Source organism: Hordeum vulgare, chromosome 1H, assembly GCF_904849725.1.
Source record: "Hordeum vulgare subsp. vulgare chromosome 1H, MorexV3_pseudomolecules_assembly, whole genome shotgun sequence".
Lineage (NCBI taxonomy): Eukaryota > Viridiplantae > Streptophyta > Magnoliopsida > Poales > Poaceae > Hordeum > Hordeum vulgare.
Genome location: NC_058518.1, coordinates 127,349,822 through 127,494,000, shown reverse-complemented (window position 1 = coordinate 127,494,000; position 144,179 = coordinate 127,349,822).

Sequence of the window (144,179 nt, the reverse complement as noted above, 5' to 3'; positions counted from 1 at the left end):
CACCTATTGTTCAACCACCTGATTGGAACTTGCCTTTTGAGATCATGTGTGATGCTAGTGATTATGTTGTTGGTGATGTTCTAGGGCAAAGAGTTGATAAGAAGTTGAATGTTATTCACTACGCTAGTAAAACTCTAGACAGTGCCCAGCGAAACTATGCTACTACGGAGAAGGAATTTTTAGCAGTCGTGTTTGCATGTGAAAAGTTCAGGTCTTACATAGTTGATTCCAAAGTCACTATTCACACTGATCATGTTGCTATTAAGTACCTCATGGAGAAGAAGGACGCTAAACCTAGACTTATCAAATGGGTTATCTTGCTACAAGAATTTGATTTGCACGTTGTCGACAGAAAGGGTGCTGATAACCCAGTAGCAGATAACTTGTCTAGGTTGGAGAACGTTCTTGATGACCCACAACCTATTGATGATAGCTTTCCCGATGAGGAATTGAACATCATCAATGCTTCACGTAGTGCACCGTGGTATGCGGATTATGCAAACTATATTGTTGCCAAGTACCAGCAAAAGACGAACTTCTTCTTTGACTTGAGACACTACTTTTGGGATGATCCTCACCTTTATAAGGAAGGAGTAGATGGTGTTATTAGACGTTGTGTACCTGAACATGAACAGGGACAGATCATACAGAAGTGTCACTTCGAGGCCTACGGAGGACACCATGCGGGAGATAGAACTGCAGACAAGGTATTGCAATCAGGTTTCTATTGGCCCACTTTCTTCAAGGATGCCCGTAAGTTTGTCTTGTCTTGTGACGAATGTCAAAGAATAGGTAATATTAGCAAACGCCAGGAAATGCCTATGAACTGTTCACTTGTCATTGAACCATTTGATGTGTGGGGCTTTGATTATATGGGACCTTTTCCAAAATCCAATTGGTATACTCACATCTTAGTTGTTGTTGATTACGTCACTAAGTGGGTAGAAGCTATCCCCACTAGTAGTGCTGATCACAACACCTCTATCAAGATGCTGAAAGAAGTTATCTTCCCTAGATTTGGAGTCCCTAGATATCTAATGACCGACGGTTGTTCACACATCATTCATGGTGGTTTCCGTAAAACGCTTGCTAAGTACGATGTCAACCATAGAATTGAGTCTCCCTATCACCCTCAATCCAGTGGTCAAGTAGAGCTAAGCAACAGAGAGATTAAACTAGTTCTGCAAAAGACTATCAATAGGTCTAGAAAGAATTGGTCTAAAAAGCTCGATGATGCACTGTGGGCTTATAGAACTGCCTATAAGAATCCCATGGGCATGTCTCCGTACAAAATGGTGTACGGTAAAGCATGTCATTTACCTCTTGAGCTAGAGCATAAAGCTTATTGGGCAATCAAAGAGCTCAACTTTGATTTCAAACTTGCCAGTGAGAAGAGGTTATTTTATATTAGCTTGCTTGATGAGTGGAGAACTCAGGCATATGAGAATGCCAAGTTGTTCAAAGAAAAGGTTAAGAGGTGGCATGATAAGAGAATACAAAAGCGTGAATTCAAAGTAGGTGATTATGTCTTGCTATATAACTCTCGTTTAAGATTCTTTGCAGGGAAGCTTCTCTCTAAATGGGAAGGTCCCTATGTAGTTGAGGAAGTATATCATTCCGGTGCTATCAAGATCAACAACATGGAAGGTAATTGTCCGAGAGTGGTAAATGGGCAGAGAATCAAGCATTATATCTCAGGTACTCCCATAAATGTTGAAAGCAATATAAAATAACCTCTTCTCCGTTTTGGAAATTTTGAAAAAATACAGTAAACGGAGTCCAAAACTTTTCCAGTAGGAAATTTTCTCCGTTTTGGAATATTTGAAAAAAATACAAAAATTGGAAGTAGTCCGGAAAGTGCGTGAATAGGCGACAAGCGTGCACGGCGCGGACCCACCCCCTGGCCGCGCTGTGAGGGCTTGTGGCCACCTCGTGCGCTTCCCAGACCCTGTTTTCGTGCAGGGTACTCCTTCTGGTCTGGAAATAATAATTATATATACTTCCGTTTGGTCTGACCTCTGCATCACGCAGATTTCCTCTGTTTTTCGTTTCGAGCCTGTTTTGTGCCGCAGATCTAGGTCAAGATGTCTTCTCAAGATTCAGAGGGGGAGAGCTATGTGGCTTATTACCTTGCTAACCCCAAGGTCTATGGGGACTTGGATCCTTATGGATGGACCACTAATGAGGAAGAAGATTATGATCCGAAGGGGAAGGAACAAACAAGTTCCGATGAAGAAGAGGCTCCTCTACCTCAACCTGGACACACTCATGTGGAGTTCAAGAAGTCGAGCCTCCCTGACTCAAGGAAGAAGCCTAGGGCTTTGTTTATCCCTTCTCGTTCCTTGCAGGAGAGTAAGCAGGAATTATGCAAAAGGGTGTTGAAGCTTGAAGAGGAAAACGATGATCTGAGGGAGCAAAATTTATGCTCAAGTGGAAATTAAACAAGCTCAAGACCTCTTCAACAACTCCACCATCACCACCAAAGGAAGACAACTGAGCATTGGTATGGGCCATCCCCTTGGCTTGTTCCAAGCTTGGGGGAGTTGCCCCGGTATCGTATCACCATCACATCTTTTGCCTTTACCTTTGTTTTAGTTTTCCTTTTCAGTTTTCTTTTTCTCTAGTAGAGTAAAAGTCTTAGTGTTTTAGTCTTGAGTTTTGCTTTGTGTCACCCCCGATGTATTCTTGCTCGTGAGCCATATAATAAAGAGTGTCTTAGTTGAAAGTATTTGCCTCTTGCCTTGATCAAAAGAGTGAGAATAGAACAAAAGCATGAAAGATCATGTAATGTTCTTATGGGAAGTGATGGCTTCACATATAAAAAGAATGAGGATTGAAACTTGTTGAGCGTAGGCAAACGTAGACCTTGGTCATGGTTGCAATTAATAGGAAGTGATAAAGAAGGAGAGGTTCACATATAAATACATCATCTCTGACACCATCTATGATTGTGAACACTCACTAAACTATTGCATGCCTAGAAGTAGATGTTGGACAAGGAAGACAACATAATGAATTGTGTTTTCTTGGCTCCGAACAATGTTATATGATTAGAGATCCCTTAGCATGTGACGATTGCTTCCACCTCATATTATCCAAAAGTCCCGCACTAAGTAGAGATACTACTTGTGCATCCATAAACCTTCAAACCAGTTTTGCCATGAGTGTCCACCATACCTACCTATGGATTGAATAAGATCCCTCAAGTAAGTTGTCATTGGTGCAAGCAATAAAAATTGCTCTCTAATATGTATGATCTATTAATGTGTGGAAAATAAGCTTTATACGAACCTGTGATGAGGAAGACATAAAAGCGACAGACTGCATAATAAAGTTCTTTATCACAGGAGGCAATATAAAGTGACGTTCCTCCGCACTAAGAGGACACGCATACAAACCTCAAAAGCGCATGACTACCTTTGCTTCCCTCTGCGAAGGTCCTATCTTGTACCTTTAATTGTTGCCCTTGAAAGAGTCATGCTGATCTTCACCAATTCCTTATTTCGCCTTTGTCTTGGCTAACGTCATATGCTTGGGAAAGATCTATATTCATATGTCAACTTGGAGGTAGGCATTCATGAATTATTATTGTTTACATTACACTTGAGGTAAGCAGTTGGGAGGCAAAACTGTAAGCCCCTATCTTTCTCTGTGTCCAGCTGAAACTTTGATCTCATGATTACCACGTGAGTTGTAGCAATTGTAGAGAATGAAAGAATGATTGAGTATGTGGATTTGCTTTACAAGCTCTTATTTGACTCCTTCTGATGTTGTGATAAATTGCAATTGCTTCAATGACTAAAGGCTATCGGTTGTTACTTCTCGGTAAGGTTCTTGATCCATGCTATACTTTGTGAAGGAATTATTACTTTAACATGAGAGATTATATGTTGGTATTGTTGTTCTCATCATGATCATGATGCATGCATGTTCGTATCTTGTTTTGTCGACACCTCTCTCCCTAAACATGTGGACATATTTATTGTGCTAGGCTTTCGCTTGAGGACAAGCGAGGTCTAAGCTTGGGGGAGTTAATACGTCCATTTTGCATCATGTTTTCATGTTGATATTTATCGCTTCTTGGGCTGTTATTTCACTTAACGGTACTATTCTTATGCCTTTTCTATCTTATTTTGCAAGGTTTACATGAAGAGGGAGAATACCGGCAACTGGAATTCTGGCCTGAAAGTGGAGCAAGTTTGACATACCTATTCTGCACAACTCCAAACGCCGTAAAAATCAACGAGGATTTTTTCCCGATTTATCAAAAATACTTGGCTGAAGAAGTACCAGAGGGGCACTAGGGGATGCCCACAAGCCCGCATGGCGTGACCACCCCCCAGGCCGCGCCATGAGGGCTTGTGGGCAGCCCACTGTCCCACTGGTCCCCCTCTTTTGATATATGAAGGGTTTCGTCCAGGAAAAAATCAAGGAGGAGCTCTTTCATGGATTCGCGGCCGCCACGAGGCGAAACTTGAGCAGAACCAATCTAGAGCTCCGGCAGGACGATCCTGCTGGGGAAACTTCCCTCCCGGAGGGGGAAATCGTCACCATCGTCATCACCAACACTCCTCTGATCGGAGGGGACTCGTCACCATCAACATCATCATCAGCACCATCTCATCTCCAAACCCTAGTTCATCACTTGTAACCAATCTCCGTCTCGCGACTCCGATTGGTACTTGTAAGGTTGCTAGTAGTGTTGATTACTCTTTGTAGTTGATGCTAGTTGGATTGCTTGGTGGAAGAGTTTATGTTCAGATCCTTGATGCTACTCATTGCCTCTCTGGTCATGAATATTATTATGCTTTGTGAGTAGTTACTTTTGTTCCTAAGGACATGGGATAAGTCATGCTAGTAGTGTTGATTTCTCTTTGTAGTTGATGCTAGTTGGATTGCTTGGTGGAAGAGTTTATGTTCAGATCCTTCATGCTACTCATTACCTCTCTGGTCATGAATATGATTATGCTTTGTGAGTAGTTACTTTTGTTCCTGAGGACATGGGATAAGTCATGCTAATAGTAGTCATGTGAATTTGGTACTCGTTCGGTAATTTGATATGTTGTATGTTGTTTTTCCTCTAGAGGTGTTATGTGAACGTCGACTACATAACACTTCACCATTATTTGGGCCTAGAGGAAGGCATTGGGAAGTAGTAAGTAGATGATGGGTTGCTAGAGTGACAGAAGCTTAAACCCTAGTTTATGCGTTGCTTCGTAAGGGGCTGATTTGGATCCACTAGTTTAATGCTATGGTTAGACTTTGTCTTAATTCTTCTTTCGTAGTTGCGGATTCTTGCGAGAGGGGTTAATCATAAGTGGGATGCTTGTCCAAGTAAGGGCAGTACCCAAGCGCCGGTCCACCCACATACCAAACTATCAAAGTAACAAACGCGAATCATATGAACATGATGAAACTAGCATGAGAGAAATTCCCGTGTGTCCTCGGGAGCGTTTTTCCTCCTATAAGACTTTGTCCAGGCTTATCCCTTGCTACAAAAGGGATTGGGCCACTTTGCTGCATCGTTGCTACTTTTGTTACTTGTTGCTTGCTACGAATCATCTCACCACACAATCACTTGTTACCGACAATTTCAGTGCGTGCAAATTTTACCTTGCTGAAAACCACTTGTCAGATCCTTCTGCTCCTCGTTGGGTTCGACAATCTTACTTATAGAAAGGACTACGATTGATCCCCTATACTTGTAGGTCATCAAAGGTCAACCAGAATGGATTTGGTTGAGTGTTGAATCCAATGGGGGCACGCTAAGTGCACCCACTCGGTGTAGTCCCCGAGACTATTATTAATCGCTAGTGAATGATAATAGTCTTAAGCACTTGAATTTATAATCTTTTTGGCTTGTTAGGATGAACCTTGTCGAGTGATAAACCAGTGGGGTCATGCCGAGTGAACCCACTGGGTGTAGTCCCCGAGACTGCTGTTGAATTCTTGCATCATCAGGAGTCTGAAGTTTAAGACGTATAATGTCGAATGAATTTTATTTTTCCGCTCGGGAGGAGAAAAATAATTGTGTCGAATGACTTGTATTTCTCCACTCGGAAGAAGAAAATAATTTTGTCAAATGACTTGTATTTCTCCACTCGGAAGTAGAAAATAATTGTGTCGAATGACTTGTATTTTTTGTAGAAGGCTTGCGAGATTGGTTCGCAGTACACCCAGGTGGAATCTGAAAAGAACAAACTGAAGTTGGAGTGTGATGCGATGAAAAAGTTGCTTGAAGAAAAGGATTTAGTCCTTGTCAAGGTGAAGAAGAAGTTCGAAGCTGATGAACTGAAGCTTGCAGACTTTAATAAGTTGATGGCAAAAAATGAACAGATGAAGAACGAAAGAGACGAATGGGCGAAGAAACTTCACTCCATTTTAAAAAGGGGAAATGCCTTAGAAAGTTTTGCAAAAGATTTCCTGGCAAAGATGCTTGATTCTCTCACTGGTATGTTCCCTTTACCGAGTGAGACTTAGAATTTTTCATCGACTGACGTGCAGCTGATATTTCGTTGTTCTTCTTCTACAGAGTTCTGTCCTGATTTCGAAAAAGAGACCTTCGAGGTGGAGCCATACTTGGATCCCGTCAAGATTCCTGTTCCCGATGACATGGCTGTGAACATGTATCGCCTCAACTGCCACCTCGTTCAAGTCCAAGAATACTTGACTCGACTACGAGTTGTTGTGGGAAGAATCGACAAATAGCTATGGCGTGAAGACACATTCCTCATCGGTCTGGATGCTGTGATGGAGCACCGGGGTCGTGTTCCTGAGAGAGTCCAAGCATGGAAGAAATCAGTCGCTCGGTGTGGGGCTGATGTGACTCTTTCTCTCGTCAGGATCCACTGTAAGGAGACTAGGGAGGAGAAGTTGAAGGCATTGTAGGTTGCAAACACGAAGAAGCTTCGGTTTGAAGACTTTATGGAGACCTTCATTGATACTTCAACACGCATCGCCGACGTCATCGACCTCGACACCTTCGTGGAACTGGCCAGTCCAGGTGAGCCGTGAGGAAGATGATTAGTCGTGAGAAAAAACTTTGATTTCCCTCGTTATGCCGAGTGGTTCTGTAAATGCTTAAAACTTCGTTCAGGTAACAACCTATCACACCCTGTTTTTACTACCACTTCTGTGTAATGCAAAAATCTGAGCTTCTTAAAACTTTTTCAAAACTAATGATGTGAGTGCCATATTGTCATTATATGCTTGTGTGCTTGATCATGTGATGATAAAAACCCCATTTCACAATATTGATTTATTTCCAAAAACCATTACTTGTTTCTGATTAAGGTAAAACCCTACTTTGAGTTGCACTACATGCCCTTGATGGCAAGAAGTGTTTCTACCCAAGTTGGTGATCTGATTTTAACTTCATTTTAGTGCTTCAAAACCACAAAATAATTATTTTTAGAATTACTTTCCTAATTAATTTACATTTCCATTTTTGAGGCCAGAATTGGTATTCCTACTTGGAAAAATACTTTCTGCCTTAGTAAAATCTGATTAAATTTGGAGATGATCAAAAAGACATATATTTTCCATACGTAAGATTTTAAACCCCTATTTATATTAGAATTAGTTGAGTAAAACCCTGAAAACCATATCTGTCTGTTTTGACATTTTGAAATATTTCCAAAGGAAATATTCTCAATAAAATCCTAGAAAATTCCAGTAGTATCCCTAAGCCATATTTGGTGTCCACATAAAGAATCACCTTGATCGAAGGTGATTAAGGATCCCAAATAACCATAAAACCCTTTCAGTCCAGATTGGAGTTAGAGCAACTCTACATAGCAAAGTTTGTCTTATGATGCTGAAACTTTGCAGGAGTGCCTAATACCTCAAATGAGGGTTCCACACCAAAAATGAGATTTGTAGGACTTGGTTTGCCCACACTCTCTTTGGAAGGGGCATATCTGGTCAAATGGTGGTGTTTTCAAGTTTACAAAGCTAAACTTGTCCAATGGAGCTCAAACTTGATGAAACCCCATGTTTTAGCACGAAACCAAACCTGTTAAGTTGCAGCACCAGTGGTGGGGTGCAACCCCCTCAAACCATTGTCGAGCACCTTCTGACAGATGTGTAAAAACCCCTTTAACCCATAGCTAAACCCAACCTCTTTGCTCCAAACTCTTAGATTAGGTGGCCAGTATCAATGCCCAACCCCAGTCAACTGGCCCCTCACTGGTTCAAAGTGGAAATGGCAAAAACCCCAATCTAAGATTTAGTTCAAAGCTGACAGCACTAGTATTCCTTGTCTCCCTTGACCAGCCGAAGCTCCCACGAAACCCAGACGGCTAGCCACACTCCTGGCCAGTACCAGGACATGCTAGACACGTCCAAAGTGCCTCAGAGCGCACCAGCATGCCGTGGCATGCCAAAACTGCGCTCTGGGCGCGCTACAGGAAGCCACCAAGGTGAGGGTGACGCTCTGGGCCAGTTCCAGCCTCCCCCGAGGTGTCCAACCTCTTCCCCAACAACCCCTCTGCATCGAACAACCCTCAGGGCCCCTCCTCTCCCGCTCCAGAGCTCGTGCGACGCGTGCCCGCACGCACCAGAACCGTCCAAGGTTGCGCGGCCATGGATGCTCGACTCCTCTCTCTCTCTCTCTCTCTATTGCAGATGGTTCTGGTGGTCCAAAACCACGTCCTAAGACTGTGGTTTCAACCCCAGCTCCTTCCTGCACCCCCATGCGCGCCACGGTGAGTCACGAGCGCTCCCGAATCGGCTCACCATCACGGGCCTATTTATAGCCCTCCCCCTCGCTCTTGCACCCCTCAGATAGCTTCACCACGACCACTAACACCTCCCTAGCCACTCCAGCAAGCCAGCAGAGCCCCGGTGCTCAAGATTGACTGAGGCCCCTCCGCCACGGAGCTCCGGTCGATCTCCGGCTACACGACGGCTCCTGTGTCCCCCGACCCACCAAACTGATCCCTCAACCCAAGGAAGCATTCCCCCAACTCGCCCGAACATTTCCATGCCCCTAGCTACCTCCTCGACCACTTCCTGAAACTCCTCCTCCGTGGCCTTCTCGTCACCGGCGAACCCCTGCCTCTTCGTCGTTGTTCCGACCACCAGTAGGTCCGCGGCATCATGCCGAACCCATTCCTGTCCTTGTTTGGGCTTGAGGACGTCGACAGCCTCGCCGGCGTGCTCCACCTCCTCTCTGACCGGAGGTAGGAGACAACACCCACAGGTGTGCCCGACCTGTCAGTGGCCGAGCCTCCTCCCCCGCGCTGCACGCAGCCACTGACCACACGGCCCCGCACGTCAGATTCAAACCTGACGGCGCGCGTGCCTGGGCAGGCTGTCGGCTGGCCTTGGGCCGGCCCAGTTCCAGGCCGAGCTAGGCCAGGGACTTAGCCCTTTTTCTTTTATTTTTAAAATCTATTTTCTAAGATTTTTATAAAAACAATTAACCAGTGTAAAAATATAATTTTCCCACTATTGTTCTTCTAAAATTGTGTAATATTTAATGAGACCAATGGATGAACTTTTCAACAACTATTCTGTTTTACAATAATAAAAAGGACTAAATTGGAATAGTTTCGCTTCTGTTTGGTTGATTTGAAAAATGTTCTTTCATTGGAATCAGAGGAAAATATTTTTCAAAATAACAACTTAGATTTATCAGTAATATAGAACATTTTTAAAATAACTTTGTGATCTGTTTTTGAGTGAGCTATTTCTTATTTTTTTTACCACTATAAAAAATCCGTGTGACGAGGTAATCAGAGCGGAAGACCTCGAAGACCCCGGATACCTAACAGACCAAGGCAAGTAGCCCTTTGACCATGACTGAGCATATGCTCTATTGCATGTTAAAATAGCAAGTATTTTCGTTCCATATGATAATAAGTGTCGGTAAATCATTTGATGTGATGTTACCGATGGCTCCTCTGGAGAACATGCATTAAGCTTGATCCTACCCCTTTTGACGATCACGTTATTATCATGTTGACTAGAATGCTAGAGTAAATAGCACGAGCATGTTGTTGGTATAAAACAAAGATTTATGAAAACCCCGTCGGGTGCCACTAATGTCCGAGGGTGATGATGAGTTAGGTGGCCACTTTTGGTGAAGTGGTGTACCGGGTATTTTGAGTGAGTATGGTTTCGAAACTACGATTAGATTTATGATGTGTCAACCGTCCCAACATTACCAGTACGATCACGTTACCCCTTATGGGACGGGGCTATGTTAATTACTCTGGTCGGTGCTAGCAAAGAGCCACATTACTAGTGGCAGGAGTGATGTGTGGTCACTCTCGTGATGGGGTCGTGCCGTTTTTATGAGTTCGAGGCATACCGTTGGTCCCCGCATGGTTGGTACTGTCCAGAGTCGGTGCTCGTAAGACGTACAACATGTGGGTTGGGTACCAATCGAGTGGACCTCTTTGTCTAGTATCGTCAGGGGAAAGGCATTGATCGGGTACTTACCTCGGGTATGCTATATACCGCGAGTTGTGGATGACACGGAAGTTTCCCGGATCTTGTGGGTCCAGCGTACTACCTCTGCAGAGTGTAAAACTATTCAAATAGTTGTGTCCACGGTAAAGGACAGTTGGGTAATCCTGCTTAAACTACGTCCAGTTGTTTCCGCATAAACCAAGTGTGTGTGAGTTGTGTTGAAAAATGTGTTATTATGAAATTAATGACATGACCAAGTTTGGTGACTTGGCATATAGAGTGAACCCGGATGGTTCAACCCTCGACAGATATATTGATATCTGTAACCTGTTCTTCATAAGTAATTCTTTAACTTGATGCATATTCATGATCATTTCACCAAGATGAGTTACACCAAAGATGCATGATATTGTTATCCTTCACATTCATTGTTCGTATCATGGGTTGTTTGCGAGTACATTCAAAAGTACTCATTGGCTTTCCACTGGTTATATTATTGACAAGACATGGAAGGACTGGAGTTTGGAGATGAGTACGTCTTCGGAGACACCCCTGCGAACTAGGACGCTTCTGAGTCAGAATGCATGTCGGTGTAGGCTTGATGGCATGGGCACCCGCATAGGCCCTATGATTTCCTCTAATATATGTATTAGTATGATTTGGCCTTAGGCCCTGTTTGTGAACTTGACCATTCGGTCATATGTTGTGATAATCGGTATTCAGATGTAAGACTCATTTATTCGGTATCTGTGTTCAGTTAGCATTGATCTTTGGGATCACTTAGCACGGCGATCTCGACTCATAAGTCGGGGTCCCCACAGAGCTGGTATCAGACCCATTCTGACTATAGGAAGCCTTAGGTAGCATGGACGATAGCAAAGACGACTAGTGCGCTTAGAACTTAACCGAGATTCGGCACCCACTAAAAAATTTCTAACCCCTCTCCTCTACATCTTGGAGATGGCCGCCGTACCTGAGATGGTTCTGGAGACAGTCTTTCCTCTACTTTTGGGTGATAGCCTCGAGAAGTGCCAAGTACGCCGCACGCCCATCTTCCTCTACCACGAGCACTGGGTCAACGCTGACACTAAGGAATATCACGTGGACATGATAGTGAAGGCTAATGAATCCTCGAGTAGTTGCTTCTTTGAAGGGCCATAGATGGAAGATCTGATGTTGGCAGTGGAGAGAGAAACACGAGAAGCACTCGTGCGACGCTGCGACAACCTTCCTGAGATGGCTGACGAGCCAGCTACTCATCACCTACCCTTTGTTTAGGAGGGGGTAGACGAGAGTTGGACACTCAACCCATCATCCAAGGACGGGACGCCACTCAGGTTTCAAACCTACTTGAGTCTCTCCTCTGACACTTTGACGAACCTTTTAATTAAAGATTCAACTAAGATTCGCCAAGAGCTGCACCAAGTCAAGGATCTGCTTCGCACAGAAAAGATGAAGAACCGCAAGGTGAACAAGGAAAGAGCACCCGAAGGACTACCTGGGTTCGCCTTCCGAGGAGGAATACCACCGCTTCAGGCCACTCCTCTTGAGAGTCGTCGCCTGACTGCAGAAGAGTACACCAAACTCTTCGCTACCTCGCCAACCAAGAGACGCCGTGATAGTCTGCTTACTTCTCCTACCCCTTCAAGGAAGGGAAGCGCTTATGAAGATGAAGACGAAGATACCGCAGAACTCGCCTATGAGACCGCTTACATTAGTAGCGTAGGCAATTAGGAGTACTCCCCGAGCGTAGGAGTTCATGTATCAGTTCAGTGAACCACGAGTGTTATGTAAGCATGTTGGATGCAAGTCGCATTCTGCCTTAGGCAGCTTGTGAGCGACTACATCGCCTGTTTCAATCTAATGCATTAGCTCTTTAAAAACCTTTGGTTTAAAAATTTCACACTAGCACATCACCAGACCCCCTCTTTACTAGAGCATCATCCCTTATGATTCCTCCATTGCGGCAAATTGACCTGTCTACTCCGCTGATAGGATGGTGAATGCTACTCGCAACAACACCTTTAGAAACCCCGGCTCTGCCTCTTTGGGTCAGCAGCAGGGAGCCGGAGGGGAAGCTCAAGATGGAGATCACCACGAGCAGCAAGACGCCACCTCCTGAAAGCCTGACTATGGCTTAGTTCCTTCAAGCTCTTCTAGAGGAACGTCAAGCCAACAATGCCGCTATTCAACAGCTCGCTCAAATCTTGGGGAACAACCCGCCACAGAATGAGAATGGCAATGGTCACTCTACTCTCTCTGAGTTCATGCGAACTATGCCACCCATATTCACAGAGACGACTGAACCATTAGATGCCGATGACTGGATCCATACAATGGAAGACCTCCTAGTGCTGGTTAAATGCACTTATGATCATGAGATGGTCCTCTATGCTTCTCACTATCTCGGTGGCACAACGAGAGCTTGGTGGGATGGATTCCAGATCATGCGAGCAGGGTAAGTCATCACTTGGGCTGTGTTCAAAGATGGATTCCACGTTGCTCACATTCCTCCTGGAATGATGACCATTAAGAAGCAGGAATTGCGAGCCTTAAGGCAAGGCAGTGGTTCCGTGAAGGAGTATTTGCAGAAGTTCAACCTCCTGTCAAGATACGCACCTGAAGACGTCAACACTGAGGCCGCCAAAGTGGAACGCTTTATGGAAGGACTACACCAGTCACTCCAGTATCAGCTGGTTGTCTGTGAATCCCGGACCTTTAGCGACCTGGTTAATAAGGCCCTTATGTTGGAAGACAAGCGTCGTGCTATGGATGACACTCGTAAGCACAAGCTAATGGGCAGTGGAGGACCGAGTAACCTGAAGCTATGCCCATGGCTGTCAGCTCCAGCAAGACCCAACTATCAGCAGCAATAGTACAAGTATCCAACATTCCGCCAGAACTACCAGCCTCAGCAGCAAGTCAACACCAAGCCAACAATCAACCCGCCGAACAACAGTGGAGTCAAGACCAATCTTCCCGCACAAGTTACTAATTTTTGATGTGGATAGATGATACGTCTCCAACGTATCTACTTTTCCAAACTCTTTTGCCCTTGTTTTGGACTATAATTTGCATGATTTGAATGGAACTAACCTGGATTGACGGTGTCTTCAGCAGAATTGCCTTGGTGTTATTTTTGTGCAGAAATCAAAGTTCTCCAAACGTCCTGAAATTTACGGGAGCAGTTTTGGAAAATATCAAAAATATTTGCGCCAAGTTCCACCTCAGGTGGTGGGCCTGTGGGCCACAAGCCCCTGCTCCGCCACCACCCCCTGGTGGCGGTGGGCAGGTTTGTGGGGCCCACAGGCACCTGCCGCCCCCAACTCCAGCTCTATAAGTTGTCTTTCGTCCTAGAAAAAATAAAGAGAGAAGTTTTCATCGCGTTTTCGATACGGAAGCACCGCCACCACCTGTTCTTCATCTGGAGGGCAGATCTGGAGTCCGTCTTGGGCTCCGGAGAGGGGAAATCGTCGCCATCGTCATCATCAACCTTCTTCCCTCTCTACTTCCACGAAGCTCTTCGTCATTCGTGAGTAATCTATTCGTAGGCTCGCTGGGTGGTGATGAGTAGGATGAGATCTATCATGTAATCGAGTTAGTTTTGATGGGGATTGATCCCTAGTATCCACTATGTTCTGAGATTGATGTTGCTACTACTTTGCCATGCTTAATGCTTGTCACTAGGGCCCGAGTGCCATGATTTCAGATCTAAAATTATTATGTTGTTATCAATCTATGTGTGTTTTAGATCCGATCTTGCAAGTTGTAGTTACCTACTATGTGTTATGATCCGGCAACCCCGGAATGACAATAACCGGAACCACTCCCGGTGATGACCATAGTTTGAGGAGTTCATGTGTTCACCAAGTTCTAATGAGTTGGTCCGATTCTTTATTAAAAGGAGAACCTTAATATCCCGTAGTTTCCTTTTGGACCCCGCTGCCACGAGAGGGATGGACAATAGATGTCATGCAAGTTCTTTTCCCTAAGCACGTATGACGACACACGGAATGCATGCCTACATCACATTGACGAATGGGAGCTAGCCATATATCTCTCCGTGTTATAGCTGTTGCATGATGAATATCATCCAAACAAATCACCGACCCATTGCCTACGAGTTTGTCCTACTGTTACTACTGCTGTTACTTTTCTTGCTCTGCTGCTACTACTGTTGCTATGGCTGTTACTTGTCTTGCTCTGCTGCTACTACTGTTGCTACTGCTGTTACTTGTCTTGCTCTGCTGCTGCTACTACTGTTGCTACTTGCTACTGCTGTCACTACTGTTGTTCCTTGCCACTGCTATTGCTCGTTACACTGATGCTACCTGTTACACTGTTGATTCGCCTGACCAATGACGGGAATTGACAACTTCCGTCAACGCGGCAACGGAAGCGCCACTGATACAATCGTTAGGAATAGTCTGCCGTCAACAGATCGTTTCTGACACCGTTGTTATCATACTACTTTGCTGTTAATACTGTGCTTGCAGATACTAATCTTTCAGGTGTGGTTAAATCCAAAAAATTCAGCTGCTAATACTTGAGAGTATACTCTCACCTCCTCACGTGCAAACCAACAAATTGGGTCGAATACTCTACCCTCGAAAACTGTAGCAAACCCACGCGCTGGTGGGCCATCAACAACATTCTTCCAGTTTCATTGCCGGGGAGTGCTATGAGCATTCTTCTGGTGCCGTTGCAGGAGAAGGTTTGTTGTTATAAGCATTCGTCTAGTTAACGCCAGAGATTGCACAAATCAACAGACAGGTCACTATTCCAAGCAGTGTCCCAATAAGAAGCCCGACGCACCGCGCCCCAATGCACCAAATCCAGGCCAAGGAACACCAGGCAGGAATCAGTCTCCCTGCAATCAGCATTATCACAACAAGGGCTGATTAATCATATCTCCGTAGAAGATACGCAGGAAGAACCGGACTGCATTCTGGGTACGTTCCTCGTCAACTCTACCCCAGCAACAATATTGTTCGATTGTGGTGCTTCGCATTCTTTTGTTACACAAAGATTTGCGAAAAAATGTGGTTTAAAACCTACCCTGCTTCGCGGGCATATGGCAATTCAAATCCCGGGAGCAGTTTTGAGGACCAACCTAGGATGTAGGAAGGTCGGGATAGTTATCAATGTGACGAGCTTCTCAGCGGATTTCATTGTGCTTAAGTCGCAAGTCCTAGAAGTAATTCTCAGCATGGATTGGTTGGCCAAGCATCAAAGCATCTTGGATTGTGCGAACAGCGCCATTACCATGACAAGCTACCAAGGGGTCAAAGTCAAGTATGTCTCGGAGCGAGTACCCGCTCAAGTGCCACGGGTTAATAGCCTGTCAGAGGTAGAACTCGATAGAGTGCCAATAGTTTGTGAGTACCCGGACGTCTTTCCTAATGAGCTACCAGGGATGCCTCCTGACCAAGACATCGAGTTCATCATTGAGCTCATGCCCGGATCAAGGCCTATCTATAAGAAGCCTTACAGGATGGGATCCGAAGAGCTAGCGGAGTTGAAGAAGCAACTGGATGAGCAACTCAGGAAATGGTTTATTCGTCCGAGTGCGTCACCTTGGGGATCACCTGTTCTTTTCGTGTCCAAGAAGGATGGAACCATCAGACTCTACGTCGATTACCGTTCTCTCGATGAGGTCACGATGAAGAACAAGTACCTACTCCCCAAGATTGAAGACATGTTTGATCAGCTAAATGGAGGCAAGGTATTCTCCAAGATCGATCTCCGATCTGGGTATTACCAATTGAAGATCCGACCCAAAGACATACCCAAGGCTGCATTCGTGACCCGGTACAGTCTGTACGAATGCACCGTCATGTCTTTTGGACTGACTAATGCTCCAGCTTACTTCATGTACCTCATGAACAAGGTCTTCATGGAATACCTGGACAAGTTTGTCATCGTATTCATCGATGGCATATTAATCTACTCCAAGTCCTAAGAAGAGCATGAGCAACACTTGAGGTTAGTGTTGGAGAAGCTTCGAGAGCACCAACTTTATGCTAAGTTCAGCAAGTGCCAATTTTGGCTGAACGAAGTTGAATTCTTGGGTCATACCATGACAGCAAGTGGATTGGCAGTTGATCCCTCCAAGATTACTACGGTAACCAACTGGGAATCACCAATTGATGTGAAGGAAGTGAGGAGCTTCCTCGGACTCGCGGGATATTACCGCAAGTTCGTAGATGGATTCTCCCGCATCGCTCGACCTATGACTCAGCTCTTGAAGAAAGGCAAGAAGTTCGAATGCATGCCGGAGTGTGAAGCAAGCTTCCATGAATTGAAGAAGAGACTAACTACCGCCCCGGTATTGGCCATGCCACATATCAGCAAGGAGTTTGTGATAAATTGTGACGCCTCCAGAATTGGGCTCGGTGGGGTTCTAATGCAGGATGGTAGAGTTGTGGCATATCTATCACGACAACTACGCCTGCATGAGGAGACTTATGCCACACACGATCTCGAGTTGGCAGCAATCGTGCATGCCATGAAGACGTGGCAACATTACCTTCTGGGGAAGCAATGTGAAATATACACTCACCTCAAAAGTGTAAAGTATATCTTCACCCAAAGGGAATTGAATATAAGGCAACGATGATGGTTGGAGTTAATCAAAGACTACGACCTCAGCATTCAATATCAACCCGGTAAGGCCAATGTAGTGGCCGATGCCTTAAGCCGGAAGACCAACACCTTGAACGTCATGCTTAAGGAAAGGCAACCTGCCTTGTACGAGGAGTTGGAAAACTCCGGTTTGGAGCTAGTACGACCCGGATTCCTAGCCAACCTCGAAGTCAAACCGACGTTGGTTGATGATATCAAAGAGGCCCAGGAGGGTCATAAGAGCATTGAAGGCATCAAGAAGAAGATTCAAGAGGGCAAGGCCCCAGGATTCTCGGTGGATGAACAAGGAGTGGTGTGGTTCGGGAACCGTTTATGCGTACCCAACAAGGTTGAACTCAAGGACTTGATCCTACAGGAAGCAGATGATACACCCTACTCTATTCACCCCGGTGGTACCAAGATGTATCAAGATCTCCGAGAAAGATTCTGGTGGCAAGATACGAAGAGGGAAATAACATCTTATCTTGCAAAATGCGACCTATGCCAGCGAGTCAAGGCTGAGCATGAGCGACCTGCTGGATTGCTACAACTGCTCCAAGTGCCAGAATGGAAGTTGGACAAGATAGCCACTAATTTTATTACCGGCCTACCGAGGTCAAGTAGAGGCCATGACTCTATATGGGTCATTGTCGACCATCTGACCAAGGTGGCCCATTTCATTCTAGTCAACACCACTTATGATGGGAACAAGTTGGCAAGTCTCTACATTGAGCGTATTGTAAGCCTTCACGGAGGTCCCAAGGAGATTGTATCTGACCGAGGCACGCAGTTCACCTCGAGATTCTGGAAGAAGTTCCAAGAAGCCCTCGGAACCAAGTTCTCGTCCAGCACTACTTTCCACTCGTAAACGGGTGGACAAACGGAAAGAGTGAATTAGATACTCGAAGATATGATCCACGCTTGTGTCTTGGCACATGGTGCCAAATGGGAAGGCTGTCGGCCGTTCGCTGAGTTTTCATACAACAACATCTACCATTCCAGTCTCCAAATGGCCCCATTTGAAGTGTTGTACAGACGAAAGTGTCGTACCCCGCTCAACTGGTCTGAAACCGGTGAAGGGCTGATTTTCAGGCTAGAAGTTTTGCACAAGGCAGAAGAGAAGGTGCAACTTATCCGTGAAAACCTGAAGGAAGCTAAGTCGCGACAAAAGAGCTATGCGGATTCTCGCCGCAGGGATGTGGAGTTCATTCCCGGAGACCAGGTGTACCTCCATGTCACACCTCTCAAGGGAACCAAGCGTTTCCACGTTAAAGGGAAACTCGCTCCAAGTTTCATTGGACCTTTTAAAATCACGACAAGGTGTGGAGAATTGCTTATCAGCTAGAACTACCTTCGGAACTTTCAGGTGTGCACACCGTCTTTCACGTGTCGCAGCTCCGGAAGTGTCTTCAAGCTCCAAACCGTTCCGGTCCTTACAAGGACATTGACCATCTGGCCATCGACCTTCAGCCATATCTCACCTACTGCGAGAAGCCGATCCGCATTCTGGATGAAGCTGAGCGTTGCACCAGAAGCCGCACCATCAAGTGGTGCACCGGGTATTTTGAGTGAGTATGGTTTCGGAAATGGAATTAGATTTATGATGTGTTGACCGTCCCAACCTTACCAGTACGACCACGTTACCCCTTATGGGATGGGGCTATGTTAATTACTCTGGTCGGTGCTAGCAAAGAGCCACATTACTAGTGGCGGGAGTGATGTGTGGTCACTCTTGTGATAGGGTCGTGCCAGGTAGGACGACTATGGCATCTTTATGAGTTCCAGGCACAACGTTGGTCCCCGCATGGTTGGTACTGTCCAGAGTCGGTGCTCGTAAGACGTACAATATGTGGGCTGGGTACCAATCGAGTGGACCTCTTTGTGTAGTATCGTCAGGGGAAAGGCATTGATCGGGTACTTACCTCGGGTATGTTATATACTGCGAGTCGTGGATGACACGGAAGTTTCCCGGATCTCATGGGTCCAGCGTACTACCTCTGCAGAGTGTAAAACTATTCGAATAGTTTTTTCCACGATCAAGGACAGTTGGGTAATCCTTCTTAAACTACGTCCAGTCGTTTCCGCATAAACCAAGTGTGTGTGAGTTGTGTTGAAAAATGTGTTATTATGAAAGTAATGATATGACCAAGTTTGGTGACTTGGCATATAGAGTGAACCCGGATGGTTCAACCCTCGACAGATATATTGATATCTGTAACCTGTTCTTCAAAAGTAATTCTTTAACTTGATGCATATTCATGATCATTCCACCAAGATGAGTTACACCAAAGATGCATGATATTGTTATCCTTCACTTTCATTGTTCATATCATGGGCTGTTTGCGAGTACATTCAAAAGTACTCATTGGCTTGCCACTAGTTATTTTATTGACTAGACATGGAAGGACTGGAGTTTGGAGATGAGTACGTCTTTGGATACGACCCTGCGAACTACGACGCTTCCGAGTCAGAATGCATGTCAGTGTAGGTTTGATGGCATGGGCACCCGCTTAGCCCGTATCATTTCCGCTAATATATGTATCAGTATGATTTGGCCTTAGGCCCTGTTTGTGAACTTGACCATTCGGTCATGTGTTGTACTAATCGGTATTCGGATGTAAGACTCTTTTATTCGGTATCAGTGTTCGGTGAGCATTGATCTCTCGGATCACTGAGCACGGCGATCTCGACTCGTATGTCGGGGTCCCCACACAACCCGAATGCTTTTGTCCTGCGCGGATAACCTTGATCTGCGCCGGTATCATTGATTTGTTCGTTTTGACTGAATTTGAGTTTATCTTTGTCGAATGAACTTTTTCTTTTTGGGGATGATATGGGCATACGCAAAGTCTTCCCACCCAAGAGAAGCTTGATTCTCAGTTGGGTAGGGTTTAAGCAAGGCCTGAGTCGCATTTGGGCGGTATTTCGTCACTTAGGCGAATCTGGTTCGCGGCTAAGTCCCCGAGTGAGAGGGTAGTTCTTCACTCGGAGAAGTTTAATAACATAGGCGAATCTGGTTCTCGGCTAAGCCCCCGAGTGAGAGGGTAGCTCTTCACTCAGAGAAGTTTTTTTAACTTAGGAAAATCTGGTTCCCGGCTAAGTCCCCGAGTGAGAGGGTAGCTCTTTACACGGAGAAGTTTTTTTAACTTAGGCGAATCTGATTCGCGGCTATGCCCCTCAGGGAGAGGGTAGCTCTCCACTCGGAGATTTTTTTTTAACTTAGGTGAATCTGGTTCGCGGCTAAGCCCCCGAGTGAGAGGGTAGCTCTTCACTCGGAGAAGTTTTTTAACTTAGGCAAATCTGGTTCGCGGCTAAGCCCCCGAGTGAGAGGGTAGCTCTCCACTCGGAGAAGTTTTTTAACTTAGGCGAATCTGGTTCACGACTAAGCCTCCGAGTGAGAGGGTAGCCCTTCACACGGAGAAGTTTTTTAACTTAGGCGAATCTGGTTCGCGGCTAAGCCCCCGAGTGAGAGGGTAGCTCTCCACTGGGAAAAGTTTTTAACTTAGGCGAATCTGGTTCGGAGCTAAGCCCCCGAGTGCGAGGGTAGCTCTTCACTCGGAGAAGTTTTTTAACTTAGGCGAATCTGCTTCGCGGCTAAGCCCCCGAGTGAGAGGGTAGCTCTTCACTCGGAGAAGTTTTTTAACTTAGGCGAATCTGGTTCGCGGCTAAGCCCTCGAGTGAGAGGGTAGCTCTTCACACGGAGAAATATTTTAACTTAGGCGAATCTGGTTCGCGCCTAAGCCACCGAGTGAGAGGTTAGCTCTTCACTCGGAGAAGTTTTTAACTTAGGCGAATCTGGTTCGCGGCTAAGCCCTCGAGTGAGAGGGTAGCTCTTCACTTGGAGAAGTTTTTAACTTAGGCGAATCTGGTTTGCGGCTAAGCCCCCGAGTGAGAGGGTAGCTCTTCACTCGAAGAAATTTTCTAGACGGGAGTCAACAAATCTATTCCGGTAATCCAAACTTCTGGCAAGTAAATTGCTTTAGGGAATCTTGTTCGTTACATCAAAACAATCGTTAATCACGCATAAGAACGCTTAATTAAGTCTCCGTTCCATGCTCGTTGATTGTCGATCCTCTTCTCCAAATTGTAGAGTCTGTATGCTCTGTTGTTCAACACCTTGGAGATGATGAAGGGTCCTTCCCAGGCAGGGGCCAGCTTGTGCTGTCTCTGCTGATGCACTCGAGCACCAAATCGCCTGCTTGAAACGTCCGACTCCTGTCGTGTCTTGAATGGAACCATCACAAGTCTTGTTGGTAGATCGTTGATCGAATCAGGGCCATCTCGTGCCCCTCCTCCAAGAGATCGACTCCGTCCTGTCGGGCTTGTTCAGCTTCGGTTTCTGAGAAGAGCTCAACTCTGGGGGAATTGTGAAGTAAATCACTCGGAAGGACAGCTTCTGCACCATACACGAGAAAGAAAGGAGACCGTCCAGCCGACCTGTTCGGGGTCGTTCTGAGTCCCCAGAGCACAGAAGGTAACTCAGTGACCCAAGCGCCTGCAGCGTGTCCAATCTCTTGCATGAGAGGAGGTTTTAACCCTTGAAGTATGAGTCCATTCGCTCGTTCATCCTAGCCATTTGTTTGGGGATGAGCAACAGATGTGTAACCCACTCGGGTTCCTTGGTTGGAGAAAAAACTCTTGAATTCATCCGAGTCGAAGTTCAATCCATTATTAGTGATGATGATGTGTGGAACACTAAACCTGAAAGTGATTTCTCTAATGAACTTGATTGCAGTGCGTGCATCTAGCTTTTTGATTAGCTTGGCTTCTATCCACTTGGTGAATTTGTTGACTGCAACTAACAAATGAGTGAATCCGCCCTGCCCTGTGCGGAAGGTTCCGACCATGTCCAATCCCCACACGGCAAAACGCCATATGAGGGGGGTTGTCTTTAGAGAAGATGATGGCTTGTGTGATTTGTTGGAGTAGAATTGACATCCTTCACAGTGGTCTACAAGCTCCTTGGCCATTTCACTCGCACATGGCCAGAAGAATCCAGCTTGGAATGCCTTAGCAATGATGGCTCTGGAGGATGAATGATGACCACAAGTTCCCGAGTGAATTTCCTCCAAAATCACTCGGCCTTCCTCGGGGTAAATGCACCGTTGAGCTACACCAGACACACTTTCCTTATAGAGCTGATCTCCCATGACTGTGAAAGATTTTGATCTGCGGACGATCTGTCTAGCTTCGTCTTCATCTTCGGGTAGTTCTTGCCTCAGGATATATGCAATATACGACACTGTCCAATCGATAGTGATCACTCGAATCTCCATGATCAGATCCACAACTGCTGGGATTTCAACTTCAGTCGGATCAAATGCACTTCTAGGATGAGGAGGTTCTTCAGTGAATGGATCTTCCTGGACCGAAGGGGTGTGTATGTGCTCCAAACAAACATCACTGGGCAACATTTTCCGAGTGGATCCAATTTTAGCCAATTCATCAACAACTTGATTCTTCAATCGAGGAACATGGTGAAGTTCCAAACCCTCAAACCTTTTCTCAAGCTTTCTTACTATGTTGCAGTATCCAATCATGGCAGGGTTTCTCACATCCCACTCTTTCATTACTTGATTAACCACTAGATCTGAGTTGCCGTATACCATCAAGCGTTAGACGCCGATTGAGATGGCCACACTCAAGCTGTAAAGGAGGGCTTCATACTTTGCAATATGAAACTGAGCTTGTCGCCCTTCGGGGATATAAGAACTACGCCTGCACCAGAACCACTCAACATCTTCGAGCCGTCAAAGAACATAGTCTAGTGTGCCGAGTGAGTAGAGGTTGGTTGTTGTTGTTCCACCCATTCAGCCATGAAATATGTCAGAGCTTGAGATTTGATGGCTTTCTTAGCTTCATTGCCCATTTCTCCACTCGGCCCGATGCATCCCGATTGTGAAGGATTTCTGACAATGGGGCATCGCTGACCATAGACACCGAGTTATCTTAAAAATAATGAGCTACCTTCTTTGCAGTCATGTAAATCCCATAAAGAAGCTTCTGATAGTGGGGATATCTCTGCTTGGAAGGAGTCAATACCTCAGAAACATAATATACTGGGCGCTGAATCTTGTAAGCCTTTCCTTCCTCCTCTCACTCGACTATCAGGACTGTGCTGACAACTTGATTTGTATCCGCGATGTATAAGAGGAGTGACTCTTTGTTGTACGGAGCAACACGAACCAGTTGGGTGGATAGCAGAGTCTTTAACTCGATGAATGTAGCTTCTGCTTCGGGAATCCACTCGAAGGTATCTGACTTCTTCATGAGTTGGTATAATGGTAAGGCTTTCTCTCCGAGTCAAGATATGAATCTTCTTAATGCTACCAAACATCATGTAAGCTTCTGGACGTCGTGCACTCGCACAGGGATTTTCATTCGGACGATTGCTCCGATCTTTTTGGGGTTAACTTCAATTCCTCGTTCGGAAACAAGAAAACCAAGTAACTTGCCACTGGGGACTCCGAATGTGCCCTTGGCTGAGTTGAGCTTGATGTCGTACCTTCAAAGGTTGGCGAACATTTCAGCCAAGTCAGTCAGCAGGTCGGAACCTTTGCGTGACATGACTACGATATCGTTCATGTATGCCTCCACGTTCCGACTGATCTGGTCGAGGAGGCATTTCTGAATCATGCGCACAAAAGTGGCTCCTGCTTTTTTGAGACCGAATGGCATAGTGATGTAGCACAAGCACCCAAACGGGGTGATGAAGGCTGTTTTTATTTCATCTGGGCCATATAGACGGATCTGGTGGTACCTAGAGTAAGCATCTAAAAAACACAATCACTCACATCCCGCAGTCGAATTGACAATCTGATCTATGCGGGGGAGTGGGAAGTGGTGTTTCGGGCAGACCCGATTGATATGCTTGAAGTCGATGCACATTCGGAGTGACTTGTCCTTGTTAGGCACCATGACAACATTCGCGAGCCACTCAGAGTGGTAAACCTCGTGAATGAACTTGACCTCTAGGAGCTTAGCCACTTCCTCGTCGAATGCTTTCCTTTTCTGCGTGGCGGATCGACGCAAATGTTCTTTGACATGTCGAGCTTTGGGGTCGACCCTCAGTTGGTGCTCAGCCAATTCCCTGGGTACACCAGGCATGTCAGCGGGATTCCATGCAAAGATGTCCCAGTTCTCACGGAGGAACTCGATGAGCTCGGCTTCCTATTTAGGGTCAAGAGTTGTTGAGATGTTGGTTGGGGTAACGGTGGGATCCGTCAGGTGGACGCTTACCTTCTAGATTTCGCCTGCCGACTGGAATGCAGACTTGGAAGCTGGCTTCTTCGAGCGTATCAGTTCGGCGGGATCTGTTGTCTATCGGTACTCATCGAGCTCTGCCATTGCCATATGCTGGTCGGTGATCTTGGAGCCCTACTGCAAACATTTTTCTGCTATCTGCAGATCGCCTGTGATGGTGATGACTCCCTTAGGCCCTGGCATCTTCATCTTCAAATAAACGTAACATGGTCGGGCCATGAAATTTACATATGGTGGACGACCAAGTATGGTGTGGTAGGCACTCTGGAAGTCCACCACCTCGAACGTGAGTTTCTCATTGCGGAAGTTCTTGTCACAGCCGAAGACGACATCTAACGTGATCTGGCCAAGTGACTTGGCGTTTTTCCCTAGGATCACTCAGTAAAACTGCATATTGCTATCGTTGAGTTTGGATAACGGAATGCCCATCCCCTTGAGAGTGTCGGCGTACATGATGTTCAAACCACTCCCTCCCTCCATCAACACTTTGCGGAGTTGAACTCCTTCTACCGCCGGGTCGACAACAAGAGCCTGACATCCCGGAGTGGGGACATGGGTGGGGTGATCTCACTGGTCGAAGGTGATGGCAGTCTGTGACCACTTGAGATACTATGGGGCGGAATGAGCTTCCATGTTGACCTCTCAGTTGACCACTTTGAGTCGACTCTTGCTTTCAACATCAGCAAGGATCATCAGAGTGGCATGGACGTTTGGAGAGGGGTCTTCTTGTTCTTCCTCCTCTTTCTCTTGGTCTTTCTAACTCAACTGATCCTCTCCAAATTTCTGGATCAACAGCCTACACTGCTGAGTGGTATGTTTAGGCACTATGGTATTGCCTTCTTCATCGATCTTCTTGTCGATTGCACACGGCTGATCAAGGATATCTGGTCCTGACTGCTTCTTGAATTTCTTGGGGGGGGAATTGGCTTTTAGCCTTTCCCTTGAATTTTCCCGCTCCCAGAGCGGCTGCTTCTGCCGGCGGTGTGCGCTCCACCTTCTGCTTTTGCTTCCGGTTGGAATTCGCATCTCCGTCGACTGCTTTGCCTTTGCCGATACGGAGGCGGTCTTCTTTTTCTCCATTGGCATAGCAGGTTGCTACGTCAATCATCTCGCTCATAGACATATCTCCTGTCCGACCGAACTTCAAGTACAACTCTCGGTACCTGATGCCTACTTGAAAGTGCAGACTGCCTGATGCTCGATGTGTTCTCCACCGTGTGGTGGAGAGTGGTCCAGCGCTGGATGAACTCGCGCAAAGACTCACTCGTCTTCTGGATACAATGTTGTAGCTCGGAGAGACCAGCAGGGCGCTTGGAGGTGCCCTCGAGGGTCTTGATGAACACTCGGGCCAAGTCTGCCCAACAGTATATGCTTGATGGAGCTAGTTAATTCAGCCAAGCATGAGCCGAACCATCCAGCATCAGGGGCAAGTGCTTCATTGCGACGTTGTCGTTGCCTTCGCCAATCTGAACTGCCACTCGGTAATTATCTAGCCATGTTTCTTTCTTGGATTATCTAGCAAACTTGCTTATTCCGGCCGCCAACCTGAAGTTGGGGGAATATCAGCGGAGCAGATTGCTCGGCTGAAACACTCGGGCCCGGAGATGACAGAGACACTTCCACTCGAACGATCACCGTCGTATCCGTCATGATGGGCTCGGCCTCTATCAACTCTCTTCTGAGTGAGATAGTCCCTTACATCATGCCTTTGGTCACGGTCATCGCCCACCGATCGCCTTTCATAGTTGCGCCGAGGCGCGTACGAACCACTCCGTGGAGGAGAGCATGAGCAATGGAGATCCTCACGAATGAACCGGGGGGGAAGAGGATTCCGCCCCAGGTCTTTGTGTCAATCTTCTCGGTGATCTCCTCCTTTGCGATGCTGGGGAGAACCTGGGTTGTAAATCGATCGAACTGTGTATGCTCGGACGAAATTGTTGTGCAGTCTGTTGTGAGAGTTAGAAACAACGGAATTCTGCTGTTGTGCCTCCTGCAACAGGGCACGGATCTGCTGCAACCCTCTGCCCGCTTCTGAATTTGACGACTGGATGGAGTCTGCAATCCTTGCGGCCGCAGCCAAATTGAGGACAGGCGTGCGGAATACCTCGATGTTGTCATGATGAGAACGCCGACCGGATGCTGGAGGGCGCGGATGATGACGCGCACCCGAAGTCTCTCTGGTTTCCCGCTTGTCCCGGTTCATCCTTGGCGGGTTCTCGTGTGAGTCGTCCATGAAGATCTCTGCGACATGGCTACAGCTTTCGCACTCGGAAGAAGAGCCAGACGGATCTGATACCGTGTGAGATGCAACACACGGAGGTGTAGCAGGTTCGATGGCCGCCACCTGCAGCGAAGACGCTTGACGCGCGAGTGCACAAAGCACCCAGCGCTGGAGCCGCGAGCGACCGAATCGCTTGTGATGGGGAGCACAGTCGACGGCGGAGTGACGGTTGGGGAAGAAGAACTCCGCACGAACTAGCGCGGAAGAACATTGCTCCATGAACTGGAAGCGCCACGACATCGAGAGGCGCCTCCCAAAGCCATGCCGAATCGTCGGTGATGAAGACGAGTGTGACGAAAATGATCTCGTGACCCAGGCACAAATCACCACCGGAAGACATGGTGATGGAGAAAAAACGCAAACTTGCCGGAATTCGCCTAGACGCCTGCCCCATGGTGGGCGCCAACTGTCATGGGTATAAGCATGACAGTAGATGTGTAGGGTACGAAAGTAGAGGGCAGAGTCCTAGCTACCACAAGATTGTATGAGTTCAGGCCCCTCTATGGTGGAGGTAATAACCCTACATCTCAGTGCTCTGGAGCTTTTGTGTCGAGTGCAATACAGGTGTTAGACAATGCGAACCCTTGTGTCAGAGGGGAGGGGTGGCTTATATAGAGTACACTTCCCCACATAAGTGTCCAGCCTTCAAGGGTCCAATAAGTGAGATTGAATGCATACGTTACAGGTAACGTATTCCATAAATGACATTAACTACAATAGTCTAACGTCTGACCGTTAGCCTCGCTGGAGTGGCTTCTAGCCTTCTAGTCTTCACTGATTGGAAACCAGTCGTCGAGTATAAGATAACCCTCGGAGTGGTTCTCTACCGAGTGAACCAGAGGTTGTCTTAATCTAGTCAGTAGGTATCTTGTGATCTTCAAGCTAAAAATGAGGTGCCCTTGGGTAGGACTTACACGTCAGGCCTATGACCGTACCCTAGGGCTATAACCCCATCAGGTGCTGCAAAAAGGAGCACACGCGAGCAGCCAGACGCCGGTCTGCCGGCACACGCGAACAACAAGACACTTTAATTTTTTGGAATATAAGAAAAATGCATTTGAGCAACATAGCTTAGTTCAAGTGCATGGCATAGTTCAAAATCACTCAACCAAGTTCATGACAAATAAAAGTTCACACAAATAAATGGCACATGAACAATCATGTCTCATCTTCTTCCTCCTTTTTTTCATCCTGAGACGAAGACGGTTCTTTATGTGACCACCTTCAACGGCATTATAGAAAGCTGTGTGAGGCACATCGAAAGCCATGCGTCCACCCAACTACAAGGTATGTAGAAGAACATTTAGCTATATATATGTATCCATTTGTGTTAAAAAACAACAAAAAAGAAGGGTGGCGAAATCATACCTTGTGAGCATTTCATCAAGCATCTTGTCTGCGGTGGGCGCCAGCACAACAAATGATGAGATCTTCGGCACTTCTGTCGGGGGACACGCGGCCAGACATTGTGCAAGTTTCTTCTTCGGCCACCTTGTAGCGTCGTCCATTGGCTTCTTCTTTCGGGATGTTGTCTTCACCGTCGCTGCCGCCGCATTAGTCGCTTGGAGACACGCGGTGTGGCTTCATGGTGGGCAGCGGCAAGATGCCAACCAACGCGGTCGTCCATAGCGCCATGAACAAGTCGTTTGTCAGGCCGCTGTTAGGGGGAGGGGCACTGGCGGCGAAGTCGCAGCTCAACCCCGCGCTAGGGTTTGTGACGGCGGCGGCAGAGGTGTCACAAGTATAGGGACGGGTTGGGGGGTTTCGCCGACGCGTTCCATCGGCCCATATTGTCGGTGGCGGCACGGGGAGGACGGAGAGGCACTTGGTCTCGCGCGCACGAATGGTTATTGTTCAGCACGCGGGAGCGGGTGTCCAAAATAATCAGCGCTTAATGCAGTTTTGATCTGCGCATGCAATCAACTTTATAGCGCATGTGATTTTAGCGCGTCTACTAGAGCATCCCATTCGGATCCACTTGCATAAAAGTGACAATTTTTCAGCACGTCTACTCGAGTATTTGATTTAGTTCCGTGTGCGCAAAAAATGATAATTTTTTCAGCATGCCGCCACTATAGCGCGCCTGTTGGAGTTGCTCTTAAATCGTGCGTTGGAATCCATCCCGTAGTACTCTTAAAAATAAGGATTTTCATGGTTAATTTTATGTACACTAAGTGTGCCATGAAAGGTTGGACGAAAGATCAAATTTTAAACTAGGACCACCCTAATCATGTACTCTACTAACCCAACTACCACAACACCACTATGTTTCATGGATTAAGAAGACAAATGCTATGGAGTTGTTAGGGTATCTCCGACTCTGTCTCTAAAATCACGCGTAAATGTTCGGACTGAGGCATCCAGACATTATTTGCCACCCAACATAGTGTCGCAAGCGTCTGCGGGCGTGTCTGCACGTCCGTATTCCCGCAACCGGCCACAAACATGGGAGGGGGGGGGGGGGTTGCTCGAGTCCAGCTTTTAGACAGGTAGGACTCCGACACCCTCGGCACACGCAAATCCCTCACCCAGACCACTTCTCTCGCACTCCGTCCCTCCCGGCTACCCCTTACTATGTATCAGCACTCTCCTAGTCCGTCGCGTCCATTGTACCAGTTCGGCCACCACCCAACCCTTGTAAGATGTCCATCCTAGATCTATTTGCAACCAGGTATCCTTCGCCCCTGTGTCGACCTTGTCCATGGCATAGACCCAATAAGTGTTCGGCCAAATGTCATTGAGTGTTTTATGCTTTTGTTTCTCTCGAGCAAGCACGATAGTGGGGTACACGATGAGAGAGGATGAGTTGTTATGCGATACGTGGTTGGATAGAAGTGTGGACCATGTAGACATGAGGCAAGATGTATTTTTTGGCTAAATCTGCATTCTTGGTTTCGTGAGTAAAAGTACTCCCCGTCTTACAATTTTCATATGATCCATAATCGCAGTATGAAGTCGCTAACCCATCTATGGTACACCAGCTCAAACTCCGTCTAGAAGTTTTCAAGTGTACTTGAACCAGTGGAGATAATGTTACCACCGGGTGCGTAAATCATGGAGATAATATGTTTTTCTTATTTCTGCTCTACATGTTGTTCAATTATTCATAGAATAAATGGAGCAACCTGAGAGTTAACACATTGTATAGTCACCAAGTGTTGCCTCAATGTACCAAAGAATTGAGGGAAGAGGCCGCCCAAGCAAGTTCGAAGATTGGATTATGCCACTGCACTCCACCCCTGTATTACTCTCAATGAGATGGCCGACCCACTTATCAAGCATGGTTGTGGGTTACGACAAGGGGACCCACTCTGGCACTCCTTTTTGTCCTTGTAATTGACACATTGCAACAATTCCTTCATGTTGCCATCGCAAATGGTCTCCTACACAAGCTACATGGTCGAGGCACTAGTGTGTGGACCTTCTTATATGTGATTGATGCGACAGTGTTCATGAAACCCATAAAGCGGGATATTCACAAGCTTTCTACCATTCTCAAATGTTTCAGTGAGGTTAGAGGCCTTGATAACAACTTTCATAGAGCTCGGTGGTCTTGAGATGATGTCACGACATACAACTTTGTCCCATTCTTCAACACTTGCCGGCAAAAACGACAACCTTGCCTATGATACATTTCGGGCTATTGGTTTTGGCGTGGAAAAACAAGAGGGTGGACTTCCATATTTTGGAGGACAAGGTGGCAGCAAGACCCTCACCCCTCGGGGGGGGGGGGACGGCAACAACATTGGTCGTACAACTCTTGTCAAGCACGTGTTGTCCGCCAAGTGGTCTACTTCATCACTCTCCTCATTATACCACTGGCATCCTCCACAACGCTAACAAGCTCGAGCACATGTTTCTTTGGTCCGGCTCGGACAAGACAATCGGTACAAAATGCAAAGTGAACTAGGATTTGATAGGGCAGACTTTTTAGCGTGGAGGAGTGCTCAACACTTCGAGTTGGCATGGGCAACCCATGTCATGAGAAAGACCTTAACCTCTTCTATGCCTCAACCACTAACACCAATGGGAATAGTGCAAAGACGCCCTTTTGGGATGCACCTTGGGTTAATGATCGGAAGGCAAAGGAGATTGCACCTCTCATCTATGAAGGTTGAACATGGAAAAATTGGAAGATAGAGCATATCTTTTTGAGAATTCTTGGGTCCTCAAGCTCAAAATTTCCACAAACTTTACTTTTGAGCAGATCCGTCAATTTGTGACCCTGTGAAAACCATTCACGACATTCACCTTGAAGAACTTGCCGAGGGTGATATTGTTTGGAAGAACACAAGTGATGGGCAATACTCTGTAGGTTCCGCCTATACGCAATAGTTTCTAGGAACCTTCTACTCTCCCATGGAGCACATGGTTTTTAAAACAAGGGCACCCCAAAAATCAAGTTCCTTCCTTGGTTGGCCATCCAATATAGGCTCTCGACTCCTGATAGATTGGCCAAAAACGGTTGGCAAAATTCTGATCTTTATCCTCTTGTCAAGCGGGTGCAAGAATCTGGAGAGCACCTCTTCTACAAATTTTGCTACACAATCCGTCCATTGAGCATCGGGCTAGACCGACAGTGTGGGCATTCGACGCAAACGGGGCAGGCGCACTATGAGTTTTCCAATTTCCTATTTTGAACTTATAAAGTTTGAAACTTAATTTGGCACCTTACCGCGGTCGAGTATAAAAATCCTGATTAAATGTGTTGCATTTTCTACCACTCTCATAAACCGCCACCCTCTTTGCCCCTCCGCCCCAATAATCATGCTAACCATATCTCTCCTTGTCTATCTTTCCTAGTACAGTAAAGTCCATGATATCTCCACAACGGATGATGTCTACTACATAACTTTATTCTTGTAGACGTTGTTGGGCCTCCAAGTGTAGAGTTTTGAAGGATAGAAACAAATTTCACTTAAGTGGATGAACTAAAGTTTATCAATTTGTAGTAGGTGTAGTATGAAGATGGTATCTCTCAAACAACCATGCAATCAAATATAAGAACTCTCTTGTGTCCCCAACACACCCAATACAATGGTAAATTGTATAGGTGCACTAGTTTCGCGAAGAGATGGTTTACAAATGTAGTATGGATAGTAAAAATAGTTTTTTAATCTGAATAAATAAAAATAACAAGGTAACACAAGGTAAACAACAAGCAAAAGTTATATAATTTCTTGGAAATAAGGCCTAGGGTTCATACTTTCACTAGTGCAATATCTTAACAATGCTAACATAATAGAATTATATGATCATCCATCAACATACGACAAAGAATCACTCCAAAGTTCATATCTAGTGGAGCACATAAGATGAAATTGTTGTAGGTGGTAGAACCACCTAAAAGTTATTCTTTCCAATCAATCCATTGATTTATTCCTATAAGTGTCACAAATAGCCCTAGAGTTCCTACTAGAATCACACCTACAATGCATATCAATCAACCCTAATGTCACCTAGATACTCCAACGTCACCTCAAGTATCTGTGGTTAATTATTCGACATGCATCAAACAATTTCAGATTCATCATATTCAATCCAACACAAAGAACTTCAAAAGAGTACCCCAAGATTTCTACCAGAGAAAGTAGGACAAGAACGTGTATTAACCCCCATGCATAGATTACCCCATTGTCACCATGGGAATCCCAAGTTGGGTACCAAGAGATACATCAACTTATCTAAAATCCAATATTCAATCCATCATAACGAGATCTCAAAGGGAAGGATTCAATTCATCACATCAAGATAGAAAGGGACTACCATATGATCCAACTATATTAAAAAAGCATGTGATAGATCAACATAGGGACTTATCAATAACACAATAGAGAGAGAGATAGAAAGGTAGGGAGAGAGAGATCAATCACATAGCTACTGGTACATACCCTCGGCCCCGAGGGTGAACTACTCCCGTTTTGTTATGGCCTCCGCTTGGATGATGAAGATGTCCTTCGATGATTATTGCCTCGTGAAGAGATGATGGATATACTTCTCGCTCCTCGTTAGTTACCCCAAGTCGAAGATGCAGATGTAGTCAGCAACAAGTTTTCCCTTACACGGAGACTGTAAGGTTTATAGAACCAGGAGGACTCCTTGGATCAAGAAGTAGGTGTCCCCTACCCTGGCGCTAGCAGAAGATGTGGACCTCCACAAACACAAATAACTTTTCTCCCAACGAGTATATGGAGGTTTTCAATCTCTCCGGCCTTGTAGTTTGCAAAGGACCAAAACACAAGAGGGAATAGTGACAATGATTGAAATGGAAAATTAAATGAAAGCAGTAAATGATGGAGCTGTAAGCAATGGTGGTGATATGGACCGGAGTAACATGATCTTCACTAGTGATGTCTCTCTCCCAAAATACGATAAACAACTACGCTTGGGTAAACAAATTACAGTTGGGCAATTGACAGAATTATAAACGCACCGCAATGCTAATTATGCTACTTGAAAGTTAGAGGATCAATAGTAATGGGCAGTACGCCAAGACAAGTAGATCTTTTATTCATCATCATCTACTTACTAATCATCCACCTTGAGATATCTATCCAGAACATCTCGCTGGTATTCAGTTGCGAGCCCCACCCAAAGTGTAAACTCAAAGCAACGGACAACTGCATTAACGAACTATGCATAAGGTAAACAATCCTCGCAACCGTGGTCACAAGCACCTTTGTTTTCTCCCTGGTGGCAACATCACATCCCCTAGTCTCATATTTTTGTCACTCAAGCTAGACACTCCCTCTTGGAGTTACAATTTACTACTCTGCCAAAGCAATACAAATTAACGGAGAACATGCATGAATCACTAAAGAACATAATATAAAAGGACAATCAAATATATAACTCATAAAAATATAAACATAATCTCATAATCCATCAGATCCAAACAAACCGAGCATAGCAATAGAAGGAAAATTACATAGATGCCTTGATCATGTGGGGCAGCTCACAAGGGCTAATCATGGAAGCACAGGATTGGAGAGAAGACATCACATAGCTACTGGTCATGGACTCATGGTCCAAGGAGGACTACTCACGGCACGTCCGGGAAGCGTCCATGGTGGTGGAGAAGCTCCCGGAGGTCAGTCCTCCCTCTAGCAGTGTGCCGGGAAGATGTCTCCTAACGCTCCCGATCTCGGAAGCGCTGCGGTGGCGAAACGATGGAGAAATTCGCGATTCTGGATGTACTGGAAGGGTTTCCTCGCGGAGGAGTATATATTGGCCAAAGGAGGGCATCAGAGGAGGTGGGACCCACCCATGCGGCCTGTGGGCGCGGACAGGGGCCAGGCCGCGCTGGGGGTCGACTGTGCAGGCCCTGGCCCCCCTTTGGCCCATCTTCGGTGATCTGGAAGATTCCGTTACGCTGAGTTTTATATATTTTTCTCGGGATTTTTGGGGCTTGGAAAAATTGGGTAAAAGGCCGTGCAAAAAGACATCTACAGACACAAACTGGCACTGGGTGCACTGAGTTAGTATGTTAGTCCAAATATGTGTAAAAAGATATAAAAGTGTATAAAAACATATAACAATGTCAACCAAAAGATCATGGAACATCAGAAATTATAGATACGTTTGGGACGTATCAACATCCCCAAGCTTAATTCCTGCTCGTCCTCGAGTAGGTAAATGATAACACAATAATTTCTATGGTGACACGATAACACATATATAAGAACTTGAAAGTAAAGGAAGTGAGATATGCAATTCAAGTCAAGACAATAACAAGCAAGAGTCTATATCTAGTATTGAAATTGGCAAAGTAAGAACATAAAGGTGCAAGAGCTCTCGTTGTCCGTGACTCAAACGTCTCCAAATGGTGTTTGCGTGCAAGAAGTGGGAGATGGGTTTAGAGCGTAAAATATATATTTTTAATTGAGAACTCAATCTACTAAACCTCACACTTGGTCTCCTTTGGAATCTTATTTTGACTCATCCCCAGACCACTAGTCAGGCACAAGTCAAAATGATCCTCTCCCTTTCGACTTTGAGCACACATGCAATGGATGAGCGTAAGCAAGATATGTTGGCACTTAGGATGGAAAATACAATAATGATGGGGAACCAAGACAAAAAGGGTGTGAATGTCTCACATCAATGAGGACAACCATAGGTGAGAGAAAGCCAAATGATAGATATAATGTGAGGAGTAGGGATTGCCATGTAACGGATGCACATATGAGCTATGGTAAGCTCTCCAATGGAACTAGTGGGGGTGCATCCAACTTGCTTGCTCATGAAGACCTAGAGCTCACTTGAGGAGGCGCATAATTGGAATATGCAAGCCAAGTTCTATAGTGTAAGGGTCCCCATATAGTTATGCATGAATGATAATCTCTATGTAGTACACATATAGCAATGGAGTACGAGTGTGGGTCTTTCAAAAGGAATAGTAGTGTTGCCCCCTTCTCTCTTTTTATTCTTTTTATTTTTTTGTGGCCACTTTGGCTCTTTCTATTTATCTGTCATTTGTCCTCTTTGGGATCTTTTCATTTGTCCACTTTGGGATCTTTTCCTCACTTAAGGGCAACACTCTATGTTTTACGAGAATAAAAATAAGATCATCACACTTTCTAAGAGGACTCACATAAAGACAAATGAAAACTATCATGATGTATGCAAATGTATGCCTCTCCCAGTGTAGCAAGATATGCAATGATACTAGCGCGTCATGTAGCAATAATAAGGGCAACGCCCATCTATCATGCGGCTCCTCGATCAAGCAAAAGCATGTATGACATGAAGATCAAGTCATGAGATGGTGGATGTTGCATAGCAATGTATCTCGGTAAGGCTATGGAAATGCCTTAATAGGTAGGTATGGTGGCTGTTTTGAGGAAAGATATAATGAGGCTTATGATGACACAGCGTATCATGCTAAGAGTTTGGATGCACCGGTGAAGTTTGCACCAACTCTCTAGATGAGAAAGGGAAATGCACGGTACCGAAAAGGCTAGCAAAATATGGATGGTGGAAGTGCAACAATCGAATACTCGCATTAGTCCGAAGAACTCAGACACTTATTATCGGTAACTCTCCATGCAGTTAGGAAATTCACAAAGAGACAAGTACCCCGAGGAGGAGTGTTTGGAGGTTTGGTTATCCTTGCGCATCCTCGACTCATGGTAACGTGAGGGTACTCTATATATTCCAATCCCTCCAGAGCTTAGCGATCAATTTAGTAGCTAGAGTTCTCAACTAATTTTTAGTTTTTTCGAAAAACACATGAATTTTCCAAAATACGACACCTATCACTAATAGGCTTATGCTCTTGGATCCAATAGTCCAAACATTACTCAAATCAATACCTCAAAACTATTGCAAGTTACTACTATACTTAAATAACAACCTCAATTACCTACTCATGCAAGACACACAAGTCAGTGCAATGAGACAACTCTCTAAATAAGATAAGCATGACAACTCAAGAGAGTTCCAAAAGCAACCTAAATACTCTTAGAAATATGTAGCATGAAAAATAAGATCTAAGCATGACAGTAGCTATGAAAAGATAAAGAACACACAAAAAAGATAAGCATGAAAACCTATGTTGTGTTCTAGAGTGGAATGGAGCATGTTTCTCTCCCAAACAAGGTAGGCTAGGTTATGACTTATTATGAACAGCAAGAAAAACTAAAACAAACTAAAGAGTGAAGAGCGGGACGCTCCAAGCATAGCACATAACATATGAAGTGATAAAAATATAGCATGGAGATGGACGAACTGATGATTGTTGATAGAGAAGGGGATGCACGGGGGCGTCCCCAAGCTTAGACGCTTGAGTCTCCTTGAATATTTCTTTGGGCGCATGGGGGCATCCCCAAGCTTGAGCGCTTGACACTCCTGTATCTTCTTTCATCATCTCCCATCGCATAGTTGAAAAATCCCTCCATACGAAACTCATCATAAGCTGATTAGAGCGGTTAGTTGTGACATCCTCCACTTTTGCTACAGTGATGATTGTGATCAAGAGACAGTGATCCCGTGCTAATGATGCCACGTCACCGTTAATTATATCAATGATCTCGTGTCGGTTGAAACCGAATCAAAATTCGAAGCTTTAAGATAAAGTCAAGCGAGAAAAGATTTGGATTGTGAAAAGAAAAACGTTGGGGAGTTATGAAAATTCTATAACGAATTATAAATGCGAATCGGGCACTTTTGAAATTATTTGTAATCTCAATATATTTAAAAGAGGAGCTTTAAATAAAATAAATAAAGGGAATATAGTAAGTGAAAAGAAATAAATAAAAGAAAGTATTAAAAGTATATATAATAAATTGTAAAAGAAAGTAAATAAAATTAAATAATAAAAATAATAATAATAATAAATAATATTAAAAAAAGGAAAAGAATCCCGCTCGCCTAACTGGGCCAAAAGTGGTCGAGCCAGGCCATCCCTAATCGACCCACCCACGTGGGGTATAAAGCCCCGAGTGGGCAACCCTAATTCCCGTCGCTCCCCTCCTAGTCTTCCCTGGCCGCCGCTAGGACCGAGCCCCCCCCGCTCACCCTGTCCTCTCTCTCCCGCGGGAGGCTAACCCCACCAGCCCCATCGACCGACGCAACCCTCCCGCTCACCTACCGCAACAGCCCCTCACCACCCCCATGCAACAGAGGGTCTCCCTCCTCTTGGCCTAACCCTGCCTCCCCACGAGAGAGCCCCCCATCCCCGCGATAGCCTCCCTCCTCTCTCGATCCCACCAAGCACCCGAGCCCCTCCCACCGACACCTCCCTCCCTCCCTGGATCCGAGAGCCCTGCCTCTCGATCTCTCTCCAAACCCCCCCCCCCCACCGACCAGACCCTCGCCCCAGATCCCCCTTCCCTCGATCCCTCCCCACCGAGCTCGCCCCCTCCCCTGCGCTCCTCCCGTCGGGTCCCTCCCGCCGGTGGCCCCGAGGTTCACCCACCCCACCGAGTCCCCCATCTCCCGTCGCCCCCCCCCCCCCCGCGCCGGCCAAGCACCTCCCCGACCGAGCACCGCCCCGCGCCGGCCGGAGCTCCCCCGACGGCCCCATCCGGGCGCCGGCCCTCCTCCGGGCCTGATCCGGCGGCCCTGCCTCACCTCCGGCCGGCCCTCCTCGTCAACGACCTCACCGGAACCACGCCACCGTCACCGCCTTGTCCTCCTCCTCGCCGTCTCCTCCGCCTCCCGAGAACTCCGGCTTCACCAGGCCCTTTCGTCAACGTCGGTGAGCCCCTGTTCGGGCTCCTCCCACCGTCTCCTTCCTCGCGTCGTCCCGGTTCCATTCCGGCAAACGGTGCTCCGTTCCGTCGCCGTTTGGTTCGAGTAGGTGATAAGGGAGATGTATCTCTCTTTGTGTTGTTGAGTCTCTGTTGTTAACACACAGAGTTAGGAGATGAGATGAAAAAAACAAAAATAAATAAAAAGACGTTTGTATGTATGTATTAGATGCCATACGTATTTTGTATGTATGAGATGCACATATGTATGTATTTATGTATGTAGGTATGTGGAGAAATACGTTATGTTCTATATGGGTAAATATGGGTATGTGGCCTAATGCCACTTACCGGTGGGCCAACCCACCCTACTGTCTATGACACGGAGGCCCCACAACCTCTTTTAAAGGAAAATGAAAATGAAAATGTAAAAATAAAATATGTTTTTATTAAATAAATAAATAGATATATTATTTAATTAATTAGTTAATTAATTAATTGGATGATTAGCATAATTAGAGTATCACACGTGGGTCCCCCACTAAATTAATATGATTAATTACTATTTAATCTTAATTAAAAACTTGTGTCTATGACGCACGGGACCCACTGGTCAGTTGACCAGTCAACTCCAATGTCAGCGTGACATCACGCCGATGTCATAATTGCTTTGAATCAATTAAATTAAATCTATTTTTAATTCCTAATTATTGAATAAAACTTTAAAAATTAATATAAAATAAAACCGTAACTGAGATCAAAATATTTTCAACATGAAAGTTGATCAGTATAACGAGACGAACCCGGATACACGGTCCATTCGTCTGTCACGCGTCCCTAGCATAGCAAACGTGGAACTTTTCCATCATTTTCCATTTGTCCAGTAGTAGCCCGAGACCCGAAAAATATCGTCAGATATTCCTCCGACCCGTCTGCGACGGATGTTACTGCGTTAGCTCATGCCTAGCCTGCTTTTTGCCATGTCGTGCTTAGTGTTGCACTGTTGCTGTTATTTATTGTTTCTTCCCCCTCATCTTACCGATAGACCCCGAGATCGATGATGATCCGGTAATCGACTACTTCTTGGTCGAGGATCCGTTTTGTCTACAGAGCAACCAGGCAAGCAAACCCCCCTTGATCATTCCTATATCGCCTATGTCTTTCTTCCTCCTCCTTGCATTAGTATTTTTGCTACTGTCGTAGTTGGCTCCTATATCTGATGCATAGCCTATTTTTGATAAACTTCTACGTTCAGTCTTGTACCTTTATTTTGCTTAGTATAGGTGGAGCAATCATCCCCTCTGACCCCGTAGTCCAGTTGCCCCGCTTGTTTTCAAATGTCGATCCCTGATCGACGAGCCACACCCGAGACATCACATACACTCCCCTTAGTTGTACGACGCTAAAGGGATACTATCGTGTACCGAGGGTGACACCTCGTTAAGTACTCCTGATGATATCTCTGTAGTATAGCTAGTCGGTCGTGGTTATCGAGGGTGATTCTTCTTTCACCATTCCCGACGATGCCTCTGTCGTGCAACCCCTCAAGTGTGGGACCCCCGAGGCTGATTCCACTAAGCCCACCTTGACGGATACATCGTTCGGAATCCAACGAGGGTGATACCTTGGATTCCCCCTATGTTACAACCACACAGTTACTTGACCATGTTACTGGGATCAATGGTGATTAGTTGACAGACGGGTGGATTCCCGCGAGATTGTGTTGATGGCCTAATTAAAATGTTAATGGATTTGGGTATTTGATCTGGGTTGGTCGGAGACCATTTCGCACTAACCGTCTGCGTGGGAAGAATTATGGGTACTCGACATCGCGGTATCAGCCGAAGCTTTTCAGATGTCAGCAATCATAGCGACGTGTGCCCGAGTCGTCCTGAGATGCATCGCGCTTGTGATTAAGGGATGCTAGGACTGACGTCGACCGCCCACGCATCATGCAGGAGCGCGAAGGGGAACTGGGCCCATGAACCCTTTGTGCTTAGGATTTAGACCGGTGGGCTGGCCTCTCTGATTAGTCTTAGGTGGGGCTACGACGTGTCGATATTCCGAGGCCGGGCAGGACCCAGAAAAGTGTGTCCGGCCAGAGTGTTATCGAGCGCGTCGGGACATGTGGCGCACCCCTGCAGGGATGAAAATCAACTATTCGAATAGCCGTGTCCACGGTTACAAGACGACTTGGAGTTGTGCCTTGATCTTATACAACTACAATTGTTACTTAACTGGAATTAGTTGCTTCAGGATCGCTTTCTCGCAGGGAGTCGAGGGAGGATTTCTGGGTGTGACCTCACTTTAATATTGCTGCAACAATATGACTATTAATTTTGTTACACCTGTTCTACTCTCGTCTATTGCTAAAAGACCTTGAAGATGCTAGTCTTCAATAGGACTAGGCCTTCTCTCTCTTTCTCGCATTGGTGTAGTCAGTCCACATATAAACCCCCTCCTTTGATACTGATGCATACTTAGCATAGTTCTGATGTAAGTCTTGCGAGTACTTTGGAGGAGTACTCATGGTTGCTTTGCTCTCCCTTTGTCCTCTTGATCCGTGCTGCGACCGGATGATGGAGCCCAGGAGTGGAGTTTCCTGCTGACGCATGCCGCCCCGTTGGTGTCTCCTTCTTGGAGGCCGCTGCGGACCAGGAGTAGTTAGGAGGTTCCCAGGCAGGAGGCCTCGCCTCGTTCGATCGTGTTTTTCTTTTGTGCTAGCCTTCTCTAAGGCACCCCATGTTATGTCTGTACTGAGGTATTGTTGCTTCCGCTGACTCATGTGCTTATCGAGCTTCTGTATTCTAGCTTTCGAGGCCCCTGGCTTGTAATATGAAGCTTGTATTATTTTATTTGTGTCTAGAGTTGTGTTATGATATCTTCTCGTGAGTCCTTGGGTTTGATCGTACGCACTTGCGTGTATGATTAGCGTACGATTAAACCGAGGGCGTCACAAGTCGGTATCAGAGCCGACTGCCTGTAGGTAGCCCCCTTTCCAACTACTTGGCCGAAGTTGAGTCTAGTGTTTTAAAAACTTACTAACACTAATGCTGTAGGGTACGGGCCCACATCTCAATTGAGTGGTATTAGTATCGTTTACTCCTTTCCTATACTCTGGGCTCTACTCTCTCTTCTCTTTCGGGATAAAGATTTTGTTAACTCCAACATTAGGTTCTCGTAAATACTTTCTCCCGGAGAGCCCCATATTCCAGACGATGGCTTTATCCATCACAAGACTTCGAAGTTACTCTCCAGTGTTGTGTCGAGAGCTGATGCTCATCGCTTCTGCAATTTTCGTTCCTCCCTCAACCCCTAATGATGACGACATACACATGTCGTCCATACTTTCTTTTCCAATTACTCTTGTTTTATGAGAGGCAACGAATTATCTTATCGGGATTCATCCGTCATCAGTTGTCATGGGTTTCGAAAGTTCTTTGAATTACTATTCAATCTTTCAGGATCCCCAGTAGCCTATTGATTTTGACCTTTTTCACCTGCTTGTGTTATGGTTAAATCCATATGTCTAGCAGCATTCACTAAAATCCTTTGTGATTTTCCTGTGATCTTATTGATTCTACATTTGTGTGAATGCACACAATCATCTGTTGTGACTCATAAATTATCTGCCGGCTCAGATGTCCTTCCAAACCGAGCTGGTTCTCGACAAATCAAGTTTTGGTTGGTTGTCCATCTAAGTCCATACAACCTACTTGTATTTGATCGGAGCATCTGATTATGATACGCCAACCTGGAAATTTTGATTCCTTTGGTAATTAAGTACCAATATTTTTCAGATGCTCTATAACCCGATGTATTGCATCCTATCTCCCTCTGATTGAGTACCGATACTCACGTCAGGTCCTTGCGGATTGCCATACTCATTCTGGGTTATTATCGGACGTCATCCTTTATATTCAAAAAATCTTGTGATATTGTTCCCCTGATACATAATGCCATTGGTAAATTGTGTCTTCTCCCTCTAATAAGTTGTAACCTACTCTTTTGCCAGTCGTGCCCTTCAAGCATGTGTTGATTACTCTTGAAGTTTGTGGTATATGTTCCTAAGATTCCCCGATGGGTTGAACCTATGCCTTCCTAAATTAATATGACTCAAAACGTTTTCATGAGTCTTACTCTTCTGGTGTTATACCGGATATTCTTTCAAAACTACAACCTGATCAAAGGCGAGGAGTAAATGGCAGGTGATGCATTGATGAAGTGGGAGTCGACCTTGAACTTTGTGTTCATTCCCATGGAAACGACGTTGATCCTATCATAGAAACTTCTCGTATCAATAAATCATTCATTCTGTGGTTTAAATCTGGTATCACTGATCTTGTCGTTTGCAATCATGGTTCCGACCATGTTGTCCTACCTTGATTTCATTCTTAGATGAGTTAAAGTACTTGTCTTCTTCAGATCAATACACCGGTCCATGCCTTAATGTTGATCTACCTCCGAGTATTATTCCTTGTAGCTCGAGGATATCGCGAAACTATATAACTTCTTGAGATCTCCTCATCAACTACAATATTTTCATTAATTCCGGTTTCCTCATGTTTGAATTGTTGGACATGCGAGTACATCGATAACTGAATCGAGTACGCATTGCGATGCAACAATTTTTAGTAATCTGCCTTGTTTACGAGTTTGTACTCAATCATGTCATTCCAAGCTATTAAGCTACATCATCATCGTCATGCTAAAACTCGACCGTGCTATCTATACCCCTCATCCCTGGAAAACAAATCCAACTGTGCGTTAAGCTTGCATCGAGCTTTCCACATCATGTTGGTTGTCTTAAAAGGCAATCTCAATTCTAAGCTAGCAGTCTTATCTGTGATTCCGACAACCTCTTGCTTCATCATTCCCTTGCTTGATGTCGTCGCTGATCGATTACATCTTTGTGAAGCTTGTCGACAAATGTGTCGTGATAATCATCAGCATTCTGAGCTCTTGAAGGGTATCGACCAAATGCATGATAAGAAATACCATCCTTGCCCCTCGATGAATTGTATTATCATCGACATCCTTGTTGCCTTCCCTCCTACACCAACTTGTTCGTGTTTTGTGTTGTCCTTGGAGTTCCTTGCTAATCCCTCTTATGCTATGGGCTACCTTGGAGTATTACCATCTTTGCGTCAACAATGTCGTGAGAATTGCACACGTCTTAAGGATTCCTTGATATAGTAATACTGCTCAACATCACCATTCATTTCTTGGTCCCGTGTTGTTTCAAACCGGAATACCAACAAGTGAACTCTGATGTGTGATTCCAATACTTCTGGCAACCCCATTGCCTTGAGGTTAACAATTGATTGTTTCATTCCTAATGAGTGGGGTGTCGGGACCCCGATCCTGAGTCATAAGAACCTAGCCTGTAACACATCACATCACTTTGCGGCCTCATGCACGGTAAAGTCCACGGCTGCCACCTTACCTTGGTCGGGACCGTTTGGGTCTTTTGGCTCATGTATATGAATATGTTGCTAGCATTCAAACGACAAACAACCCGGGTCGACATGACTAGTTACAAACCCAAGCGGTACATCCGTACGGGGACATGCATACATAATCCAGCAAAGCAGGTGTCGATCAACAGCGTGTGTAGATGAGTCGTAGCAAGCTACAAGGACTCCATTACACCGCGTGACATTTCCCCGAGGGGACAGACACAGCAGCAAAGAAGGATACACGCCGGTCAATCAATGTGTATAGAGCAGTAGCAAGCTACCTAGGCTCGATAGAAGCACAAAGAGGCATTTCCCTGTAAAGAGTACTACTAAAGGCACACAACTAGGTGTCGAATCCCACACATATAACGCATTTCATAACATAAACACAATATGCACGATATGTGTAGATACAACATGGCATGGCAACATAACTCTATGACTCAAGCTTCTATTAAGGACTCATAAGAATCAACATAGTGTGTTATTACAAACAGGGGTCCTGTGACCCGACACTCAAGTCATACACACAACAAGCGGAAGCAAAACATGTCTGGGTACAGACATCTACTAAAAGTGGATGGAAGAGCCTGAAAAGCTACTACGACCCTACCAAAGGAGCCATACCTCTATCTGAGATTCCCAAGCTATTCCGGTCAACATCGAACACATCATGTAGAACCTTTTAATGAGTCTAAGTCTTCTCTGCAAAAACATAAATAAAGCAACCGTGAGTACAAAGGTACTCAGCAAGTCTTACGTTAGAACTATCTACATATGCATCACGTTTCAATGAAAGGATTATGGGGTTGGATTGCAGCAAGCCAGCTTTGACTCTTGGCTAACCTGTACTACGACTACAAGTTATTTCTTTGAGGTGGGATAGCGCACACGAGTCCACATATTCACCAATCAATACACCACTATGGATTCACTCTCGTGTCCCTACGAGAAAGCCTTCCATAGCACACACACTTATCTTGCATGTTTTAGAGTATCCATTTAAATTGTCTATGTACCACGTAATGCTTCCAAGTAGTCCATATCCAAGGACGCGGCTATTCGAACAGATTAAATCACCCTGCAGGGGTATACTTCTTCACACACGCTCCCACCACTTATCACCATGTGCACGTCATGCATCTCGGCAACCTTCAAGCGGAAGCACTGGCGTGGGTGTCGGCCACGACCGTTAACCACACAAGACCCTAGTCCAGGTTTATCGCCTATTTGATACTAAAACCGCAAGGAAGTCCGGTCGAGGTTTCCTCTACGGCCCCAAACGATGTGCGCAGGGTTCCCAAGCCCACCATCCGGGTGCCACTTGGTACACCGTGCCACTGTGTATCTACCATAGAGAAGCCTACCCCGTCGGGAAAAGCTAAACACGGCCGCCAACACTTTTCCTACAAACACCAGAAACTAGTTGCAACTCCTGGACAGAGATCTAGGCGATTAATAAGCCAAGAGGGTCAATTAAGTATCCCAATGTGTGGTAGTATCTTGTCTTGGATAACATACACATAACTCAGTTCTTAAGGACGGTCCCAATGAGACAACCCACCATGTACTCCTACATGGCCTCTCATCACTACCTTTACCAAATCGGATTCACACTTTTACACTCACACTGTAGGACATGAACACAACCATTCCGATTCATCATCCAGATGGATCAGACCCGACACGACTCTAAGCATAGCAGGCACTGTAAACAAACATGGATGAGTAAGCACAATAAGGCTCAAGCAGTTGCTACTCATGCTAAGTGGTTTCAACTATTTACCGTGACAAAATCAGGTCATGCGGAGGAATGGGTTCAACTACCGATAACATGTACAGTTGAATCGTGTTTGTCCTAATGCAGTAAAAGAGAGAAGGAGCGAGAGAGTGGGTTTATATCAATAGGCTCAAGGGGGGGGGGTTGCTTGCCTGACACGTCTGAAGATAGCAATGAGTCTTCATCAATGTCAACGATCACATCGTCAGAACCATTGTCTACCGATAGGGAATAGTACAGGTAAACAGGAAAGAACAATAGTTACTTCACAGAAATGCAACACTATGATGCATGATCAAGAAATGGAGATGAAATGTGGCAGGGCCAATATAGCTACCATTTCTTAGGTTGAAGCTCGATTTGAATCAGGATTCAAACATCACTTCAACAAGGTATTTTCCGGATACCCTTTTAATTAATTTGATCTAATGCTCAAGTATAACTTGTTTTTTTAACATGCATGAAGATGGCAATTTGAGGTACTGGTTTTGCTAGCTCAATGTCTGAGCATAGCAATTTAAGTGGAATTCAAATAGGAATCAAATTCCAACTCCAAACTATTTAGTACATTTACCCTATTCATCATTTTGCCTATTTGGTGTTATTAACTTTCTCAAACCAGCTGGAAGTGCGTTATATCGACTAGAGGGGGGGTGAATAGGAGATTTTTAGAATTTCATCACCGAGGAAATTCCTTTTGAGGAAATTCCTCACTGATGACTAACTTACAGCGGAAACAGTAAAGGATCAGACGTGCAAACATTCACTCCAGCAGTATTTCAGAGTGAAGAATGTGAAAACAGATCGCACAGTAAGCAGGCACGAGAACACAGATGATGATTAACTATTGTGAAGAATTTGGGGTTGAGGAAATTCAGAGAAAGTCTTCAGCAAATTCTTCAAACAGTCATAGTGAAAGTCATCAACACATAATACAGAGAAAGTAAAGAGTTGAGGAATTAGAACCCGATTCTAAGAGATGACAGTCGTTGATGACCCAGTTTCAACTGCTGTGACAGTTGTACATCTGGTTTGGAGCGGCTTGGTATTGAAACGAAAGGACACCCACTCCCGGGACACACAGTCCCTACCGTATTCTCCTTGAGCTAAGGACACACAGTCCTCGCCCAACACTCGTGGTAAGTCTTTAGGGCAGACTTCCAAACCCTCACAAACTCGGTCACCCGGCGATCCACAATTGACTGCTGGATTGCTCTAGACCATGACGGCTAATCGTCTGGAGGATGCACAGTCCTCAAAGGTAAAAGGCTTCAGTCCCACACAGGAACAACTTCTTCAGTGATGCTCAATCACTAGGTTTGGTTTGTGGTTTCGGTGGGTGGTGTATTTCCTCACTGATGATTTACTCTCGAAGGCTCTGAGGAATTTGGGTTGCTCTTATGACAAGTGTCAGTTTCTAACGGAGCAACCAACCAGCTAGTGGTTGTGGGGGGCGGCTATTTATAGCCTGGGAGCATCCCGACATGATTTGACATTAATGCCCTTAAATAATATGACCGTTGGAGTGGATAAGACCAGTGACTTGGCGTGGTTATCAAAACGGTCGGGACCCTCAACTGTGAGAGTCCTCATGTCACTCATATTCCTCACTTGAGGCTTTTGGTAGGATTTGGCTTGGGTTGAGCATCATGAGGAAATTCATTCCATAGCGTTATTTTGACCCCCTTTAATAGTACGGTGTTCCTATTCAGAAAGTAAAACAGAAAATGTAAATCTTCACGCTTCAATTTCTTCAAAATGATTTTCTTCAAGAACCACCGATCTTCTCAATATCAATATCTTCATGAGGAATATCAATTTCATCGCAGATTCCTCGTGATTCATTTCTTCAGCTTCAGACCAATTTCTTCAACTGAAGACATATATTTTTAGGGGTCGATATTCTTCAAATATCTCAAACTCCTCAATGACTTATAGATCCTGTGTACACTTATAAACACATTAGATACTTAACCTATAAGTCTTCAAACCACCAAAATCACTAAGGGGCACTAGATGCACTTACAATCTCCCCCTTTTTGGTGGTTGATGAAAATTAGGTTAAGTCTTCAACAGGGAATAAAAATGTGAAGTGTAAATACTCAATTGAGGAATTTGAAGACAAGATTCACAGAGACTCCCCCTGAAGATGTGCATACCTTGAGGATTTTGCTTTTATAGCATATGCACATTGATGATTTATATCATGGAGATCTCCCCCTGAATCTTGTAAATCATGCATACATTTAACATATCATATGAAGAAAATGAAGATGCATGATGGCAAATGGTATCTGACGAATTCCAACATGTGTGCATTAAAACTTGAGGAATAAGCATGCGAAGAAAAATGTTCAAAAGCGTCAGAGTACCATCGGGCTTAAGTTACAACTCATTACATAAAAACTTCAGAAGAGCCAAGAGTTTGTAACTTAAATATAGTTCATAGGCCCCAAAAATAAATCCCGTTTGAAGACTAACTCTCAAGTTTCTCCCCCTTTGACATCAAGTGACAAAAAGGGACAAACTGAGGACTAACGCCCATGAAGACTTCATTTCTTGGCGGTTGATGAAGATCCTTGGCGCTTCTTGGGTGTAGTCTTCTTCCTTGGGCCTGTTGCGGTGTCGAGTTATTCCTCATCAGACTCGGCGGTGCGGAATGACGAGAAGGAGATGTCTTCAAGATCTGGCACTGGAATGGGCCTGAACTTCTTCTTGGGAGGCCATGACCAGTCAAAATCCTGCTCAAAGTTCATTTCTTCAAGCTCAGTCTGGGTCTTCAGATGTGAAAGTGTAGCCCAGGTGCGATCGAAAACCTCATGCAAATAGTGATGATTAATCTTCACCGAGTTCTGGGTTTCAGTGAGGGTTTTCAAAATGGCACCAAACTAGCGTTTGACCCATTTGTGATTGTGATCTACCTTCTGATGAAGACTGAGAAGAAGCTCTCTGGTGTTTAGCACGCGAGGAGGAACATGGCTGGGTGGACGAGTCTCAGTATCGTCCCATGAAGAATATGCGTCTGGCTCTTTAAATTGACCATCAAGAGGCCTACTGCCTTCATCAATCACAGACTTTCCTTTTCCCTCAATGGGCTCGAAAGTCTTCTTGTTGAGCCGGATAGGAGGCATATAACCAACATGGTTCTCGAAATCTGCGTGGAAGTTGATGCCTATCCTTGTCCTGAGGAATCTCATGATCCATGGTGCATAAATTTTGTGATCATAGGGGCACATTGCATTGTCAGCCAAAGTCCTCAAGAAGAAATCATGGATATTCATGGGGATACCGTGAATGATGTCCAAGAGGATATTCTTCATGAGGCCGACGACATCTTCTTCATCATCATGGCCTTTGATTGGCGCTAGCACACTACAGAGAATGCGGTAGACAGACCGAGGTGTGTACTTGAGCTCATGGACGAGGAATGTGGTTCTTGAGGGTTTTCCTGCAGCCAAAGGCTTCATGAGGACTTCCATCATCCCATTTGGTAGCTCACGCTCACCATAAAGATTCACTGCCCCTTCTGAAGGAATTGGTACGGGCATTCTTTGAGGAGTTCAGGCGCTGGAGCCTTGTAGTGAGTGTTTTGGGTCATCCAGTCGAACACCCAAGTGTTGATGTCATCAGCGTTGCCAGAGATGTGCAGAGTTGCATAGAATTGAAGAATGAGCTCACTATTCCAATCTGATATGTTTGAGCACATAGGGAGCAAACTTGCATCATGGAGTATACTGAGAACTCGTTCCATGTAGGGAATTTCTTCAAGCTCATCATGAGGAATGTGCCTGTGCTGGAATATCTTGTTGCGTCCACAGAGCATAGAAGCATAGTAGTTCATCTGAGTGTTGATGTCATATGAAGCATAGAATATCAGTGGCGGTCTCGGTGATGATTTCTTCAATGGCCGGCTCATCAGCACGGCGCTCTTGGTGTTGTTCCTCAGCTTGAGGAATTTCCTCCTCATCAGGAGATGCATCTTCTGGTTGCTCAACCAAGGGCTGAGGAGTTGGTGCTCGTGGTGGGTGACGTTTGATGTAGTCATCAACAACACTAGTGGCTAGCTTGACGAAATTGCTCTTGATGCTCTTGCGATCTGACAGTTTGTCACACTTGTCAGTCAAGACTTGCACCTCTGCCTGGGTTGACACCAATGCTTCAGGTGTCAGCTTGAGGAGATTTTTCCTGAGGAATTTCTCCTTTTTGGCCTTTGCAACTTTTGCCTGCCTGGCCTTCTGTTCCTTCCACTTGGCTTCATTTATGAAGGTGGCCACCATGTGGCTGATGCCAGGAGGAAGTTTCAAGTCATCAATGGGGGTGTTTGGGTCCTCATACCATATGTTGATGTAGTCGAGGAGGACCTTGGGGTCCATGGCCAGAGGAATAGCACTGCCTGATGCTTGTGCTACCCGTTCTTGCTTGTTCGTGATGATGGGTTCCAGGGTTTCATTGTCATAGTCATCACTTCCCTCTGATCCAGACGGGACTGCGATGATTTTGCTGGGTCTTGGCAGAGGTGTAGGTTGTGCAGTTGTCAAAGTCTTCACAAGAGGTGTTGAAGACTTTGTCTCCGAGCTAGTTGCAGCTGGGAGTGAGGAGCTGGAGCTGGCAGTCGTAGTCTTCACGACTTTCTTCTGTACTGGCTTTGGAGGTGGAGCTGAGGACTTTGGTGTCGATGAGATGGGTGCTGAGGGTTTTGTCGTTGATGGTTTTGGTGTTGACGGTTTTGGAACCGAGGGTTTTGGAGCTGAGGGTTTTGTGATAGAAGCCTGTGCAGACTTCTCTTGAGGCTTTGAAGCCTTTGGCTTTGTGGGCGCAGACTGCTTTTGAGGAATCTCTGAGCCTGAAGTTTCTGCTGCTGAGGAATGAGCAGCACCGGAGGCAGCAGCTGAGGATTCATTAAATTTCTTCACTGTTGTTTCAGCTTGCTTCTTGAGCTTGGCCAGATGCCTTTCTTTTTCATGTGGGTAGTCATCAAGTGTCATAAGACTGGAGGGATGAGCTACTTGATGATCCTCAAGTGGAGCCCTTCTGCCAGGAGGCTTCAAAGCGAATTTCTTCGCATATTTTGGAGTCACAAACCTGTACTCCTTCCACTCCTTTGCCCATCTGCGTTCAATTTTCTGCAGCCTAATCTTTCTCTTGGCCATTGTCTCAGGTTCTTCATCAGGCGTACAATAGTCCATGTATATGCCATCAGGAATATCAACAGTTGTGTTCTGCTCCAGTTTCTTTCCTCCCTTCTGTTACCTCTCTTCCTCCATTTTCTTCAGACGAGGAATTTGCTGATGTTTTTGCACTCTTGAGGATTCTGATGAGCCTTGAAGAGTTTCTTCCAGAAACGCTGCAAATGAGTTAATGTGATGAGAACCGAGAGATTCATCAGCTGACATGTGTGTACCTGTGAACAGAGTATAGTTGCGAGGAATTTGGAGAGGTCATATGCGTTCTCAGATTTGAAGAAAATGAAAAAGTTTGACAATTTGAGCAATATAACCAGTGGTTGAGGAATTTGCCTAAGCATACTGTTCTTGGGTTCCAGAGTTGTACAGATCCGAAAATTCGCACAATTGAGGAATCTCGTGAAAATCTTAGATGCTTAGCTAGTTTATTAATGATTGTGGTGATAGATAGCGTTTGAGGAATCATGTGCGCATCGTATCTTGAGGAAAAACAGATTTCACATGGGAGAGGTAAAATTTCAGATCTAATCTGCTGTAAAAATGGGGTATATTGACCCTAGAAGGTGCGAGCGAAGAACACAAAAGGTGGTGTTGGAGAGGCTCTTCGGTCGAGTGTCCAATGCATCCTAACTTGGCAGCAGAGGACATCTACGGCGGCGTCGGACATAGATGTTCCGACTCCGGCGTGATCCTGGCGGTGAAAAGGTTGAGGCAGTGAAGCTCTTCCTTGCCGGCGACAAGACAACCAGCGGTGGCGCTAGGGTTCGATGGAGAGTGTGATGGCCGGAGAGCGATGAGGCGAAGAAGATGATACCGAAGGGGGTAAGGACATATTTATAGCCCGAAAGTTACTATTTGGCGCGAAAGTTTCGGACCGAATAGCCCTTGCCTCAACGTCTCTGCAGGACACGTGTAGCTCCCGTACGATGCGGTGGAGATAGTGGAGATCGTGGTTATCCGATCGTGGGAAGTGGGGTTCAGTTACTGTTCTTTTTAAAGAAAACAATTTTTGAAGATTTGAGGATTTTCGTTACAAAATCATCAGCTGACAAGGATGCAGTGAGGATTTTGAACAAAGTTTCAAGTAGAATGCATATGAAGAATTGAATAGACTGGATAAGTATAGCATAGAGGGAAAGTGGGGTCCGATCACATTCACTTAGCAGAAACATCAACATGAAGAATTAACAATAAGTGAATGCTGTTGATGACTAGAAATCACAGTCTACCTAGGCAAATGAAAGTCATCAAGTGTTTTTGAAGATTTTGTAATAGATCATCACAATGAAGAACAGCTGTTTTGAAGAACAATGCATTGTGAGGAAATTGATCATTTGAAGAAAATCAACTTGAGGAATTTCACATTGGGCGGTGGCGTTACCCACCATATAAGAATGTTGATCACAGACGCCACGTACAATTGTCGTAGGGCCCTGAGAATCAATTTCTTCATTAATTTCTTCACATTCAGAGTGAGTTTCTACATTGGTTGAAGAAAATCGTTTCATCATGTGTTGCACATCTAAGTCATCAACTTTGCATAGGTGTTAGGATGTGTGCATGTTTTTACAAAACATTTGAAGACTCTAAGATATTTAGCTCACACCGCAACTTGCAAAACCTTTTCTCATCCAAGGGCTTAGTGAAGATATCTGCCAGTTGATCATCAGTCTTCACATGGTCGATGAGGATATTGCCTTTGAGGACATGGTACCGAAGAAAATGATGACGAATCTGGATGTGCTTGGTCTTCGAGTGCTGTACTGGGTTATATGCAATCTTGATAGCACTCTCATTGTCACAGTAGAGAGGCACATTCTTCATGTTGATGCCGTAGTCCTTGAGGGTTTGCTTCATCCATAGAAATTGAGCACACCAAGAACCAGCAGCAATGTACTCAGCTTCGGTAGTGGAGAGTGATACGCAGTTCTGCTTCTTTGAGGACCAGCAAACTAGTGATCTTCCGAGGAAATGGCATGTGCCAGAAGTTGACTTGCGATCCACACGGTCACCAGCATAGTCTGAATCAGAATACCCTACCAGATGAAGGTTGGAGCCCTTGGGATACCATAATCCTAGTGTTGGTGTGTGAGCTAAGTATCGAAGAATATGTTTCACAGCCTTATGGTGTGATTCCTTCGGTTTTGCTTGAAAACGTGCACACATGCAAACACTAAGCATTATATCTGGCCTAGATGCACATAGATACAATAAAGAGCCAATCATAGAACGGTGTACCTGCTGATCAAAATCTTTACCATTTTCATCAGTGCCGAGGTGACCGTTGGTAGGCATTGGAGTATTGGCACCTTTGCATTCGTGCATGTCGAATTTCCTCAGAACATCCTTGAGGTATTTCTCCTGTGATATGAAGATTCCATTTCTTTGTTGACGAATTTGAAGACCTAAGAAGAATTTCAGCTCCCCCATCATGGACATCTGATATTCTTCACTCAACATATAGGCAAATTCATCACTGTATCTTTTGTCAGTACAACCAAATATGATGTGATCAACATATATTTGACATACAAACAGCTCATTATCATAAGATTTTGTGAAAAGAGTTGGATCGAGTGAACCAGGTTTGAAGCCTTTCTTCATGAGGAATTCCTTCAATGTATCATACCATGCCCGAGGGGCTTGCTTGAGGCCATACATAGCCTTTTTGAGTCTGAAGACTTTGTCTGGATTCTTTGGATCCTCAAAACCTGGGGGCTGAGCAACATATACTTCTTCCTCAAGCTTACCATTGAGGAATGCACTTTTCACATCCATTTGATATAAGATGATGTTATGATGATTAGCATAAGCAAGTAGAATTCGAATAGCTTCAAGTCTAGCAACAGGTGCAAAAGTTTCATCGAAATCTATTCCTTCAACCTGGGTGTAGCCTTGGGCTACAAGTCGTGCCTTGTTCCTCACCACTTGGCCGTCCTCATCTTGCTTGTTTCGGAAGATCCACTTGGTGCCGATGATGTTGTGTTTGCGAGGATCTGGTCGTTTGACGAGCTCCCATATGTCATTCAGCTTGAATTGAAGAAGTTTGCCTTGCATGGCTTGGATCCACTTCGGTTCCAGAAAAGCCTCAGCTACTTTTGAGGGTTCTGTGATGGATACAAAGGAAAAATGCCCACAAAAGTTAACTAAGTGTGAAGCTTTTGAGCGAGTGAGAGGACCTGGCGCGTTGATGTCGTTGAGGATTTTGTCAAGTTCTACTTCATTTGCAATCCTCGGATGAGCTGGTTGAGGATTTTGTCTGGGCTGAGGAAGTGGTGTTGTTGCAATTTCCTTAGGAGCATCTTCTTGGTTTTTGTCAGCGATGGGGATTATTTCTTCTCCAATTTCCTCAGTGGGGACAATGTCTTCAGTAGGCTTAAGCTTTATTGCTTCCTCAGGAGACAGTTTATCTGGATCAGAAGGCAATTGCTCTCTTTGCGAGCCATTAGTTTCGTCGAACCGCACATCTACAGTCTCAACAACTTTGTTGTGATAGTTGTTGAAGACTCTGTAGGTGTGCGAGTCCTTTCCATAACCGAGCATAAAACTTTCATGTGCCTTAGGTGCAAATTTTGAGCTATGGTGAGGATCTCTAATCCAGCATTTTGCACCGAAGACTTTGAAATAACTTACATTGGGTTTCTTGTCAGTGAGGAGTTCATATGAGGTTTTCCTGAGGAATTTGTGAAGATATACCCTGTTGATGATATGGTATGCAGTATTGATTGCTTCAGGCCAGAAGCGACGAGGAGTCTGATATTCTTCAATCATTGTTCTTGCCATTTCAACCAGAGTCCTGTTCTTCCTTTCAATGACACCATTCTGCTGAGGAGTATAAGGAGGAGACAATTCGTGAGTAATACCAAGTTCATCAAGATAATCATCAAGACCAGTGTTTTTGAACTCGGTTCTATTATCACTCCTGATATGTTTGATCTTGAGGCCGAAGTTCGTTGAGGCCCTTGAATAAAATCGTTTGAAGATTTCCTGCACTTCAGTTTTATACACTATAATATGCACCCAGGTGTATCTGGAATAATCATCAACTATGACAAAGCCATATAGAGATGCCGCATTGGTTAGTGTGGCATAGTGAGTAGGTCCAAATAAATCCATATGAAGCAATTCGAAAGGACGTGTAGTAGTCATGATGGTTTTAGAAGGATGCTTGGAGCTGGTCATTTTCCCCGATTCACAAGCACCGCAGAGATGGTCCTTGAGGAATTTGACAGATTCGATGCCGATGACATGCTTCTTCTTTGCAAGCGTGTGTAAATTCCTCATGCCTGCATGACCTAGTCTTCGGTGCCACAGCCATCCTTCTGAGGTTTTTGCTAGTAGGCAAGTGGCTAGTTGAGGACCTGTAGAGAAATCGACAATGTACAAATCCCCTCTTCTTACACCTTCGAAGACTTTGGATCTGTTAGATTCCATGATGACTACACATCTATATCTACCAAAGATAACAATCATATCAAGATCACAAAGTATCGAGACTGACATGAGGTTAAAGCCAAGTGATTCAAGAAGCATCACTTTGTCCATATGCCTACCCTTGGAAATAGCTACTTTGCCAAGTCCCAATACCTTGCTTTTACCTTTGTCAGCATATGTGATTTGCTTCAGAGGTGATGGAGTTAGTGGCATATTCATCAGTAGGATTTTATCACCAGTCATGTGATGTGTGCAGCCACTATCGAGAACCCACTCAGTATTTTTGGGTTCATCATCCTGCAGATGAATTAGTATAGCTTACCATCTCATATGCTTCAGATTTGAAGAATATGATACTAATTTCATCAGTTCAGTAATTTCATCATAACAGAAATGTAAGGACGGGTGAAATATTTCTATTTCAGCAATCATTAGCTTGCGTCCTATCAAGCATTTCCTCAGGTCTCCAGCAAATTCTTCAAATGATGATTTTCATCTGGAGACGTGACCAGCAGAAGTGATTAGTTTGATTTCTTCACCACCCACATCTGAAGGGGTGGCAAAGCGTTCATCATCCTGCGAGCACCATTTGAGAAAGGTGGCATTGAAGCTAATGCACTTCTCTTAACAGTAGGGGGGTTAAGGTACTCATATGAGTATGCAGAGAACTGGTTTGAGGATTTATGAACATAATGATTTGAGGAGTAGCACTCATAATCATATTCCTTGTAGTTTCCCTGCATGTTAGACGCATAAGCATGGGTACGAGCATAGTTTTGACCAGTTGAGGATTTTGATCCTCTTTAAGACTTTGGTCCTCCTGAGGAATTGGATCTGGGGTTCAAATTCTTCAGAGGTGGTGTCATGAGGACATTCACTTGAAGATTTTCAAGACAACTTTTGCGAACCCAGATTTTCCGCAGAGGAGGGCCATTCCTGCAGTTAGTTCCAACATATCTAGCAAATACTTCACCAGATTGATTTTTGAACAGTTTATAGTTGGAATCAAATGACTCATCCGAGGAATAGGATAATTCACATGAGAAGCCAGTTAGATTAGATGGATCAAAAGGAGGCCCAGTAGCAGCAACCCATGAGGTTTTGGGATAGTGCTCAGGTTTCCAATAAGTTCCATCAGCATTTAATTTCCTCTCAAAGGCAATTCCTTCTTTCCTCTGGTTCCTGTTCAAGATATGCTTTTTGAGCACATCACAAAGGGTTTGGTGTCCTTTGAGGCTTTTGTACATGCCTGTCACATACAATTCCTTCAACCTTGCATTTTCGTCAGTAACATTTGTGTTTTCCTCAAGTGAGGAAATAGACACAACAGGTGCAGTTGAAGAATTTGTAGCATTTGATGATTCTGGTGAAGAATTAGCAGTTTCACGTTCAATGCATTTAAGACAAGGACGAATAAATTCAACTTGACTAGCGCTGATCTGTTGAGCTAGCAATGAATCATTTTCCATGCGAAGATCATCATAAGACATCCTCAGCTTCTCAAGATCAAGCTTCCTTTGAAGAAATTCGTAGGAAAGTTTCTCATGATCAGTGAGGAGTGTATCATAACGATCCTGAAGAATATCAAATCTAGACTGAATATTTTTCATGTCATCAGCGAGGATTTGATTAAGATTCATTTCATCATTCAACAGATCATCACTTTTGTCTAGCAGTTTTTGAAGCTTTTCCAGAGCAGTTTGTTGTTTAGTGGCAATGATGGCAAGTTTACTGTAACTGGGTTTTTTGTAATCATCATGTTCACAGTCACTTGAATCAGAGGAGGAGGCATTATTTGATACCTTTGAACCTTTTGCCATGAAGCAATAGGTTGGAGCGAAGTCATCAGCATAGTCATCAGTATGGATGGTGCAATCATTTTCTTCAAGATTGAAGATTGACTTGTTGACGAAATTGGTTGCTAGTGCAAGGCTAGCCTGTCCGGATTCTGAGTCTTCTCCAGAGCGTTCTTCTTCATCACATTCCTCTGATTCTGCCTCGGAATCCATTTCCTTGCCAATAAGTGCCCGAGCTTTTCTGAAGCTAGTCTTCTTGTGTGAAGAGGACTTTGAAGATGAGGATTTTGAAAATTTCTTCTTCTTCTTCGAGTCATCAAAACTGTCATCTTTGTATTTCTTCTTTGATTCCTTTCCCTAGCGGGGACAATCAACAATGTAATGACCTGATTTCTTGCACTTGTGACAGGTCCGTTTTTTGTAGTCCTCAGATGAAGATTCTGATTTCCTCATGTCTCTTCTTGATGATTTTCCGAAATGACCTCGGCGTGTAAATCTCTGGCTTTTCCTCACAAGCATTGCGAGCTCCTCTCCAAATTCTTCAGGGTCACAACTGTTGTCATCTGTTTCTTCTTCAGATGAGGAAATTGCTCTAGCCTTCAGTGCTCGTGGTCTGGAATAGCTTGGTCCATATAGATCTCTCTTTTCTTCTTGCTGGAATTCATGAGTATTTAGCCTTTCAAGAATATCAGCTGGATCTAGCATCTTGTGGTCTGGTCTTTCTTGAATCATCAGAACTAGAGTGTCAAATGAAGGATCCAAGGATCTCAGCAATTTCTTCACAAATTCGTGATCAGTGATGTCTCGAGCTCCCAGTGCTTGCAGTTCATTTGATATATCAGTGAGGCGATCAAAGGTGTCTTGGCAGCATTCATTGTCATGTATCTTGAAGCGATTGAAGAGATTGCGAAGAATATCAACACGAGAGTCACGCTGGGCTGATACTCCTTCATTTACCTAGCACAGTCTCTCCCAGATCAGTGTTGCAGATCCCAAAGCACTTATTCTTCCAAACTGACCCGGGCTCAGATAGCCACCGATGATGCTCTTCGCTTGAGAATCGAGTTGCTTGAATCTCTTCACATCAGCTGCAGTGACACTGGCAGAAACGAGGGGGACGCCATTTTCCACAATATACCAGAGATCATTGTCAATAGCATGCAGATGCAGTTGCATTTTGTTCTTCCAGAAAGGAAAGTTCTTCCCTTCGTAGGTGGGACATGGTGCAGTCACCTTGAACATGCCTGCAGTCGACATAACTAAAACTCCAGGTGGTTAAACCAAAATCACACAGAACAAGGGAGTACCTTGCTCTGATACCAATTGAAAGTGCGTTATATCGACTAGAGGGGGGTGAATAGGAGATTTTTAGAATTTCATCACTGAGGAAATTCCTTTTGAGGAAATTTCTCACTGATGACTAACTTACAGCGGAAACAGTAAAGGATCAGACGTGCAAACGTTCACTCCAGCAGCATTTCAGAGTGAAGAATGTGAAAACAGATCGCATAGTAAGAAGGCACGCCGAACACAGATGATGATTAACTATTGTGAAGAATTTGGGGTTGAGGAAATTCATAGAAAGTCTTCAACAAATTCTTCAAACAGTCACAGTGAAAGTCATCAACACATAATACAGAGAAAGTAAAGAGTTGAGGAATTAGATCCCGATTCTCAGAGATGACAGTCGTTGATGACCCAGTTCCAACTGCTGTGATAGTTGTACATCTGGTTTGGAGCGGCTTGGTATTGAAACCAAAGGACACCCAGTCCTGGGACACACAGTCCCTACCGTATTCTCCTTGAGCTAAGGACACGCAATCCGCGCCCAACACTCGTGGTAAGTCTTCAGGGCAGACTTCCAAACCCACACAAACTCGGTCACCCGGCGATCCACAATTGACTGCTGGATTGCTCTAGACCATGACGCCTAATCGTCTGGAGGATGCAAAATCCTCAAAGGTAAAAGGCTTCAGTCCCACACAGGAACAACTTCTTCAGTGATGCTCAATCACTAGGTTTGGTTTGTCGTTTCGGTGGGTGGTGTATTTCCTCACTGATGATTTACTCTTGAAGGCTCTGAGGAATTTGGGTTGCTCTTATGACAAGTGTCAGTTTCTAACGGAGCATCCAACCAGCTAGTGGTTGTGGGGGGCGGCTATTTATAGCCTGGGAGCATCCCGACATGATATGACATTAATGCCCTTAAATAATATGGCCGTTGGAGTGGATAAGACCAGTGACTTGGCGTGGTTATCGAAACGGTTGGGACCCTCAACTGTGAGAGTCCTCATGTCACTCATATTCCTCACTTGAGGATTTTGGTAGGATTTGGCTTGGGTTGAGCATCATGAGGAAATTCATTCCATAGCGTTACTTTGACCCCCTTTAACAGTACGGTGTTCCTATTCAGAAAGTAAAACAGAAAATGTAAATCTTCACGCTTCAATTTCTTCAACATGATTTTCTTCAGGAACCACCGATGTTCTCAATATCAATATCTTCATGAGGAATATCAATTTCATCGCAGATTCCTCGTGATTCATTTCTTCAGCTTCAGACCAATTTCTTCAACTGAAGACATATATTTTTAGGGGTCGATATTCTTCAAATATCTCAAACTCCTCAATGACTTATAGATTGTGTGTACACTTATAAACACATTAGATACTTAACCTATAAGTCTTCAAACCAGCAAAATCAGTAAGGGGTACTAGATGCACTTACACCAGCATGTAAAGGCCATAATCAGATTCTTTGGATTTTTCGGATCCTTTTTCATATATAAATTATTTTCATTGCACTTACAGATTATTTTCTATGATTTTTAGAAGTTTCAGGCATTTTCTGGAATTATTTTATAATAGAAAATCAATTTCTGCGTCAGCATTGCGTCAGCACTCAACTGGCCTGGACAGAGTCAAACCTGACGTGTGGGGTCCACACGTCAGTGACAGAGTTAAATTAACAGAGTTAGGTTAATCTTAATTCTTATTTTAGAGCCATAGGCCCCATTGTCGGTGAGTCATTAAGTTAGTCAATATGATTAATTAATTTCTTTGATTATCTAAAGCTTAACAGGGCTAGGCCCCACCTATCTGTGACCCTGGGAGGTCAAACCCTTGGTCGACAGGTTCAGACCCACCGGCCGCTCGACGCCGGCGAGGTCCGAGACGACAGAGGCACGCCGGAGTTGCCTAGATGGCACTATAAGGGCCAGAATCAAGCGCTGAGAGCACTGGGGCATAGCCCAGGCTCGCGCGAATGCGATGGGGCACATGGAGGGACATGAGATCACCGGAATGATGGCCGACGACGAGCTTAAGCGGCGGTGGGGTTCGGCCGTGGTGGGGCTAGCGCTGGGGACGTGAAACGGGACAGGGACATGGGGGAAAAATGGTCAGCAGCTCACGGTGATTCGAAGGGAGTCGGCGGCAAGGTCAGAGGTGCATCAGAGCTAGCGAGTCGACGACGGCATCCAGCGGCCGAGGGGGGCGATGGTGATGGCGGTATCACGGGGCTCCGGCCTCGATTCCTTCAGCAGGGAGGTGCGGCTCGTCATTGCGGAGTCAAAGGACATGTCGGGGAAGGCTAGCAGGGCCGAAGGGGGCGGTGGCGAGCTTGAGCCCGAGCTCGTCAATGGCGGGAGGAAGAAAAGAGAAGAGAAGGTGTCACATCCCTGGAACCCTAATCAAGTATAGCATTGTGCTCATATCTTCTTTGCATTGCATCAGAGGAAATTGCAACAAGATCAAAGCAAGTGGTGAAGCAAAACTCAAAAAAAAAACCTCGACACTTCTCAAATTCAAAGAAATTATAAACTTGTTAAAATCAATGAACCCAAAATGGCCTCAAGAAAAGTTCAACTTTTCAGATAATTAATGGAAACAAGTAAGCAGTGAAGAAAACTATTTTCGTAACACATTTTGCATTTTATTTAAATGCAAAAAGCTACTGGATTCAAGTTTAAATTTGAATTCAAAAACTTTAAGTTTTCAAAAATGCTGAAAACTTCAGGAATGGTTGGATATATTCCAACAAATATTTTGGTGTGTTCAAAATATTTTTGGTAAACTATTTTGGAGCTGAAATAAATAGCAAACCAAAATAGTTAGTAAAACAGAATAAAAGGAAGAAGCACTTACATGTCGCCCTGAGGAGGCCTTCTGGCAGGGGCGTCTTCTTCCTCCTGCCTTCTGGCAGAGGAGCAAACGCCCAAGGCGTCTCCTCCACCTCCTGCTTCGCCGTGGCACGCTCCGGTGCTCCCCAAGACAGCGCGACAGCAGGGATAAACTCCCCGAGCTCTGGCCTATCCATTCCCATGCACCATTCCCCCTCTCCTCTTGGTTCTTCCCTCCCCATTCTGCCGCCATTGACAGGAGCTCGAGCTCGAGCTGCCCATGCCTCTGGCCACTAGTTATCTCCCGCGAGTGCCCCATTCGCTCCGCCTCGACGAGCTGGTCCTTCCTGCAGAAGCCGAAGGTTCCCCGAGCCCTGCAACGCCCACGGCACCGTCGTCTTCAAGCTTCGGCCGTCGGCGAGCTTTGATCGATTCTTCGCCTTCAGCGCCTCCCCGAGCAAGCTAGCGCCACCACTGCACTACCCGTGAGCTTGCGCATCTTTCCCCCAAGTTTTCCCCGTCGATCTCTTCCTCTAGGCCTAGTTCCACCGGATCCCGACGAGGACCGCCGCTACAGCTCGTCGGTGGTAGCCCTCCGGTGAACAGCTCGTCCTTCTGAGGCCACCAGCAGCTTCAGGCCGTCGCGTAGATGTCGTAGGAGCTCAGCCTCGTGCGTAGCTCCCTCTGTTTCGATGACCCCGATGACGCCCGAACTTTGGCCGCCGCCGAGCTCGTCGCCGGCGTCATCTCCGGTCAGATCAGCCCCGGCTAAGTGCAAAAATGAACATGCGAGAGTCGTGTCGTTCCTCTGGTGCACTCTGCGCAGAGTTTGGCCGCCTATGCACCATTTCCGAGCCCCTCCGCCGTACTGGTGGTCGTCGGAGGCTCCCCGCCGGTGAGGACGACCTCGCCGCCGGTGGATCTCAGCTGGCCTGAGCCACTGACGCATGGAGCCAGCCTCTGGAAGTTTTGGATTAATAAAAATAAAGTTAATTAATCTAATAAGTCACTGACATGTGGGTCCAGTATTGTTAATTAGCTAATTAAGTTTAAAACTAATCTAAAACTGACCAGAGTTACTGACCAGTGGGTCCCACTGGTCAGGTTTGACTTTCAACGGCCAGTTGGACCTGCTGATGTCATGCTAATGCATTAAAGATTTTCTGATTTAAAAGAATTCCAGAAAAATGCCAAAACTTCTAAAAATCATAGAAATTAATCTGTAACTCTAATGAAAATAATTTATATATGAAAAAGTATCAGAAAAATCCAAGAAATCTGAATATGTTGTTTTCAAACATGTTTGAAAATGATACTAGACCAAACATGTAGAATAATGAATAGGTTAAATTTTATAAATGCTATGGAGATGGAATTTAAAAATCATTTGAATTCCACTTCAAATGCTATGATCAAACGTTGTTCAACCACAACCAGCAACTTAACATATCATTTCCATGCATGTTAAAAACAAGTTGATCTGAGCATCAGGTCGAATCAATTTAAATGGTATTCGAGAATACCTCGTTTGAAGTGGTATTTGAATCTGATTCAAATCAACTTCAAACCTAATAAATGTTAGCTATATTAGCATACCACCTTGCATCCTCATGCCATGCTCATGCATCATCTTGTTGCATATGATTTTGATTGATTGTTGTCATTTTTTTCGGTAGGTTCCGCTCCTCCGGATTCAAATCAAGTTCAAACCTAATAGACCGACGGATATTGTCCCTCTTCTGAGCAACAAGGCAAGCAGCCATTTTGATCATCCCGATAAATCCCATGTTCTCGCTCCTGCACTTACTTATTGCATTAGGATCAAATGCTCAAATGCTTTTGCCACATTAGTTGAACCCACTTCCTTTGCGGGACCTGTCTTTGTCACAGTAAATAGCTGAACCTTGCAACCTAGCATACCTGGTAGATGCTTGAGCCATGATGTGCCTTATCCTGCTATGCATGCTATGCTTAGAGTTGTGTATGGTCTGTCATCTGGGAGATGAACAGAATTGTGAGAATGTGTTCAGTAAGTAAAGGTTGTGTGTTGAACCTGAGTTGGTAAAGGTACCGATGAAAGGCTATGTAGGAGTACATGGCGGGTTGTTTCATTGGAACCGTCCTTAGGACCTGAGTTTCCTGTATGTAATCCGGGATGAGATACTACCACATGCTGGGCCGTGAAATATGACCCCGCTCGACCTATTAATCGCTTAGTACTTGGTCGAGGAGTTGCAAGTAGTTTCTGGTGTTTATAGTCATGATGGAGCCGTGCATAGCGCTGACCTGAGAGGTGGGCTATGATGCGGTAGAAAGTGGCACGGTGTACCAAGTGGCACCCGGATGGTGGGCTTGGGAACCCTGCGCACATCATTTGCGGCCGTGGCGGCAACCTCGGCCGAACTTCCGTGCGGGTGACACTCAGATAGGCGATAGACCTGGACTAAGTATTAGTGTGGTTAACGGTCGTGGCCGACTCCCTCGCTGGGTTTCCGCTTGAAGGTTGCTGAGGTGCATGACGTGCACATGGAGATAAGTGGCGAGAGCGTGTGTGAAGAAGTACACCCCTGCATGGTTATGATCTATTCGAATAGCCGCGTCCGCGGATATGGACTACTTGGAGACATATGTTGTTCATAGATAACTCCAATGGCTACTCATAAAATTGTCAAGATAAGCGTGAGTGTCGTGGACGGCATTTCCGTATAGAGACGGAATGATTCCATGATGGAGTATTGTTGTGGTGTTAGTGGACTCGTCTGCGAGAAATCAAGTTGTCAAAAATTGTTTTAAAATGCAAGTTGTCTAGCCACGAGTCAAATGCTGGCTTCCCGCAAGAAACCCCACAATTCCTTATTGATACATTGCATGAGTAGATAGTTATCCTAAAGTCTTGCCGAATACCTAGGTAGTCATGTTGGCTTAATATTTGTTGCAGAGGTTGTTAATGACCCTAATGGAGGGCACTTCCTAGACATCGACGACGACGAGTAGCTGGTATCCCAGCTACGATCTGGCCCTAGGGTGGGTTTGTAGTATAGTCATGCCATGTGCCTTCTAGTTTCATCTGTCTATACTCAGACAGTTTGTCTACCTTTGCTGGCTTGTAACTTGAATGACTGTTATGATGGGTCGTGAGACCCCTACTTTGTAATATTATGTGTGTGGATCTTCCAAGCCTCTTAGATAAAGGTTGTATGTTTATGGTTAAGTTGTGATGCCATCGATGTATCTATACATATCGGTATGCCATGCGTACGTGTGTCATACTTGATATATATGGGGTTCGATTACCTAGCCGTAGACTTTAATAGCATTCCTTATGGGGAAATGCCCCTCTGTGATCCAACGAGCCATGGTAGCTCGCTACTGCTCCGGACACATTGGTTGTCCGGCGTGTGTCCTTCTTAGCTGTTGTGTCTGTCCCCTTTGGGGAAATGTCACGCGATGTAATGGAGTCCTTGTAGCTTTCTACGACTCGTTTACATTCGCTGGTGACCGACACCTGCTTTGCTGGGTCATGTATGCATGTCAATGTGCGGAAGTGCCACTTTGGTTTATGACTAGACATGTCGATCCGGGTTCTTTGTCATTGGATTGCTAGCGACACAATTGCATACGCGAGTCAAAAGGCGCAAACGGTCCCGGCTAAGGTAAGGCTGCAGCCGTGGGGTTAACCGTGCGTGAGACCACAAAGAGATGCGATGTGTTACAGGCTGGATTCCTATGACTTATGATCGGGGTCCCGACAAAAGGGGAGGAAATAAGGGAGAGATGAGAGGATAAGGGAGATGGGGACCTCATGTGGGTGCGGTTGGGGGCGAGGAGAGGCTGCCACGCGAGCAGGAGGTGGCGAGGTAAGCCGCCGTGCTCACCTTCTCCCCTGCCTTCTGGCAGGAGGAGGAAGACGACACGGGACCCCCCTGGTGGGCTCGGCCTGGAGGTATGCGACAGGTAAGTCTCTCTCTCTCTCTTTTCCTTTTTCTGTTTTTATTTCTTTCTGGCATTCAGATTTAGGTTTTAAAATAAATTGTTTGACCAAAAATAAAACCCTAAAATGTTATTATGTGACAGAGATAATAATATGCAATGCCACATAAAAGTTTCAACATTTTTGAAACTTTAAAATAGAAGGAATCAAAATAATTCCATTCCAATTAGCTATTTGGCAACTCAAAAATCCTTTTTCAAAAGTTCGTGTGACCTAGAATTTTGGTTTGACAAATTTATTTGATGTCACTATTTTACCAAGTATTTGGAACATTTTCTTGGTCCCTTTTAAGGTATTAATTTTTATTGCCTTATTGTCAATTTTTCAAATCATTGGGGTTTTGATCACTTCCTATTTCAAACATCAAAAATTTTATAATGCATGCATGAATGCTTGGCAAACAAATGGAAGCTAGGGCTGTGACATGGGGTGTCGACTCATCATTTTTGACATAGGTTATGCTACTCCGTCCATATTTCTGAGCGCACCATTCAACCAGTGTCTAATTGTTGTTGTTCCCTCGAGCATACGACATTATACCATTTGTTTTGACGAATGCTATCTCCTCAATATTATAAATTTTGGGAATTCAACCCTGTCTAAACCTTGAGGGATTGTTTTGAGCCCATCAACCACACCATCAACTTCTCCATGTTCCACGATGAAGCTCTTGAAAACATTACCCTTGTGCCTAGCTCATGAAGAATATGTTGGATAGAAGAAGTGTATTTCCCAAGGTTCACGTGCACTTCTTCCGTCATGAATATGTGAAAGTTTTGTTTCCCTTCCTCTTAGAAAATACCAAATCATTCACGCATGTGCGAAGTGTTATATGTTCTTACATATAACTTCTTCTATGTGAAAACCACTGACTGATTTGATCAAGGGAAAAGAAGTCCCTTCATAAGAGCTAATTCAGACTTACACATGGTCCTTGGTATCTTTGCTGATAGTTCTCGAAACGAAACTCGGTTGCATTGACTTATAAGAATTCCACGTGGGCACAAATGTTTTGACATTGTGTTCATGTGTGTTACAATCCAACTCGTGATCCAATACTTGCTTCCGTAGCTCATATCATGAGAATCTTGCATCTTCATCTTTTCTTCTCACGCATCTTTGAGTGTGAGGTGTCCCGGCACCAATCAGATTTGAATCTCGGCACATATCCCAACAGTTATAACTTTGGTATTTAGGTAAATCGGTACGGTGATGTCTTGTGTGGCACACTGGGCCGAAGGACCTATTGTTATAAATCCTTCCATATGTAAGGTTCGCCATTCTACCATGAGGAAAAATTATATGACTTAGCTTTGTAAGTTGTTCCTCCTGGTTCCTCTTTGTATACCCATAAGTCCAACCTTTATCTGATGACCATGTCGATGCTACCCCGAAGCACGGATGTGGTACTTTAGATTTCATCAGGGACATTGGAAGCGCAATGGTAAATTGTTCTTGATCAATTATACAGACCATGTGGTATGGGTAAACATCTTGATTCTTCTTGCCTCTTTATCAAAATTGTTATGTACTTGATGACCTATCATGTATACCATACTCTATGTTTTCCTCGGGAATGGTATACTTTAATACTTGTGTGTGTGAACACATTTTCCTTTCCATTGGTCTCTTTGACCTTTCTTGTGGCATAACTTATCTAAGCAGTGTTAATTCCCTGCTTAGGTAAAATTCTCGGTATACAACTTTGTCAGTAAGACCCTGTTACTATTGTGGATAACATTCCGGTAGCCGCCGGTGGACGAGAACTTTGCCTATTGGTCCGCCTCGTTTTCAACGAGCAGGAATATGGTTCTATTCGTCCCCCGCCCTTGGTACCGACGTGGTTACGAACATAACTGACAGGTTATCCTATGACATGTCTTGCTACCAATACCGTACAAGATGTCACCCCTCTACCTACTCTCGGCCCACATGGTGGACCCATAACCCAAAGTTCCACAGGATTGAAACCTGACTCTCCTGTACATCTTTGACTCCAAGGTATTCCTTACACTTGGCTTCATATGAAATTCCCGAGCCACCGTTCAAAGTACCGATCACTCTTTGGTCCAGATGTTATCCAACATGCTGAAGATCAAGTCCGCATTATTCATTCGAATCTGAAGGCTGCTCAGTCTCGTAAGAAGAGTCAGTATGACCGTCATCATCAAGATATGGTCTATCAACCTGGCGACAAGGCTTATCTTCGTGTCACCCCAATGAGAGGTGAACACCGTTTCGGGATCAAGGCCAAGTTAGCTCCTCGCTATATTGGTCCTTTCACTGTTCTCGAAAGGCGTGGAAGAGTGGCTTATCAATTGGAACTGCCGGCGAACCTTTCTCAGGTTCATGATGTCTTCCATGTGTCTCAGCTCCGCCGTTGCTTCAAGAATCATATTCGGGCAGTGGATCATGTTATGCTTGAGTTGCAATAAGACCTCTGTTATAAGGAGCATCCGGTCCGCATTCTCGACCGAGCTGAATGTAAGACTCGACGCAAAGTCACCAAGTTCCTTAAGGTGCAGTGGTCAAATCATTCTGAAGATGAAGACACATGGGAACGCGAGGATCATCTTCGTGAGCTCTTTCCTTCTACCTCTTAATTCTCGGGACGAGAATCCTTGTTAGTAGAGGAGAATTGTGACATCCCCGACTTTTGCTACAGTGATGATTGTGATTAAGCGACAGTGATCCCACACTAATGATGCCACGTCATCGTTAATTATATCAATGATCTCGTGCTGGTTGAAATCGAATAAAAATTTGATGCTTTATGATAAAGTCAAACGAGAAAAGATTTCGGTTGTGAAAACAAAAATGTCGGGGAGTTATGAAAATTCTCTAACGAATTGTAAATGTGAATCGGGCACTTTTGAAATTATTGGTAATCCCAATATATTTAAAAGAGGAGCTTTAAATAAAATAAATAAAGAAAAGATAGTAAGTGAAAAGAAATAAATAAAATAAAGTATTAAAAGTATATACAATAAATTGTAAAAGAAAGTAAATAATTTAAATAATAAAAGGAATAATAAAAAGAAATAAAAAAAAAAGGAAAAGAATGCCCCTCGCCTAACTGGGCCAAAAGTGGCCTAGCGAGGCCATCCCTAATCGGCCCACCCACGTGGGTTTAAAGCCCCCACGGGGAAACCCTATTTCCCATCGCTCCCCACCCAGTCTTCCCTGGCCGCCGCCAGGACAGAGCCCCCGAGCTCGCCCTGGCCTCTCTCTCCCACGGGAGCCTCACCCCACCAGCCCCACCGACCAACGCAACCCTCCCGCTCACCTACCGCAACAGCCTCTCACCAACCCCCACGCAAGACAGGGCCTCCCTCCTCTCGGCCTAACCCTGCCTCCGCACGAGAGAGCCCCCCATCCCCGCGATAGCCTCCCTCGTCTCTCGATCCCACCAACCACCCGAGCCCTCCCACCGACACCTCCCTCGCTCCCTCGATCCTAGAGCCGTGCCTCTCGATCTCTCTCCACCCCCACCGACCAGCCCCTCGCCCCAGATCCCCCTTCCCTGGGTCCCTCCCCATCGAGATCGCCCCTCGAGTGCGCTCCTCCTGTCGGGCCCCTCCCGCCGGCGGCCCCCTGTTGGAATTATGCCCTAGAGGCAATAATAAATGTATAGTTATTATTATAATTCCTGTATCAAGATAATAGTTTATTATCCATGCTATAATTGTATTGAATGAAGACTCATTTACATGTGTGGATACATAGACAAAATACCGTCCCTAGCATGCCTCTAGTTGGCTAGCCAGTTGATCAATGATAGTTAGTGTCTTCTGATTATGAACAAGGTGTTGTTGCTTGATAACTGGATCACGTCATTGGGAGAATCACGTGATGGACTAGACCCAAACTAATAGACGTAGCATGTTGATCGTGTCATTTTGTTGCTACTGTTTTCTGCGTGTCAAGTATTTATTCCTATGACCATGAGATCATATAACTCGCTGACACCGGAGGAATGCTTTGTGTGTATCAAACGTCGCAACGTAACTGGGTGACTATAAAGATCCTCTACAGGTATCTCCGAAGGTGTTAGTTGAGTTAGTGTGGATCAAGACTGGGATTTGTCACTCCGTGTGACGGAGAGGTATCTCGGGGCCCACTCGGTAATACAACATCACACACAAGCCTTGCAAGCAATGTAACTTAGTGTAAGTTGCGGGATCTTGTATTACGGAACGAGTAAAGAGACTTGCCGGTAAACGAGATTGAAATAGGTATATGGATACTGACGATCGAATCTCGGGCAAGTAACATATCGAAGGACAAAGGGAATGACATACGGGATTATACGAATCCTTGGCACTGAGGTTCAAACGATAAGATCTTCGTAGAATATGTAGGATCCAATATGGGCATCCAGGTCCCGCTATTGGATATTGACCGAGGAGTCTCTCGGGTCATGTCTACATAGTTCTCGAACCCGCAGGGTCTGCACACTTAAGGTTCGACGTTGTTTTATGTGTATTTGAGTTATATGGTTGGTTACTGAATGTTGTTCGGAGTCCCGGATGAGATCATGGACGTCACGAGGGTTTCCGGAATGGTCCGGAAACGAAGATTGATATATAGGATGACCTCATTTGATTACCAGAAGGTTTTCGGAGTTACCGGGAATGTACCGGGAATGACGAATGGGTTCCGGGAGATCACCGGGGGGGGGGGGGGCAACCCACCCCGGGGAAGCCCATAGGCTTTGGAGAGACACACCAGACCTTAGTGGGCTGGTGGGACAGCCCCAAAGGGGTCTATGCGCCAAGGATAAAGAATCAAAGGAAAAGGAAAAAAAAAAGAGGGAGGAGGTGGGAAGGGAGGAGGACTCCCTCCCACCAAACCTAGTCCAACTCGGTTTGGGGGGGGGGAGAGTCATCCCCCTTGGCTCGGCCGACCCCTTGAGGGTCCTTGGACCCCAAGGCAAGGTCCCCCCTCCCTCCTCCTATATATATGGAGCAATTAGGGCTGATTTGAGACGACTTTCCCACGGCAGCCCGACCACATACCTCCATAGTTTTTCCTCTAGATCGCGTTTCTGCGGAGCTCGGGCGGAGCCCTGCTGAGACAAGATCATCACCAACCTCCGAAGCGCCGTCACGCTGCCGGAGAACTCTTCTTCCTCTCCGTCTCTCTTGCTGGATCAAGAAGGCCAAGATCATCGTCGAGCTGTACGTGTGCTGAACGCGGAGGTGCCGTCCGTTCGGTACTAGATCGTGGGACTGATCGCGGGATCGTTCGAGGGGCGGATCGAGGGACGTGAGGACGTTCCACTACATCAACCGCGTTCTCTAACGCTTCTGCTGTACGATCTACAAGGGTACGTAGATCACTCATCCCCTCTCGTAGATGGACATCACCATGATAGGTCTTCGTGCGCGTAGGAAATTTTTTGTTTCCCATGCGACGTTCCCCGACAGTGGCATCATGAGCTAGGTTCATGCGTAGATGTCTTCTCGAGTAGAACACAAAAGGTTTTGTGGGCGGTGATGTGCGCTTTGCTGCCCTCCTTAGTCTTTTCTTGATTCCGCGGTATTGTTGGATTGAAGCGGCTTGGACCGACATTACTCGTACGCTTACGAGAGACTGGTTTCATCGTTACGAGTAACCCCCTTTGCTCAAAGATGACTGGCAAGTGACGGTTTCTCCAACTTTAGTTGAATCGGATTTGACTGAGGAGGTCCTGGGATGAGGTTAAATAGAAACTCATATATCTCCGTTGTGGTCTTTGCGTAAGTAAGATGCGATCCTACTAGATACCCTTGGTCACCACGTAAAACTTGCAACAATAAATTTAGAGCACGTCTAACTTGTTTTTGCAGGGTATGATTGTGATATGATATGGCCAACGATGTGATGTGATATATTGGATGTATGAGATGATCATGTTGTAATAGAAATATCGACTTGCACGTCGATGGTACGGCAACCGGCAGGAGCCATAGGGTTGTCTTTATAATAACGTTTGTGCTTGCAGATGCGTTTACTATTTCGCTAGGATGTAGCTTTAGTAGTAATAGCATAAGTAGCACGACAACCCCGATGGCAACACGTTGATGGATGATCATGGTGTGGCGCCGGTGACAAGAAGATCGTGCCGGTGCTTTGGTGATGGAGATCAAGAAGCACGTGATGATGGCCATATCATGTCACTTATGAATTGCATGTGATGTTAATCCTTTTATGCACCTTATTTTGCTTAGAACTACGGTAGCATTATGAGGTGATCTCTCACTAAAATTTCATGACGTAATTGTGTTCTCCCTGACTGTGCACCGTTGCTACAGTTCGTCGTTTCGAGACACCACGTGATGATCGGGTGTGATAGACTCAACGTTCACATACAACGGGTGCAAAACAGTTGCGCACGCGGAACACTCGGGTTAAGCTTGACGAGCCTAGCATGTGCAGACATGGCCTCGGTACACATGAGACCGAAAGGTCGATCATGAATCATATAGTTGATATGATTAGCATACGGATGCTTACCACTGAAACTATACTCAACTCACGTGATGATAGGACTTGGGATAGTGTAAGTGGATCATGAACCACTCAAATGACTAGAGAGATGTACTTTTTGAGTGGGAGTTTAGCATATAATTTGATTAAGTTGAACTCTAATTATCTTGAACATAGTCTAAGTCCACTTTGAATATATTTGTGTTGTAGATCATGGCTCACGCGACAGTCATCCTGAATTTTAATACGTTCCTAGAGAAAGCTAAGTTGAAAGATGATGGAAGCAACTTTGTAGACTGGGCTCGTAATCTTAAGCTGATCTTACAAGCTGGGAAGAAGGATTATGTCCTTAATGCTGCGCTAGGAGATGAACCACCCGCTACGGCTGATCAGGATGTTAAGAACGCTTGGTTAGCACGTAAGGAGGACTACTCAATAGTTCAATGTGCAGTCTTGTATGGCTTAGAACCGGGACTTCAACGTCGCTTTGAGCATCATGGAGCATTTGAGATGTTCCAGGAGTTGGAGTTTATCTTTCAGAAGAACGCCCGGATCGAGAGGTATGAGACCTCCGATAAATTCTATGCTTGCAAGATGGAGGAAAACTCGTCTGTCAGTGAACATGTGCTAAAAATGTCTGGGTACTCAAACCGTCTAGCTGAACTGGGGATTGAACTCCCGCAAGAAGCTATCACTGACAGAATCCTTCAATCATTGCCGCCAAGCTATAAAGGCTTTGTGTTGAACTACAACATGCAAGGGATGAACAAGTCTCCCGGCGAGTTGTTTGCGATGCTGAAAGTCGCAGAGTCTGAACTCCGTAAAGAGCATCAAGTGTTGATGGTGAGCAAGACCACTAGTTTCAAGAGAAACGGCAAAGGCAAGAAGGGCAATTCGAAGAAGAGCGGCAAGCCTGTTGCCAATCCGCCGAAGAAACCCAAGGCTGGACCTAAGCCTGAAACAGAGTGCTTCTATTGCAAGGGTATGGGTCACTGGAAGCGCAATTGCCCCAAGTATCTTGCAGATAAGAAGGCGGGCAAAGAAAAATCAGGTATATTTGATATACATGTTATTGATGTGTACTTAACCGGCTCTCGTAGTAGTGCCTGGGTATTTGATACCGGTTCTGTTGCTCATATTTGCAACTCAAAGCAGGAACTGCGGAATAGACGAAGGCTAGCGAAAGACGAAGTGACGATGCGCGTAGGAAATGGTTCCAAGGTTGATGCAATCGCCGTCGGCACAGTGTCACTTCAGCTAGCATCGGGATTAGTGATGAACTTAAATCATTGTTATTTAGTGCCTGCGTTGAGCATGAACATTATATCTGGATCTTGTTTATTGCGAGACGGTTACTCTTTTAAGTCTGAGAATAATGGTTGTTCTATTTCTATGAGTAACATCTTTTATGGTCATGCACCAAATGTGAGAGGATTGTTCATATTGAATCTTGATAGCGATACGCATATACATAACATTGAGACCAAAAGAGTTAGAGTAAACAATGATAGCGCCATATTTTTGTGGCACTGCCACTTGGGTCATATTGGTGTAAAGCGCATGAAGAAACTCCATGCTGATGGACTTTTGGAGTCACTTGACTTTGATTCACTTGACACGTGCGAACCATGCCTCATGGGCAAGATGACTAAGACTCCGTTCTCCGGAACAATGGAGCGTGCAAGTGACTTGTTGGAAATCATACATACCGATGTGTGTGGTCCAATGAGCGTAGAGGCACGCGGCGGATATCGTTATTTTCTCACCTTCACTGACGATTTAAGTAGATATGGTTATGTCCACTTGATGAAGCACAAGTCCGAAACATTTGAAAAGTTCAAGCAATTTCAGAGTGAAGTGGAAAGTCATCGTAACAAGAAGATCAAGTTCCTACGGTCTGATCGTGGGGGTGAATATCTGAGTTTCGAGTTTGGTGCTCACTTAAGACAATGTGGAATTGTTTCGCAGTTAACACCGCCTGGAACACCACAGCGTAATGGTGTGTCCGAACGTCGTAATCGTACTTTGTTAGAAATGATGCAATCTATGATGTCTCTTACTGATTTGCCGTTATCATTTTGGGGTTATGCATTAGAAACAACTGCATTCACTTTAAATAGGGCACCATCAAAATCCGTTGAGACGACACCATACGAACTGTGGTATGGCAAAAGGCCAAAGTTGTCGTTTCTTAAAGTTTGGGGATGTGATGCTTATGTCAAAAAGCTTCAGCCTGAAAAGCTGGAACCCAAAGCGGAAAAGTGCATCTTCATAGGTTACCCAAAAGAGACAGTTGAGTACACCTTCTATCTCAAATCCAAGGGCAAAGTGTTTGTTGCTAAAAACGGAGCTTTTCTCGAGAAGGAGTTTCTCTCGAGAGAATTGAGTGGGAGGAAGATAGAACTTGACGAGGTTGTCGAACCTCTCATCCCTCTGGATGGTGGCGCAGGGCAAGGGGAAACCTGTGTCATTGCGACGCCGGTTGAGGAGGAAGCTAATGATGATGATCATGAAACTCCAGTTCAAGTTCCTGATGAACTACGCAGGTCGACGAGATCACGCGCTGCTCCAGAGTGGTAAGGTAATCCCGTCTTATCAATCATGTTGTTAGACAACAATGAACCTGCAAATTATGAAGAAGCAATGGTGGGCCCAGATTCCAACAAATGGCTAGAAGCCATGAAATCCGAGATAGGATCCATGTATGAGAACAAAGTGCGGACTTTGGAGATACTACCTGAGGGCCGCAAGGCTATTCAGAACAAATGGATCTTTAAGAAGAAGACGGACGCTGACGGTAATGTGACCGTTTATAAAGCTCGACTTGTGGCAAAAGGTTTTTCACAAGTTCCAGGAGTTGACTACGATGAGACTTTCTCACCCGTAGTGATGCTTAAGTCCGTCAGAATCATGTTAGCAATAGCTGCATTTTTCGATTATGAAATCTGGCAGATGGATGTCAAAACGGCGTTCCTTAACGGTTTCCTTAAGGAAGAGTTGTATATGATGCAACCCGAAGGTTTTGTCGATCCTAAAAATGCTGACAAGGTGTGCAAACTCCAGCGATCCATTTATGGACTGGTGCAAGCATCTCGGAGTTGGAACAAACGCTTTGATGAGGTGATCAAAGCATTTGGGTTTATACAAGTGGTTGGAGAATCTTGTATTTACAAGAAAGTGAGTGGGAGCTCTGTGGCGTTTCTAATATTATATGTGGATGACATATTACTGATTGGAAACAACGTAGAGCTTTTGGAGAGCATAAAAGGTTACTTGAATAAAAGTTTCTCTATGAAGGACCTAGGAGAAGCTGCTTACATTCTAGGCATTAAGATCTATAGGGATAGATCAAAACGCGTGATAGGACTTTCACAAAGCACATACCTTGATAATGTTTTGAAGAGGTTCAAAATGGAACAGTCCAAGAAAGGGTTCTTGCCAGTGTTACAAGGTACGAGATTGAGTAAAACTCAGTGCCCAGCAACTGATGAAGATAAAGAGCATATGCGCTCCGTCCCCTATGCTTCAGCCATAGGTTCTATCATGTATGCAATGTTGTGCACTAGACCGGATGTTAGCCTGGCCATAAGTATTGCAGGAAGGTTCCAGAGTAATCCAGGAGTGGATCACTGGACAGCGGTCAAGAATATCCTGAAGTACCTGAAAAGGACTAAGGAGATGTTTCTCGTGTATGGAGGTGACGAAGAGCTCGCCGTAAAAGGTTACGTCGATGCAAGCTTTGACACGGATCCGGAGAACTCTAAGTCGCAAACCGGATACGTATTTATTCTTAATGGGGGTGCAGTAAGCTGGTGCAGTTCCAAGCAAAGCGTCGTAGCAGATTCTACATGTGAAGCGGAGTACATGACTGCCTCGGAGGCGGCTAAGGAGGGTGTCTGGATGAAGCAGTTCATGACGGATCTTGGAGTGGTGCCAAGTGCACTGGATCCAATAACCTTGTTCTGTGACAACACTGGTGCCATTGCCTTAGCAAAGGAACCACGGTTTCACAAGAAGACCAAACACATCAAACGACGCTTCAACCTCATCCGCGACTACGTCGAGGAGGAGGACGTAAATATGTGCAAAGTGCACATGGATCTGAATGTAACAGACACGCTGACTAAACCTCTTCCACGGCCAAAACATGATCGACACCAGAACTGTATGGGTGTTAGATTTATTACAATGTAATTCACATGGTGATGTGAGGGCTAGATTATTGACTCTAGTGCAAGTGGGAGACTGTTGGAATTATGCCCTAGAGGCAATAATAAATGTATAGTTATTATTATAATTCCTGTATCAAGATAATAGTTTATTATCCATGCTATAATTGTATTGAAAGAAGACTCATTTACATGTGTGGATACATAGACAAAACACCGTCCCTAGCATGCCTCTAGTTGGCTAGCCAGTTGATCAATGATAGTCAGTGTCTTCTGATTATGAACAAGGTGTTGTTGCTTGATAACTGGATCACGTCATTGGGAGAATCACGTGATGGACTAGACCCAAACTAATAGACGTAGCATGATGATCGTGTCATTTTGTTGCTACTGTTTTCTGCGTGTCAAGTATTTATTCCTATGACCATGAGATCATATAACTCACTCACACCGGAGGAATGCTTTGTGTGTACCAAACGTCGCAACGTAACTGGGTGACTATAAAGATGCTCTACAGGTATCTCCGAAGGTGTTAGTTGAGTTAGTGTGGATCAAGACTGGGATTTGTCACTCCGTGTGACGGAGAGGTATCTCGGGGCCCACTCGGTAATACAACATCACACACAAGCCTTGCAAGCAATGTAACTTAGTGTAAGTTGCGGGATCTTGTATTACGGAACGAGTAAAGAGACTTGCCGGTAAACGAGATTGAAATAGGTATATGGATACTGACGATCGAATCTCGGGCAAGTAACATATCGAAGGACAAAGGGAATGACATACGGGATGATACGAATCCTTGGCACTGAGGTTCAAACGATAAGATCTTCGTAGAATATGTAGGATCCAATATGGGCATCCAGGTCCCGCTATTGGATATTGACCGAGGAGTCTCTCGGGTCATGTCTACATAGTTCTCGAACCCGCAGGGTGTGCACACTTAAGGTTCGACGTTGTTTTATGCGTATTTGAGTTATATGTTTGGTTACCGAATGTTGTTTGGAGTCCCGGATGAGATCACGGACGTCACGAGGGTTTCCGGAATGGTCCGGAAACGAAGATTGATATATAGGATGACCTCATTTGATTACCAGAAGGTTTTCGGAGTTACCGGGAATGTACCGGGAATGACGAATGGGTTCCGGGAGATCACCGGGGGGGGGGGGGGGCAACCCACCCCGGGGAAGCCCATAGGCTTTGGGGAGACACACCAGACCTTAGTGGGCTGGTGGGACAGCCCCAAAGGGGTCTATGCGCCAAGGATAAAGAATCAAAGGAAAAGGAAAAAAAAAGAGGGAGGAGGTGGGAAGGGAGGAGGACTCCCTCCCACCAAACCTAGTCCAACTCGGTTTGGGGGGGGAGAGTCCTCCCCCTTGGCTCGGCCGACCCCTTGAGGGTCCTTGGACCCCAAGGCAAGGTCCCCCCTCCCTCCTCCTATATATATGGAGCAAGTAGGGCTGATTTGAGACGACTTTCCCACGACACCCCGACCACATACCTCCATAGTTTTTCCTCTAGATCGCGTTTCTGCGGAGCTCGGGCGGAGCCCTGCTGAGACAAGATCATCACCAACCTCCGGAGCGCCCTCACGCTGCCGGAGAACTCTTCTACCTCTCTGTCTCTCTTGCTGGATCAAGAAGGCCGAGATCATCGTCGAGCTGTACGTGTGCTGAACGCGGAGGTGCCGTCCGTTCGGTACTAGATCGTGGGACTGATCGCGGGATTGTTCGCGGGGCGGATCGAGGGACGTGAGGACGTTCCACTACATCAACCGCGTTCTCTAACGCTTCTGTTGTACGATCTACAAGGGTACGTAGATCACTCATCCCCTCTCGTAGATGGACATCACCATGATAGGTCTTCATGCGCGTAGGAAAATTTTTGTTTCCCATGCGACGTTCCCCGACACCCCCAGGTCCACCCACCCCACCGAGTCCCCTATCTCCCGTCGCCCCTACGCCGGCCAAGAACCTCCCTAACCGAGCACCACCCCGCGCCGGCCGGAGCTCCCCCGGCGGCCCCATCCAGGCGCCGGCCCTCCTCCGAGCCGGATCCGGCAGCCCTGCCTCACCTCCGGCCGGCCCTCCTCGTCAACGACCTCACCAGAACCGCGCCACCTTCACCGCCTCATCCTTCTCCTTGCCGTCTCCTCCGCCTCCCGAGAACTCCGGCTTCACCGGGCCCTCTCGTCAACGTCGGTGAGCCCTTGTTCGGGCTCCTCCCACCGTCACCTTCCTCGCGTCGTCCCGGTTCCATTCCGGCAAACGGCTCTCCGTTCTGTCGGCGTTAGGTTCGAGTAGGTGATGAGGGAGACGTATCTCTCTCTCTGTTGTTGAGTCTCTGTTGTTAACAAAGAGAGTTAGGAGATGAGATGAGAAAAAGAAAAATAAATAAAAAGACGTATTTATGTATGTATTAGATGTCGTACGTATTTTGTATGTATGAGATGCACATATGTATGTATTTATGTCTGTAGCTATGTGGAGAAATATGTTATGTTCTATATGGGTAAATATAGGTATGTGGCCTAATGCCACTTATCGGTGGGCCGACCCACCCCGCTATCTATGACAGGGAGGCCCCACAACCTCTTTTAAAGAAAAATGAAAATTAAAATGTAAAAATAAAAATATGTTTTTATTAAATAAATAAATAGATATATTATTTAATTAATTAGTTAATTAATTAATTGGATAATTAGGATAATTAGAGCATGACACATGGGTCCCCCACTAAATTAATTTGATTAATTACTATTTAATATTAATTAAAAACTTGTGTCTATGACGCACGTGACCCACTGGTTAGTTGACGAGTCAACTGCTGATGTTACCATGACATCATGCTAATGTCATAATTGCTTTTAATCAATTTAATTAAATCTGTTTTTCATTCCTAATTATTGAATAAAACTTTAAAAATTAATATAAAATAAACCGTAAGTCAGATTAAAATATTTTCAACATGAAAGTTGATTAACAGAACGAGACGAACCCGGATACACGATCCATTCGTGTGTCGCGCGTCCCTAGCATAGCAAACGTGGAACTTTTCCATCATTTTCCATCTGTCCGGTAGTAGGCCCAGACCCGGAAAATATCATGAGATATTCCTCCGACCTGTCTGCGACGGATGTTACTACGTTAGCTCATGCCTAAACTGCTTTTTGCCATGTCGTGCTTAGTGTTGCACTGTTGCTGTTATTTATTGTTTCTTCCCCCTCTTCTTACCGGTAGACCCCGAGACCGATGATGATCCGGTGATCGACTACTTCCCGGTCGAAGATACGTTTTGTCTACAGAGCAACCAGGCAAGCAAACCCCCCCTGGTCATTCCTATATCCCCTATGTCTTTCTTCCTCCTGCTTGCATTAGTATTTTTGCTACTGTTGTAGTTAGCTCCTATATCTGATGCATAACCTATTTTTGTTGAACTGCTACTTTAAGTGTTGTACCTTTATTTTGCTTAGTATAGGTGGAGCCATCATCCCCTCTGACCCCGTAGTCCAGTTGCCTTGCTTGTTTTCAAATATCGATCCCTGATCGACGAGCCAGACCCGACACATCACATACACCCCCCTAGTTGTACGACGCTACAGGGATATTATCGGGTACCAAGGGTAACACCTCGTTAAGTACTCCTGATGATATCTCTGTAGTATAGCTAGTCGGTCGTGGTTATCGAGGGTGATTCCTCTTTCACCATTCCCGACGATGCCTCTGTCGTGCAACCCCTCAAGTGTGGGACCCCCGAGGGTGATTCCTCTAAGCCCACCTTGACGGATACATCGATCGGAGTCCAACGAGGGTGATACCTCAGATTCCCCCCTATGTTACAACAACACAGTTACTCGACCATGTTACTGGGATCAATGGTGATTAGTTGACAGACGGGTGGATTCCCGCGAGATTGTGTTGATGGACTAATTAAAATGTTAATGGATTTGGGTATTTGATCTGGGTTGGTCGGAGACCTTTTCGCACTAACCGTCTGCCTGGGAAGAATTATGGGTACTCGACGTCGCGGTATCAGCCGAAGCTTTTCAGATGTCAGCAATTATAGAGGCACGCGCCTGAGTGGTCCCGAGATGCATCGTGCAGTCCCGATTAAGGGATGCTAGGACTGACGTCGGCCGGCCACGCATCGTGCAGGAGCGCGAAGGGGAAATGGGCCTATCAACCCTTTGTGCTTAGGATTTAGACCGGCTGGCTGGCCTGCGTGATTAGTCTTAGGTGGGGCTCCGACGTGTCGATATTCCGAGGCCGGGCAGGACCCAGAAAAGTGTGTCCGGCTAGAGTTTTATCGAGCGCGTCGAGACATGTGGTGCACCCCTGCAGGGATGAAAATTAACTATTCAAATAGCGGTGTCCATGGTTACAGGACGACTTGGAGTTGTGCCTGGTCTTATACAACTACAATTGTTATTTAACTGGAATTAGTTGCTTTGGGATCGCTTACTTGCAGGGAGTCGAGGTAGGATTTCTGGGCATGACCTCACTTTAATATCGCTGCAACAATATGAATATTAATTGTGTTACTCCTGTTCTACTCTCGTCTATTGGTGCAAGCCCCTGAAGATGCTAGTCTTTGATAGTACTAGGCCTTCTCTCTCTTTCTCGCATTGCTGCAGTCATTCCACCTATAAACCCCCTCCTTTGATACCGATGCATACTTAGCATAATTCTGATCTAAGTCTTGCGAGTACTTTGGATGAGTACTCACTGTTGCTATGCTCCCCTTTTGTCCTCTTGATCCATGCTGCAAGCAGATGATGGAGCCCAGGAGTGGAGTTTCATGCCGACGCATGCCGCCCTGTTGGTGTCTCCTTCTTGGAGGCCGCTGAAGACCAGGAGTAGTTAGGAGGTTCCCAGGCAGGAGGCCTCGCCTCGTTCGATCGTGTTTTTCTTTTGTGCTAGCCTTCTCTAAGGCACCCCATGTTATGTCTGTACTCAGATATTGTTGCTTCCGCTCACTCGTGTGCTTATCGAGCTTCTGTATTCTAGCCCTCAAGGCCCCTGGCTTGTAATATGAAGCTTGTATTATTTTATTTGTGTCTAGAGTTGTGTTGTGATATCTTCCCGTGAGTCCTTGGGTTTGATCGTACGCATTTGCGTGTATGATTAGCGTCCGATTAAACCGAGGGCGTCATGTTAGTACTCATGATAAAATAATTCATTACCTACTGGAAATAATGATTTTCATGAAAATCTACTATTTCTCATGATTGCCAATAGTTTTTTGCAAAGTAAAAGCAAGCTTAAGATTTGCAAAGTGAGGAAAACGCAAAACTTGTCAGAATCTGTGAAAAACAAAACAACGGGTAGTAAATAATTTTTTCGGGGCACTTCTGCAACTTAAATAAAAAAACTCATAACAAATGCCAGAAAGACAATTATATAGACCATGCTTTCAAAACAATTCAGATAAAAAATATGATGTGGTGATTTTTGGCGAATTTTTCCGTCAAGCAGACATAATCTATTTGTGGACAGCATGTCACAAATTTTGAACTTTCTTGCAATCGGAGGCTAAAACTTGGCACAAATCTTGAAAATCAAGATACAATGATGTTGGTACAGTAGTAACAAGCTTCAAGACCACTAAAACTGAAAGTAAAAAGAAATTGGGTTGCCTCCCAACAAGCGCTTTCTTTTATGCCTTTGAGCTAGGCATGATGTAAAATGATCAAGTATTATCAACTCCATAAGAAGAACTTGCCCGAATAATGGACTAATAAGGTAACTTAATCTTCTTTTGAGGGAACTGTTCCATTCACTTTTTAAGAGGAAATTGGAATATAATGGTCCCTCATTTCATGTCAATGATAGCACCAACGGTGCGGAGAAAAGGATATCCCAAAAAAGTTGGACACGAGGGATCACACTCAATGTCCATAATAAGAAAATCAACGGGCACATGATTATCATTGACAACATAAGAACGTCATAAATTCTCCCGAAAGGTTTCTTTATGGAAGAATCAACAAGACGAACACCAAAAGAACATTGCTCATAAGGTTTCAAATCAAGCATATCATACATTCTTTTGGGCATAACGGAGGCACTAGCTCCAACATCAAATAAAGCAAAGCAAGAGATATTATTGAATTTAATCTTGACCATGGGATCCAAACCATCTTCTAGTTTTCTAGGAATAGAAGTCTCTATCTTGAGCTTCTCCTCCCTAGCTTTGATAAGAGCATTGGTAATATGTTCGGTGAAGGCAATATTGAGTGTACTAGTGTGGGGGTCTTTCGCCATTCTTTGCAAAAAAATGATCACTTCGGAAAGACTACAATTATCAAAATTAATTTCATTGCTATTAAGTAGAATTGTAGTGTCATCCTCTATATTTGATTTTCTCTCTATTATAAGAGTTTGGATGTCTTCCCAAGTTTGGGGACATTTAGGAGCAACTTCAAACCAAAGATCCCGTTTCTTCCTGGGGAGACCATGCCAAGGGCATAATTACCCATAATGACTAACATAGTCATGCGGTCTATTACTTTTATAAATACCCTCAGTGCCAATTGGAGCAATAGAAGAGAAGGTAAAATCATTGTTGTTCTGACTAGTGAAGTCACATAACTTGGTGTTCTCAGTGGAACACATAGCAGCAGCAACAAGCAAGAACAAAGCAACTAATTTTTTTGTGATTTTTGGTATAATACACTAGAGGAAAAACTAGAAAGAAAACTAACAAGACTAAAAAGGAAAAGTAAAAGAGTAGTGTGCAACTCCCCTATCTTGAAGACCGGAGTCCCGGCAACGGCGCCAGAAAATTTCTTGATGACGAGATGATGGATATACTTCTCAGTCCTCGTTGGTTACCCCAACTGGAAGGTGGAGGTGTAGTCAGCAACAAGTTTTCCCTTACACGGATACTGTAAGGTTTATCGAACCAGGAGGACTCCTAGGATCAACAAGTAGGTGTCCCCTGCCCTGGTGCTAGCAGAAAACGTGGACCTGCACACACAAAAATAACTTTGCTCCCAACGAGTACAGAGAGGTTGTCAATATCTTCGGCCTTATAGTTTGCAAAGGATCAAAACACAAGCGGTAATAGTTATAGTGATTGCAACGGAAAAGTAAATGAAAGCAGTAAATGATGGAGTTGTAAGCAATGGTGGTGATATGGACCGGAGTCACATGATGTTCACTAGTGATGTCTCTCTCCCAAAAGATGATAAACAACTACACTTGGGTAAACAAATTACAGTTGGGAAATTGACAAAATCATAAACGCACCGCAATGCTAATTATGCTACTTGAAAGTTAGAGGCTCAATAGTAATGGGCAGTACGCCAAGACAAGTAGACCGTTTATTCATCAACATATACTTACTAATCATCCACCTTGAGATATCTATCCAGAACATGTCGATGGTCTTAAGTTGCGAGCCCCACCCAAAGTGTAAACTCAAAGCAACGGACAACTGCATTAACGAACTATGCGTAAGGTAAACAATCCTTGCAACCGTGGTCACAAGCATAGTTGTTTTCTCCCTGGTGGCAACAACACATCCCCTAGTCTCATGTTTCTGTCACTCAAGCTAGACATCAGCGGGCATGAATCCACAATCATGCATAACGCTCCCTCTTGGTGTTACAATCTACTACTCGACCAAAGCAATACAAAGCAACAGAGAACATGCATGAATCACTAAAGAACATAATATAAAAGGATAATCAAATATATAACTCACAACAATCTGAACATAATCTCATAATACATCGGATCCCAACAAACCGAGCATAGCAATAGGAGGAAAATTACATTGATGCCTTGATAATGTAGGCCATCTCACAAGGGCTAATCTTGGAAGCACAAGATTGGAGAGAATACATCACATAGCTACTGTTCATGGACTCATGGTCTAAGGAGGACTACTCACGGCACGTCCGGAAAGCGTCCATGGCGGTGGATAAGCTCCCGGAGATCAATCCTCCCTTCGGCAGGGTGCCGGGAAGAGGTCTCCTGATGCTCCCGATCTCGGAAGCGCTATGGTGGCGGAACGATGGAGAAATTCGCGATTCTGGATGTTTTGGAAGGGTTTCCTTGTGGAGAACTAAATATAGGCCAAAGGAGGGCGTCAGAGGAGGTGGGACCCACCCAGGCGACCTGTGGGCGTGGACAGGGACCAGGCCGCGCCGGGAGGTCGCCTGGGCAGGCCCTGGCCCCCCTCTAGCCCATGTTCGGTGATCTAGAAGCTTCTGTTACACTGATTTTTCTATATTTTTGTCTGGATTTTTGGGGCTTCGGAAAATTGGGTAAAAGCCCCTGCAAAAAGACATCACCAGGCAGACACTGGCAGTGGGTGCACTGAGTTAGTAGGTTAGCACAAATATGTGTAAAAAGATATCAAAGTGTAGCAAAATATATAACAATGTCAACCAAAAGATCATGGAACAAGCATAAATTATAGATACGTTTGGGACGTATCATTGCCCCCTCTCGCAAGGTGCCAAAAAAGCTCCAAATGGATTTTTATTCGATACATGGAGTTGCGGCGGTGGAGTGGAAGTTCTAGGTTAACTTTGGGGGTTTCTGGATTTACTGGAATTTTCAGTGTTGGAAACACGTAAGTCGGAGCCACATGGGCCCCACAAGCTAACAAGGCGCGCCTAGAGGTGTGGGTGCGCCCTGTTGGCTTGTGGACCACAAGTGTTCCCCTCCTGTGGTTCTTGGTTCTGGTATTTCTTATTTTTCATAGAAAAAATTATAAAAGTGTTTTGGGCCATTATGAGAACTTCTATTTTCTCCATAAAAAAACACCACGGTAATTCTACTCAAAACAACTTCAGTCCGGGTTAGGTCTAAATAAATCATATAAAAGGCATCAAAACCATATAAAAGTATTGCAAACATAGGTGAATATGGCATGAATACTTCATAAATTAACGATAGCTTGGAGATGTAAACATATTTTTTCTCATGAAACTCATTATGATAGAGTAGAAATCATTTCACATGTCATGGTTCAAACAATGCATTCTCTTGAAACTTAACAACATATGTTCTTAGTCATCAAACAATTTTAATGCATTACCAAGTCTAAGTAAGATCTCCACATACTCTATTATCATATACTCCCTCCGTTCCTAAATATAAGTCTTTTAAGAGATTTAATTAAGTGACTACGTACAGAGCAAAATGAGTTAATCTATACTCTAAAGCATGTTCATATACATCCGTATGTAGTTCCTTAGTAAAAACTCTAAAAAGACTTATATTTAGGAACGGAGGGAGTAGTCTTCTATGAATGCTAATACTCAAAGCATATCTTTAGAACAAGTAGCATCGATCACACACATAGAAAGATAGTAGCTTAATGTTTCGCCTCCCAACACACTTATCATTAAGCTAATTCTCAACATATGTGTTTGGATATATTTGACTGGATATATGTGTTTGGATCATTCCCCACCACATGGTGCTTTCCAACTAGAAAAGTAAATTACAAAAAAGTAAATAGATTGTCCCTTCGTAGACAAAAGTATCGAATTGCACACGTGCCATAACTCTTTATTCAAAATAGAGATAAGTATATTTTGGGTGGTCTGCCTTTCCTGTTAACATTACAACAAGAGATTTCAGTATCTTCCATGTTAATCACATTATTGGCGGTTCCGAGACAGAATTGAAATTTTACTCCCCTCAACCATTCAAACACTTTCCACGGCTAATTGTATCCACAGATACCCTCCAAACAATCAATTTTGTATGGGAAGTTCTTGTTTATTTATTTTGTATTATGCAGAAGTGTGCATCCTTTTTACCAACCTCTCTCGTGCAATGACAAGTGAATAAACACTCATCATGAGAATAAGCCGCTTAGCATGGAAGATATTTACCACCCCAATCGCTCCATGAGTAGTACATGCATAGAAAACGGATGTTTATTTGAAGGTTTTAGAGGTGGCACATGCAAATTTACTTGGAATGGTAGTGAAATACCATATATAGGCAGGTATGGTGGACTCTCATGGAAGAAACTTGCCCAAGGATTTGGATGCACAAGCAGTATCCCTACTAAGTACGAAGTTTTGGCTAACAAAAGGTTCTAAACAAAGCACCACATGTTGGAGGATCCATAACAACACTATGCAAATATACCCAAACATAACGATTAATTTGTCTTTCTTAATCAATGTTGAAAATAATTAATGGGTAATCACAATCATAAAATGTTGGAAATATGCCCTAGAGGCAATAATAAATTCGTTATTATTAGATTTCCTTGTTCATGATAATCGTTTATTATCCATGCTAGAATTTTATTGATTGGAAACCCAAACACATGTGTGAATACATAGACAACACACTGTCCCTAGTGAGCCTCTAGTTGACTAGCTCGTTGATCAAAGATGGTGAAGGTTTCTTGGCCATAGACAAGTGTTGTCACTTGATAATGGGATCACATCATTAGGAGAATGATGTGATGTACAAGACCCAAACTATAAATGTAGCATATGATCGTGTCAGTTTACTGCTACTGTTTTTCTACATGTCAATATATTTGTTCCTATAACCATGAGATCATGCAACTCCCGGACACCGGAGGAATACGTTGTGTGTATCAAACATCACAACAATACTCGGTGACTATAAAGGTGCTTTACAAGTTTCTCTGAAGGTGTCTGTTGGGTTGGCATGGATCAAGACTCGGATTTGTCACTTGAAAGTGCGTTATATCGACTAGAGGGGGGTGAATAGGAGATTTTTAGAATTTCATCATTGAGGAAATTTCTTTTGAGGAAATTCCTCACTGATGACTAACTTGCAGCGGAAACAGCAAATGATCAGGAGTGCAGAGTATCACTACAGTAGTTTTTCAGGATGAAGAATATGAAAAACAGTTTGCACAGTATGCAGGCACGGAGAAAACAGATGAGGATTAACTTGCGTGTAGAATTTGGGGTTGAGGAATTTCAGAGAAAGTCTTCAGCAAATTCATAATACAGTGACAATGAACATCATCAACACATAATCTGAGGAATATAAAAGTTGAAGAAATAGAACCCGTTTCACAATGAAAACAGTGGTTGATGACCCAGTTCCAACTGATGTGACAGTTGTAAATCTCGTTTGGAGCGGCTTGGTATTGAAACCAAAGGACACACAGTCCCAGGACACACAGTCCCTACCGTATTCTCCTTGGGCTAAGAACACACAGTCCTCGCCCTACACTCGTGGTAAGTCTTCAGGGCAAACTTCCAAACCCCCACAAACTTGGTCACCTCGCGATCCACAATTGAGTGCTGGATTGCTCTAGACCATGATGCTTAACCGTCTGGACGATGCACAATCCTCAAAGGTAAAAGGCTTCAGTCCCACACAGGAACAACTTCTTCAGTGATGCTCAATCACTTGGTTTTGGTTTGTGGTTTGGTGTTTGGGATATTTCCTCACAGATGAATTAAATAATGTGATCGTTTGTGTGGATAAGACCAATGATGTGGTCCGACTTGCGGTAACGGTCAGGACCCTCAACTGTGAGAGTCCTCATGTCTTTCATATTCCTCACTTGAGGCTTTTGGTAGGATTAGGCTTGGGTTGAGCATCATGAGGAAATTCATTCCGACGTGTTACTTTGTCCCTCTTTAACAGTATAGTGTTCCTACGACTAAAAAGTGAAGAAAAATAAAACAGACAAAATAAATCTTCATGCTTCAAAATCTTCAGATTGTTTTTCTTCAGGACACACCGAATTCCTCATCTTCAATTTCTTCATGAGGAATATCGATTTCATTGCAATTTCTTCGCGATTCAATTCTTCAGCTTCAGACCAATTTCTTCTGCCGAAGATATACATTTTTAGGGGTCGATATTCATCGAATATTTTAAACTCCTCAGCGACATATAGATCATGTGTACACTCATGAACACATTAGATACTTAACCTATAAGTCTTCAAACCACCAAAATCACTAAGGGGCACTAGATGCACTTACAATCTCCCCCTTTTTGGAGGTTGATGACAATTAGGTTATGTCTTCAACGGGGATAAAAGTATGGAGTGTAAATACTCATTTGAGGAATTTGAAATCAAGATTCTGAGAGACTCCCCCTGAATATGTACATATCTTGAGGATTTTTCTTTTCATAGCATATGAACATTGATGATTTATATCATGGAGATCTCCCCCTGAGTCTTGTAAATCATGCATACAAACGACATATAGTATGAAGAAATTGAGGATGCATGATGAAAAATGGTATCTGACGAATTCCAGCATGTGTGCACTAAAATTTTGAGGAATAAGCATGGGAAGAAAAACTTTCAAAAGTGTCAGAGTACCATCGTGCTTAAGTTACAACTCATTACATAAAACACTTCAGAAGAGCCAAGAGTTTGTAACTTAAATAAAGTTTATAAGCCCCCAAAATATATCCCACGTGAAGACTAACTCTCAGATTTCTCCCCCTTTGTCATCAAGTGACAAAAAAGGGACAAACTGAGGACTAACGCGCGTGAAGACTTTCACTTCTTGGCAGTTGAGGAAGACGCGTGAGGATTCTTGGGAGCCGATTTCCTCCTTGGACCAGTGGCAGTATCTTGTTGGTCTTCATCTGATTCAGTAGTGTGGAATGAAGAAAATGAACTGTCCTCAAGGTCTGGGACTGGAATTGGCCTGAATTTCTTCTTTGGTGGCCATGACCAGTCGAAGTCATGTGCAAACTCCAATTCTTCAAGTTCTGCTAGAGTCTTCAAATGAGCCAGTGTGGCCTAGATGCGATCGAAAACCTCATGAAGATAATGATGGTTAAGCTTCACGGCATTCTGAGTTTCAGTGACGGTTTTCACAATGGTGCCGAACTGGCATTTGACCCACTTATGATTCCGATCAACCTTTTGGTGAAGACTGAGAAGAAGCTCTCTGGTATTCATCACCCTTGGAGCAATAGGACTTGGTGGACGGGTTTCAGTGTCATCCCATGAGGAATATGCATTTGGCTCTCTGAACTGGCCATCAAGGGGCCGACTGCCTTCATCAATAACAAACTTGCCTTTTCCTTCAACAGGCTCGAAAGCCTTCTTGTTGACCCTTAGGGGAGGCATATAACCTTGATGATTGTTGAAATCAGCGTGAAGTTGATGCCTGACCTGCGTCTGATGAATCTCATGATCCATGGAGCGTAAATCTTCAGGTTAAAAGGGGACATAGCATTTTCCGCCAGAGTCCTCAAGAAGAAATCATGGATGTTGATGGGAATGCCATGGATGATGCTGAAGAGAATATTCTTCATGATGCTTACGACATCTTCTTCATCATCATGACCCTTGATTGGCGCAAGAACACTGCAGAGGATTATGTACACCGTCCTGGGTTCGTACTTCAGCTCATGGACCAGGAAGGTTGTTCTTGGTGGTTGCCCCTTGGCCAAAGGCTTCATGAGGACTTCCATAATCTTGTTTGGCAGATCCCATTCATCATATAACCTTCCTGCCTGCTCTGAGGGAATTGACACAGGAAGTTCTCGCAGCAGCTCATTGCCAGGAGCCTTGAAGTGTGCGTACTGCGTAATCCAATCCAACACCCAAGTGTTGATGTCTGTTGGATCTCCAGAGATGTGCAGAGTTCCATAGAATTGAAGAACAATGTCGCTATTCCAATCGCAAATATCAGAGCACATGGGGAGCAGGCCTGCTTCATGAAGAATGTTGAGGACTGGAGCAAAGCACGGAATTTCTTCAAGCTCAACACGAGGAATGTGCGTGTGCTGGAAAATCTTGTTTCTTCCACACAGCACAGATGCATAGTAGTTGAGATGTGTCCTGGTCCAAAACTTCAGATGCGTGATGCGAGGCTTGTCCTAGGGATTTTCTCCGATGAAGTACATGCATTCTTCACAGAAGGATTCCTTTTCAAACTTTGGCCGCTTGGAAAACGGCTGACGCTGCATTGGCTGAAGGTTTTGCTTCTTCCCTTGAGGAGAGACAATCGTCCCAGTTTCTAGATTGATGACAACAAGCGCATTCTCTGGATTTGGTGCATTTTCCTCAGCATGTTCCTCGGGATGAGTAATTTCATCTGGTTGTGCTTCAGGCTGAGGAGCTTGCTCTGGTTGAGGAATGTCATCAACGGGAGCCTCTGGTTGAGGATTTTTCTCTAGAGGAGGAATTGGTTCATCCTGAGCCTCAGGTTGTGGATTTTGCTCAGGAGGAGGAATTGCTCCATCCCGAGCCTCAGGTTGAGGATTTTGAATTTCGTCAGGCTGAGGGTTTTCGCTTTGTTTTTCCTCAACTTGAGGAGTTTGCTGGGTGGGCGAGCCAGATTCATCAGCTGGTTCAGCTAATCCTTGAGCAGTTTCTTCAGGAGGAATGAAGGTCTGAGTGCTGTCATCAATCCGAATTTCCTCATGAGTGTGTTCCTGAGATGCAACATTCTTCATTTACTCATCGGTCAAGTGCTCCTTGTCTTTGCTTTCGAAGATAGTCATCTCACAAGATGGAGCAACGTTGAGAGGCACAGGGTCTAGAGATGCATTTTTATCAAGTGATTTGAGGCGCTTGGCCTCTGTTGATTCTTCTGCTCAGGAAGCTTTTCTCTTCTTGGCTTCCTTTTCAGCAGCTCTGGTCCTCTTCACGTCTAATGCAGACGGAGTCATTTTCTTCACCTTTGAAGCTTTTGGTGAAGGTGTTTTCTCAGCTGAAGCAGTTTCTTCAGCTGGAGCAGAGTCATCAGCTGGCTTAGAAGCACAAGCTGGAGCAGTTTCATTAGCTGTAGCAGAATCATCAGCTGGAGTGTCCTTTGTAATTTCCTCAATAGCCGATTCATCAGCACGGCTTTCTTGAGGGATTTCCTCAGCATGAGCGGTTTCATCAGCTGGTTCCTCAATCTGAGGCTGCGGTGTTCTTGCTGGAGGCGCATCCTTCTTGTTGTAATCATCAACTACATTAGTAGCAAGTTTGATGAAATTGTTCTTAAGACTTTAACAATCAGAGAGCTTAGTCTAGTTGTCAATCAAAGTGTTTAATTATGCCTGAGTGGACACAAGTGCATCAGGCATCAGGTTGAGGAGATTCTGTCTGAGGAATTTCTCCTTTTTGAGCTTCACAACCTTAGATTGTTTGGCTTGCGTCTCCTTCCACTTGGCCTCGTTGATGAAGGTGGCCACCATGTGGCTGATGCATGGAGGAAGCTTCAAATCATCAATAGGGGTGTTGGGGTCCTCATACCAGATGTTGATGTAATCCAAGAGGACTTTTGGGTCCATGGCCAAAGGAATTGAGCTGCGTGAAGCTTGTGCTACCCTCTCCTGCTTATTTCTAATGATGGCTTGCAGAGTCTCATCATCATATTCATCACTACCTTCTAATGCAGAAGGGACCTTGATGACTATGCTAGGGCTTGGTCTGGTTCCTCTCCCAGCAGTCACCTTAGTCTTCATTGGAGTAGGTGAAGACTTTGTCTCGGAGCTTGTTGCAGATGGAACAGAGGAGCTGGAGACAGTAGGCAGTTGCTTCACAGTCTGCTTCTGTTCAGGCTTTGAAGCCTTTGGTGGCGCTGAGGGTTTTGGTGCGGATGCTGGTGCAGCTTTCTGAGGAATTTTCTCCTCAGGCTTTGAAGCCTTTGGTTTTGGTGGCACAGACTTCATTTGAGGAATGGTCGTACCAGAAGTTTCAGCTGCACAGGAGGTAGCGGCAGTTGCAGGAGCAGCATATTCTTCATTGAATTTCCTCGCAGTGGCTTCTGCTTGCTTCTGAAGCTTTGAAAAATGTTTTGACTTTTCTTTAGGATAGTCATCAATTGTCTTCAAGCTTGAGGGGTGTGCATCCTGATAATCTTCAAGAGGAGGCCGTTTGCGAGGAGGCTTCAGAGCAAATTTCTTCGTGTACTTGGGAGTGACGAATGTGTATTCTTTCCACTCCTTAGCCCACCGGCGTTCTATCTTTTGAAGCCTTATCTTGCTCTTGGGCATAGTCTATTGTTCATCAGGCGTGCAATATTCCAAGTATATATCCTCAGGGATATCAATGACAATGTTTTGCTCGAGCTTCTTGCCACCCTTTTGCTTTCTTTCATCTTCCATTTTCTTCAGCTGAGGCTTTTGCTGAGGAAATTGAACTCCTGAGGATTCCGATGAAGCTTGCAGAATTTCTTCAAGAAATGCTGCAAATGAGTTAAGTAGATGAGAACCTAGAGATTCATCAACTGACATTTTTGTACTTGTGAACAGAGTATAGTTGCATGGAATTTGGAGAGGTCATATGCGTTCTCAGATTTGATGAAATGAAATTTTTTAAAGTTGAGGAATTTGACCAGTGGATGAGGAATTTGTCTAAGCACAATGTTCTTGGGTTCTAGAGTTCTACAGATTCGAAAATTTGCACAATTGAGGAATCTCGTGAAGATTTTTAGATGCTTAGTGAAATTCATCAATAGTTGAGGAATAAGCAGTGTTTGAGGAAAAGAGACTGATGTATACTTGAGGAAAAACAGACTTCACACATCTAAGGTAAAATAGTAGATCCAAAGAGCTTAAAAAATAGGGTTTTGATTTACCCTATATAGCGCGCATGAAGAACAGAGAAGGAAGTACCAGTAGATGCTCTTCGTGCGAGTCCACTGCGCCCTAACTTGGCAACATAGGACAGCTATGGCGGCGGCGGACGAAGATGGTCCGGTTCCGGCGTGGTTTCGGAGACGGAGAGGTCGAGGCAGACAAGCTTTTCCTCACGGACGTCGAGAATTCTAGCGGTGGTGCTAGGGCTTTTGATCTTTGCTTTAGCAAGAGGGCGATAGGACGAAGAAGATTTTACCGAAGGGAGATGGGGACATATTTATAGCCAGGTGGTAACTGTTGGCGCGAAAGTATCGGACCAAATAGCCCCTGTCTCTACGTCTCCACAAGACACATGTAGCCCACGATCTAAGCGGTGGAGATCGTGGTTATCCGAACGGGGAAAGTGGGGTTAGTTACAAAAAAATATTTTTGAAGATTTGAGGATTTTGTTACAAAATCATCAGCTGACAAGGACGCAGTGAGGATTTTCAACAAAGTTTCAAGTAGAACGCATATGAAGAATTGAATAGACTGGGTGAGAGTAGCATAGAGGGAAAGTAGGGTCCGATCACATTCACTTAGATGAAATATCAAATTGAAGAAATAGCTATAAGTCAATGCTGTTGAGGACTTTAAATCACAGTCTATCTAGGTAAACGAAAATCATTAAGTGTTTTGAAGATTTTGATTAACTTGAGGATTTTGTCACAAAGCGTCATGATGATGAATTCCAGTTTCGAAGAAAAACAAGTTTGAAGAACAACTGTTTTGAAGAAAATCAACTTTTGAAGAAATTCAAGTTGGGTGGTGGTGCGACCCACCATATAAGAATGTTCATTTCAGATGCCGCGTACAATTATCGTAGGTCCTTGAGAATCATTTTCTTCGTTGATTTCCTCACACTAAGAGTGATATTCTTCATTGGTTGAAGAAAATTGATTCATCGTGTGTTGCACATCTAAGTCATCAATTTTGCATAAGTGTTAGGATGTGTGCATGTTTTTACAAAACATTTGAAGATTCTAAGATATTTAGCTCACACCGCAACTTGCAAAACCTTTTCTCATCCAAGGGCTTAGTGAAGATATGTGCTAGTTGATTGTCAGTCTTCACATGGTCGATGAGGATAGTGCCCTTGAGGACATGTTCCCGAAGAAAATGATGACGAATCTGGATGTGCTTGGTCTTCGAGTGCTGTACTGGGTTGTATGCAATCTTGATTGCATTCTCATTGTCGCAGTAGAGAGGCACATTCATCATGTTGATGCCGTAGTCCTTGAGGGTTTGCTTCATCCATAGCAATTGAGCACAGCATGACCCAGCAACACTGTACACAGCTTCGGCAGTGGAGAGTGAAATGCGGTTCTTCTTCTTTGAGGACCAGCAGACTAATGATCTTCCGAGGAAAGGCCATGTGCGAGAGGTTGACTTGCGATCCACACGGTCACCAGCATAGTCAGAATCAGACTATCCCACAAGATGAAGATTTGAGCCCTTGGGGTACCATAATCCTAGTGTTGGTGTGTGAGCTAAGTATCGAAGAATATGCTTCACAGCCTTATGGTGTGATTCCTTCGGTTTTGCTTGAAAACGTGCACACATGCAAACACTAAGCATTATATTTGGCCTAGATGCACACAAATACAGTAAAGAGCCAATCATGGAGCGATATACCTGCTGATCGAATTCTTTACCATTTTCGTCAGTGCAGAGGTGGCCGTTGGTAGGCATTGAAGCCTTGGCACCTTTGCATTCATGCATGTCGAATTTCCTAAGAACTTCATTGAGGTATTTCTCCTGTGATATGAAGATTCCATTGCGTTGTTAACGAATTTGAAGACCTAAGAAGAATTTCAGCTCCCCCATCATAGACATCTGATATTCTTCACTCATCATGTAAGCAAATTCATCACTGTAACGTTTGTCAGTACAACCAAATATGATATCATCGACATATACCTGGCACACAAATAGTTCATTATCATAGGATTTAGTGAAAAGAGTTGGATCGAGTGAACCAGGTTTGAAGCCTTTCTTCGTGAGGAATTCCTTCAATGTATCAAACCATGCCCGAGGGGTTTCTTGAGACCATAGAGCGCCTTTGTGAGTCTGAAGACTTTGTTTGGATTCTTTGGATCCTCAAAACCTGGGGGCTGAGCAACATATACTTCTTCCTCAAGCTTACCATTGAGGAATGCACTTTTCACATCCATTTGATATAAGATGATGTTATGATGATTAGCATAAGCAAGTAGTAATCGAATAGCTTCAAGTCTAGCAACAGGTGCAAAAGTTTCATCAAAATCTATTCTTTCAACCTGTGTGTAGCCTTGGGCTACAAGTCGTGCCTTATTCCTCAGCACTTGACCATCATGATCTTGCTTGTTTTGTAAAATCCACTTGGTTCCGATCATATTGTGTTTGCGAGGATCTGGTCGTTTGACGAGCTCCCATACGTCATTCAGCTTGATTTGAAGAAGTTCGTCTTGCATGGCTTGGATCCACTCCGGTTCCATGACAGCCTCAGCAACTTTTGAAGGTTCTGTGATAGACACAAAGGAAAAAATGCCCACAAAAGTTAACTAAGTGTGAAGCTTTTGAGAGAGTGAGAGGACCTGGCGCGTTGATGTCATTGTGGATTTTGTCAAGTTCCACTTCATTTGCAATCCTCGGATGATCTGGTTGAGGATTTCGTCTGGGCCGAGGAATTGGTTCTGGAGCAATTTCCTCAGGAGCATCTTCTTGATTTTCATCAGTGTTGGGAATGATTTCTTCATCAATTTCCTCAGTGGGAACAATGTCTTCAGTAGATTTGAGCTTTATTGCTTCCTCGGGAGACAACTTATCTGGATCAGGAGGCAATTGCTCTCTTTGCGAGCCATTAGTTTCATCGAACCGTACATCTACAGTCTCAACAACCTTGTTGTGATAGTTGTTGAAGACTTTGTAGGTGTGCGAGTCCTGTCCATAACCGAGCATAAAACCCTCGTGTGCCTTAGTTGGAAACTTTGAGCTATGGTGAGGATCTCTAATCCAGCATTTTGCATCGAAGACTTTGAAATAACTTACATCGGGTTTCTTGTGTGTGAGGAGTTTATATGAGGTTTTCTTGAGGAATTTGTGAAGATATACCCTGTTGATGATATGGCAAGCAGTGTTAATTGCCTCAGGCCAAAAGATACGAGTAGTCTGATATTCTTGAAGCATGGTTCTTGCCATCTCAACCAAAGTCCTGTTCTTCCTTTCAACGACACCATTCTGTTGAGGAGTATAAGGAGCAGACAATTGGTGAGTAATACCAAGTTCATCAAGATAATTATCAAGACCATTGTTTTTGAACTCTGTTCCATTATCACTCCTGATGTGTTTGATCTTGATGCCGAAGTTCGTCGAGGCCCTTAAAGAAAATCGTTTGAAGACTTCCGGCACTTCAGTTTTATATAAGAAAATCATCAACTATGACAAAGCCATATAAAGATGTTGCATTTGTTAGAGTGTCATAATGAGTAGGTCCAAATAGATCCAAGTGAAGCAATTCAAATGGACGAGTAGTGGTCATGATAGTCTTCGAGGGGTGCTTGGATCCGGTCATTTTCCCAGACTCACAAGCACCGCAGAGGTGATCTTTGAGGAATATGACTGATTCGATGCCGATGAGATACTTCTTATTCGCGAGCGTGTGCAAATTCCTCATGCTTGCATGACCGAGTCTTCGATGCCACAGCCACCCTTCTGAGGTTTTTGCTAGTAAGGAAGTGTTTGGTTGAGGACCTGCAGAGAAATCAACAATGTACAAAACCCATCTTCTAACACCTTCGAAGAATTTGGATCTGTCAGATTCCATGATGACAACACATCTATATCTTCCAAACATAACAATCATATCAAGATCACAAAGAATTGAGACTGACATGAGGTTAAATCCAAGGGATTCAACATGCATTACTTTGTCCATGTGCCTATCCTTGGAAATAGCCACTTTGCCAAGTCCCAATACCTTGCTTTTACCTTTGTCAGCATATGTGATTTGCTTCAGGGGTGATCGAGTTAGTGGCATATTCATCAGCAAGCTTTTGTCACCAGTCATGTGGTGTGTGCAGTCACTATCAAGAACCCACTCAGTACTCTTGGGTTTGTCATCCTGCATATGAATTAGTACAACTTACCATCTCATATGCTTCAGACTTGAAGAATATGATATCAATTTCATTAGATAGGAATTTCATCATAAACAGAATTATAAGGACGTGTGAAATATTTCTATTTCCTCAAAATTAGGTTGCGTCCCATCAAGCGTTTTCCTCAGGTCTCTAGCAAATTCTTCAGATGATGATTTTCATCTGGAGACCTGACCTGCAGAAGTGATTAGTTCAATTTCGTCACCACCCACATCTGAAGGGGTGGTAAAGCATTCATCATCCTGCGAGCACCATATGAGAAAGGGGGCACTGAAGCTAATGCACTTATCTTAACAGTAGGGGGGTTAAAGTACTCAAATGAATATGCAAAGAACTTATTTGAGGATTTATGAACATAATGATTTGAAGAATAACCCTCATATTCATATTCCTTGTAATTTCCCTGCATTTTAGAAGTATTAGCACGGGTACGAGCATAGTTTTGACCAGTTGAGGATTTTGATCCTCTTGAAGACTTTGGTCCTCCTGAGGATTTTGATCTGGGTTCAAATTCTTCATAGGTGGTGTCATGAGGACATTCACCTGAAGATTTTGAAGGCAAATTTTGGGAACCCGGATTTTCCTCAGGGGAGGCCCATTCTTGTAGTTAGTTCCAACATATCGAGCAAATACTTCACCAGATTGATTTTTGAACAGTTTATAGTTGGAGTCAAATGACTCATCTGAGGAATAGGATAATTCACATGAAAAGCCTGTTAGATTGGATGGATCAAAAGGAGGCCCAGTAGAAGCAACCCATGAGGTTTTGGGATGCTGCTTAGGTTTCCATTAAGATCCATCAGCTTTCAATTTCCTCTCAAAGGCAATTCCTTCTTTCCTCGGGTTCCTGTTCAAGATCTGCTTTTTGAGAACAACACAAAGGGTTTGGTGTCCTTTGAGACTTTTGTATATGCCTGTCACAAAGGGTTTGGTGTCCTTTCAGCCCTGCATTTTCATCAATGACATTTGTGGTTTCCTCAAGTGAGGAATTTGACACTACAGGAGAAGTTGAAGAATTTGTAGCAATAGAAGCAGTTGATGATTCTGGTGAAGACTTAGCAGTTTCACGTTCGATGCATTCAAGACATGGAGGAATGAATTCAGCTTGAGCAGCACTGATTTGTTTAGCTAGTAATGAAACATTTTCCATACGAATATCATCATGAGAAATCCTCAGCTTCTCAAGATCAAGCTTCCTTTGAAGAAATTCATAAGAAAGTTTCTCATGATCAGCGAGGAGTGTATCATGATGATCTTCAATATTATCAAATCTGGACTGAAGACTTTTCATATCTTTAGTGAGGATTTGAGTAAGATTCATTTCATCATTCAACAGATCATCACTTCTATCTAGCAGTTTCTGAAGCTTTTCGAGGGCAGTTTGTTGTTTAGTGGCAATGATAGCAAGTTTACTGTAACATAGTTTTTTATAATCATCAGGTTCACAGTCACTGGAATCACAGGAGGAAGCATCATTCGATACCTTTGAACCTTTTTCCATGAAGCAATAGGTTGGAGCGAAGTCATCAGCATAGTCATCAGTGTTGATGGTGTTATCATTTTCTTCAAGGCTGAAGATTGACTTGCTGATGGATGTGGTTGCAAGTGCAAGGCTAGCCAGTCCAGATTCCGAGTCTTCATCAGAACCCTCATCTTCATCGCATTCCTCGGATTCTGCCTCGGAATCCATTTCCTTGCCAATAAGTGTCCGAGCCTTTCTGAAACTAGTCTTCTTGTGCGATGAGGACTTTGAAGATGAGGATTTCGAAGATTTCTTCTTTTTCTTTGAGTTATCAGAACTTTCATCCTTGTATTTCTTCTTCTTTGATTCCTTTCCCCAATGAGGACAATCAGCAATGTAGTGACCTGATTTCTTGCATTTGTGCCACGTTCTTTTCTTGTAATCCTCAGATGAAGATTCTGATTTCCTCATATCTCTTCTTTAAGATTTACCAAACTGGCCACATCGTGTAAACTTCTGGAATTTCCTCACGAGCATTGCAAGCTCCTGTCCAAATTCTTCAGGATCACCAATGCTACCATCCGAGTCTTCTTCTTCAGATGAGGAAATTGCTTGGGCCTTCAGTGCACGTGGTCCAGAATAGCTTGGTCCATAAAGATCTATCTTTTCTTCTTGTTGGAATTCATGAGTATTGAGTCTTTCGAGTATATCACCTGGATCAAGCATCTTGTAGTCTGGTCTTCCTTGAATCATCAGAACTAAAGTATCAAATGAAGAATCCAAAGATCTTAGCAGTTTCTTCACAACTTCGTGATCAGTAATGTCTCGAGCTCCCAGTGCTTGTAGTTCATTTGATATGTCAGTGAGGCGATCAAAGGTATCTTGGCAGCTTTCATTGTCAAGCCTCTTGAAGCGATTGAAGAGATTGCAAAGAACATCAATACGAGAATCACGCTGGGTTGATACTCCCTCATTAACTTTGGACAGCCTTTCCTAGATAAGTTTTGCTGATCCCAAAGCACTTACTCTGCCATACTGGCCCTTGCTCAGATGGCCAGAGATGATATTCTTCGCTTGAGAATCAAGTTGCTTTAATTTCTTCACATCAGCGGCAGAGACAGTAGCAGTGACGATAGGGACGCCATGTTCCACAATATACGAGAGATCATTGTCAATAGTTTGTAGATGCATCTGCATCTTGGTCTTCCAGAAGGGAATGTCCTTTCCTTCGAAAGTAGGACATGATGCAGTAACCATGATCATGCCTGCAGTCGACATAACTAAAACTACAGGTGGTTAAACAAAAATCACACAGAACAAGGGAGTACCTCGCTCTGATACCAATTGAAAGTGCGTTATATCGACTAGAGGGGGGTGAATAGGAGATTTTTAGAATTTCATCACTGAGGAAATTCCTTTTTAGGAAATTCCTCACTGATGACTAACACGCAGCGGAAACATCAAATGATCAGGAGTGCAAAGTATCACTACAACAGTTTTTCACGATGAAGAATATGAAAAATAGTTTGCACAGTATGCAGGCACGGAGAAAATAGATGAGGATTAACTCGCGTGAAGAATTTGGGGTTGAGGAATTTCAAAGAAAGTCTTCAGCAAATTCTTCAACAGTGATAATGAAAATCATCAACACACAATCTGAGGAATATAAAGAGTTGAAGAAATAGAACCCGTTTCACAGTGAAGATAGTGGTTGATGACCCAGTTCCAGCTGTTGTGACAGTTGTACATCTGGTTTGGAGCGGCTTGGTATTGAAACCAAAGGACACCCACTCCCGGGACACACAGTACCTACTGTATTCTCCTTGGGCTAAGAACGCACAGTCCTCGCCCTACACTCGTGGTCAGTCTTCAGGGCAGACTTCCAAACCCTCACAAACTGGGTCACCTAGCGATCCACAATTGACTGTTGGATTGCTCTAGACCATGACACCTAACCGTCTGGAGGATGCATAGTCCTGAAAGGTAAAAGACTTCAGTCCCACACAGGAACAACTTCTTCAGTGATGCTTAATCACTTGGTTTTGGTTTGTGGTTTCATGTTTGGGATATTTCATCACTGATGAATTACTCTTGAAGACTCTAAGGAATTTGGGTTGCTCTTATGACAAGTGTCAGTTTCTAACGGAGCAGCCAACCAGCTAATGGTTGTGGGGGCGGCTATTTATAGCCTGGGAGCATCCCAACATGATTTGACATTAATACCCTTAAATAATATGACCGTTGGTGTGGATAAGACCAATGATATGGCGCGACTTGCGGTAACGGTAGGGACCCTCAACTATCAGAGTCCTCATGTCTCTCATATTTCTCACTTGAGGCTTTTGGTAGGATTAGGCTTGGGTTGAGCATCATGAGGAAATTCATTCCGACGTGTTACTTTGACCCCCTTTAACAGTACGGTGTTCCAATGACTCAAAAGTGAAGAAAAATAAAACAGACAGAATAAATCTTCATGCTTTAAAATCTTTAGATTATTTTTCTTCAGGACACACCGAATTCCTCATCTTCAATTTCTTCATGAGGAATATCAATTTCATCGCAATTTCTTCGCGATTCAATTCTTTAGCTTCAAACCAATTTCTTCAGCCGAAGATATACATTTTTAGGGGTCAATATGCATCGAATATTTCAAACTCCTCAGCGACTTATAGATCCTGTGTACACTCATGAACACATTAGATACTTAACATATAAGTCATCAAACCACCAAAATCACTAAGGGGCACTAGATGCACTTACATCACTCCATGTGACAGAGAGGTATCTCGGGGCCCACTCGGTAATACAACATCACAGCAAGCCTTGCAAGAAATGTGACTAAGGAGTTAGTCACGTGATCTTGTATTATGGAACGAGTAAACAGACTTTCCGGTAACACGATTGAACTTGGTATAGAGATACCGACGATCGAATCTCGGGCAAGTAACATACCGAAGGACAAAGGGAACTGCATACGGGATTAACTGAATCCTTGATATAGAAGTTGAACTGATAAGATCTTCTTAGAATATGTAGGATCCAATATGGACGTCCAGGTCCCACTATTAGATATTGACCGGAGAGTGACTCGGTCATGTCTACATAGTTCTCAAACCCGCAGGGTCTGCACACTTAAGGTTCGGTGACGTTCCGGTATAGTTCAGTTATAGGTGTTGGTGACCGAAGGTTATTTGGATACCCAGATGAGATCCTGGACGTCACGAGGAGCTCCGGAATGGTCCAGAGGTAAAGATTAATATATAGGAAAGTTGCATTTGGCTTCCGGAAAGTATTCGGGCATTACCGATAATGTACTAAGAGTGACGAATGGGTTTTGGGGTTTTACCGGGAGGGGCCACTCAACTGGGAGAGAACCTAATAGGCCTAAAGGTGGTGCACCAGCCCTTAGTGGGCTGGTGTGGCCATCCCAATAGGGCCTATTTCGGCCAAGGAACAAATAAGGTAAAAAGGGAAAAAGGGGGAAGGAAAAGAAAAGGTGGAATCCTACTAGGAGTAGGATTGGAGGTGGATTCCTCAACCTCCTCTCAACTTAGGCCAAACCCTATTGTGGTTTTTGGGCTGCCTCCTCCCCTCCCTCCCTCCTATATATACTAGAGGGTAGAGTGGCTTTTTGTACCTCAAGAAAAGGTGCAACCCTCTCTCCCTCTAGATCGTTTACTCCTCTAGATTAGTTCCGCAGAAGCTTGGCGAAGCCCTGCTGGATTGTTCACCACCACCACCACCATGCCTCCGTGTTGGAGAACTCATCTACCTCTCCTTCCCTCTTGCTATATCAAGAAGACGTAGATCGTCATCGGGCTGTACGTGTGCTGAACATGGAGGTTTCGTCCGTTCGGCACTAGATCAAGATGGATCATGATGGGATCGCGGGACGGATCGTGATGAGATCGCAAGAAGGGCTGCGATTTGGATCGGGAAGATGTTCCACTACATAAAACGCGTTATATACGCTTCCGCTTAATGATCTACAAGGGTATGTAGATTCACTCTCTCGTCTCGTAGATGATCATCACCATGGATATGTATTGCGTGTGCGTAGGAAACTTTTTGTTTCCGAGGCAACGTTCCCCAACAGTGGTATCAGAGCTAGGTTCATGCATAGATGACATCTCGAGTAGAACACAAAAGAGTGTGTGGCCGTTGATGTTCATTTTTTTCCTTCCTTAGTCTTTTCTTGATTCAGCGATATTGTTGGATTCTAGCGGCCCGGACCAATCTTACTCGTACGCTTACGAGAGACCGGTTTCATCGATTGACATGTAACTTGTTGCATAAAGATGACTGGCGGGTGTCTGTTTCTTCAATTTTTGTTGAATCCGATTTGATCGAGGCAGTCCTTGGAGAAGGTTAAATAGAAAATTGCATATCACCATTGTGGTTTTGTGTAGTAAGATTCGATCATACTAGATACCTATAGCAGCCACGTAAAATATGCAACAACAAACTAGAGGACGTCTAACTTTTTTTGCAGGTTATGCATGTGATGTGATATGGCCAAAGACATGATATGATATATTGGATGTATGAGATGATCATGTTATAATAGTTAAATAACGACTTGCACGTTGATGCTAGGGCAACCGGCAGGAGCCATAGGGTTGTCTTTATTTTTGCGCTTGGTGATGCTTTGCTTTATCGCTAGTAGTAGCTTTAGTAGTAACATCATGGTGTGGCGCCGGTGATGATGGCAGCACAGTGATGGAGATCATGGTGTGGCACTGGTGAAGATGGAGATCATGCCGGTGCTTTGCTGATGGAGTTCAAGAAGCACAAGTTCATGGCCATATCATGTCACTTATGATTTGCATATGGTGTTAAACCTTTTATGCACCTTGTTTTTCTTCGGATGACGGTAGCATTATAAGGTGATCCCTCACTAAAATTTCAAGATAAAATTGTGTTCTCCCCGAGTGTGCACCGTTGCGAAAGTTCGTCGTTTCGAAACACCATGTGCTAATCGGGTGTGATAGACTCAATGTTCACATACAACAGGTGCAAAACAGTTGCACACGCGGAACACTCGGGTTAAACTTGACGATCCTAGCATGTACAGACATGGCTTCGAAACACAAGAGACCGAAAGGTCGAGCATGAATCATATGGTTGATATGATCAACATGGAGATGTTCACCATTGTCACATCCTTGATCCCTATTAGAGTATAGAAAGTTTGTGCTCATGTCTTCTTCATTGCATCCAAGAAAGTGAAATGAAATTAAAAGCAAAGCAAATAAACAAAAGCAAAACCCTAGCAAATCTATATTCAAAAGCTTTTCAAATTTGGTGGCAAATTAAAGTTTCCAAAATGGCCATGGGAAAAGTTCATCATTTCATATAAATGTTGAAAACAAAATATCAGGGGTGAAATATATTTTCAAAATGCTTTTGGCATTTTATTTTAAAGTTAAAAGCTACTCAAATCAACTATATAATTGATTTCAAAATTTTCAAATTTTGCAAAATGCTGAAACTTTTATATATGTTTGGAAATATTCCAAATAACATTTCAGCATTCCACCTCTCTCCCTCTCCTCATTCGCCCCGTGTGCCTCTCCCCTCTCGGCCACCATTAGAGCTCGAGCTCGAGCTCGAGCTAGCCATCGTCTCTCGCCACCGGAAGTCTCCCTGAGCACGCCATTCGCTCTGCCTCATCGAGCTGGTCGTCCCTGCCAAAGGAGAAGAGCCCCCGAGCCCTACATCACCAGATCACCGTCGTCTTCCTCCTCGGGCCGTCGTTGATCGCCGCCGTCGTTCTCCCTCCTCAGGCCATCCCTGAGCATGCTTTCGACGCCTCTGCACTCCCCTTGAGCCCATTGTGTTTCCCTCTCGTTTTCCCCCTCGATTCCTTGCTCTAGGCCCCGATTCCACCGGAGCCCAACGAGATCCGCCGCGGGAGCTCGTCGCAGGTGACGCTCCGATGATCGGTTGGTCGATCTGAGGCCACCATTAGCTTCAGTGCGTTGCGTAGGTGATGTAGGAGCCTAGCCCCGCGCGTGTTGAGCCCCATAGCAGTGACCCCAATGACGCCCTCCGCCGGCCATTTCACCCCCTGCAGCATGCAAAAATAGAACCGCAGATGTAGTGTCGTTCTCCTGGTGCCCTCCGTCGTCCTTTTGGTCGCAGGAGGAGCAAACCCGATGCCCTCTGCCGCCCCTGTGGTCGCCGGAGCCTTGCCGCCGGTGGGTTTGACCCCATCACCGGTGGGGTTGACTCCCCTGAGTCCCTGGCAAGTGGGGCCAGCCCCTGTTTAATTAAAGATTAGTTAAAATAAAAATATAAATTATATTAAAAGTCGAATAGTCACTGACATGTGGGTCCAGCTCTGTTAATTAGCTAATTAAGTTAAACTTAAACTAAAAACTGGCCAGAGTCACTGACCAGTGGGTCCCACTGGTCAGGTTTGACTTTCAACGGCCAGCTGACATTGATATACAAGGGGGTTAGGGGGGCTATGAAAACAAACCTAAAGGAGGAAGAAAGGAAATCCATTGAAGGAGATCATCCTTGAAACTAGCCTTAATCCTATGAGCTAACAGGGAAATGTCATGAATAAAGTTGGATCTCCATTTTCTGAATCTCGACTGCTCATGGTTGAAAACCTTAGCATTTCTAACAGTCCAGATGTTCCAACAGGTAGTGAACACTACCTCAGCAAAAAAGGGGTATTGGAAGTGTCTCTTGGCAGCCAAAGTAGAGCTCCTCATGGATTGACCCTGCCATGTGATCTGCAGGTAAGTCCATACCCTAGTGCTGAATAGACAGTTGAAGAAGAGGTGATCTCTGTCCTCTTTAACTCTGGCATGGCATAAAACACAGAGGTTGGAGTCTGAAACATTCCAGTGGCGCCCTTCAAGCATGTCCTGGGTATTGAGCCTATCCATGATTAGCATCCAGGCAAATATCTTAATCTTCATTGTACAACAGCTCTTCCAGATCCACTTCAGTAAAGGGTTTGGAGTAATAGTGTGTGGATATGAGTACACTATCTCTTGGCCGTGTAGGCCTTAGCATCGTTACCCCATACCCATATATCAGAAGCCTGGGGATTCAGCACCAGGTCTTGAAGTAGAGAGTTGACAGAAAGTAGCTCCTGGTAAGCCAGAGCAGAGAGTGGTAGATGGAACATATTGAGCATACTTTCATCATGGAAGGCTTTAAAAACCACCTCAGCTGTGCAGAAAGGGTCAGTAACAAAGGAGAAGAGCCTTTGGAATCTAGCAGCCAAAGGCCTAGTAGAGTTTCCAACCAACCAGGAGTCAGACCAAAACAGGAAGATGTCCCCCTTGTTAGGCTGAACATATGTAACTGATCTGAACTTGTCAAGCCTGTTGCAGATATCTTTCCACCAAAATGAGCCACAAAGAGCATTTCCCTGAGGGACTGTGTTGTGGTAGTAAGTGTTCCAAATTAAGTGAACCCATGGGATATCAGCCTTATTCAGAAACTTGTCTACATTCTTGAGCAGCAGGGCTTCATTCTGGATTGCTAGATTCATAATGCCTAAACCCCCTTTATGTTTGGGTCTGCACACCAGATTCCAGGCAGCAAGGGAGGGTGCACTATCTTGACCATTTTTCCTCCAGAGGCATTGTCTTTGAATTCTTTCAAGCTGTTTTAGTATGCCTGGTGGGATATCCAAACTGCATAGAAAGAAGATTGGAACATAGGACAATGCTGAGTTTAAATACTGCAACCTTCCCCTTGAGACAGGAAGGATGAACTAGCACTTAGCCTTCTCTCCATGTTGTCAACCAGGGGCATGAGATCAATAATTCTTGGTTTAGTTGTCCCAACTGGAAGCCCAAGGTATGTGAAGGGTAATGATCCTACCTTACAGCCAATGGAGTCAGCAAGGGCTTGAAGATGCCCTTGAGAAATGTTGACAGGCAGAAGGGGAGACATATGATAATTCACTTGGAGCCCAGTGGATTGGGAGAAGAGCAAGAGCATTTGCTTAAACTGAAGCAGTTGAGTTTCTTCAGCTGGGAGGATGATAAGGGTATCATCAGCATATTGGACTATAGGTAAATCCTTATCATGGCAAGGGATGGGCAGCTGAATCAGCCCATCCACCAGCATCTTGTTAACCATGGTCTACAAAAAGTCTGCAATAATTGCAAAAAGCAGTGGGGACATAGGATCTCCCTGCGTGACCCCTTTCTTGCACATGAATTTCCTTCCAGGTACTCCATTGACCAGGACAGAGGAAGAGCCAGAAGTGAGGAGCTGTTGCACCCAAACTATCCATTTATCATTGAATCCTTTGTGTTTAAGAATCTGAATGATAAGCTCTTGCTCCACAGAATCAAAAGCCTTTTCAAAGTCCAACTTGAGAATAACTATGGGCTTTTTGGATTGATGAGATTGATGCAGGTATTCAAGAGTCCAGCCAATACAATCTTGTATGGTTTTGGACTTGATAAAGCCATACTGATTCTTGTGAATACACTTCATGATGTGCAACTGCAATCTGTTGGCTACCATCTTAGACAAAAACTTGAGGCCCATCCAAGTGAGGGATATAGTTCTGTAGTCTCCCACTTGCTCAGGTGATCTCTTTTTGGGAATCAGAGTAATATAAGAAGAATTCATGTTCTCCAGCTTAGCTGTGCCAGCATGGAAGTCAGCATCAAATTGATAAAACTTAGGACAAATAATAGACCAGCATTTCTTAAAGAAGAGGCCATTAAAGCCATAAGGTCTGGGAGCTTTGTCAATTGGCATTTCCTGAACAGTCTTATCCATTTCAGACTTAGAAAAAGGCTGTGTGAGGACATCAAGACCATCCACCTTCTGGATCAGAGAGTGTAGATCAAAGGCCATGTTATTTCCAAGGGAAGTTCCCATTCTGTCCTTGAAGGATGCCCAGAAACACCCAACAATTTGGTCATGATCAGATATAATGGATCCATCATTTAACTTAAGAGAAGCAATGGAGTTCCTCCTATATCTCTCAGTTGCCATAGCATGGAAGAATTTGGTATTTTCCTCACCTACTTTGATTAATCTAAGAGTGGCTCTGTTTTCCCAGTACAGGAACTGAAGGTGCAGGAGGTGCTCCAGGTGCAACTTTACAATGCCCCTGAAGTTGGCTTCAGGTCTCAATAGAGGCCTTAATTCCACAAGTTCATCCAAGCATAACACAACTTGGTTGCATCGAGAGATGAAAATTTTCAGTTGGGATAAATTTGTTTGCAATCTCTTTAGAGTCTGCCTGAGATGTTTCAACTTATCCATAATGATGGCACTAATGTGAGCCTTCTTAGAAGGAATAACCCAAGACTTTTGGACACAGTACATGAAGCCCTCCATTTCAACCGAGTAGTTCTCAAATCGAAAGAGGTTGCACTTGGGGATGGAGGTGTTGACAGTAACCACACATGGAACATGATCAGAAGCTGTTTTTGCAAGGGGAGCACTTGTGTAAGAGGGTATGAAGAGATCCAATTGGCAGATGTGAAGAACCAGTCAAGTTGCTCAAGAAGGGGGGAATCTTGCATATTGGACCAAGTGATCTGCCCTTAATGGGTAGTTCCAGTAAACCAAGATGACCAATGATCTCATTGAAGATGAACATAATATTGATGCCAAAAGATACAAAGTAGTAATGATAGTACCACTTACTTATGGCACTACAACTTGAGTCATATTGGTATAAAACGCATGAAGAAGCTCCATACTGATGGATCTTTGGGCTCACTCGTTTTTTTGAAACGTTTGAGACATGCGAACCATGTCTATTGGTGTAAATGCATGAAGAAACTCCATGCACATGGGTCGTTTGGACTCACTTGATTCTGAATCACTTGAGATATACAAATCATGCCACATGGGCAAGATGACTGAAGGCCTCGTTTTCCCAGTGAGATGGAACAAGAAAGTTACTAAGTTATTTTCCCACATATCCATTCTGCCAATTTCCACATACTCAAATTCGGTGTCACCAACTTCCACATTTTGGGCCCACCGAGTTTTACACCATACACAACCCCTAGCCATTCCCACCAAATTGGTGCAACCGAATCCATATCGGCGCTACCGAGTTCAGTGTGACCAACATTCTGTTGCCAAGATACACAAAATCAGAATTTCGGAGTTTGAGTATCGGTGCCACTGAATTTGGGCATCTGACTGTTAGCCACCGTTTCGGTGCCACCGAGTTGTGTATATCGGTTCCACCGAGATTCAAAAGTTCTGCCTTTTGTGCTAATCGGTACCACCGAGTTTTGAACTTCGGTGTCATCGAGTTTGCAAATTAGGTGTAACGGTTGGATTTTGTGTGCTGCCTATATATACTCCTTCACCCACCTCTCACTCGTGGAAGAAGCACTCAGAATGCACACTTCATTGCCAGATCCATTTTCTGATAGAGAACCACCTACTCATGTGTTGAGACCAAGATATTCCAATCCAACCATTTGAAACTTGATCTCTAGCCCCCCCAAACAGCTTTCCACCGAATTAATCTCTCCTACCCATGCATATTGTGTGAGAGAGTCATTTAGTATTGAGGAGACTACCTTTGGGAGCACAAGATCAAGGAGTTCATTGATCTACCACATCTATTACCTTTTGGAGGGTGGTGCCTCCTAGATTGGTTAGGTGTTGCTTGGGAGCCTCCTACTTCGTGTTATAGAGTGGAACCAAGATGTTTAGAAGGGCAAGGAGATCGTCTACTTTGTGAAGATCTACCATGAGTAACGAAATTCCTTCGTGCGCGGATGCCATGGTGTAATAGACAAGGCCGCTTCTTCGTGGATACATTGTGGGTGGAGCCCTTCGTGGACTCTCACAGCTGTTACCCTCCGTGGGTTGAAGTCTCCACTAACATGGACATACGATAGCACCAACTATCAGTACCATGCGAAATATCGTCGTGTCAACCTCATGCGTTTGATCTCCCTACCTTACTCCTTTACTTCACACCTGCATGTTTTACATTCCGCTGCTACACTCTTAGAACTGCATGTGTAGGGTGTACTTGACTTGCTATAACTTCCAAAGTTGCCTCTCAACTAAAATTGGGAAAAGGCAAAAAAATATCTTGTCAAGTAGTCTAATCCCCCTCTCTAGACATACTTTCGATCCTACAAGTGGTATCAGAGCTTTGGTCTCTATTGCATTGGTTTCGCAACCTAGGAGAGTATGGTTGTATAGTGAGGGAAATTATCACCATAGAGGTCCATATTTAAATGGCACTAATTTTGCTAGTTGGAAGCATAAGATAAAAATGCACATTCTTGGCTTTAATCCTCATGTTTGGGCCGTTATTCGTGTTGGTGTGCAAGGTAACTTCTTTGGAGAAGGACATGAACCTGATCGTGATGCGACAACTGATGAGCTGAAGACATTGCAACTCAATGCTCAAGATGGCGACATCATCTTCAACTGTCCATGCCCCAAAGAATTCAACAAAATCAGTTGTCTTGAGAATGCAAAAGAAATTTGGGATACTTTGGTTTATATGAATGAAGGTACTGATTCTGTCAAAGAATCTAAGTTGCATGTGCCTCAAAGTCAGCTTGATAAGTTCAAAATGAAGGAAGGTGAAGGAGTCGCTGAAATGTACTCTAGGCTAGCTCTCATCACCAATGAGATTGCCGACTTAGGAAGCAAAGAGATGGCCGACAAATTCATCATCAAGAAGATACTTAGAGCTCTTGATGGAAAGTATGACACAATGTGCACATTGATTCAAATGATGCCAAACTACAAAGATCTCAAGCCAACTGAAGTCATTGGTAGGATTGTTGCTCATGAGATGTCACTCAAGGACAAACATGAGCTGCACAAAAAGTCAAGCGGTGCTTACAAAGCTTCATGTGATGCTACTGCTACTTACAAGGACAATATTGTGAGTGATGAAGAGATAAGCCTCATGGTCAGAAAATTCAACAAGCTCTACAAGAGTAGAGTCAAAGAGAGAAGCTCAAGCTCAAGCCATGATGAGAAGCATTTGTCCAGTCATGACCGAAATTGCTACAAATGTGGGAAGCCCAGAAACTACTCCAACGAGTGCTCAGCTCCCTACAAACGAAGAGAAGACTAACCTCGAAGATAAAGCTCAAGCGATGAGTCACCTCACAGAGAGAGAAGGAGTAGAGAAGATTACTATGAACGAAGACACTCACTGAGACACAAGGAATCGGAGAAGAAGGACAAATACACCAAGAGCAGCTCAAGAATAAGACATCAAACTCATATTGGTGAATGGGTTTCTCACTCCTAGTCTGACCACCACTCCGAGAGAAGCTATCACTCCAACTCCGACTATAGTCAAGATGAAGGTGTTGCCGGCATTGCACTTGTTTCCTCTGAATCCTATGACCTATTTGATTCACCAAATGAGGGGGTTCGGAAACTGCTTCATGGATAAAGGCCCCAAGATATGACACCCCGAGTATCTTGATTTTAATAATGACGAGGATGACTTGCTCTTTGATAAAACTAGTGATTGCAATGAAAATGGACTTGCTAATTATCACGATAGTCAAGAGGAATCGAATGATGATGAGAAGAAAGAAATTGAATGACTAACTCAAGAATTAAAAACTCTTAAGTTAGCTCATGAGACTACTCTAGAAGATCATAGAGATCTTGCAAGAATCCATGAGAAGCTACGCTTCGAGAAGCTCAACTCGGAGCAAGAGCATGAGTTCTTACAAACGATCAATGACTATCTTCAAAAGAAGAGTTCTTCGTATCTAGCCAAACGATTACTCTTTTCTAATTTTGTTCCACAAGTTAAACCTAGGAACACGAGTAACAAAGGAAAGAAAGTTTCTTCATCTAGTAACAACAATGCTAAAGCTAAATCCAATAGTGTTGTTGCTAGTAGCTCTATTGATTCAACTAATGATTCTCTTAGCCAAGTTATACTTGAGAAAGAAAGCAATTTATTGAAAGGGATAATAAAGAGAGGTGTCTTCAAGAGTCTTGCCGGAAGTAAGCAATTTGAGGAAATTATGTGCAAGCAAGGAGGACATCGGAAGAAGCAAGATGTTCGCTACTTCAACGTCAACAGAGATGATTGGGAAGAAGGTCCATACCCCATTCCTAAGTTTTTTCCCCAAGAAGAGAAGTATGATCTTACTCCTCCCGAAGGAACAAGCTCACAAGATTGCCTTCTACCACAAGACCACAAAGGCAAGGGAAAGCTTGAAGATGACATTGACCTATTTGAAGAAGAAAGCCAAGCGAAGGTCAAGTGGATTCCCAAGGACACTACTAGCTCTACCTCAACTAGTGCTACCACAACTCCAAGGATTCCATCAATTTGGTGTGGATCCCCAATAAATTCACTCCACCAATGAAATTCACTCTTATTCATTTTGGCAAGAACTATATGCAATCAACCTCAACCATATGCATTAGCTCAAGGAGTCACACATTCCCTCAAAGGTAAGCAAGGGACAAGGTAATTAATGCATCTTTGGACATCATCTCATATGTGTTTCACTCCATGTCCATAGAGATTCTTGCATATGTTCCTTTTGCTTTGGGACTATCCCATGTAGGTGAGAAGAGTAAGAAACAACAAGGATTGCTCCAAACTCAAGATGATCTTCATCAAAATTGAGCATCCACCACTACTTCACCTACTGGAAGTCTTATACAAAAAAACCCAAGGTTAGTTGATCCCTCTTAAGGGGGGTATCATATCAAGGGGGAGCTTTACGGTAAATCTTGAGTATAAGCATCTCCTAAGGATATGAACACATTAATGCTTATGTAAAAGTGGTAACCCCACTTGTGCTTAACAATGAGTATGACCTATGATCAAGTATTCTTACTTGGCTCCTAAGTCAATATACTCATATATAGATGACTTTGTCATCACCCAAGTGCTTGATAGCACCTAAAATGTTTGTGCATGTTCACCACATTTTCTCTATCATTCTTATTGTGTGAGCATGTTGGTCTGCATGTGTTTGCTCATTCAAGGACATCCAATTGTTCTTTTGGCTCTTGATTTATCTTTTGCCAATTGGATCGACAAGAATGCCTAGGACCCTTCTCTAGCTATCTATGCTATCTCATATCAAGTTCTATTCATGCTTCATCACAAAAATTGAAAAAGCACTTGCTAATCCCTTTGTGTGAAGGTGCACTCAGAGTTCCGCATCGTCAAAGGCTGAACTCCAAAACCTCTTTGAAAATCTCGGTGAGACCAACTTCACAAACTCGGTTCCACCGAATGTCCAAAGCTGATCTGGTTTTTCCATCTCGGTACCACCGAAATCACAAAGTCGGTTACACCGAGTTTCCCTATCAACTGACAGTAGAGTAACTCGGTGGCACCAATTTTGTAATCTCGGTAGACACCGACAGCGAAAGGGTATATATTCCCGCGAACCAAATCTGTGATTTTAGTTAATGAAAGACATTTTGTCTCAAACCCTATGCTGGCCACTCAACCGTTGGTCGTCGCCCTTGACTCCTCGTCCATCTCCGCCGCTCGGAATTGCCACCTCCGATGGATTCTTCACCACTCTCATCGTTGTAGACGGTCCGTCATCGAGTTAGGGTACGAATCCTCCATTTTCTTTTGCGCCTCCCCAATATATCTCGTGCGCATTGGAAGATTTATCCACAAGCCACAGTGTGCAATCTCTCCATCCACCGAATGCTCCTGTACATTATGGTTACTAAGAATTGGAAGTTTTTAGGTTTAGCCGTCCGCATGGTGCAACATTGGATGGTGCAATCTCTCCATCCACCGGATGGTTCAGCATTGGAAGTTTTTAGGGTTAGCCGTCCGCAGAACCCATCTCTTTGTCTCCGAGTTGCAAAACTCGGTTCAACCGATTTTGAAGCTAAGGTTACTAAGAATAGACTCAGTGAGACCGAGTTGTCACTTTTTGTGCCACCGAATGTGATGACCAAGTTTTTGTTAAGGAGTTCATTTGTCTCGGTGATTCCGAAAATTCAAACTCGGTGACACCGAAATGTGATTTGTTGGAAGCTAAAACTAAGGATTTCTTAATTCATTTTTTTCAAAAACATCTGAATTTTGTGATGCTCAATCCTTCTCTCATTAATATATCTACTTCACAGGTTTGTTGTTTGCTGCTGAGTTTCTATCTTTCTTCCAAGATGTCTGGATCAGATGATAGCTAGAATAATTTCGGAGAGCCCAATTGTGAGACAGACTCAGGCACGATTCTAGAGAAGTCTGACTCTGACCCTGGATCCTACAGCTTCCATGGCTTGCCCAAGGCAGCCACGAGGGAGAGGAAGAAACTGAATTTTGACAAAGAAGACTCAGACTTTGTGTCGAAGGAAACTTCAGCTCCCCCTAAGGCTCCAAGGAAGACTGTCAGGAAAGAATACGCTAAAACTGCTGATCTGAGAGCTCTTGAATCTACAAGGCACAGCACAACACTTTCAACTCACAAGTTTTCCAAGAATGCTGGTGTGAAGAGGCCCAGGAAGCAGATAGTTCATCTTGTTGGGAGAAAGACTTCCATGTATAAGGACACTCAAAATGATGTTGGTGAAGAAGATATCCCAGCTCCTCCTCCCAAGAAGAAGCTCATAACTGATGCAATCAAATCTGCTGATAAGCCTCCATCCAAGGAAAAGGAGGTTGCAGCTTGGAGAAAGACTACAAAGGACATCCCTCCAGCTGTCAAGGAGAAAAGCCCTGCTTCCAGTGCCCTTGGTGCAGAGGAGGTAGAAGATGACAATGCACCTGTTCTTAGGAAGCTCAGGCCAACCCTGCCAATTCACAATGCTGCTCACCTACTGGCAGAGGATATGAGGAAGAGAAAATATGACAGTCTGAGGAAGTGGAGAGCTATTGACCCATATGTTCTCAAAAGAAGAACAACTGTTGATCCAAGGTTTCACACCAAGGAACAAAAAGATGTTTATGAGACTGTCTTGTTTTACAAGAGTCTCGCAGTCATTGATATGAGGTATGTTGACTAGAAATATATCATGGATAATGAGAATTACTTTCCCCATGTCCAATAAAATTTCAGGCTAGTGGACATTGAAGACTTTGTTGGTAAAGAGATGACCCCATGGTTCTTTGGTGTGGATGACTGAGGTCACAAATATGAATCTACGATTTATGAGTGGGCCACTATCATTGGCGCCCCCAAGCAGAAAGCGAGTGATGTGGATGTGTATTCGGAAGCGATGATGAGCCACAACACCATGAAAAATATGTACAAGCCAATTCCTCAAAAATGTTTGGCTAGTCACAAGATGGGATCAGTGTAATTTTTGCAAGCAGGGGTACCCACCACTAACACCATTCCGAAACACACCTTGATGCCTAAATCAGGTGATGATAGGATGATTCGAGGACACACCATCAATCTGCTGCACCATTTGGACTCTCACACTAGATTCAGAGTGACTGATTTGATAGTAGAGACTATCCAGAGGACTGCTGCTAATCAGAAAAGATTATGTGGATATGCCCCTTACATTCACATGCTTATCAATGCCAATCTAGGCAAGCATGCATATATACTTGATCATCCCCATTTGCCCCTTCAGCCAGAATTCGAAGAAAACAAAGTGATGATGGATGACAATGATCCTAGCTCAGCTGCAGCAAGAATGGCAGCACAGGGAGCAGATGCCGAGGCTCCTAGAAATGAGCCACTCCTAGTTCCACAGCTCAAAACTCAAGATGAGAAAATAGCATTTCTAGTTAGCTTTTTCCAATGCATGGAGAAGAACATCCAGGAGATACTGCAAATTTAGAAAAGCCTTGAGAGAGTCGTGGAAACAAAGTTTCATGACATGGATGTGAAGGTTACTCAGTTGACCACCATTGTCAAATAGCTTCGACATGAAGTTGACCGAGTGGAGATCCCGCACTGAGATGATGAAGATGCTGATGAAGAAGAGTCTCCTCCTCTCACTACCACATGGTTCAACAATCAGCTTAGATCAGCTATTGTTCTCGCTCAGGAGACAAGATAGACATATTCAACTCAAGCATCAGCACCTTCAGCACCAGCTCCATCTCAAGCACCTCCAGTATCAACTCCTCCATCTATAGGAAACTCAACAGATGCCTTCGTGGATGCTCTTCTGTCGAGTCCGTCATCGGCCGCCCAAAGCGACGAGTAGTTCTATACTTTTTGAACGTTTTCATAACTTGTTGCCAAAGGAGGAGAAATGTATAGATCATAGACTTCGAGGGAGAGAAAGATTTTTACTTTATTTGCTCTCATTTGGTTTTAAAAACTTTGATCTTTTGGATGACTTTATCCCGCTATGTGTATTTGATCACACGCTTTACTTGGTTGATGCTACGATATTATCCTGTTAGCTATCTATGAGATGATCGTTCACTTATCTTGTTGGTGTCATGTGCATTCCTATTCATTCTTATCTTGTATGCGCACCACCAAGATGTATGAGACATGGAAGAGTGACTTATGATCCTAATCGATTGTGCATTTGCATTCAAATGCAAATTTTAAATAATGTGAAAATTTAGGGGACCTTTGGCTTTTCACATACTTCTCAAAGTGTTAATGCTAATCATTGATTAAATCTTTTGTCGAAACTTTGATCTATATGTTGTCATCAATTATTAAAAACGGGGAGATTGAAAGTACAATATCTCCCAAGGGTGGTTTTACTAATTGGTCACAACAAATGCATCATTGGACTAATATGTTTTCCAAGTATATTTCAGAAAAAGTACAAAAGATGCTATGGCTAAAGTCCTATGTGGAGATGCCCCTTGATGCAAGAAAGGAATAATATTGGCTCAAGCTTCAAGCTAGAAGACTCTTTATTTTACATTTGTGAGAAATCAATTTTGATTCCATAGGAAAGTCAATATTATTAAATGGGGGTGAGGTATTAAAATGAACTGATTTCTCAAAGTGCTCAAAGTTAGCCACCAAAATACTCGGTCATTTTACCACATATCCATTTTGTCAATTTCCACATACTCATATTCAGTGTCACCAACTTCCACATTTCAGACCCACCGAGTTTGGCATCACACATAAACCCTAGCCATTCCCACCAAATCGGTGCAACCGAATCCATATCGATGCTACCGAGTTTAGTTTCACCAACATTTTGTTTCCAAGATACACAAAATCAGCATTTCCGAGTATGAGTATCGGTGCCACCGAGCTTGTGCATCTGACGGTTAGCCACCATTTTGGTGCCATTGACTTGTGTATATCGTTTCCATCGAGATTCAGAAATTTTGCCTTTTGTACTAATTTGTACCACCGAGTTTGCAACTCTGGTGTCAACGAGTTTGCCACTTTAGGTGTAGCGGTTGGATTTTGTGTGTTGCGTATATATACCCCTTCACCCATCTCTCACTCGTGGGAGAAGCACTCAGAACACACACTTCATTGCCAAATCCATTTTCAGAGAGAGAACCACCTACTCATGTTTTGAGACCAGGATATTCCAATCCACCCATTTGAAACTTGATCTCTAGCCTCCCCAAACACCTTTCCACCAAATCAATCTCTCCTACCCATGCATATTCTGTGACAGAGTGATTTAGTGTTGAGGAGACTATCTTTAGAAGCATTGATCTACCACATCTATTACCTTTTGGTGGGTGGTGCCTCCTAGATTGATTAGGTGTCGCTTGGGAGCCTCCTACTTCGTGTTGTTGAGTGGAACCAAGATGTTTGTAAGGGCAAGTAGATCGCCCACTTCGTGAAGATATACTGTGAGTAAGACTAGTCCTTCGTGGGTCCAAGACATGGTGGAATAGACAAGGCCCCGTTTTCGTGGACCCCTTATGGGTGAAGCCCTCCATGGACTCTCACATCCATTACCCCCCGTGGATTGAAGTCTCCACTAACAAGGACGTACGATAGCACCACCTATCGGAACCATGCCAAAAATCGTCGTGTCAACCTCATGCATTTGATCTCCCTGCCTTACTCCTTTACTTTACACTTGCATGTTTTACATTCCGCTGCTATACTCTTAGAACTGCATGTGTAGGGTGTACTTGAATTGCTATAACTGCCAAAGCTACCTCTCATCTAAAATCGGGAAAAGGCAAAAAAAATATCTTGTCAAGTATTCTAATCACCCCCCTCTAGACATACTTTCGATCCTACAGACGTGATGCCTATATACACATGATCATTGCCGTGAATATCGCATACCTATCCGCTTTCTATCAATTGCCCAACAGTAATTTGTTTACCCGTCATATGTTGTTTTCATGAGAGAAGCGATTAGGGAAAACTATGGCCCCCCATGTCTATTCACCATATATTTAGAAAACCTTCAATACCTTGCTGCCATTTACATGTTTTCGTTTTATTTTGCAATTTACAATTATCTATACATCTCACTTGCTTGCAAATAACGAGACCAAGGGGATTGACAACCCTCCGCGTTAGGTGCATGTTGTTTCTTCTTTTGTGTGCAGCTGCCGAAGACGGTTGTTGTTTATATTCCTATTGGTTCGATAAACCTTGGTTTCTTAACTGAGGGAAATACTTACCCACATTGTGCTGCGATAACCTATTCCTCTTCACGAAAAACCCAACGCAGATCACAAGTATTAGGAAGGATTTTTGGCACCGTTGCCTGGAAGTATCATCACCAACTATGAAGTAACAACACAAAATTTATCATTCATGTGTTCCTCTTTTTATTTGCTGTTATATTTACTTTTTCAAAAAAATAAAAAATACAAAAATATTTACCTTTGCTTGTCACTAGGTTGCATCTTTCCTCTCTAGTGTACTTGAGTAGCTATGCTATCTTTATATTTGTCACACCAAAATAGAAAGTAAAACGGAAAGATTAAGATAAATGAATCCTCATCCTCTAGCTAATCTTTTCAAAAGACCTATTTCTGTTGAAACAATTGCTAGTGAGAGTGCACTAGATTATCCTTACGATGTCTTCATTGAAAATCATGATTCCAAAAATTGTGAAATTTATAAAGTGATTCATGATAGTTCCTTGAATAAAAATAACGATTGATATATGATCCTACATGTAATAATATGATAGAGGAAAATATGGTTATAGGAATGTTCATGATACCCACTTACCTCTCTTTGTGCTAAAATTATCAATGCTTCATTCTTCCTACATGCATATGCTAGATGCCTCTTGTATTGATAATTTATTTAATTGCAAAATGCCTATGCATAGGCAGTATGTTAGACTTAAATGTGCTTTTCACATGCTACTGATGCTCTTTATGTTTCAATTAGTATCTTTCTTGTGAGCATCATTGCCATCACAACCCTAACTTAATGGCTATAAAGAAAGAGCTTGTTGGAAGCCAACCCAATATTTATATTTATTTTTGATTTTATTTCTGTTTGTTTGTGATAACATGATTTTCCTATAGTAATTATTGTGTTTTGATGTTTTATTTAGCGTTTGTGCCAAGTAAATCCTTTGGGATGATTTGCATGGTGAGTACAATTGATACAGTGCAAAAACAGAAACTTTGATGTCTAGTGGAGAATTTCCATGATTTTAATCGAACGCCTTTTTGAACTGAAGTTTTTACAAAGTATTTATGTACAAATTTATTAGGTCGTCCTGATGTTTTAGAACTTTTAGAGTTACGGAAGTATAGGTTCATTACAAACTACTAAAGAATGTTCTGTTTTAGACAGATTCTGTTTCTTGCTTGCATAGTTTGCTTGTTTTGATGAATCTATGGATTTTATCGGGGGATATAAGCCATGGAGAAGTTAGAATACGGTACCTTATGCTAAAATATAATAACAATCAACTTATAAAAATACCTAAACTATTTGATATGCTTGTTATACTAACTGATCTCATGAAGTTTGTTGAGTTTTATGTGATTCAAGTTTTCAAGTTTTGGGACTTATCCCGATGGACAAAGGAATGAGGAGCAGAAAAAGCCTAAGCTTGGGGGTTCCCAAGGCACCCCAAGGTAATAGTCTAGGAAGAATCAAGTGTATAAGCTTGGGGATGCCCTCTCTTTTGTCTTAATCCATCGGTATGTCACTTGGAGCTACATTTTTATTCATCACATGATATGAGTTTTTCTTGGAGCATCGTTTGCTTTTTTTTACTTTTACTTTCATTTCTTCACAATCATTGTTTGCTGGACACAACTATTTGAGAGAGACACGTCGTCATCATAATTTGATAGAATACTCCATGTGCTTCACTTATATCTTTTGAGCTTAGCAATTGCTCTAGTACTTCACTTGTATCTTTTTGAGCATGGTGGCGTATAGATTTTATAGAAATATTATGCTCTAATTATTCACTAATATTTGTGTGAGAATTAAATAAATAGTGACAGTAATTTGCATGGGCCATAAGACTATACCAAAAATAATAGGTGTTCAATGAGTGATAATTAAAACCATCATGTAGCACATATAGAGAAATTATGGGTTAATGATCTTGAGGCGGTGATATGAAAAAGGTGTGAGTGCATTATTATTAATCAAGAGAGGTGTTGATATTAGGAGATGTTAACTTCTTGTTTGTCTAAAAATTAGAAAGGCATCATGATGATGTGTGAGCATTTCTATTCCTCATTGAAATCCTAGTGTTGTTTTGGGTCGGGGGCTCGCGGTGATTAACTCCTACCACCCCCCTCTGTCGTGGCATGCGAGTAGTACTTTGATTTGTGGTAAAACAAATAAAACTTTGTAATAAGTATATGAGTTCTTTATGACTAATATACCATGGACATACACAATCTCACCTCCTCAGATTTGATAGCCTTTTCGGTACCATGCAGTTCCCATTCTCACCTTGAGGATCGGTGACACTTTCATCGGTGCATCCAAACCCCATGACATGACATGAACTATTGCACATAAGCATCATTATATCTTCCTAAGAACAGCCACCATACCTACCTATCATGTCATTTCAATAGCCATTCCAAGATATATTGCCACACAAACTCCATCATCACTTCACATGACTAGTTTGTTCATCATCATATTGCTTTGCATGATCATATAGAGTTGACATAGTATTTTTAGCAAAGGCACCATTCATCATATTTTTGATACATGTGAAGCTATATATTTGCACATCCTAGTACACTATCAAAGGCATTCATATAAAGTCATGTTTTCCGATCATTCTTCATATTGAGTTGTAAGTAAATAAAAGTGCGATGAACATCATCATTAGAGCATTGGGGGATGCCAAACGAGTCAATCATAAAAATAATAATAAATGAAGGAGAGAAAAAGAGAGAAGGGACTTTTCTACTATCCTTGCGCCTCAAAGTTGCACCTTGTTCTTCATATAGAGAGTATCATGTTATACCATTCCTATGCTAGTGGGAATCACTTTTTCATAAACTTGGCTTGTATATTCCGATGATGGGCTTTCTCACATGTATGAGGTCTTCATGAGCAAAGTTGGATGCACACGCCACTTAGCTTCAGTTGAGCTTTCATATAGTTACAGCTCCAGTGCATCATTTGCATGGCAATCCCGACGCCTTGCATCGATACCTATTGACGGGCATCTCCATAGCCCGTTAGTACGGTAATTCATGTGAGACCATCTCCTCCACTTTTTACCCCTTTGGTACCTACCACCATATTCTATTCCACCTATATGCTATGTCCAATGGTTCACGCTCATGTATTGCATGAAGAATAAAAGGTTGACGCATATTAAAAAAAGTACGATCCAATTGCCTGACTTGGGCACCGCGGTGCTTAATATTTTTATTAATGTGGTGAAGATGGAGCCATGCCTTGCTAATATCATAAAATGAATCGGGTTAAAACAATCTTTGAGGATCATATACTTTCAAAGATTACTGATTTTGTTGCTTATACTTATAAGTATTTCTATGTTGATGTTTGTTAATTCATCATTTCCCACTAAGCATACATGCATAAGGTTACATAATGGGTACAGTGTCACATCAAAAAGTTTGTTTTTATCATTTACCTACTCGAGAACAAGCACGAATTGAGCTTGGGGATGCCTAATACATCTCCAATGTATCTATAATTTTCGATTGTTCCATGCTGATATGTTATCATTCTAGGATACTTTTTGTGTATTCATTTACCAATTTATGTTATTTTTCAGCACTAACCTATTGACCCAGTTCCCAGTGCTAGTTGTTGTTTTCTGCATGTTTTTCACTTTTCAGGTTTTCAATAGCAAGCAAAGTCCAATTTACCTGAAATTTTTTGGAGATTTTTCTGTACCAGAAGAAGACCAATGAGTATCGGAAGAAGGCTGGGGGGCACCACAAGCCAACACAACGAGGCATGAGGGGCGCCCTGATGGCTTGTCGGCCCTCGAGGCTCTCCCGACTCTGTTCTCTTGCTTATAAATTTGCATATATCCCAAATACTCTACACGTAGTACCAAAACACTTTTTACGCTGTCGCAAGTCTGTATTTCGATGAGAGTCCATCTGGAGATCCATTCCGACACCCTGTCGTAGGGGGGGTCGATCATGGAGAATCTTCATCAACCTTGCTGCCCTCATGATGATGTGTGAGTAGTTCATCACACTCCTACGGTTCCATGGTAAGTACCAAGATGGCAGTCTCTCTCCCTCTCTTGATCTTCAATACAATGATCATCGCATCTTTGCTTTGCTCAATATGAAGTAATCCCTTTGTTCGGTGCGTTTCCTGGGATCCGAAGAATTGTTGGTTTATGTTCAGATTATTCATGATAAAAATTTGAGTCTTCGTTGAATTCTAATATGGTTCTTATGTGAATGATTATGATAGGTTCGTAATTCTCTCTGATCTATTGAAATAGTTTTGCCAAATAGATTGATATTTCTTTGGTGAGGAGGTGTGTTGTAGTAGGTTCAACCTAGCGAGTTTTTGTATCCCAGTGATAGAAGTGGACAAGATGCATCTTTGTGTTGCTGCTACTAAGGATAACACAATTGAATGTAACATGATAGATACTTATCATATGCAATGACGGAGAGGCATACACTAACACACTTTCCGTACATGGATCATATGCACTTATGATTGGACCTCAAACAAGCATCCACAACTACTAGAAATCATTAAGGTAAACCCAACCATAGCATTAAACATCAAGTCCTCTTTACTCCCAGGCGCACACAACTCCCATACCTGGGTGTAAGATTCTGTCACTTTAGACACCCAGTATAAATGAATCATGAACATATTGCAAACCCTCCAGTGTTTATCCTTCACATGTGCAACTCACGGGAGGCACCTTAGGATAGGACCATATCAGCACAAAACTCATATCAATAACATCATATCACAATTAACCCGCGGGACAAAAGAAATCTACTCAAACATCATAGGATAGCCACACATCATAGGATAATAATATATAGAATTAAGAACGATGTTCAAGTAGGCATTATAGCAAGGAAGAGAGGTTTTACACCACTGCATAGAGGAGGAGAGAGTTGGTGGTGACGGCGGCGAAGTTGTTGGTGTAGATCACCGTCACGATGGTTGCCCCAGTGGTGCCAAAGAGGGGGAGAGCGCCCTCCTCCTTCTTATTATTCCTTTGCCTCCTCCCTAGGAGGGAGGGCATTTATCCTGTAGTCCATGGCTGCCATGGCACCCGAAGGGCTACAGCACCTCCGTGATTGGATCTCTATTTCTCTTTATCTCCTCTTTTCATGACCTGTTTTCTACCCCTCCACCGTTTCTTAAATATCCAAAGATACATAACTCCGATAAGGTTGAAATTTTGAGGGGATTTTTATCAGAAAATTATCTTTCTAGTGGCCAAAGGAGAGCACCAACCAACTTAACGACTGGCGACACGCTATCAGGTTGCGACCCCACCCCCTAGCCGCGCCATGTTGGCTTATGGGGCCCTCGGGCACCGTCTTGCATTGATTTCGACTCCTAAAATTCACATATATTCCAAAAAAGCATCCATTAAATTTTATCACGTTTGGACTCCCTTTGATATGGATTTTCTCCAAAACATAAATCACACAAAAACAGGAACTGGCACTGGCATTGGCACCGGGTCAATAGGTTAGTGATCAAAATAATATATATTGGTAAAATAACTACTCAAAAAGTATCCTAGAATGAAAATATAATAGCATGGACCAATCAAAAATTATAGATACGTTGGAGACGTATCAAGCACCCCCAAGCTTAACTCCTGCTCGTCCTCAAGTAGGTAAATGATAAAAAAATAACTTTTGATGTGACATTCTACCCAATATCTAATCTTTTGAATTTATGCTCACTGATAAACTATGAATTAACAAACATTGACATAGTAATACTTATAAGCACAAGCAAAAAAATCATCAGTATTTAAAAGTATACGATCCTCAAAGAATGTTTACCCCCATTCATCTTATTATATTAGCAAGGCATGGCTCCATATTCACCACATTAATACATATGTCAAGCACCACAGTGCCCAAGTCAAGCAATTGGATCATACTTTTTCAATATGCATTAAATTTTTATTCTTCAAGCAATACATCAGCGTGAACCATGGACATGGCATATAGGTGGAATAGAATGCGGTGGTAGGTTTCAAAGGGGTAAAAGTGGAGAAGAAATTCTCGCATCAAATCAGTGTATTTATCGGGCTATGGAGATGCCCATCAATAGATATCAATGCGAGGAGTAGGGATTGCCAAGCAATAAAGGCACTAGAGCTATTATTTTTGGATTAGTATTATAGCTCATGCGAATATAAGTGAAGAACGAGAGTTTAATTCTTTCTAACAAATACCACGCTCTAATACATATAAGTGAAGCAAAAAATAATTCTGCAAATAACAATTTTCTATATGTAGAGAAAGAGTCATCTAACTTCAAATGATATAAGTGAAGCACATGAAGCATTCTATAAATCATCTCACAAGTTATAAGTGAAGTGCAAAGATCATTCTATAAATCAACCATGTACTTTCCCATACCAGAATGGTGTATTTCTAAAAGGAAAATAAAAGTCACACGACGCTCCAAGAGTTTAAGCATATCACGTGTGTTGGGGAACATTGCATGGGAAACAAAAAAATTCCTACGCACACACAAGACTTATCCATGGTGATGACCATCTACGAGAGGGGAGATCTGATCCACATACCCTTGTAGATCGCTAAGCGTGAAGCATTAAAAAACACAGTGATGTAGTCGAACGTCTTCGCGTTCAAATCGGAAGCTGTCCCATGAGCTTCGTCCCGATCTAGCGCCGAACGGATGACACCTCCGCATTCAACACACATGCAGATCGATGATGATATTTGCCTTCTTGATCTAGCAAAAGAGACGAAGAGGTATCTGAATTCTTCGGCAGCACGACGGTGTGACGGTGGTCGTGGTGGAGCTACTCTGGCAGGGCTTTGCCGTACCGTACCGAACTAGCTATGGGGTGTCACAAAGTGGTGGAGCGAGGGAGCGTTGCACCTTGGCTTGAAGTGCAAAAACCTCTCTACCCTCCACTATATATAGGAGGGAGGGAGGGTGGCACCCTAGGGAAAACCCTAGGGACTTAGCTGGCGCAACAAGGAAGAGAGGAGTAGTCCTACTCGAATACAAATTGGAGGAGGAGCCCCCTTCCTGAATTCGGTTTGGCCCCCACCTCTCTTTCCTTCTTCCCTTGGCCTAATAGGCCCACTTGAGCTGGCCACCAGCCCACCAGGGGCTGGTGCGCTAGCCTTGGGCCTGTTTGGTTCCCTCCGGGGTGGGTGGCCCCTCCCGGTGGAACTCTAGAACCGTTCGCCACTCCCGGTACTTTACCCGTAATGCCCGAAATCCTTCCAGAAGCCAAATGGATACTTCTCGTGGGGGTAACCCCGGGGTAGGCTCAACGAGCCTGCTCCTTTGCCTTCAACCAAGAAGGAATAACGAGAACAATTCTACGAAGCCCAAGTCCCCTGGCCGGCTAGGAATCACCTGCCAACTGGGCGGCGAGGCGGGTAACTCTTTGGCCGGCCAGGAAGCACATGCCAGCTGGAGGCGAGACGGCTACCTCCCACTAGCCGCCTAGGCCAAGCCAGCCAGATAGGGGCGAGGTGGCCGTGCCCAGGCCGGCTAGTCAAGCAGGCTAGCCGGTTAGAGATCTCAAGTCACATTAGGAAGTAGGTCGTGACGAGACCCTACAGCTAAAGGAGGCTATGCGTCAGCAAAGGTACTGGATCGGGGTGCACGACAGGTACCAGCGTCGGCGGCCATGTCGCTGACCACCTCCGGCTCTGATCCATCACCCTGCATAGTGTCAGCCCGTCGTACTCCCACTCTATTACTCCACTCGGCGTCGGAACAGTGGAAACGGTCGTACTGTCTGCCCATGACGAATCTCGCTGGACGATGCTGGACGTACCACACGTGTCCTGCGTCAACCTTACGTGAGAGCCTTATTGGCTAGCCGGTGGGTCCCATAGCCAGACGGACCTCGCAGCCGGCGGGCCCCTCCAGCGACAAGACAAGACCACCGTGGGCCCCCTGGCCAGCCGGGGAGGCTGCCAGCCGGGTCCCACTCTTGTACCTTTTATCCATATTGTAGGTCGGTGGGTTCATCTATAGAACCCCCCGGCCCCGCTCCATGCAGAGGGTCGGTCAACTTAGCACACACACCAGCCAGATAGGAGAGGCAGACGCGAGCCGACAGCTCCTTCTTCCTCCTCCGCAATATAGCTCCTAGAGCACTTTGTAGTCCCATTCATACATCATACACTCCGGCAGGATTAGGGGTATTATCTCTACGGAGATTCCTGAACCTGGGTACATCGCGCGTTCCATGCTTGTACCAACCTCGTTCCCAGCGTCCTCCGGTGCCACTTCGGTTCCCACCATCTTTAGCCTATCCATGGCTTATGTTGTGAGTATTCACCGACATTTGGCGCCCACCATGGGGCCGTCCGCGGCATCGGCTGGCTTCACGCGCTGGGCGGGGCCCCGTGCTTACGCCACCCGATGCATCGCGTCCGGATAGATCTGCATGTCCGTCGAGCCCGCCTTCTATGAGGCTTCACCGATGATGATTGACGTCCATGTCCGTCACGCGGATTCGGACGAGGAGTCTGATGAGGAGGCGCCTCCCAGCGTCGTCGTCGCTGCTATGGAGAACCTCATCATTCATTTTAGCAATCTACGCCTCAACGATGGTCCTCGCTACTTTGGCGAGGACTTCGATGTCGAGGCGTTATGCGCCAGCTTCAGCAGGCTCTCTATCGCTAAGAGGCCTACATTCTACGTGTACCCTAGCAACGTACTCGTCTTCGACAGCCCTCCGTCGTCTGCGGGGTTCTTCACCCCATATCATGTCGCCACCGTCTCCAACATCGTGGAGGTGATGGTCATTGGCGTTGGCACCAGCACGGCTCATGGCAAGGCGTCAGCAGACGCTTGTGAGCCTGCTGCTGTCACCGCCGACACCCTTCAGGCTGCGCTTACCGGCCTGAAGACGCCCATCTCCGCCTCCACAAACCCAACGATGCGCGAACCTCGCTGGAGGAAGCTCACACGCAAATCTTGGAGGAGGGCATCGCCATCGCCTCGGCTAAACGTCGGATGGAGGCCACCCAGCACGACTATAACTCCACATACGGCCTCACTCTGGTTTCATAGGCCCCTAGCCTGCTTGGCTCGGTCCGCGACCGCGGCGAGATCATCGCCGAGATTCTAGGCGGCAAGCAGCCCATCTATGAGACTCCTGTGGCCAACTTACGGGCGGCCCAGGTGGTCATGACAGAAATGCCAAGATTGGAGGGCGAGGAGCGCGCCTTCCAGGAGAAGCGGGTGAAGGATCTCCTTGACGCCGCCAACGAGAAGCAGACACAGCTTGACCCCGGTCAAGCTCAATCGAAATCTGCGGGACCCAACCCAGGAGCGAGCCGTAACCCCAGCGGTCATCAACAAGCCGAAGGAACTTCCTCACATCGCACTTCCGGCCGGAAGGGCGAGGGCAGCCACGACAAGCGTTCTCAGTGCCAGAGCGAGCATACTCCAAGCCGGCGTCGTGGAGGTGACGAGAGTGACTCGGTGGATGAGGTTCCTCGTACGGTGAGGACCCATGCACCAAGCTCATAAGGCGCCCTTTCGATCGCGGCTCGGATCGGCGCTTGCCTCCCCCAGGGAGACCATGACGCCCGCAGGCATCTCAACGCATTGGCACAGTCAGCTCTTCTGGAGGAGGACGGTCCCATCGGTCCAGCGTGCTTCGGCTCCCGGATCCGAGGGGAGCTGTTTCCCCGAGGCTTCACTCTACCTCGGGACACACCTAAGTACAATGGCACCGCCAAGCCAGAAGACTGGCTGATCGACTACACCACCGTCGTTTGCATTGCCAGGGGCAACAAGCGCGTAGCAGTCCGTTACGTGCCACTCATGCTGGATGGCTCGGCTCGGACATGGCTTAACAGCCTTCCAGCCGGCAGCATCAACTCATGGGTTGACTTCGAGGAGGCGTTCATCCGCAACTTCACCGGCACCTACAAGCGCCCTGGTCGGCCTCGCGAGCTGGCCATGTGCGTCTAGAGGCCCGACGAACCCCTTCGTGACTACGTCACGCGCTGGACGGAGCTTTGCAACTCCTGCGAGGGAGTGCAGATGGTACATGCCATCCACTACTTCATCGACGGCTGCCGAGACGGCACTCTCCTCCAGCACAAGCTCATGTTCTCCGAGCCCACCTCTCTGGCGGTGCTCATGGCCAAGGCGGATAAGTACGCCACGGCCGACTCCGTGATGCGGGTCAAGGTGGCCGCCTCGGACAAGGTTGTCCCCATGCCGGCTACTCCCAAGCCAGCTGGAGACAATCGAGGCGGCCAGAACAACAACAAGGATAAGGCAGATCAGCTAGATTTGCGCTCCAACAACAAGCTGGTAGCCAACATGGAGGGACAGGCGCCGGCTACTCAGGCCGGCTCCCAACACAGGCGGACGAACAAAGGCGACTAGCAGCCCAAACAAACCTTCGAGCAGATGCTTGACGCGCCCTGCAGGATGCATTTTGGGGCACAACCCTCTACCCACACCTTCGACAGTGAAGCTTCGCACGACGATTGTTGCATGGGTAGGGCCTGTCGGCTGCCCCAGGTGCACAAGCCGCGCCTCAAGCTCAGGCTCCACCACTGCCTCCTCGCGATGATGGCTGCCTCCATGGCGACTACCCTCATCAAGACGGAGCATTCCTCATCTTCACCAGTGAAGGCAACGACAAGCACAACCAGTGCCAGCGCCGTCGTGAGGTGAATGCCATGGTCCCCCCGGTTACACAATATATGCACTAGTTTGAAAAACCCATCATACGGAGCCGGCTCGACCACCTTGCAGTGATGCCCAACCCGGGTACATACGGGCTCGTCCTGGACCCTACCTTCGCCTCCCAGAGGCTCACTGTTGGTTCTCCCGGGTGTTGGTCGACGGCGGCAGCAGCATCAATATCCTCTACCTTGACACCCTCCTCAAGCTCAGGCTGAAGGAGAAGGATGTCTTACGACCAACACTGTCTTCCACGGTATCGTGCTGGACAGTCCTGCTCGCCGATCGGCAAAATCCAGCTGGACGTCCTTTTCGGTGACAAGGCTCACTTCCGCCATGAGTCCGTATGGTTCGACGTGGTGGATCTCAGCAGCCCGTATCACGCGCTGCTGGGCAGACCGGCTCTCGCCAAGTTCATGGCTATCCCCCACTACGCCTACCTGAAGATAAAGATGCCGGGTCCAAAGGGCATAATCACCATTGCTGGCGACTACAAGAAGTCACTCGAGTGTGCACAGGACAACAGCCGCCTGGCCGACGCCATGGTGATTGCTGAGGAGAAAAGGCAGATTGACCGGCTCGTGGCTCAGGCTACCGAGCAGCCGGCGATCCCTACTCCTCCATCCCAGTCGGTCGACCCTGCAAACCCCAAGCAGTGCGTCACCATCGGGGCTGGCCTCAGCCCCAAATAGGAAACACGCTCGTCCATTTCCTCCGTGAGAATCGGGACATCTTTGCATGGTCCCCCAAAGACATGCCTGGTATTCCGAGGAAGTACACCAAGCACAAACTTCACGTGCGACCGGATGCAAAGCCGGTGAAACAACCTTTGCGCCGCTTCGCCGAGGGGAAGCGATGCACAATCGGAGAAGAGATTGCCCGGGTCCTTGCAGCCGGCTTCATCATGGAAGTTTTCCACCCGGACTGGTTAGCCAATCCAGTCCTGGTGCTGAAGAAAAACAACACCTGGCGAAAATGTGTGTCGACTACACAAGCCTGAATAAGGCATGCCCGAAAGGCCCTATCGCCTTGCCCCGGATAGGTCAAGTGATCGATTCCACAGCCGACTGCGAACTCCCGTCATTTCTGGATGCTTATTCCGGCTACCATCAAATCAAGCTGGATCCAGCTGATCGCCTAAAAACGTCCTTCATCATGCCCTTCGGGGCCTACTGCTACACCACCATGATGTTCGGTCCGAAGAACGCTGGTGCGACATTGCAACGCTGCATGCAGCAGTGCTTACTACCACATATTGGTAGAAACATCCACGTCTATGTGGATGACATCGTCATCAAGACCAAGCAGCACTTCAGCCTCCTCGACGACCTGCGGGAGATGTTCGCCAACCTGCGCGAGTCCAAGATGTGGCTCAACACGGAGAAGTGCGTCTTTGGAGTTCCAGCCGGCAAGCTCTTGGGGTTCTTCGTGTCCACTCGTGGCATCAAAGCGAACCCCAAGAAAATCGGCAACATCGAGCGGATGGTGAAGCCGGCTCGAATCCTAGACGTCTAGAAGTTCGCCGGCTGCCTGGCATCCCTTAGCCGGTTCATCAGCCGGCTCGGTGAGAAGGTCCTTCCACTCTATCAGCTCATGAAGAAGACAACGAAGTTCGAGTGGAACGACCAGGCGGACAAAGAATTCCACGACCTCGAGCGGGTCATCTCGAGCCTGCCAATCTTGGTAGCACTGGCTGAAAGGGAGGGAAACGTACTGTTGGTGCAACGCCCTATCTACTACCTCGGCGAGGTCTTGTCGGCCTCCAAGCAAAACTAACCTCACTACCAAAAAATGTGTTATGGTGTTTACCTTACCGCAAAGAAGTTGAAGCAATACTTCCAAGAGCATGCCATCAGTGTGGTGAGCACTGCTCCACTTTCATAAATCATGGCCAACCGTGACGCGACTGGCAAGATCGCCAAGTGGTCAATCTCCATGGCTGACCATGACATCTACTACGAGCCTCGCACTGCCATCAAGTCTCAGGTGGTGGCCGACTTCCTTGTCGACTGGGCTGAAACCCAGTTTGAGCCGCCGCCTCCAGATTCCACTCATTGGCGGATGCACTTCGACGACTCAAAGATGCGAACTGGTCTGGGAGCAGGCATTGTCTTGACATCTCCGAAAGGAGACCAGCTCAAAAATGCTCTCCGGATTCACTTCGCCGCCTCCAACAACGTCGCTGAGTACGAAGCGCTCGCTCACGGCCTCCGGGTCACCAAAGAGATTGGCATCCGGCAGCTCCTTTGCTGCGGCGAGTCAGACCTTGTGGTGTAGCAAGTCTCTGGCGAATGGGATGCCAGGGTAGCCAACATGGCAAGCTACCACTTCCTCATCCAACAGCTCAGCTGCCCTTTCGAGGGTTGCCAGTTTCACCATGTTCCTAGGGCGGACAACGAGGCGGCCGATACATTGGCCAAGATTGTCTCCACAATACAAGAAATTCCAGCCGGCGTCTCCCTCGAGCAGCTGCACAAGCTTTCCATCATGCCGTCTCTAGAGTCGGCATCAATTTTCATGCGGGCTAATTCCTCGGTGCAAGCGCGGTCGGCTACGCAGTTGTGCCGGCTACAACTCCTTTGCCGGCTACACTGGCTCTGCTGACTCCAATTTCGGAACTGGCTACAACCACTTCGCCAGCTACGACTACTTCGCCGGCTACAACAACAAATACGGCTCTGCCAAGCCTCGAAACCTGTCGTCTCGACACCGAGTGGGTGGATGTTATGGAGGTAGACAGCGAGCCGGCTGCCACGCCGGCATCAGAGACAGAGAGTCTCGAGCCTACGACTGCTTCATCAAGTGCGGGGGCTGCAGTAGCCACCGACACTTACGTTGAGACGGAGCCAGCCCTTCTGTCGGCTCCGTCGTCGGCTCAACCCATCCTCGCTTTCCTTCTTCACGGCGAGCTGCCTCAAGAGGAGGGAGAGGCAAGGATGCTCCAGCGCCGATCTGCAGCCTACGCCATCATCAATCGCGAGCTGGTTCGTCGTAGCATGACTAGCGTGTTGTAGTGCTGCGTCGAATCAGAAAAGGGACAGGAGATTGATCATGCAATCTCTGGCGTTAGCAAGACGAATGCTGATGACAACGAACCTTCTCCTGCAACGGCACCAGAAGAATGCTGAAAGCACTCCCCAGTAATGATACTATAAGAATGTTGTTGATGGACCACCAGCGCGCGGGTTCGTAGCAGTTTTCGAGGGTAGAGTATTCGACCCAATTTGTTGATAAGCTAGTCACGAGGTGAGAGTATATTCTCGAGTATTAGCAGCTGAATTTGTCGGATTCAAACACACCTGAAAGATTAGTATCTGCAAGCACATTAGTAACAACAAAGTAATATGATAACAACGGTGTCAGAAACAATCTGCTGATGGCAGACTATTCCTAAGAATTGTATCCATGGCGCCTTCGTTGCCACGTCGACGGAAGTTGTCAATTCCCGTCAACGGTAGGTGAACCAATAGTGTAGCAGGTAGCAGTAGTGTAACGAGCAATAGCAGTGGCAAGGAACAGCAGTGGTGACAGTAGTAGCAAGTAGCAACAGTAGCAAGCGACAGTAGTAGCAACAGTAACAACAGAGCAAGACAAGTAATAGCAGTAGCAACATTAGTAGCAGCAGAGCAAGACAAGTAACAACAGTAGCAACAGTAGTAGCAGCAGAAGAGCAAGACATGTAACAGCAGTGGCAACAGTAGGACAAACTCGTAGGCAATGGGTCGGTGATTTGTTTGGATGATATTCATCATGCAACAGCTATAACACGAAGAGATATGTGGCTAGCTCCCGTTCGTCAATGTGATGTAGGCATGCATTCCGTGTGTCATCCTACGTGCTTAGGGAAAAGAACTTGCATGACATCTATTGTCCATCCCTCCCATGGCAGCGGGGTCCAAAAGGAAACTACGGGATATTAAGGTTCTCCTTTTAATAAAGAACCGGACCAACGCATTAACACTTGGTGAACACATGAACTCCTCAAACTATGGTCATCACCGGGAGTGGTTCCGATTATTGTCACTCCGGGATTGCCGGATCGTAACACATAGTAGGTAACTACAACTTGCAAGATCGGATCTAAAACACACATATATTGGTGACAACATAATAATTTCAGATCTGAAATCATGGCACTCGGGCCCTAGTGACAAGCATTAAGCATGGCAAAGTAGTAGCAAAATCAATCCCAGAACATAGTGGATACTAGGGATCAATCCCCATCAAAACTAACTCGATTACATGATAGATCTCATCCTACTCATCACGGCCCAGCGAGCCTACGAATTGATTACTCACGAACGACAAAGAGCTTCATGGAATTGGAGAGGGAAGAAGGTTGATGATGATGATGATGGCGACGATTTCCCCTCTCCGGAGCTGAAGACGGATTCCAGATCTGCCCTCCAGATGAAGAACAGGTGGTGGTGGCGCCTCAGTATCGAAAACGCGATGAAAACTTCTCTTTTTATTTTTTCTGGGATGAAAGGCAACTTATAGGGCTAGAATTGGGGGTGGCAGGTGCCTGTGGGCCCCACAACCCTGCCCACCGGCACCAGGGGGTGGTGGCGGAGCATGGGCTTGTGGCCCACTGGCCCACCCCCTGAGGTGGAACTTGGCGCAGATATTTTTGATATTTTCCAAAACTGCTCCCCGTAAATTTTCAGGACGTTTGGAGAACTTTGATTTCTGCACAAAAATAACACCAAGGCAATTCTACTGAAAATAGCGTCAGTCCAGGTTAGTTCCATTCAAATCATGCAAAATATAGTCCAAAACAAGGGCAAAAGAGATTGGAAAAGTAGATACGTTGGAGACGTATCAACTCCCCCAAGCTTAAAACCTTGCTTGTCCTCAAGCAACTTAGTTGACAAACTAAGAGAGAATGAAAAACTTTGACAAACTCTATTTGATCTTGTTGTTGCAACTATGTCTAACTCATAACCTGAATTTCAGCAAGATCACAAGTTAACCACATAAGCAAATGACACAAGGGTCTCACGCTAAACTAATATCAATGGCATAATCAGGTGACGAGCAAATAATAATGAGTTTCAAATACCAACACTTCTATCAAAACAAGAATGAAGCAATATGAATAGGTGGTATCTCGCTAGCTCTTTCTGAGACCACAAAACATAAATGCAGAGCACTTTCAAAGATCAAGGGCTGACTAAACATTGCAATTCATCGCAACGAAGATCCAGTCATAGTCATATTCAATATCAATCAAAAGCAAAGAATAAAAATGACAGAGGTGCTCTCTAATTGGTGCTTATAAAAGACGAGGATGACTCAACAGGAAAATAAATAGACAAGCCCTTCGCAGAGGGAAGCATTGATTTGCACAGGTGCCAGAGCTTAAGCTTTTGAAAACAGAGATAATAATTTTGGGTGGCATGCTTTCATTGTCAACGCATTGACCAAGAGTTCTCAATATCTTCCATGCTACTCATGGTATAGGCGGTTCCCAAACAGAAAAGTAAAGTTTTAACTCCCCCACCACCAATCAATCACACTCCACGGCTAGCCGAATCCTAGGGTACCGTCCATACTAACATCAATCCGAGGGGAGTCTTGTTTTACAGTTATGTTTTCGATTTAAGCATGGAACTGGGCATCCAAATACCGGCCCCTTTCTCGTTAATGGCTGTGAATAAACACATGTCGAGGATAACACTCCTAGCATGGAAGCTACCAATAGCCCTGTGTCACCACATGAGCGGTTCGGGCATGCAAAACAGATTATTTCTTGAAGGTTTAGAGAATGGCACATGCAAATTTACTTGGAACGGCACGTAGATACCGCAAATAGGTAGGTATGGTGGACTCTCACGGAGAAAATTTTGGGTTCATGGAAGTGGATGCATAAGCAGTATTCCCGCTTAGTACAAGTGAAGGCTAGCAAAAGACTGGGAAGCGACCAACTAGAGAGCGACAACGGTCATCAAGATGCAATGAGTTTGACTAACATTGAATGCAAGCATGAACAGGATATAAATCACCATGAACACGAACATCATAGAGGCTATGTTGATTTTGTTTCAACTACATGCATGAACATGCGCCAAGTCAAGCCACTTGAAACATTCAAAGGAGAATACTACATTATAGTCATCTCAAAATCTATGTTGGCATTCAAGACAAACCATTATAAGCTCTCACCTAAATAAGCATGGCATCAAAAACTATGATCTCTAAGTTGTCATTGCAAACATGGTTCTCACACAACAAAGCTAAATTTGGGTCGACAAGGTAGTCATATTTACAAAAACAAAATAGATAGAGTTCATACCAGCTTTTCAGTCCCAGTCACTTCATCATATATCATCATTGTTGCCTTTCATTTGCACGATCGAACGATGTGAACAATAATAAGCGCATTGGACTAAACTGAATCTGCAGGCAAGCACAAAGGAGAAGATAAAATAATATGGCTCTTTGAAAGCTAAACAGGTAAGCATGCAAAAACCAATAAACATTGTAACCAATATCTTCTACCTTGTCACAAAGAAAAAGAAAACTATTTACACGGGAAAACTCCCAACAAGCAAAAGAAGAAAGACAAAATATTTTTGGGTTTTCTCAGAAGGACACAAAACAAGAAAACAAGAAAACGAAAAGAAACTAGCATGGATAATAAAGTGGCAAAGTGTAAACACCGGCTAACAAAGCGAAAGCATAAGTATGAATGTAAAGTTGGTGAGAACACGTACTCCCCCAAGCTTAGTCTTTTGGCCTAGCTTAGTCTACTCCCATGGTGGGAAATAACCAGCTCCAGGATACTCCGGAGCAGACTGCGGATGCCACTGCTGTGCGAGCTCCTCTGGCCCCCACTGATAAACTGGCGTCTGCTACTCGACTGGCGGCTCGGGCACACGCGCATGTTGTTGGGCCAAGCCCCAATATGCGTAGATGTCCGCGGGCATAATAGTGTACCTGCCTGCATGACGATCGAACAAAAAAGGAGCAGGCAAAGTAATAGTCTCTCGAGTACCCTGACTAAACACCAGGTTATAAATCATCCGTCTACTAGCATCTCTATCCAGAAAATCATGGCGAACCGTGCTATCATAATCCAGATATCTCTCAGGGAGAAGCATCTCTCCTTCCTCTCCCAGTCTAATGGGTATCTCAAAGTGTCTGGCAAGACGGGTAGCATAGATACCTCCGTAGACAACACCTTTAGAATGGTTCAGGTTCAACCATTGAGCTACTATAGCTCCCAAGCTATAAGTCTTATCGTTATAAAGGCCTTCGTGCAAAACCTCAAGGTCTGGAGAACTAAGTGGTCCAGCCTCCCCACGGCAAATCAAACATTTTCCCACAAATAGTGAGAAGTACCGAAGCACAGGAAAATGTATGCTAGCAATTCTAGCGCAAGACACTCCTCTCTCCTCTCCAACAGCAATAGAACCAATGAAATCCTCCAAGTCCCGTGGACGAGGGTCACGGATATCCCCAACATAAGGTAATTTGCATACATTGCAAAAGTCCTGTAGCGTCATGCGGTGGGGGATATCGTAAATCATGAACTCAACCATGGGAGGATTCTTCCTCGGATAAAAGTTGAAGCTTTGAACGAAAATATTGGTGAGGAGGAGATATTGTGGGCACTTATCTTCAACAAACTCAGTAAGACCTGCGTTCTCCACCAAGTAATAAAAGTCTTCATAATGTTCGGCGGCGCGCAAAAAATCATCACTTGGTCACTCGCACGCTCGAACTTCTGTGACTCGAAGGACTATGTACTTGGGGTGGTTCTTCTCATCCTCCTTGTGGTTACGGCTTGAAGAGCCTCTCAAGAACCTCCTCATCTTTTCCTTTTCTAGCTCTGAAAAATTCTGAAATTTTAGAGACTTCAAAAGAAAAGTGAATAAAGATTAACCCAACTTGTAGCAACTACTCCGACTAGTGCCTACACACCGTATCACGCGCTAAACCTACTTGGAACCAGCTAAAATCAACATTTATAGCTTACGAACAGGGTCACCAAGGTAGCAAGAATTCGCGAAGGATAAAGCACTAGAGCAAAAACTAATTGGACCAATGGAGGAGTCACTTACCGAGGAGTAATTTCCCCAAAACGGTTTGGAGAATGGTGCTTTGAGCAAGGAGATCGAAAATCATAGCCAAATGAGCAAGACCACGTGTTTGAGCTGCGAAACAACCTTTTCTGGAGGTGGAAGAAGAGGATGGGAGCTAGAATGAGTGGAGGGGGTGCCTGTGGGCTCCACAAGTTTGCACCCCGCCACTAGGGGGGTAGGTGGCGCTGGGGGGGCTTGTGGCCCACTCGTCAGGCCCCCAGGCCAGCTCTCAGGCAAAGAAAATTTCAAAAATTCCAGAAAAAATCATACTAAATTTTCAGGACCATCGGGGAACTTTGATTTTCGAGGTATTTTTCTCCGGGACACTAAAACAGAAAACAGGAAAAACTAAGCTAATTCTATCATTTTTCTTCTAAGAAACAGAAAATGAAAGCTCAAAACAGAGGTATGTGACTCTCTGATTCATCCGTTTCATGGTCATCGAAAGAAATTCATCAATGGGATTGATCAAGTCCTTATGACAAAACCTTCTTGAATCGCAAGAGAGAACGGAGAATTTTAGAATAGCCTCTAAGTCACCTCAATGGGGATATGAATCTCCCCAACAAGAAAATCATACTTCATCTTGACATGAGGAATAGGGCATTCAAAGCTCCCAATAAGAATCATGAAGTCTTTTCGATAGCATTGATGCAATGTACTGGATATCGTTTCTTCGGAAAGTGCACGGTGTGCTCATTACCGTTGACATGGAAAGTGACATTGCCTTTGTTGCAATCTATAACAGCCCCTGCGGTGTTTAAAAAGGGTCTTCCGCGGATGATAGCCCTGGCATCGTCCTCAGGAATATCCAAGATAACAATGTCTGATAAGATAGTGGTATTAGCAACCACAAGAGGCACATCCTCACAAATGCCGATAGGGAAAGCAGTTGATTTGTCGACCATTTGCAGAGAAATTTCAGTGGGTGTCAACTTATCCAACTCAAGTCTACGATAAAGAGAAAGCGGCATAACACTAACACCGGCTCCAAGGTCACAAAAGGCAGTTCTTACGTAGTTTCCTTTAATGGAGCAAGGTATAGTGGGCACTCCGGGATCACCAAGTTTCTTAGGAGTTCCACCTTTGAAAGTGTAATTGGCAAACATGGTGGAGATCTCAAGATCTGGTATCTTTCGTTTATTAGTCACGATATCTTTAATGTACTTGGCATACGGAGACATCTTGAGCATATCAATTAATCGCATCTGCAGAAAGACGGGTCTTATCATCTCAACGAAGCGCTCAAAATCCTCATCATCCTTTTTCTTGGATGGCTTAGGAGGAAAGGGCATAGGTCTCTGAACCCATGGCTCTCTTTCTTTACCATGCTTCCTAGCAGTGAAGTCATTCTTGTCGTATCTCTTAGGTTGTGGATTATCAGGATTAACCGTAGGTTCAATCTCCACATCCTCATGATGGCTAGGTTGAGCATTATTACGAACATCACTGTCCATATTGTCACCAGGTTCATGTTAATCACCTGATTGTGTTTCCGCATCAGACGTAGAAATATCATTAGGTTCTTCAGGTGTGATAGTATTTGGTGAACTGGTGTGCAGGTTTCTATCATCCTTCTTCTTCTCCTTAGGATGAGTTGGTGTATCAGCATTGATTCCTTGAGAATCTTGATCAATTCTCTTAGGATGACCTTCAGGATACAAAGGTTCCTGAGTCATTTTGCCTCCTCTAGTAATGACTCTAACAGAGTTGTCATTTAATTCATTGAGCAAGTCATTCTGAGGTTTAAGTACTTGTTCTACCTGAGTAGTAATCATAGAGGCGTGTTTACTCAGAAGCTTCAGAGCATTGACATTTCTGTCTACACAAACACTTAGATGGCTAAGCATACGAGCACTTTGTTACAAATGTCTGCTAACATAATCATTCAAACTCTGTTGTTTGGCAACAAAGTTGTCAAATTCATCAAAGCATAGGCTAGCAGGTTTATCAAAAGGAATATCACTCTCATCAAACCTACGTAGAGAATTCACTTCTACTACCTGTATCGGGTTACCGAGACCATGAATCTCTTTGATAGGTGGTAGATTTTTGACATCTTCAGATCTAATGCCTTTCTCTTGCATAGATTTCTTGGCTTCTTGCATATCTTTGGGACTGAGGAATAGAATACCTGTTTTCTTAGGAGTTGGCTTAGGAGGTGGTTCGGGAATACTCCAAGCATTATCGTTGATCAAGAGGTTATTCAGTAGAGTGTCAGCTTGTTCTACAGTTTGTTCCCTAAAAGCACAACCGACACAATTATCTAGGTGGTCTCTAGAGGCATCGGTAAGTCTGTTATAGAGGATATCAGGTATCTCGTTCTTCTTAAGAGGGTGATCAGGCAAAGCATTTTGTAGCTGGACGAGCCTCCCCCAAGCTTGTGGAAGATTCTCTTCTTGGAGTTGAGCAAAGTTGTATATTTCCTGCAAGGCAGCTTGCTTCCTATGGGCAGGGAAATATTTCTCACAGAAGTAATAAACCATCTCCTGGGGACTACGCACACATCCAGGAGCAAGAGTGGTGAACCAGGCTTTAGCATCATCCTTTAGAGAGAAAGGAAACATCTTAAGGATATAGTAGTGGCGGATCTTCTCCTCATTAGTGAAAAGGTTGGCTATTTCGGATAGTTTAGTAAGATGGGCAATGACCGTCTCAGACTCATAACCGTGAAAAGGATCAGATTGAACTAGAGAGATTATCTCAGGGTCGACAGAGAATTCATAATCCTTATCGGTGACAAAGATAGGCGAAGTGGCAAACTCCGAGTCATTTTTCATCCTAGCTTCCCGAGATTTTTCCTTCCACTTGAGAAGTAATTTTTCAGCGTCATAGGCATCCTTACACGCAAGAAAATCCTCAGCTATCTCTCCCTCCATAACGTAACCCTCAGGTATATCAGGCAATTCATATCTAGGAGAGGTAGATCTAGCGGGAGCAAAAGCAGGTTCTATATCAATAGTATCAGCAATTTCAGAAGCATCACGAGCATTGTCAGTAACTCTAGCAATACCAGCATCAAGGAACACTCCTAGTGGAACATCAGGCAAAGGAGTATCTCTAGCAATATGAGGCAAAGCAGTATCAAGCATAGCATCTCTAGCAGTATCAAGCATAGCATCTCTAGCAGTATCAAGCATAGCATCTCTAGCAGTATCAAGCATAGCATCTCTAGCAGTATGAAGTATAGCATCTCTAGCAGTATCAAGCATAGCATCTCTAGCAGTAGTATCACAAGCATCATCAAGAACAGGCGACATATCAAGATTTCTAGCAGGAGGTGATGTCGCAAACTTACTCATAACTGAAGGTGAATCAAGTGCAGAGCTAGATGGCAATTCCTTACCTCCCCTCGTAGTTGAGGGAAAGACTTTGGTCTTCGGATCCTTCAGATTCTTCATAGTGATCAGCAGATATAAATCCCAAGTGACTCAGAGAATATAGCAATACCTCCCCGGCAACGGCGCCAAAAAAATGTTGATCGTGCAATCTCTGGAGTTAGCTAGACGAATGCTTATGGCAATGAACCTTCTCCTGCAACAGCACCAGAAGAATGCTGAAAGCACTCCCCAGTAATGAGACTAGAAGAATGTTGTTAATGGCCGACCAGTGCGTGGGTTCGCAGCAATTTTCGAGGGTAGAGTATTCGACCCAATTTGTTGATAAGCCAGTCAGGAGGTGAGAGTATACTCTCGAGTATTAGCAGCTGAATTTGTTGGATTCAACCACACCTGAAAGATTAGTATTTGCAAGCACAGTAGTAACAACAAAGTAATATGATAACAACGGTGTCAGAAACGATCTGTTGACGGCAGACTATCCCTAACAATTGTATCAATGGCGCCTTTGTTGCCGCGTCAACGGAAGTTGTCAATTCCCGTCAACGGTAGGTGAACCAACAGTGTAGCAGGTAGCAGCAGTGTAACAAGCAATAGCAGTGGCAAGGAACATCAGTAGTGACAGCAGTAGCAAGTAGCAATAGTAGCAAGCGACAGTAGTAGCAACAGTAGCAGTAGAGCAAGACAAGTAACAGCAGTAGCAACAGTAGTAGCAGCAGAGCAAGACAAGTAACAGCAGTAGCAATAGTAGTAGCAGCAGCAGAGCAAGACAAGTATCAGCAGTGGCAACAGTAGGACAAACTCGTAGGCAATGGGTCGGTGCTTTGTTTGGATGATATTCATCATGCAACAACTATAACACAGAGAGATATGTGGCTAGCTCCCGTTCGTCAATGTGATGTAGGCATGCATTCCGTGTGTCGTCATACGTGCTTAGGGAAAAGAACTTGCATGACATCTATTGTCCATCCCTCCCGTGGCAGCGGGGTCCAAATGGAAACTACCAGATATTAAGGTTCTCCGTTTAATCAAGAACCGGACCAACGCATTAGCACTTGGTGAACACATGAACTGCTCAAACTATGGTCATCACCGGGAGTGGTTCCGGTTATTGTCACTCCAGGGTTGCCGGATCATAACACATAGTAGGTAACTACAACTTGCAACATCGGATCTAAAACACACATATATTGGTGACAACATAATAATTTCAGATCTGAAATCATGGCACTCGGGCCCTAGTGACAAGCATTAAGCATGGAAAAGTAGTAGCAACATCAATCTAAGAACATAGTGGATACTAGGGATCAATCCCCATCAAAACTAACTCGATTACATGATAGATCTCATCCTACTCATTACCGCCCAGGGAGCCTACGAATATATTACTCACGAACGATGAAGAGTTTCATGGAATTGGAGACGGAAGAAGGTTGATGATGACGATGGCGATGATTTCCCCTCTCCGGAGCCCAAGACGGACTCCAGATCTGCCCTCCAGATGAAGAACAGGTGGTGGCGGCGCCTCCGTAACGAAAACGCGACGAAAACTTCTCTTTTTATTTTTTCTGGGACGAAAGGCAACTTATAGAGCTGGAATTGGGGGCGGCAGGTGCCTGTGGGCCCCACAAGCCTGCCCACCGCCACCAGGGGGGTGGTGGCGGAGCAGGGGCTTGTGGCCCACTGGCCCACCCCCTGAGGTGGAACTTGGCGCAGATATTTTTGATATTTTCTAAAACTGCTCCCTGTAAATTTTCAGGACGTTTGGAGAACTTTGATATCTGCACAAAAATAACACCAAGGCAATTCTGTTGAAAACAGCGTCAGTCCAGGTTAGTTGCATTCAAATCATGCAAATTATAGTCCAAAACAAGGGCAAAAGAGTTTGGAAAAGTAGATACATTGGAGACGTATCTGAGATCCTTAGAGACATTCACCAGGGGGAGTGCGGGCATCATGCCGCCTCTAGAACCCTGGTGACTAAGGCGTTCCGCCATGGATTCTACAGGCCCACGACCCTCGATGAGGCCGTGGACATGGTCAACAAGTGCGAGGGCTGCCAACGCTCTGGCGCAGAGCCACATGCCGCCTTCGGCCCTCAATACTATACCCTTGTCATGTCCTTTCGCCGTTTGGGGGTTGGACATGGTGGGGCCATTCAAGACGGCTCGCGGTGGCATGACTCATCTCTTGGTGGCCATTCATAAATATACCAAGTGGATCGAGGCTAGGCCCATCAAGAAGCTTGACAGCCTCACGGCCATCAGGTTCATCACGGACATCTCGTTCCGATACGGCGTCCCCCACGGCATCATCACCGACAATGGCACTAACTTCGCCAAGGTTGCTTTGGCGCTCTACTTCTCCAAGGTAGGCATCCGGCTCGACTTGGCATCGGTGGCACACCCCCAGTCCAATGGACAGGTGGAGAGGGCCAACGACCTAATCCTGGACGGCATCAAGCCAAGACTGGTGGCACCACTCATCAGGTCAGCCGACTGCTGGATTGAAGAGATGTTGGCAGTACTGTGGAGCCTCCGCACCACGCCCAACCAATCAACCGGCTTCACCCCATTCTTTCTGGTATATGGGTCCGAGGCTATCATCCCTACAGATGTCGAGTTCGACTCGCCTCGGGTCACCCTATATAGAGAATCCTAAGCGAAGGAGGCAAGAGAAGACGGCGTCGATCTGCTCGAGGAGGCACGGGACCTAGCCTTGTGCCGGACGGCAATCTATCAACAGAAGCCGAGGTACTACCACAGCAAGAAGATCAAGCCCCTCTCTTTCACAGAGAGGGACTTGGTGCTCAGAAGAATCCAGCAAACGGCCGGCCATTACAAGCTCTCATCCCCATCGGAGGGGCCCTTCATCATCAGCAGGGCATTGCACAACAATGCATACTACTTGATCGATGCCAGAAGCCAAAGCGCAAGAGGGACGACTCCGGCCAAGAGATGGAACGTCCATGGAACGTGGCGTTGCTTCGCCCGTTCTATTGCTAGAAGGCAAGTAACAAAAATGGAGAGAGCATGCATATATGTATCTTTCTCCCTCTTCGGGATTCCTAATGAATGCAATGAAAATAGCATGCACATATGCTTCTTTTTAGATTCATGACTAGAGTTTTTACTCACTTTGTGAGTCCCTTGGTCCGGCTCAAATGGGCTCGGGGGCTTGCTCGCCGCCTGAACGACTTCCTTAAACTGTAGAAGAACACATAGTGTACACCAGATCGATCCCTGGTCGTCTCGTGACAGCTACAGACCGGCTCCCGGCTACTGCTATTGAAGTGGTGGCTTCACCATCGCCGCCTGCTTCTGAGGCGGTGGCGCCGTCTCCTCCGTGAGAGCTTCCGGCTCCGTCCTTGGCGGAGTAGGCATACACCTCGCCGCTGGAGGCGGCGTCTTCCTCCTCATGGGCCGCCTCGTCGGAGCTGCCATTGGCGTCATAAGGCTGAAAAGGACGTGGATGTCGCCTAGAGGGGGGGTGAATAGGCGCTTTAAAATAGTTAAGGTTTAGGCTTGAACAAATGCGGAATAAAACTAACGTTTAATATGTCAAGCATAAAACCTACAAACAACTTGGCTCACCTATGTGCACCAACAACTTATGCTAAGCAAGATAAACAACTAAGTGATAGCAAGATATATTACAATAAACAATATGTCTATCACAAAGTAAAGTGCATAAGAAAAGGGTTCGGGTAAGAGATAACCGAGGCACGGGGAGACGATGATGTATCCCGAAGTTCACACCCTTGCGGATGCTAATCTTCGTTAGAGCGGTGTGGAGGCACAATGCTCCCGAAGATGCCACTAAGGCCACCGTAATCTCCTCACGCCCTCGCACAATGCAAGATGTCGTGATTCCACTAAGGGACCCTTGAGGGCGGTCACCGAACCCGTACAAATGGCAACCCTTGGGGGCGGTCACCGAACCCGTACACGTGGCAACCCTTGGGGGCGGTTACCGGTACCCGTACAAATTGCTCGGGGCAATCTCCACAACCTAATTGGAGACCCCGACGCTTCCCGGAGCTTCACACCACAATGATTGAGCTCCGAGACACCACCAAGCTTCTAGGACGCCAAAGCATCCACGAAGAACAATATCAAGGGTACTAAGTACCAAAGGTAGTAAGCTTCTCAACTTCTCACTTCCACGTATCACCGTGGAGAACTCAAACCGATGCAACTAATGCAATGGCAAGAACACACGAAGTGGTCAAGTCCCTCACACTCAAATCCCTCCACAACAAAAAATGCTATGGAGAAATATGAGAGGAAGAACAAGGATCTCACAAAGAACTCCAAGATCAAGATCCAAGGGGTTCCCCTCACATAGAGGAGAAAGTGATTGGTGGAGATGTGGATCTAGATCTCCTCTCTCTTTTCCCTCAAGAACAAGCAAGAATCATTGGAGGGATTGAGAGTAATCAAGCTCTAAGAATGTCAACAATGGAGGTAGAACAAGAGCTCAACGGATGGATAAGGCCAAGGGGGAAGAAGACCCCCTTTATATAGTGGGGGAAAGAATCAGACCGTTACCCCCACTCTCTGCCCGAGCTCCAGCGGTACTACCGCTGGCTGCAGCGGTACTACCGCTGGCACTCCAGCGGTACTACCGCTGTCACTCCAGCGGTACTACCGCCAGCTAGCGGTACTACCGCTGGCCCCCTGGTAGTGCAAAGGCACTACCACCGCCAAGAAAGTCTTCGCAAAAAGGTCCGTCCACGAACAACCGCTAGGCAGGCGGTACTAAGCTCCTGGAGCGGTACTACCGCTGACCAGGGGCGGTACTACCGTGAGCCAGCGGTACTACCGCTAGGGCCAACGGTACTACCGCCAACTCTAGCGGTACTACCGCTAGGTCCAGCGGTACTACCGCTCGCCACTGAAACAGCCATAACTTTCGCATACGAGCTCCGAATCAAGCAAACCCAAGCTTGTTGGATTCAGGACGACAAGGGCTATCCATACAGCGATTGGAAATCTTAAGACCATGCGGTTATGAATATGCCAAAGATATAGAGATGTGAGATCTCTATGAATGAAGAACCGGCAAAAACTCCAACATCGAAAACATCATAGTAGATGCATATGGACTCCGTTTTCGATGAACTCGAGCTTGTCACGAAGATGACCATAAGCTCTAAAACTCACAAAGAGAAACACCAAACAAGAACCAAGAAGTATGATAAAAGGATGCAAATGGTTTGAGCTCTCAACGAACGATACGATCA